General features: G+C 36.8%; 4 protein-coding genes across 14 annotated transcripts in view; 2 read left to right on the top strand and 2 right to left on the bottom strand.

Moving 5' to 3' along the window:
• mdfic2 (MyoD family inhibitor domain containing 2) overlaps positions 1-21,468 on the top strand; it is a 21,775-nt gene extending 307 nt beyond the window's left edge. The window contains exons 2-4 of one of the 2 annotated variants that reach the window (XM_088636315.1): positions 168-252; positions 15,217-15,462; positions 19,920-21,468. In XM_088636315.1, coding sequence (XP_088492441.1) covers positions 168-252; positions 15,217-15,462; positions 19,920-20,176 — 588 coding nt within the window. In that variant the 3' untranslated portion in view covers positions 20,177-21,468. Of the gene's footprint in view, positions 1-167; positions 253-576; positions 900-15,216; positions 15,463-19,919 lie in introns of those variants that run through there. The other variant, XR_015939636.1, reaches the window with a different exon arrangement.
• A 13,764-nt stretch (positions 21,469-35,232) lies between these two features.
• Positions 35,233-54,410, bottom strand: LOC148661877 (uncharacterized). The gene is made up of 12 exons (XM_088636314.1): positions 54,293-54,410; positions 52,567-52,684; positions 47,903-48,092; positions 47,708-47,799; positions 47,373-47,605; positions 44,893-45,129; positions 44,015-44,101; positions 42,762-42,978; positions 41,451-41,659; positions 41,068-41,140; positions 38,007-38,124; positions 35,233-35,658 (listed from the first exon to the last, which is right to left on the bottom strand). The coding sequence occupies exons 2-12, from the start codon at positions 52,580-52,582 to the stop codon at positions 35,463-35,465; spliced, it is 1,668 nt and encodes a 555-aa protein (XP_088492440.1). The 5' UTR covers positions 52,583-52,684; positions 54,293-54,410; the 3' UTR covers positions 35,233-35,462.
• eevs (2-epi-5-epi-valiolone synthase) lies at positions 53,640-61,751 on the top strand. 2 transcript variants are annotated; one of them, XM_088636312.1, is made up of 6 exons: positions 53,640-53,917; positions 55,871-56,504; positions 58,157-58,390; positions 58,824-59,076; positions 59,493-59,587; positions 61,093-61,751. In XM_088636312.1, exons 1-6 carry the CDS (start codon positions 53,730-53,732, stop codon positions 61,132-61,134), a joined length of 1,446 nt encoding a protein of 481 aa, XP_088492438.1. In that variant the 5' UTR covers positions 53,640-53,729; the 3' UTR covers positions 61,135-61,751. The 2 variants fall into 2 exon arrangements, with proteins under 2 accessions (XP_088492438.1, XP_088492439.1); XM_088636313.1 differs by having other exon boundaries at positions 53,642-53,917; positions 59,493-61,751.
• On the bottom strand, positions 61,351-133,537 carry mitfa (melanocyte inducing transcription factor a). Of its 9 annotated transcripts, none has more exons than XM_088636304.1 (11): positions 133,320-133,456; positions 105,505-105,587; positions 98,420-98,672; positions 72,877-73,104; positions 70,708-70,803; positions 69,687-69,804; positions 68,706-68,798; positions 66,962-67,018; positions 66,386-66,461; positions 65,628-65,775; positions 61,351-65,232 (listed from the first exon to the last, which is right to left on the bottom strand). In XM_088636304.1, exons 2-11 carry the CDS (start codon positions 105,558-105,560, stop codon positions 64,828-64,830), a joined length of 1,530 nt encoding a protein of 509 aa, XP_088492430.1. In that variant the 5' UTR covers positions 105,561-105,587; positions 133,320-133,456; the 3' UTR covers positions 61,351-64,827. The 9 variants fall into 9 exon arrangements, with proteins under 9 accessions (XP_088492430.1, XP_088492431.1, XP_088492428.1 ...); XM_088636305.1 differs by lacking the exon at positions 133,320-133,456 and adding an exon at positions 110,741-110,788; XM_088636302.1 differs by lacking the exon at positions 105,505-105,587 and having other exon boundaries at positions 133,320-133,537.
• Between the last annotated feature and the right edge of the window lie 10,642 nt (positions 133,538-144,179).

The raw sequence follows: 144,179 nt of genomic DNA, 5'->3' as shown, positions 1-144,179 counted from the left end.
TGAGCCTGTGTAAGAAGTTAAAAGTGTCTGTCATTATTTAGGCAACATCTAAAGCACGTACTGCAGTAATTACCCTTTAAAGAGCATTTCAGAGGTTGTTACGTGAGTTATGATCAATGATTTGATATTTTATTCATTAATGCTTTTCGGGATTTCTCTTTGATCAGATGGCATCCAAGACTTCGAGAACAGAGGACAAAAAAGCAAATGAATCTATTGTGAATGGCGAGGAGAAAAGTCCTTTAAGCAGTGGTAAGCTTTTTTCCATCAGGCAGATGGCCTTGTTTTGATAACTCCTAATTCACAACCCACTTTAAGATGCTGAGACTAAACTTTTTGCTATGCTTAATTTATTATTATCAACGTACAGTTGCAAAAACATTAACTGATGTTAAAGAGTTACAACAAGGATTGTAGTGATTGCAACAACATTTGGTACATTGAACATTGAAAATAGGTAACAAAGAGTTATGTTGCCTAAACTGCCATTTAAGTTTATAAGATTTAGTTTTATTTCTTATATATTATTATATTTCTTTTTATTCTTATTTTTATCTTGTTCTTTTTTTCCCTCAGGATTTGACCATTTCATCCATACTGTTACAATCCTAAAAAAACAGGGCACTTTGAAATGATCTTTATAGACTTAATAGATTATTTTAAATGTTTCATTAATGCAGGATACAGACTTAAGGTTAGGTTTGTAACCTGGTTACAGTATGAACCCAGAAACAGTTCATACAGTACATTCCTGTACATCCACATACTGTAATCTTAACAAAAGATTTTGACTTCAGGTGAGAATAAACTATAATACACCTGTATCTATTTGTGGATAACACACTTTGGTAGCCTTCGTATAATATTTTTATTCATACAGCACTTTTCCAATATAATGTTTTAATAACTTCATTTTCTTATTTCTGATGCTACAAAGAAATGTTTCTGCTGTAATGTAATGGAAAGAGGACATATCCTGATATGAACAACACATCTTGCAAAGATGTGTTATCAGGGTTCTGACTGTCCGGTTTCTTAAAATGATTTGAATACTTACTGTAAATTACAACAACGCAAATCATAGTGTTGTACCAAATGTTTTGGTACATTAGAGACACGCCAGAAATGGGCCTTAACCCACATGTCCTGTAGAAAAAAATGTAAAATTGTTGATGTTGTTATTCTAATAAAGTGAATTATATGTTAATTTGCAAACAAAGAATTATATAATATTGTCACTTTATTTTTAGTATCCCTGCTAAATGGTCCACTGATCGATAATGTCCAGCTGGTCTGTTCAGATAAATGAAGATAAATGTCCTATGTGATTTTGTTCTAAGATAATGTAACTGACTGTTGCAAAACAGTCAAATAACTTTTTTTTTTAATCCAGAATATTGCTGTCACATGTACATACAATTTACTGAATCCCAATTCAAGCGTAATAAAACAAAGTACTGTATGTGAATGCTCAAAATCAGCCTTTAAAGATATTATTTTGTAGGTGATCCTGATTCTAGGAAATAATCAGAACATTAATTTTTCCCAAGCAGATGTCTTAAGTAGCAGATAAAGAGAATGTCAAAAACCATCAATATTTCAAGCATAACTGTGGTGATGCTTAAAAACATGTTTTTAAAACAACATCTTTTTTGCTGCTATAATGAACACTGTACAAGGGTTATTTGCATCTAAAATGCTATATGTGTGTGCAGTACATCAACATGTTTTTAGTTATCTAAGTTGTTAATTCTACAAAACAGTTTAAAACTGAAAATCAAGTGTTTAGAAAACAATTCAAATGGAATTGACAAGTACAGTACATCGTAACAATTTATTGTGACAAAAAGAATTAAAGGTACATTTGTGTTTTTCTGTTTTGTAATATGATGTTATTTATAATTTTGTAATATGATGTTTTGTTTGTCTCAGTTTGTTTTCTTCTTGTATTTACATGTATAACAAACAAAAAGGTTTGTGTTTCATAGCAGCAACCCTGGTGTTTATGTCAATTTCAAACCTTTTTGCAGAGGTTTAAAATTTCAGAAAATCATGGCTCACTTTCTTGTACATTAAGCCAATTTGCAGTTTATGATGGCTGCATTTGTGCTAAAAGCCAGTGAAGGCAATCTTCCTTACGCAAGCGTCTGTGGGTTATAATACAAATGTCTTAAGTGGATCGGATCTGTCAATGTTCAGCTTCAGCTGCTTTTGTTTCTATTCAAAATGATAAAAAGTTTACAATTAGTTATTTATAAAAAAGCACAACACATATAATGTCAGTATCAAATCTAAATGATAGTGTTATCCAAATATAGTAAAGATTTGATGCAATTTGGACTGCACTTTGGAGCAGAATAATTTTGAATTAACATTTTAACTTTCAACTGAAATTTAAAGTGTTAGAATACAATGTGGTGTACCGTTCCATTTACAGATTTACATTTACATATAAGGGTTCTCATCAGCAACCCAACATTTGGGAGTAAAAATTGCATTGTAAAATAAAATTCAGATGAACGTAATATCCCTGTTTTTTATCATCTTTAGCTACCACACAAGTCAAGGCTAATTTTGTGTTACTGTATTTGAATATTTTAATGTATAAAGTTAAAGGTAAATGATTAAAATAAGTCATGCAGCTCAATTGATCAATTGATAGTAGCTTGTGGATGTGAGGATGTCATCGAGTCATTTCTTGAAGATCCCAGAGAATCTGCTTCAATAATATGGGTGGGTATTTTATTCCAGACACCCACTACCCTTTCTGTAAATGTCTCCTGTTTTCAGTCCTAAATGCACTTTTCCAGGGATGGCATCAGATTTACATGTGTTTTCTCTGGGTCCTCCGGTTTCTTCCCACAGTCCAAAGACATACTGGTAGCTTAACTGTCTTTTGGGAAAATTGGCTCTGGTGTGAGTGTTTTTTTTTGTCTGTGTGTGCCCTGCATTGGACTGGTACCCAGTCTAGGGTATATCCTGCCTGCTTGCCAGGATAAGTTTCAGCTCCCACGATCCTGTATTGGATAAAGCAGTTAGAAAATGGATGGATCTACTATTTCTGTCTTCAAGTCCTTGTTTCACAGTTGGTTTTGAAATGCTAGTCTTTTGAGCTGATTTTATCAATACCATTCTGGTATTTTAGTAGTCTTACAATTTGTTTAATGTATAGAATGCCTCATTTGCTTCCTTCAAACAGTGATCAATCAGTCTGTCTTACAAAAAGTAAAACTATTGTAAATTATTTGTCTGTTCAGTAGTAACTGTTTAAAGTCCAATTCAAAAGCAGCAGAGTGTTTAGTGTTACGTTGATAATGATGTTTCAGGGTTGGCCCCCTCACCAAGAGACAAGGCAGGTGGCATTAGGTGAGCCCCACACACTCTTATGAAGAGTAAATACAAACCCAAGGATATAAAGTAGGCTAAAAAATTATGGATTTAGCTTTAACACAAAAGATAGAAAAATTCTGTTAGAAATGCATATGTAATATAATGTCCTTAGCTGCACAGTAAACACAGTCATACTGTATTACTGCTGACCATCTAGACCAGCAGAATATTTAGTGTTGACTTTAATTGTTTTGAGGGACAAAACCCTATCCATATGAACCCTCAAGAGGGGACCAAGCAGACCTTCACATATGCTAACTAAATGGTAAGACCATTAAACCTTTCTAAGGCCTTAATGTCAGATTGCATGTGACTTTGGCAGGCCCAGGTACCCCATCAAGTGGCTGATTTATCCTCTTTGGGTGACTAAAATGTCAGCTCACTGAGAGACACCTACTGTACTGTATGTGTAACCTATTTAAGGCTCGTGGCTAAATTCTGGACTGACACCTGGAGACCTGTTGAGGGAGGCAGTGTCTGAGGTAAGAGGACTTGCAGCAACATTGCAACAGCCAGGTGGAAGTGGAAGAGGAAGTGAGTCAGGAGCTGACATTAAGCCACTCTGGCTGCCAGCTGAGGGTTGTGGGAGTGTAGTAGTCTGTGCCCTGGTATGACATCTCCACTGAAGACAGTCCAAGGACGGTTGAAAAAATGTGGTCTATCTTCAACTATCCTTGCTACATTTTACAGGTGCACTATTGAGAGTGTGCTCGCATGTGGTGTTACAGTGTGGTTTGGCAGCTGCTCGTTTTCTGATCAGAAGGCATTACAGGGGGTGATCAGATGTGCCTAGTATATTATTGGAATAAAGCTCCCCTCTATTGTGGACATTTTTACAACTCGCTTTCTCAGGAAGGCTGGAAGTATTGCTAAAGATACCAATCTTCCTGGTTACTCACTTTTCTCCCCCTTTCCTTCTGGTGAACGGTATAGGAGCGTAAAGGCACGAACTTGCAGATTTACAGACAGTTTCTTCCCACAAGCTGTCAGATTACTGAATTCTTCCCCTACCACTGACTCACACTCATGTTTTTTTTTCCACACTACTTGTCTGACTTTTTTAGGTTTTATGTCATTTAACCTGTTGTTGCTGCTGCTGTTCGGTGTTTAGGTTTTTGGTGATTCCTTTAATGTCTTTGTATCGGAGCATACAGTACATGCAAATAAGCATTTCATTCCAGCAGGTCTGCAGTACTTGAAGTTGGAGCAGTAGATATACTGTAGGTGCTCCAGCTAGCCAGCTGAAAGGTGAGTGACTTTAAAGACAGTATGATTACAGATTGACAACATCAGAAGATTTCTAACTAGTGTAACATGTAGATCATAGTATGGATTGATTAAATAACACTGTAATTGATTAAACAAATAATTGACTTATGAATTGTATATATATGTATTAATTTATTGACGTTAGAAATAGGGTGACTGGTTTGCTTGTAGATATTTTTTCTGTGTAGAAGCTGATTGGACTTCTTCACAGAAAGAACTAACGTTGTCACTGTAGCTCGTTGAGTGGTGTGTTTGGGAGAGAATGTTTTTTTAATAACACAGATCCACCTCCAGGCGGATTTGTGAGCAGCAGTGTAAATGTCATCACATGCTACAGTGATTTTTTTATTAAGTTATGGAGTGTTGGGGCTAAAATACACATTGCCCGGGCGAAGATGATACACAAAGTTAATCAATGATAAAGAGAAGCGCATGCAGTGAGAAATCTGAACAAGCTGTTAACACATGGAATAGAGACATTATGCTGAACTGAAAAATCAGACAGACTGAAGATTTTTTTCATTTGAGGGAGGTAGAGGGGAGATAATTCCTGAAAGTACAGAATGCTAATGCTAAGTTCAAAGCAGTTAGCATTAGAAGATACAGTATGTGTAACATAAAAAGAAAAGTGAGTTAAGATTAGTAGAATGGGATAAAGTAGGCTAAATCAATATACAGTAGTTATTTTTGCTGATGCTGAGAAAGTGGCTGGGTGTGGAATGAATATATTGTAATGTATGGAATATAAAAAAGCTCACAGTAGAAGTAGGAGAAAGTACTGCTTCAGGAATGTGACAGAAGTTTTGGAGGGTTGGAGGATAAGAGAGAGCTGTAGATGAACGCCAGAAGAAGGTGAGACACCTAATGCAAGTGCCAAGATGTGAATACATCTAGCAACAGGGGCCCGACAGAATTGGCCGTCTGTATTGAAAATGAAGCCGAGGGGACTGGTGCTGGAACTGCGAAAAGCCTGAAAGTTGAGGCAACTGGCTTGAGCGGGAAGCATGCAGGACCCGAACCCGAGCCATAGGCACGTAGCTCAAGCAGGAATGTATATCTGCTTGGATAGCAGAATCACAGGGTGTTACAGAATGAACAAAGGAAAGAAAAAAGGAAGACTGGATAAATGTGCTCAGAGCAGAAGTAAAATGTAAAGGCTATCTGTTCAAATACAGTAGCTAGCTCACATCTGAATGAGTTTTTCACTAGTTGTCTTGGCACAAAGACCTGCAGAGAAATTCATAAGGATGTAAAAGGAAATGAGAAGAGAATCTGCAAGAAAGATACAGGCAGTGTACGGCATATACTGTAGCACAGTCAAAATGAAAACCCAATCCGAAAACCCTTTGCACAGATTTCGCATTTTGTTGCTTTTAAGCTCTCAGTCATGACACCTTGAAGTAGTAATTGGTTTTTGTTAAAAACACAATCTCCAAACAAAGCAAAAAAACAGAAGAAGTAAATGTGTAATATGAAATTTTAATATGAAATTAATATGAATAATGTTGGATAAATATTCCATCCCTTTGCTGTAGCAAACCTAAATTATGTTAGGAACAGAAAATGACTTTAATGAGTTACACTATTAGTGTCTTGAACACTGTTCTGCAATAATCGATCATTTGCATGATTTCACAATAAATACACCTACATTATCTCTATGAGGCACATTCTGTAAGGAAGAAATTGTAAACAAAGATTCAACCACGAAGAGGTTTTAAAACAACAAATATCTTTAATACATCTTTTAACATGGAGAGGTTGATCATTAAGGAGTGTAAGGCACGAAGGCATTGCCTAAATCAGACTGACCCTGCAACCTGAGTGTGGATCATTTTATATGGAAATGGGAACAGCATCAGAAGGATCTGTATACTTTTGCACTGCATATTTTCAAACTGCTCAGTTTGATTCCAGAACACCGGTTTACAATTTCAGGAAAGAATATGCAGGTATGAGACAGAGATTATGAATCAATTAAGATGGATATCCAGGATATCCATTTTCTAACCACTTTATCCAATAAACGGGGACAAGGGACTGGAGCCTATCCTGGCAAGCAACAGGCACAAGGCAGGATACACCCTGGACTGGATGCCTGTCCATCACAGGGCACACACAGGAATAAAAATGTACAGTACACACTCACACCAGGGCCAATTTTCCGAGAAGCCAATTAAAAGCCAGTTAACCTACCATTATGTCTTTGGGAATGTGGGAGGAAACCGGAGCACCAGAAGGAAATGCACAAAAGCACAAGGAGAATATACAAACTCCACACTGATAGCACCCCAGAAATTAAACCCAGGGCCCCAGCATTGTGAAGCAGTAATGCTAACCACAGCACCACTCTGCCACTCTAGAGATAAAACATATAGAGAAAGACAGAATATGAATTCTAAAATTAAAAAAAAGGTATTACACTATAATGAATTGTATGCTTAGGTAAAAAAGCATATACAAAATGAGAAGAAAATTGTTAGGAAATTAGGTAGAAATGGATGCTAAAATAGATAAGAAAAGGTTTTTTTTTCACCTAAGAGGTATTACAGCAGAAAGACAGTAGAGGATGATATGAACCGTCTGAGAGCTAATGATGGGAAACCTTTAGATGATGAAAGGGAAATCAGCAATGTATTAATATTTCACCCAGGTTTTTACCAAGGAAAGAATTGACAATTCGTTGCCTCAGGCTCAGGAAAACAAAGTTCTATGTGTTCGTACTACAGGCAGTTAGAATAAACAAATCTCCAGGGCCCAATGGTATTATATCACTTGTACTTGAAGAGCAGTGTTATCCATCGGCAATTAATAAAACCCTTCTGGCAGTGACTCAAGACAGAGGTGATACCGTTGACTGAAAAACTGCTAATGTAGTAGCCACCAATAAGAAAAAGTGACAACTGAATCAAATAACTATGGGCTTGGAAGACTTTGAAGTCTTACTTACACCTGTATTAAGTTAAGAAAAAGAAAATATTTAGAACTCAAGAAAAGGCTTGCAGTATATGTGTGACAGTATACAGTATGTATTCATATGTATCCATATGAATGCGATAGAGGTATGAATGCATTAGACGTTATTTGACGTAACTCACCTAGCTGAGGGAATGGCAACCTGACCATAAGGATAAGGCTGACCGAACCCCCCTTCAGTTCCACAAGCCAAAGAGCACTGCAAGGCTGTAGATGGAGTGGTCTGGTGTTGTTACTTCATTACTCTGCTCTCCTCCTCACTGGTAGCTGATGTGTGGTGAGCATTCTGGCGTACTATGGCTGCTGTCGCATCATCCAGGTGGGGCTGCACATTGGTGGTGGTGGAGGGGAGTCCCCATTGCCTGTAAAGCGCTTTGAGTGGAGTGTCCAGAAAAGCACTATATAAGTGCAAGCAATTATTGTTATAATTATTATTATATGCTGCTAGGTGTCACTATACTGTAACTGTTGCTGGGATACTGAAGTACAGGTTCTTTAGTTAATGGAAATGCTGCATACAATGTCTTTGTAAATTCCGCTCTGTTTCTTACTAAAACATTCTTAAAGTTGGTCACTGCTTTCCCCTGCCTCAATACTCCACATGTGGTAAGAGAAATGGGAAGACCAGAATGACATATACAGTACATGTATACATGTACAGTATGTAGAAATTTGAAAGTGGGTGAAATTAGGATAACTTTCCTCCTGAACTTTTGCTATAAACTCCATGGATCCATTACTGTGGATACCCAGCAGTTATGGATACAAATTTCATTAATCATAATAGAAAACAGTACTGATAAGGTTGAATGCTCAAACTGAAGTGATGGAATTAGCAGGGTGGCACAGAGATCTGTACTAAGGCCACTGCTATTCCTAATTTTTAACTGAATTATTTATATTCAGGTGCAGTTAGCAAACTAGTCAAGTTTGCAATTGACACCAACATAGGAGGATTAGATAATACTGTAGAAGCTCCATAGTAAGTAAAAAAGACCAAATTCAATACTGGGAAAATACCTTGCAGATGGTATTTAATATATATGTACTGTACAGTATGTGCACATGTGATTTTAAATTTAAGTTTAAAGAAGGTGCTTATTAAAAACATTTTTGTTGACATATTACTAATATCAAACAGTTTGGGTAAGTAATAAAAAAGGAAACAAAATGTTATGATATAGTTTAATTTGCATAATTTAAAAAAGGGACGTTAGAAAAAAATCGAACAGCACACCCATAAAACCTTATTTAGATTATTGTGTACAATTTTGATCACAAAGTTTTAAAAAATCAGTAGATTCTTTATCTAAAAGGATTGTCTTACAGTTATAAGGCCCAACTAACTTAATCTATCTAGTCTTGAAATAGGCTAGAAGGGGACCTATTCAGGAATGCAACAAAGTCAACCCAGAGGAAATTTAGCCAGGACACTGGGGTTAACTCTTACTCTTCAGCTAAGAATGGTACCATGGGATCTTTAAGGAAAAAGTAGCCAGTGATCAACATTGTCCCCCATCTAAAAAGTTCTTGAAGAAGAACTTCACTTGCTGAACTACAGAGTCATGGAGGTCTTGATCCACAACCAGCCTTGCTTAGCAGAGCTCTGAGATGTGATGAGATCAGGCTACAAATCAGTAAAGCTGATGCTGTTGAAACACTGGAGGTGTACTTAAAGCAAATGTTACACTTCATCAGAGGAAAAAAAAAACATGTTTTGCCACAGAGACCACATAATTATTGTCTAAATGCTGAAATGTGTTGTTTATATCTGGGTGTTATTTAAGCATTTATTTTCTGAATTAAATGATAAAATAGTGTGTGTTCCCATCTACTTCCAATTGGGTTCATTACTGTGGAGTGCTCAGTTCCAGATAGCTGCAGACCTATGCAGTGGTAAACACAGGCGCAGAGAATGGTGGATGATGGGAAATAAATTCGGCCTTCAGGGTCTAAAACTGTGCTTAGAAATAATTCAATAATTAGTCTGCTTTTTATAGACAGATTTGAATGCAGACTATTAATGAATTATTGCTGTGGCTGCACTACCCTGTTTATTTTCTACCACCTTTCCTAAATGAATAATTTACACTTTTTTCTCTTTTATTTAACATTTAATGTCTTATGATTTATTAACCGGCAGAACATATTTTCTACGCAGATTTTAAGAAGAATAAGCATTGTTAACCCGTACAAAAAACAAAACTGCTTTGGGCAGTCCAGGCTGATCATCAGATCTCACGCAAAAACTGTCTACATTCCAAGCAGGAAAATCTTCTTCAACAGACTACAATAAAATTAGTTTTAGGAAATTAGATTTATAGAATTATACACACATATAAAATATAAACTTCATTGGTCGGCATTGGTGGCACACTGGTGTAGTGTGCTCTCTGAAGGCACCAGTTCTGTAGAGTTTGGGCATTTACTGGGACAATTATTAATTGTAGCAGTAAATCACAAAATTGATTCTTTTGATGGCTTTAGAATCCAACCATGCGATATAACTCAAACAACGCACACACACAGGTACTAATACACGAGGATACATTTATTAATACATAGAATATGCATATAAACCTAACAGATCTTATCGAGATGGTTATCAGAATACAAAAGGTATATATTCAGTCAGTTACAAAGAGTTACATACAGTATATCAAGAGGACATACGTTCAGTATATCATTCATTTAGGCCGTTTCGTAAATGAACTTGGTTATAACTTCTACATTAGATACTCAAAACAAGTACATAACTCTTAGGAATTAAATTGATATCAACTGGTTGGGATAACAATTGAATTCTCGAGCAGTAATGCATTGAAGTTGAATACTCATCAAATCTCTGGGGATTCAGATCTCCTGCGGGCACAAAGAAACAGTTGCAGGCTTGTTGCTGTCCAATCCGCGCTCTCTGGCTAGGTGCCAGGCTGTGCTGTGCGGTTTGCGACGGTGCGCTGCAGATGCTCACTGACCGGCTAGTTAGTGTTGGCTTTAACTAGCAAAGTTTGCGCACAGGAGAAAAGATGACTGTGGGTCCCAGCAAGTCAGGAAGAGGACCGGTTCGTTCCTGATGAAGAGCTAGTTCTGAATAGTGATTCAGCTGTCCACAGTTCTGACCTGTTCACGAGGCCTGCTGCTGGTGCTAACCTCGGGTGGATCCTCTGGTTACTCTCTGGCAACCTCCGCTCTAGACTCTTAGAACAAAGGAAAGTTCTGGCACTCGGACACACTGGCCGTTCCGTGGTTGTCCGGGCTGAGTCTCAGGATGGTCAGGAGGCGCACTGTGAGAATGTCCTGCCCTTGGGAGCCTTCTGCTCCTGGGCCGTCCTGCCCTGGAATTCTCCTTTGAATTCCCTTTAGAATTGTCTCAGAATTCTCCTGAATCCTCTCAGGCTCTCTGTGTTGCCTGTTTTTACCTGGAGGAACTTCAGCTCGTTCATTGGCTGAAAGTTCCATGGGCATCAGAGTCCCACGTGGGTTACTCGGCCCTACCAGTCCCTGATTGGTTGATCAAGGTGAGATATGAGTCACTTACTCCTGACACTTAGGAATGCAGTCCAGATGTCCATCTGGCACTCCCTAGACAGATAGGCGCCAATGGATGACCATTGATCATGATAGCCAGGCTTAGCTAAGTGCATCCCCCTTTGGGAGCTGTCCCTTATCAAAGGAAACCTTAAATCAGCCTGCATGAATAGTTTCTCTGTGGCTGCACCACAGAGATGAACAGAGATGGGACCATTTGGGAAAGCTCAGAACACTTAATTCTTTCTTATTAATAAGCCTCGCCGCTACACTGGTTAGCATTGCTGCCTTGCAGTGCTGGGACCCTGCCTTCTATTCTGGATATGTGGTACTATCTATATGGAGTTTGTATGTTCTCCCTGTGTTTGCATGTGTTTCCTCCAGGTGTTCCAGTTTCCTCCCACAGACCAAGAAAAAAAACTGTAAGGTTAACTGACTTCTGAGAAAATGAATTGTGGTTTGATTGTGTGTGCCTGTGTCTACCCTGCCTTCCACTCGTTGCTTGCTGGGATAGGCTCCTGCTTCCCACCGACCTTGAATTGGAATAAGCAGTCAGAAAATGGCAGGATGAATAATCTTATGCTTCAAAAACCCAAACCAGCATCTGTAAATGTGAATATACAGACATTATAAGAAAAGGAGTGTGTCACTAAAGGATAAATGACATTACCTACAAACATTCAGGAGAAAGATGAACTTGAGTTCTCACCAACCCTGGGTATTAATGCAGGCCTCTATTATGGTCTATCCCACTGTTCACTGCACTGCTGAACACTGGTTCAGTAAATCATCTATCTGTTCGCTATTCATTTTGCTCATTCCTGCCTGGTATTACCTCCTCGTTGTTGCAACTCTCAGTCTTTAGATCTGTTTCAACCTCTGCTGTCTGAGAACTCAGTGCACCAAGAGAACCATTCAGCTCATCTTGTTGCTAGTTGCTAGTTCATTGATCTCAGGATCTCATTCAGCTCTTTTCTTGAAAGAAGCAGTCAAAAGTGTCACTTTTGACAGCCCCTTGTATAAAAAGAGTCTCTTGTTCCCCGGTGAAGCACATCACCTTAGTTTTGTGTGGCTTGTTCAAGGTTTCACTGATTTCAAGGTTTCACCACAGGGTTTGTACAATCTGCACTATCTGAAGCCCTCTTCTTTATTCAAGTCATGAAGCAGTTTCTAGTTTTTTTTAGTAGGTGCCACACATCAACCAGGTTGGTGCTGAAGTTCAGTGGAGAATGAAGTGGTCACCATCCTGTATGTAAAGCACTAATAGTAATAATAATAAGAAGAAGGATTATTATTATTGTTGTTGTTATAATTATTATTATTCAATCCTGTTTGCCTGGTCAGACATGTTGAGCAAATAACAATACACTTTATTTTATATAGCGCCTTTAAAGGTGGCCTCTCAAAGCGCTTTACAGAATGACAACAACGATAAATAAAAATAATACACCAGATAAAACACAATTACAATACACAGTGGAAACCGTGGATGCTGGTACTAAGTATAGTAGGAGCAGAGGGGTAAAGAATGGAACCAGTTAAGTAAAGGCTCTTCTAAAGAAGAAGGTTTTGAGTCTGAATTTGAAGGAGTTTCAGAAGGTGACTTTCTGATATCCTTGGGGAGAGAGTTCCAGAGCTTGGGGGCATAACAGGAGAAGGCCCTGTCACCCATACAATGTAGATGGGCTTGGGGGACAGTTAGGAGACCAGAATTAGAAGAGCGGAAGTTGCGAGATGGGGAGTAGGGATATAATAGTTGAGACAGGTACTATGGTGCCAAGCCATGCAGAGCCTTATATGTAGGTGAGCATGAGGATTTTAAAAGTCCACAAGGAATTTGACAGGAAGCCAGTACAAGGACTCCAGGATATGAGTAATGGGATCACTTGCACTAGACCTGGTTAGGATCCTGGCTGTCGAATTTTGGACATGCTGCAGTTTGTTCAATGTAGATTTAGATACCCCAGCGAATAGAGCATAACAGTAGTCAATTCGGTAGAACACAAATGTGTTGATCAGCTTTTCAGCCTCAGTTAGTGATAACATAGTCTAGTGATATTTCTGAGGTGAAAAAATATGTTTTGACACTATGCTGGACATGTGGGTTGAATGTTAAGCCAGAATTGAATATCACCCCAAGCTTTTTCAATTTAGACTGAAGCTCAAGTACAGAACCATCTACAGATAGGGTTACAGAATTGGCTTTACGAAGTTGATGGGGGGTGACAATAAGCATGACTTCAGTCTTGTCACAGTTAAGATTAAGGAAATTTTGAGTCATCCAAGTTTTTTATGTCAGAGATGCAAATAGAATATTGACAGCCACATCAGTGTCAGGTTTGGTATGGATGTATATTTGAGTATCATCAGCATAGAAATGATACTATAGCTCAGGCCATGTGATCTTAAAAGCTGACCAAGTGGAAACATGTAAATGCTGAAGAGCAAGGGGCCCAGTATTGAGCCCTGAGGTACACCAGACTTAACAAGATCAATTTCAGATCTATACCCATTAAAAGAGACAAAGTGACAGCGATCAGTGGGGTAAGACTTGAGCCATTTGAGAGCAGTGTCAGAAACTCCAAACATAGTCTCAAGATGAGAAAGTAAGATTTCATGGTCAACAGTGTCAAAAGCAGCACTGAGATCAAGAAGGATGAGTCTAGAAAGAGAACCTGAATCGGAAGCTATTACAATATCGTTAGTGACTTTGGCCAGGGCAGTTTCAAGTACACAGATGTACTAGGCAGCTGTCTTAAGATTCTGCCTTATCTTTGTATGACACTTGATTTCCAAAGACTTTTGAGGAAGTGCTTTAGGTTATTATCCTATTAGCCTTTACTACCTGGAAACGGGGTATTTTTGTCAGTTAATCTTTGTATAGTAAGTGACGTTTAATATGCAAGTACATACATTGCTTTTGTTCTTAAGTTTGGGTTGACAGCATGTCACAAACATTATGATAAGTACTATCCTGTGGTTATTTTTCTGTATTATCCAAAACATGGGTGGACATCTAATCAAATTGCATTATCTAGACTAAATAAATAGGTACACATTCAGAAAGTGAAATTGATTACTCCATTCTTAAAAAGACAAGCAGCGCAATGATGTGATTCTCTCCTTTGCCATCATCTCACCTCTAATAGAAGATGGCCATTTTATTAGCTTCCCAGAAACAGGCAAGCTAGACGATGGGGTTGTTTGTCAGCATCTTATGTATTAATCATATTCTTGTGCTTTTTTTGCTGTTTGAAGCACACAATTCTGCTGCTTTTAAGAGCTGTCAGTGCTGCCTATGCTTGTCTTCTGTGTGGGCTAAAGTTTCAGTAAGGAGTCAGGATTTCTTTCAACTTGGTTGTTTAAATGTTTGAAGTGCAGAGAAATGAAGATAGTAAAATGAAGCTCATTCCTCATTATGCTTTGGCAGATTACATACTGGCAGTTTGAGGAGAAGTAACTGAGTCCAAATAATATGCTCCAATCAATATTTTCCCTATTAAAAAGAGCATCTCCAGTATACTTGTCAGTCGGATCATTGCGTTACTTTCTTAAAAGGATGCCCAGTTTGGTTCTGTCTGTAAAAAAGAAAAAAAATCTTTGGGATCTAAATGTTAATGCGTGCCTGTTCAGATTTTAATGCGTTAGCACTTTTCCTTTGAGCAGTCATGTTTTCTTGATGGAAATTGCCAAAAGCTAGAGCCTGTTTGTTTCTTAATACAAGTTAATCCAAAAACGTAAAAAGCTGAATTGGCCTTTTAACATAATATCAAAAATTTGTTAGAAAATGTAAACTTAAAAATAATTTCCAAGTTCCAAGAAATTTGATTTTCTGCACCAGCATGGGAACAGGGGGTTTGAAATTATATTTGGCAATGGTAAAGAAATGTAAGCACTGCTTTGAACAGTTTTACTGAATAGCCTTAGGAGTTAAAAATAGGAAAGATTTTCTGTATACTGTACTACTACCTACTTTCACTGATAATAATTTAACGTATGACTGTTTTATATACACTGTAAAATTGTTAAAAATATTGTCTTTAACATTTACAGTAGGAAACATGGATCCGTCTAACAAGGACCAACTATGGAAAGCAGAGCCAGCCGAAGGTTCAAGAAAGATGGGTGGAATTGTGGAGTATGAAGAGGAGAAATCCAGTACAGGCACACCTTCACCAGAGCCTTTAGGAAGAAGTGAATGGGGGAGATCTAGTTATTCCTTGTGTTCTGTGGATAGATACAGTGGCCGATTTTCTCCCAGAGAAGTTAATTCACCAACCCAACAGCCCAACAGTGGAAGTATGTCTCAGTATCTACATTTTGGCATTACATCAATATAAATGTTATTACGGGCCTTATTGCAAACACTTGGCAATTTGAGTCCTCTGTTGTAATTTCATTTTAGTGGCTATTGATTGCTACTGTAACTTCAAAGGCTACATGTGTAGTGTGGGTTTATCAGGAGATATAATTAAGTCAAAATCCCTTTTTTTTTAAAAGCCATAGTTTTTTTTTGTTTCTTCATTTTTTTCATGTTTGTATGTCACCATTTATTAGTGATCTTGTTCATTCCAAAAATTGCAGATTGGATCTAAACGATTAATTTTGTTTTTAATGGCTTTAAGTATGGCTATAAACATGCATTTATACGCTTTGAAAATATTAATTATTAAACCTCATGAATGATTTAAACCATGCAGCTAGAAAAACACGCTATCATTAATAAATAGGCTGCTACAGTTGTAATACAGTTTGTTACATAAAAAACTCAAATTACTTGTGTATTATTAATTCTATTAGTATACTAGTATATTTAAGACATTCAGATAAGATTAATAAAAGTTAACAAGTATAAATGTATAAGATCCAATTTGAAAGCATAAATCTATTAAGCATTCATTGGACAATATATAGGGTCTTGCTGAAGTATTTGGACCCTTAATCAGTTTTCACATTTTGTTGTTTTAAAGTTTGCAGTCATGACACTTTAAAAGAGTTCTTAGCATGTACTACTGTATATACAGAATCAACTCCCCACTTTAAAAGCCAAAAATAAATAGCTAATTAATAAGAACAAACAATAGAAATATCATGATTGCTTAAGTATTCAAACCCTTTGCTGTGGCAAACTTAAATTAAATTAGGTGCACAAAATTGCCTTTAAGGAGCCACACAATGAGTTGACTGGCCTCTGTCTGCAAATCAATATTAGTGGTTCACATTAGTTTAGAAAGAAATACACCTATTTTTGTAAGGTCCTTCAGTCAGGTAGTGATTTTCAAGCAAAGATTCAACCATGAAGACCAAGGGATTTTCATGAGCTGCAAAATTGTATCAAGGCACTGATGGGGAGAAGGGTTTAAGAACATTTCAAGTTCAAGTCCCTTAATATCTCTTTGAGCATGATGAAGTTGATCCTAGATCCTAGATGAGGCTGTCCCTGCAAACTGAGCAGCTAAGCAAGGAGGAAACTGGAGTAGGCAAGGAGTATCACTGTGGGGCCAAGAGTGACAGATTTTGAAAGAGTTATAGATTTCAGTGTCTAAGATGCGGGAAAATGTTCATGGGACAGTTATATCCCAGTCACTCCACCAAGGGGCTTGTATGGGGCAAAAAACATCTTACATCCCACACGTAACAAAGCAAATACTGGTACAGTAGCTGCAAACATGGCGAAAAGATCTGTGATCAGACTAGGTAAAACTGAAAAGTTTTGGTCTAAATGCAAAGAATTATATCTGGCAAAAACCCAACATAGTGCTTTAGTCAGTCTACACTTACCCTCCTGTCAAGTGTGGTGGTGGCAGCATTATGTTGTAGCTCTGCTTATCAACAGCAGGGACAGGGTGGCATTTTTAAAAACTTTAAAAATTGGGAACATAGGTAGAGTACCAGCAAATCTTAGGTAAACCTGGTTCAGACATAAAACTGGGATTGAAAATCATGTTTCAGCAGGATGAAGATGCAAAGCAAAGGGCAAGGCTGCACTGCACAGGCTTAAGAATAGGAGAGTCCTTGAGTGGCCCAGACAAACTTCCAGACTTGAATTCTACAGTGAACTTAATAGAGAAGAAAACTGCTGTCCATACGCAATCCCCAAGCAACGTGAGAGAGCTTGAGCAAATCTGCCAAGAAAAATGGAAAAAAATGTTGGTGTACAAAGTTGGTAGAGACCCAGAAAGACTTGAGGCTGTCTGAGTGCTTGTGCAATCAATATATTTCATATTTTTCTCTTTAGTTTTTTTTCTTACATTTGCTGTAACTTATCTTATTCCTAGAAGTTTTAGTTTGAGCTTTCAGGTTTTGAATAAAATATTAAGTTTAAAAAACTATTAAGTTATAATTTCACAAACAAAATAACATATAGTAAGTGTTTGAATACTTTTATATGGCAATGTATAAATATTTTGAAACAAACACAGCTACGGTAAAGGATACTATATCATAACTTATTGGTAAATAATTATCATTAGTCCTGGAATATGAACCAAAAGTGATTTTTGTCTCTTGAAACTCAAAAGTTAAGAAACTGTGCTACATTTTAACCCTTTTTTTAACCAAACCCAATTATACAATTATACCAATTACTTAATTAATATTAAACATGTAGACATTTATTTATGCATGCTGAGAACCTGATTGATGACTGCTTAGATGTCTCCCTAAACTTCAAAGTCCATTTACATTAAAACATATTTTTAACTCACAAAACACAGGTTTTCTGCACAATCTAATAAACAACCCCAAAAGTATTACATCCCCTAAAGCTGCTTGGCTGTTATTTTTCAGCTATTTTTAATGTGTACCTATAGCCTTCCACTTGTGACAACTGATAGGTTGTCCTGATTTGTGTTCCTCAGCAGCCATTAGGCAAGTGAAATGAAAGGCTCTCTGAATATTGCCATGTGACAGCATTACCATAACTTGCAAAGGATCCTTTTAAAATTGACTTTAGAGGTTGATGTTAATTGATTATGTCTAAGAACAATCTCCATAGTTGTCTTACTGTTAGGAAGTGAAAGACTGTGATTTCTTAAATTATGCATGTTTTAAAAAATACAGTATATAGGGGAGAGAAGCTCTTAAACGTGATGAACAGTATGCTCAGTAGCTGTCCAGTTCTTGTCAAGACAAATTGACATTTTGACAGCTATGGGACTTGCACATTATAGACACTTTGTTTGCTTGTTTATCCTCTTAGCTCTTAGTTCTCTTTTTTTATAAAGCTCCATATACAGCACTTTCACGCCACACTACCTGACATGGTCTGCATATACTATACTGCGTATTTAGCTATACCCAAAGTTTTCAAAGAATAAGTTCAATTTTTTTTTAGATCGTTAATAAGCAATCCCAAAAATAAAAATAAAAATAATTTTAAAAATGTAATTTGTACTTCTTTTGTAAGATTTAAAGACATACTTGAAAAATCTTAAACATACTTGTTCTAAAATTACTGGCATTTGAATAGTACCATATGGTCTACTGGTCACCTGAGAAATGTAACAAAATGTGTCCATAAAGATGTGTATAAAAGGCACAACTCTGTTTGGTTGGAATATAAAGTTGCTTGACCCTGACCTATATCTTACAAATTAAGCACATGAATACTTTGGCTATTCATAATATTTACATAAAAACCAATGATAAATTTAAATTATTGCTATTACAAATTTTTAGTCTTAGTTTTTTAAATATATCCCAAAGCCTGTACTCTCTAGTAAAGTAGTAAAGAGCTGTGGGTATAGAACCAGTTATCACATAACCTCAGTAATTCATTAAAGTAGCCCCACATGAGGACATCTGCAACTTTACTGCTGTATTGTGTGCAGTTTTTGAAAGGAGTTGTCCAAAAGGAAAAATTAAAACTTTTTTCACATGCTACGACCTACTTGAGTTTAACCTTGATATATTTTTTGTGCAGAAGTTAATTAGCATGAATTTTAAATAGTCAATGTAAACAGGGCATTAACGATCTCTGCAAATTAAAATTGCCTGCTATGTCTCATGTGACCTTTGTAGACAGACCAAAAATCTGTTCCATCAATAAAAGACTGAATTACTAAAGGCTAAAGTTTCCACGTGACGCTATCAGAATATCCATTGCACTTTTGAAAGACTTGTTGCTAGTGGTAATGCCTATTAACATTTTCACTTGCTTTTTTAAAGGAAAATAAGCCCCGTTTTTGGAGATATTGAACTTCTGCCTTTGATGGCAAAAATGTTAGGGCTCAGCATTTCTTACAGGAGGAAATGATAAAAAACTAAATGAATTTCCTACGTGTGCCCCTATTGAATCTAGAGATTTATAGGATGGTTAGGTTTCTTTTAAACCAGGTTTGTTATTCTATTCAATTTTATTTTTTTGTGTAGCACCCTTTGCCACAAATTGTCATAAAGCATTTTTCACACAGTATTTACAGGGCCTATACAGACAAGAGTTATACAATCAAACAAGTCAAAGGGAAATGAGGGTAAGTGGATAGAACTATTTTAAAGTATTACAGAGTTATGGTGTAAACATGAGGCATGTAGGAAAGAAAAACAAAAAACTGCACAAGAAAAAAAATAATCTCTGTGGATATAAGGCTCAATGGTTTCCCTCCCCTCCAGGCACTAGCTGTGTGTAGAGAGGTAGTATTTGAATAACAGGATATGTGAGAGTCATATTGTTGAGATGTTGTGTACTGTATATTACCATGGTACTTCAATGCTAAGTTTCACTTCTTGCCTGTCTCTCTGCTCTCTCTCTTCAGATGACTGTGCTACCCTGATTCTGACCTGCCTCTTCTGCAAGTTTTTCGACTTCCTCCTCATGCTGCCTGACATGTGCGAAAACACAGCAAGTCTCTGTTGCCCTTCGTTCAAATACCAGCATGCATCCACTGATCAAACCGCCAACAGTGACTGCATCTGTAACTGCGAATTCGACTGCAGCTTGTTTGATGCGTGTCACGAGACCACTGAATGCCTGGAACTGGCCATGGAGATCTCTGAGATTTGTTATCGTTGATTTGTGGCCACAGCAATGTTGTTATTTGGAAAGGGTCATTCACAACAACATGGCACAATGTACAGCATAGGTACAGTATGATACTCAAGACAGATGAAGGGCCATATGCTTGGTTTGCATAATTCAAAACAATACCAGTGAGGTACAATTTCTGTACCAGATCTTTCAAGCACCAACTTGTGTATAAGGTAGATTAAATACCAGTGTTAAGACCATTTATACAACTGGACATATCTATTGTTCAATGTCCTGTAAATCCTATACCTGTTTTTTTATCCTTTTGGGTATATGAGAGGTGTGTCTGCTTCAATACTGTGGCAGTTGGAAGTCTAGAGGATTGGTGTGGATCCATATAAAAGGTAGCAAAAAACATTTCATGTGGTTCAAAGCAGTGTCTTTAAGTGGGTGATCCAAAACACTACACAGTTAGTCTTTTCAAGACTGGATGAAGATACAGTATGGAGATCACCTGGTTGGTATTAGGGGGATTGTTAGTCATTTAGCCAGTTGTGCAATGATAGGAGGACTATGAATTGGCCTTTTATCTGTGTTCTGGTTCTCCATAGGTTTGCCTAAAGTGGAACTACAACTGTAGCTAAGACAGACAATAATTATTTGATATTAGAGGTCACTTACTGTAAGTACAGCATGTGCACTTTTCTCTGTTTGCTTTGTAAACATACAGTAAATTGAAAATTGACCTGATGATTACCTCATTGCTGCACAATGCATATGTTCGTATAAAGGAATGCTACTGGAACAGCTTGGCAGTAGTTTTTTTAAGCAGGATTTAAGATACCAGAAGATTGCCCTACTATAGCTATCATTCTGTCAATATCATTCTGTGTAATACTCTAACTTGTCTGACAAGTAAATCTGTCTTCTTGTAAATCTTTAATTTTTTGCTTCAAACATTGCCTGCAGCCTCTGTCTAGCCAGTCCATCTCTAAAGTTCTGGATACAGTTCAGATCAATTCTTGGAATTATTCAAAATAATTTACTGTGTTTCTGTTTGAATTCTTTCTGATAATAATCTCACACTTCATCAAAATGTGTTCCATTTTAAAATTCTGTTATCGGCATATATTCTTCCCGTGAAATAAAATACACTGAAAAAGTAACACTTTTCAGTAAAACTTTTTCCTGTTGAAGACAGATATGGTAGTGTCAGCTGTCTGTTCTAGAATGAAACTTCTACAGGTTGTTAAAGGAACAAGATGCCTCCACAAATACATATGTATTTCAGTATTTTTCCTGTTTTTGCTTGTGATGTTATGATATTAGTTCTGTTAATAAAATGAGCATGGTACAAATGTTGCATGTGGTTTGACTGTTGATGCTCCGTTCTGTTGTTTTTGAGCTCATACTGTATTTTGATTCACATATGAAAAAGAGGGAGGCATGGTGACACAGTGATTAGCATTGCTGCCTTGGAGTGCTGGGGGCCATGAGTTCAATTCTGTATGTGGAATGCTGTCTGTGTGGAGTTTGTATGTTCTCCCTGTTTCCATGTGGGTTTTCTTCAGGTTCTCTGGTTTCCCCCCACAGTCCAAAGACATACTAGTAAGGTAATTGTCTTTTGGGAAAAATGGCTCTGGTGTGACTGTGTAGGTTTGTGCCTGTGTCTGTCTGCCCTGCGATGGACTGGTATCCCAATCAGGGCGTACCCTGCTTTGTGCCCGTTGCTTCCTCGGATAGGCTCCAGCTCACCCCTTGGCCCTCAACGGGATGAAGCTGTTAGAAAATGGATGGATGGATGTTGAAAAGGAGATTGCCATCCCATTCTGGGTACATCCTGACCACCCTGCTGGGTCAAGCTCTGTCTCTCAGCGATCCTGAATTGAACTTAATAAGTGGACATTAGCAGGTGGATAATATACATGTTACAAAATCCAGCAAAAAGTGTTCTTAGAGGATTCCAGAAAGTCATTTTAATTTGCTTTGCATAGACAAGCAGTCTTTCTGTAGGAGTGTAATAACATTTATGCTCAATTGTATTATGGCTGCATTCATACAAAGTACTTTTTGTTACTAATTTGATTGCTATATGACATGCAAAAGTTAAAAAAAAGCGTTTCCGATCAATACTATGTCATAAAATACTCAGGCAGCCCACTGTGGTTTTGAACGTAAAGTGTGTCTGTATAAACAGATTTTAAAAAAGAACATCTGTGTTACATATGGCTTAAATTTATTGAAACTGTGTCAAATTACCTGCTCATTATGGGCAAGTACAGGCCTGCAATTTTAAGAATTTGGTTTCTGCCAACTGCTGCTTCCATTTGCTCGCAGGTGTGCTTTTCAAAGTTCTAAACTAAATCTTGAAAGTATCAAGAAGAAACAAATAGAAAGTAAAGCTGAATTTTAATTTTAGTTAACAGACATTGAAGTCACATCTGAGCTGCATTGATGAAGCACAGAAAGAAAAGGCTCTGGATCTGAAAATGTGCATTTCTGTGTTCTCAGAGAGAAGAAGCCGAAGAAAGCTGAAGTAATAACAACTGAGTGGCCTTGATTTCTGGGAAGATAAATACAGTAGGTTTATGTTAGCAGCTACAGCACAGAAGACAAGGAGTCTTGGAAGAAATACATTTTCAGAAGGTTGCCACAGCATCAATGACTCTGGGAAATAGAAGCATTAAAAAGTCAGATACTGTAGGATTATTAAAAGTTTTGATAACAGAGGGAGCAAGTGAACAAGAAAGAAGAAACGAGAGGTGGATGCTCAGGACCTAGGGATGCACATGTAGTTTGACATCAAGCGTCTTGACGTAACCCTACAGGAAGTCAATAGGCTTTCGTCTTTAAGGAAACAGCTGGTGGTGTCTAAACCGTCTTCCATCTTAAGAGGGAATAAAGATCTAAATGTATTCCTTATCACATTACAGAAGATTGAAAATATTGTATAATTCAAATCCTCACAGCATGTGCTGTTTTGTGTTCTTATTCTTTTTATTTTCTGTGTTTGTTTTTCGTTCCCAACAGCTTCATTACCATGAGATATGCTTCCCTTCCAAACCACACATCACTAATAGCCATTCCCATCAGAAATCTCCGCAGCAATCCAAGAGGAGAGTCCTGAGGGAAAATATTAACATGATGTGTTTAGAATATTTTTTCAAACATTATTTTTACTAACATCTTGCACAAAATTCTTTTGAGGACCGATTCATTTGTATCTATAATCCTGGTTTTTGGAAGTGTAATGCTTTAAGGATTGTAAACTTTATGCATTGATAGAAACATAAATGTAATGCTTTTGAACTGAATTTTGCTTCTATAAATGAAGCTCTTATTATATTATTATTATACAGCAGCAAATTGAAGCCAGGCTGAATATAAGGACAAAAATCTAACACAAATTTCATGTAAAATGTAGTTTACATTCTATTAAGTCAATTAAATTAAAAAATGTTTAACATATTTCTTATTTACAGGCTCATTTTATAAATAAGTATAAAATAATTTATGCACAACTTATTCATTATTAATTTAGCAAAACCACTTAATTCGCAAAAAATGTACTGCATATTCTAGGTTTGTGTCTTTGAGGGCTGAAGAGTGTCTAATTTTCATCTCACCTCTAATATTAATTGCTCAATAGTTCTTATTCAAAATGAACTATCTGAATAAGAAGTATAATCACCTGTTTTTTAGGCTTTAATCGGCTTATCAAAATGTTTCCGTAAAGCCTGCAGGACTCCAGTCTACAAAGACTATAGAGTTGCTCATCCCTGTCCTAGCAGATGGAAAATGTTTTGACATATTGTTACAAAATATTGGCTCAGGATATCTGTCATTAAAATAAAACAACTATCTGCCAAGGTATAATTTATGATAAATTTATGATACCTTTAAATCTCACATTTAAATCCTTAATTTGGACTTGTCTGCAGTTGAATTGAGACCAGAAAATAAATATGCTAAAAGACTGTCAAGGTGTCAGGGTGGTTTCTAGCACATTACACCTAGTGTAACCTTTAAGGAAACCAAACAACCTGAGGTTCAGTCCAAGGCCTTCTTCTATAGACTGTGACTCTTGAGATTCTTTCTATTTTTCCTGTCGCTCGAGCAAGGTAGGGCTTTCTATTCCCTGGAAGACATGGGGAGTTTCAACTCCTAATGGCACAAATGCCAAAATGTGATTGAGAGCAGAGGGAGGAAACACTCCCTGGTGCTCAGAGGAAATTAAAGAGCTGCTCAGCAGGAGGAGGGAGCCATGATTTAAGGCGAAGCACAGTGGGATGAGTTCAGTTTGAGTTAATTACTGAATAATGAGGAACAATTTATTGTGTTCTTGTTAAGACATCAACAAGCAGAATAATACTCACTGAAGAAAAGGCATCCTTCTTGACAAATCCCTTCTAAATATAGTTGTAAACTCACTTCCATAAATGAAATATGTTGTATGAAATTTTAAAAATCCTTGAAGGCAACCACTTAGCCTCAATTTCAACAGCACACATAAGGAGGAATTTATAATTGATAAATGGACTGGCGATGCTTAGATGATAGCAAGCGCTTTTAATATACAGTACACTTCAATGCTCAGAAAATGTATTTAAGAAAATAATGGGTGGTATGTTAGCTTGGAATTGATTGTTCACCTTCTAGATTTGGAATGAAAATGCACATTACTGTTACCTTTCAATACTTACAATTTGACTGCAGTGTATCTTCAGAATCCCTTTTTTGGACTTCTCCCAGCTAAATAGCCAGTCAGAGTTGACCTTATTACTCACATTTAATTATTACCACTCTATATGGGTTTCAGAAAGAAAATACCACAGACAAGGAGAATTTGATGACCAAGATTTTTACAGTATGCTTGGGACTCTGAAAGAACTAAAAGAAAATATTATAAAATAAGTTTAAAATGGGAAACATCTACAGTATTTGCTAATGCCATTAATATCGATACTGAGGTCCTGAAAGGTCAAAGGCCAAAAGATTTTATGACATGAAAAGTATTTAATGCTTCATATTTATGGAGAGACCCATTTTGACTGCTACCTAATGTATCTCATGAACTCTAAAAGTGATTGCTCACTGTTCAGACCAATCATAAAACATGACTTTGAATGAAATATGAATGAAAATGAATATATGGGACCTTTCGCATTTTTATAAATAGATATCTAAAAACTCAGCTTAAATGTCTTTTATCAGGTCTGCTAAGTTTCCATTGAAAAGCCCAAACTATAACCTTGTGCCAAGCTTCTATTCCTTTGAACCTCTTTCACTGTTAACGGTATACAGACATGCTTTGATGTGTTAAGTACAAAATCTGACCGCAGAACAAAGCAGCTGTCACTGAAAGACAGATGTCAAAGGGAAACTGTACCAATTATTATTGAATATCTGTCATGCATGATTCTAAAGGTTTTTGTCTATCTGTAATATGTCTAAAAAGATTAAGAAACCAAAACACTGGTACCAAAAAATCTAAAGTTCCTTGAAATTTCCCCAAAAAAACACACATTAAACAAAACAAATCTAGAATGGCAAATAAATTATTGCCTTTGTTTAAATGCATTTTAGAAATTGTCGTGCCTCTCTCTTTTTGTTTACTGGAATACAAAAGGAGACTATGAATTTCAGCAGCTAAGATCAAGCAAGGTTAGAACAAGTGGCCCTACAATCAAGCAGTTGATACAGATTGTGTACTACACAATGGTGCCCATAGATTTTGACAGCCCAGGATTTCAAAGAATCAATCATTTCTGTCTCACTGTGTTACAGGTTAATTAGACTAGTGAATTAATGCATGACTTTCAACAGAAATACATATTGTACAACTACAGTAAAATAATAGATAATCATAACGGAGTACATTTTTAGAATGACGAGTTTTAAGTAAGCTATCTAAATGTATTCTTCTTTGCGTTGGGGGTTTTGAAAGACTTTGATGATCAGAAGTAGGAAAGGAGAAAAGATGTCTCCAGAGGTCTAAAGGTGCCATTTGCACTCCAAAACATCCCTATCTCCTCATATTGTCGCAATTAGATTTAAATGTCTCAAAGTTAATGTGATTTTCATTGCTTTGAAGCTACATCTCTTCCCCTGACTAGGCTGAATATAAAGTACATGCAAATGAATGTGAGAACATTCCTTCAACTTGGGGATGTTCAGCTGTTTCCGAGAGCTACCTGATGGAAGGAATAGGTAGTTACACACCGTACCTGCGCTGTCTGGGAGAACCGGATGCAATTGAAAGAGATGTTGGGAAGCTATCTACTGGCGTGGCTCCAAACAATAAAAATAAAAACAGGAAATTAATTTCTGGTTGATGGAGCCTTTGAAATGTTCCTGCAAGAGAGAGGAATGTTACACGCCAGAATGCTAATGAGATCTCCTTTAGTCATGCATAAATTAAAATGATTAGACAACTACAATCATGTAAGGTCCCGAGGTGCCACTATTTTTAGCTTTTGAAATTTAGCCTCTCTTAATCCTCCCTGTTTTAAATCTAAACAGAAGTTACACCCACCTGAACATCTCAGCCTTCTTAACAAAACAAGCTGTTATGTTTAATTAAAAACACATATTCATATGGTCTTACATTGTGGCAATTTGTCAAAGTTTGACAATACCCGCTTTAACTCTAATTGTATTCAGAATTATATCCCTAGACAAGAAAATGTAATAATTGTGGGACTATAATAGTTGGGCCAGCTTTAATAGTCTGGGATGATATGCACATAGATGCTGAATATTACACTGAATTTCTTTTGATTGTCAAAAGCGCTTTCATCTCCTAAATCGCTTGGGTGATTTGTCTTTTTTATTACGTTTTGTGGAAGTTAGATATGGCAACACCTATCATGGCCTTTTTTTTTCTCAGTTAGCTCGAAGCTGCGTGAACCAGTATTGGGAATCAATACATGAAAGGTAATCCTTCAATACATCGGCAGCTTGCCCTATGTGCATTCAGACCCCAGAAGTACGCCAAGACTAATGATAACTCAGCGATCTCTTCATGCTGACATCTTGGCTCCAGGCTTTTCTTCTGCAAAACAGAAGGCCGATTATTTCTTGGGGACCTTGAAGCCCACAATCGAAAGACTGCACTCTGATGAAAAATGTACTGATGGATGGTATTGCAAAGCATATCAGTTGGAAATAAGGCCGGATAAATGTGAATGTCACGATTGTATCCCCCTTAAGGGCGCTCCAGCTCTTTCACTTTCGAGTTGATTTTGTGCACCTGCTCCCGGTTCCTGCCTTCCTATAAAGCGACTCCGGGATCTCGAGTGTCTGGTCCCGTTCCCTCCTTGTTCCCCCTGACCCTCCACTGGATCCCGCTCCGGTTTTTAATCCTGTTTGTGTTCGTCTCGGATGGACCGCCCGGCTTTGGACTTTTGCCTCGTCTTGGATTTCCCTTTGGACTCTGTTTTGGATTGTTTGCCCCGGACTCACCCCCCAGAATACAGATTGTGTCTTCTGCATAGGTTCCCGAAAGAATGCTTTCATTACGGTGAAGGGTGCAGTTGAACAGTTAAAACTTTTTTCACTTCTCACAAACGCACATGTTCATTTGTGAGACCAACCAAATCCTTTTGTTCTCTTACCCCTCCTTCATTTTCCCCTCCTCCTTCTTCTGTTGCTTCTGGTCCTCTTTTAACATTTCTGGCCACCAAACCAGGCCTATCCAAAAACTGCAATAGCACAAAACTAGAAGAAAATGTAATATATGGCATAGTCTACATCCTTAAGAACAGTTTTTTCATTTGGAAGTGAATAAAGAGAAAACATTGTGTTTTCCAAATTATTCTAAGACATATGTATCTAATACATATTTATTGGAAGGGTTTATATACAAACATGATTGTTTTGGTCATCAGGAGACAGGAAACAAGCTTTCTCCCCAGCACCTGCTGTTTAAAAAAAGCAGATTATTCGATGTGATCAGCTCCACCCAGTTAATAACAGTATATTATTTGTATGAAGGTTAACTGGTATAAAATTTCACATGAAATTAAGTAATTATTACTACCTTAACAGCACACTCCAGGTTTGCCTACATCACCATTTGTCAAAACTTACTTGTGGGTGTCACAAGAAGTAAAAACTAGAACCCATGTTGAAGCATCTTATTCAAACCAGGGGATACCGAAATTGATTGCATAGTACTCACCAAAAATACAGGGCCATATTTAAGACATTTCAAGACTGTGAGCATTGGGATAAACAAAGAAACACTGTCTTGTTAAGCCACATACAGTATGTGGTGATAGTGTCTCAGTTATATTTCATACACAGATATTTTCAATTTATTACAATAATGAATTTCCAACCACACTGCCAGTTAGCAGGGGTGTTCCGATGGGTTTGTATCTTGGCCTAATTCCCTGTAACATTTATACTTTGCCTCTGGGGAGATATTACATGAAGGCATGGCTTACAATACCATCAATATGCTGATGATGACAATCAGACGTTTCATAGATATTAATGAAACTGCAAATTAAATAAAAGTTAGAGCACTGCCATTGAGATGCGCAGGTTTGGATGTCAAGTAACATTAACAATCACGATAAAAAAAGAAAAAAAGACAAGTAATGATCAATGTCTTTTGTAATATTGAGCTGAATACACAGCGTGTATCTCTGGGATACAAAAATGTAACTGTAGCAGCCTCAAGATTATAATTAACAAACCTGTGATTTCGAATAGTTATTTAATTTTTTTGCTTCACCTCTGTATGGCAATAGAATAATCCCACACAATTTCTAATACCATGAGAAGTTAATAAATATTGAAAACATTTTCATTTTTTTAGGATATTATAAATGCAAAACATCCAATATTAAAGGTAACTACTGTATAGCACACGATGAAATCCTGAACCATCACTGGTCAGGCGTTCCAAGGCTATTTTCCACGAGACACGATATTTCAGCACAGACAAAAAAGAGCATCGGTAATAATATCATATATTCTAACAGTCTTAAATTGGGTAGGGATAATGAGGAACATACTGCCTGTACTGCAAGAATACATTTTTAAAAATCCAGAATTATTTTTTTTCCCATTTGGAAAAAGTAGATACTGTACCATAAACAGGCTGTGATAAATGGTCTTTCTTTCCAAGATCATAAACAAGCAGTACATCAATATAACCTTCACTTCAAACATTTAGTTACTAAACCTACCTATTTGTATTGTACACTGATAAATAAAATAATGTATTTTATATGATAAGCATTATTTACAGAAAAAAAATCTTTCCAAAATGTACTTCCACCTAACATCAGTTTTGTATTCTAATACTTGCAGTATATAAATAATGTATAGAGGTTTCAGTCTTAGAAACATCATAAATATTACCTTTAGACTGCTAAAATCTGATGTTACTAATATGCCACATTCTGTCCATCCTCTCCATGAACTATAACTATGCATTAGCCAGTTCTGTGGTATCTGCTTTTCCACTGGTGCACATACTGTACTGTACAAGTGCAGCTCAGTGCTGTAAACATGCTGATTCAGCATAACTGAACATTACAGTTCAATGCACATACTGTTATAGGTTACAGATGCTCAATATTTATTAGAAAAATCTTGTGAATTCATGAGGTTCAGTGTAAAACAATAAAAATAATCCACAAAAGCAGTTTCTGGGAACATTTCAGTTGATCTTTCTATCATTAATGTAAATGTATGCCTTTGTTTTACCCTGCCTATTCAAATACAGGGAAAGGTGATGTGATATTAACCCCTTTATTATTTATTTGAAATTCTACATCCAATAAGGATACTGCCCTAGGCACAATCATGACATTCCAGCAAGGAAACTTAATACAAACAACTGTAGCAATCATTCAACGGAAAGTATCTCAGGAAAATAGGTTGACCACTTTTTATTTTTGAATAGTATATATACATTTAAATGGATGCCAATCCCACTCAAAACCCAAAGGTGTAGTTTGATGTTTAATTTCAAATAGTGCTCGACTCTTCTTTCTGTATGAAAACCTATCCGGCCAAAGCTTTGTCATTCATCATGGATTAGAACTATATGCACTCTATCCACATATCACTGCTGGTAAAGAAATTTCCAAATGATACACTTCACCATACTGGGGTTGGAAATGCCATGTTCAAACAATCACTGCATTCCGAGTGTTGTAAGATAGTTTTCATTATATGCCCCATCAATTCAGAATCAACAAGTGTGTCCTGATATCTCTTCTTACAGTAGCGACACCTGCATCACCATGGAGAAAACAAGGAAGTGCCCCCAGGCTCTTCTAAGCTGCCCACCCATTGGACCAATAATGCTGATTGCTCTGCAGCCACGCCTCCCTTGTCATGTCAGGCCGCAGGTGCTTGAGAAGTAGTTTAGCTAGGAGTTGTAGGAGTCTTGGCTCACAATGCACCAGTGCATTGGGTGTCTGGGTTTCCCACTGTGACCCAGACCTGATCTCGCGGTATTTGAATCGTACAAACACTGTAGTATCTTCAAAATTCAAATAATGTTGCTGTCTGGTCTTTTAGTATAATAACTCTTTTTTACAGTGAGGGTGGCAGCACTTAATTTTAAATTCTGGAAAAGGCTGTTTATTGGGGATTAGTGTCTTCCATGTTCTACAGTATGTGTCATAATGATGATGTAACACAACCAACCATTACATCAGCCTACATGTTTGTCACTGCTTTGACCCATACTCATGTCACAGTCCATCTTGTCAATCTGCTGCCTTTAAGCCAAAGAAACAAATATCCCTACCCCAGCTGCCAACACAAAACACACTGCTACACAAAAAATATCTACTTTACGGTGTCTCATACTAGTTCTTACCAGTCCCAACCTGACACATCTGCTTAATATTAGATGAAATCAAATTCCACAGTGGTATAAGAGCAGTTTTTCAAACTGAAATTCAATTAAATTTACTTGAAGGAGCTTTAAGAGATGAATTAAATAGCCTTGATGGCCATTTTCCTCCCCTGGGCCTAAGCGACTAGGGTTTATCAATAATTGCTCATTTAAACATGTATATAATTAAACCACTTTATTCCCAACTTTAAAGCAGGGTCCCTCAAATGTCACCCACTTGGCTGTTTTTAAAGGTGATTGTGCGTTTGTCTGTGTATAAAATATATTTAAACATTTGCTTCAGTGTTATCAAGTATGACTCTGTAATTTAATTGGGAAAAAAGAAATAACGCAAGAAAATAAATACTTTGCTGAAATTGCAAGAAGATCCCCTCCAAACTGAGAATGTCTTAAATGTAAATATAAAAAATATGTACAGTACTTTCAAATATGCTTTGTGCCATATTTCTAATGAAATGAGCTGTACAGCTCTTTCCCAGATAAGACATTTCCAAAATGGAACATTTTTCCAAAGCTTTTTTTCCAAGTGCAGTATTAGTGATTTGGTAATGGAAAAGTATTTACCACATTCCTGTTTACATTTTTTTAATAGTAATTATTGTGGTGTTTAATAAAAGCAAGCCTTCCCATATTTAGAATACTACCCTAAAAAAGAGACAAGCTCAACATTAATGACGCAAAAACTACATTCTGGAATCCTGTTCCCATACAGAATGCTCCATATCCTTTCTTGCTCGTTTTGCTCTAGGACGAAAGGGCATACTTAAATGTGTATTAAGTAAATTTTATAACTTCCAAACATTTACTTTTCAATGAAGTCACATAGCTGTACTGAGCATTGTTTTTCACTTCTGTATAATGTCTGTTTTGTGTGTTTATTTTCATCCCTGGCACACTACATTACCAGAGGGTAGACATCTACATTAATCAAAGTTGATTTGGAGTGTAAGGAGACAAGCGTTTTTCTGCTTGAAAACTGCTTAGCACAACATCACTCTGTGCTTCGCAGCCACACTCCTGCAAGTAATTGCTGCACAAGGAGGTTATAAATAATGTATTCAAGATCACTTATACCTCATGAAGCGAGAGACAGATCTCAAAAGAGCTAATACTTTTACTTTCAAATGCTGCTGTTGTTAGACAAGGTATACTTTGAACATTAAATTGTTTTGAATAACACAGTACACCGTGCCATCAAAATGAAATGTACGGATTACAGAAAGCTTAGTTTCAATTAACACATTCAAAACTGTGTTGTCTCATACTCTGTCTGTAAGCTATAGGTTAGTAAAGGATACGTTCTTTACTCATGAACTATTAAATGAGTGTTTTTCAGTGCTTACAGCTCAGACAGCTGGCCATGAATTTCGACAAAACTAGTTCGTGGTCAAGAATTTATTGGATAGACTTTTTAATGATATTGAGAAAGGTCATTTTGTGCACTCCACAAAGTTAATTGATATTTTATTTTAAACTAACTTATTTAATATTGGTATTGACCATGCAGAATGTTAAAAACCAGTTCCTTTCAAATATTTACACACTGAGGGCCAGAACTAAGTTTGAAACTCCCATAGTCCCTGCATCACATTCCTGCCCTCGTGAAAATAATTTAAGACTCACCATTATAATTAATATCTACCTGTATATTATAAATTCATGCAGCAGTGCCCTATGGCACAAAGTAATAAAAGATAAACATAATTACTTCAGAAAAAATCACTTTACTGAAAAGGGAAAATATTTTCTTACATGTGGCATCTCACTTAATAGAAATGCATAATTATTTATTCATTTTTAAAACGCAATCTCATCTTCAGCTGGAGGCGATGCTGGATTTATTTTTGCTTATTTATTTAGTGAATGATTACTGCTAACAGAAGATTACTGTACATACGTTCTGAGCATGCAGCAGACTGGCAAAGCCACATGAAAACTAGAGACATGCGTGACTTACAGTGCAGAATGATAACTGGGTGGTTTTAAAATGAAACAAGTGTGGAAACGAGTTATTCCTGGTTGAAGAAAATTGGAAGCACACAACTGAGACTCTAGCGTATACAGGCTGCCTCCCAGTGGCATCAAAAGTAATAATTCTCCAACAACCATTAACGTTATCATTAGAATTACTGGGAAATAGGAGACTTTTTACAATAATTATTATTTTTGTCAACTCACCTTCAAAAGAGATACGCAATACTCCTAAAAACAAATGTTTTTTTTTTTATTTTTCAAAGGAATTGAATGTTGGGAAGTGAGTACAGTACCTAATATAATCAGCTTTTGTACATCTAGCAATTCTTAGAACTGATTTTCTTTATTATATTAAGTGGCAGGCCTTTAAGAATATCTCTTCCCCATTTATAATTTAACTACCCTCACTATATAGTGCAGTACTGTACATTTAATTGCTTTTTGGTATTGTGAAACACGAAGGTTGTGTGGTCCACAAATTAAAGACTCATAACACATAATCACATATATACACAAAAATGTGTTCCTATTGTTGCTACAGCAATCACGTTTTGAATCAATCTGGCCATTTTAGGCACCAAAAGGGACTCAACAAAGACCTCATTACTGATCTTAGTTAAAATTAAAGGGAAAATATTTTAGTTATTATTGTTTCTCAAAATATATATATATATTCAAATCAAATTTGATTGTGATTTGAATTAATATTTTTTTTCAAATCACAATCAAAAACAGTGCACTATACTGTAGGTGATTTTCCTCTCCTTATCTGGTAGTAAGAGATTCCCAAAGGCACACAACCAAGGAGAAATGGACATGGAGAAAAATTGATGTAAGGGGTGCTTCAGGTGGGGGGTACCCATTTTATTACTTGGATGATTAAATACTTTTGCTATTATGTGGTTTATTGTGTTGATTACTTTCTGTACCGAATTTCAGTAGTTAAATGTTAGGCAAAGCTTTTGACAGGCAAATTAATACAATTAAAGCCATGACACCATCACATTGGCACACCTATGACATCACATGCTGTCCACTCAAAAATATACTTTGCTATTGTTACCATTAATCTGTCCACTTAGAAACATTTATGCCAACTGTATTGGGGGCCTCTCAGGGAAGCTAAGAATCTGAATATGTATCTGACTGGAATCATGATGACTCATAGCTTTATTTGGTGCATAATAAGAATTATCATCTCATAATTTGCTACTGCTTTGAAATAATTGCAATCACCTAGACCAGGCTCTTAGTTAACCTTTCTTTCAAGTAAAATGCATTTTTTTTTACTATATAAACAGAGCAGATTGCAATTATGACATTTAAGCACCACTTAGATTTGCACAAATTGTGAAGCCCATTATGTAAAACAACGACTGTTCAGGGGGGAAAAAAAAGCTATGACAGTCAATAAAATTAAGTTCAGTTTATCCCATTCCCTCTCCCAAAAATAAAAGGGTAAAACTGGTCACATCCCAGACAGCACGTAGACCATGTAGTTGGGTACCGAGCTTGCCTCTACCATCACTTGAGCTGCGCGGGTAAACACTGATATAATTAACTTAAGGGAGAAGTGGGGGGGCTTGTACAGGGTTTGAAAACAGCGGTGTTGCCAAATTATGGTGGTTTGGATACAGGAAGTTCAGAAATCTCCATTCAATGTAGTGCTGAATTTCTCTCATTCTGCATGCACAGACACGCCAAGCCACATAAAACGTGCTCTGTAAAAACTTGCTCATAAAAACCTCTGGAAAGGGTTCAAAACAATAATGCACCAATGATTATCTAAACTGAGGAGCATGGGTCCCACGATATTCTCAAACACAGCTCAATAGTTGTAACCTAGTCTGTCCCACATCAGAAAAATGAACATGATGCATTTACTGGTGTGTTAAAGGGTGGCCTGGTGGAGCAGTGGTTAGCATTGGTTCCTTGTAGTGCTGGGGCCCCAGGTTCAATTCCTGGGGTGCTGTCTGTGTGGAGTTCGCATGTTCTCCCTGTGTTTGTGTTGGTGGGTATCTCTCTGGATGAAGTGTTAACCTCAAGCCTGTTTTTCTCCAAGTCCATCCAGAACTCAATTGTTATACAAATTATGATGTTATTGGTAAGAAAAATGTAAATGTGTTCATGCTACATTTCCTGAAAATGTTTACAACAGTGTACAATTGTTCCATTATTTGCAAGTATGAGTATTACTAGTTCACGGTGTTTCCTAATTCTTAAAACAAAGATTAGACTTTGCAGGAAAGTATTGTTTATTATATACAAGTATTCTTTTTTTCCAAAATGGCTTTTTTTTACTAAAAAAGCAAACTGCATCATTTACTTTAAGAGTCCACATTTCCCACACCCAGAAGTAAAATATTGCTAAATTCAGCTGTTCTAAACTCCCCCATACACCCGAGTCACTACTGTATTAGCTCTAAAGCACATCCACTTTACGGATCTAAAAGAATAAAAAGTTACTTTCTACCACAAACTTTGACCACCTTCTATGACTAAGTTATGCCCTGTCATGTAATCAGAAGCCTCAGATGCCAAGTAAACCACTGCAGCTTGCAAGTCTGTCACTTGAGCCAGCCGCCCAGCAGGGATATCTGTCAGCCAGCGCTGCACAAGAGGCTTCAGACTTTCAGAGCGGATGAGAGGAGTGTCAACAATGCCTCTGGAAAAAGAAGAAAACAATCAAACTTAGGAGTGACAGTTTCAATTCAGACAGTCGTTTTTGGGGACAAAAATAAAACCAATTATCCTTCACAGCGCAAGGGCACACGGCAGCATTTCCTCTTAATGCGCTCAACAAATATTTATAGCAGGCACATGAGCCATAATGGCCAATTCATCTATTTCAAGCCAAATGCTATTTGACCCTCAAAGGAATTTTAGATAAACTGAGGCACATTTGCAATCTTTCCAAGAAACCTGTATTTATTTATTTTTTTTGCTTTGACTGAAATCTGTTGCAGTATGAGCCTGGAGTTTTTTTTTCATTCAAAGGATTTTGAACTCTGTCTACATTGCACTACAGTTTATAAAGTGATGATGCTGCAAAGGATCAGTATTTAAATAAAGCACTGAACTTCATTTTGCACTCGCGTTCCTTACAACAGGTGCAGGCCCACAGTTGTTATTTGCTTCAGTTCAAGTCAAAAGGTTGACAGTAATTCTTTTCCTCACACTGCATGAAATAGGTACTGTACAACAGTCAAAGCTGAAAAGATGCATTTTCCATTTGCAGACTGTCCTGATGTGCAGCTCTTGATTAGTCACAGGCTCCAAGGACAACAGTGATGTTTCTGCACTTCATGAAATGCATAATTTGTTCAACCTTTGTACAAACATATTTACACAACTGTGTCTAATGAGAAATCGCTTTAAAACTTCAGAAACATGACAGTGAACAAAACCTAACCCACTGACTCCTCTTCATTACGGTGTCAGAAATGTATTGCTCGTGTTAATAAAAATCCTAACATTCTGATAAATTAATGCTTCCAAGGAACATGTGACACCTTGGTTAACATATTCAACCTCAATTATATTTCTCTTCAGCACCCTGTTATCTGGAACCTTTCCTAGCAATCAGAGGTGCTGTTTTTCAGCAGCCAATTTTTTAGATAATGTAGCTTATCAACACTGGTGGGTAAAAGTTGCCAATGAAATCAGGCTGCAGCAAACCACACTGTCTCTAATTGCATCCCTTTTTTATGCATATTTACTGACTGTCACTTCAAAGAAATCAGCAGCCCATTGAGGCACCCAGTTAGCAGAAAGAATTGCTTCTTGCAAATTAAAATTAGCAAACAAGCTCGAGATAAATAAAAAATGAACAAAGTGTCTGAACGGTGCTTTGTTCCATTACTTCAGCTTGCCCCTAATTTATTTTCCCCAAGTAAATTGTGAAGATCTGCCTCTGTAACTATGGGGAACTGCACAGGTCTGTTGAGGCAGGATTGTCTTTTTCAATTTTGTTTTCCTATAGAGGTTTAATAGACAAGCAGATGCAAACAACACCCCACCACTGGTGTGACACTAACAGTTAAGATGCTAATTCGACTCTAATTGAATAAAACAATTAAAACAACTCTTAGTTAATACATCCCTCAAGATGACATTTAATTAAGCAACTGTATTGTCTAAGACCTTTAATTGGCACTATGTTAACAAATAATTTATTTCACTTACAGTTGTAAGCCGCTCACTTTACAAACACCTCTCCACTTCTACTAAGGATGAACCCTTTTGGTCCAATCAAATGCAGAGCTTGTTCAATTAAATTTCTGTCTGAGAGTTACATCAACACTCAGTTATCCTTTTCACCTGTCAACACGGAATGCATGTGTTTTGCTGAACTCCAACATTTCGAATTTGGAAATTAATTAATTCGAAATTATTGACCTGGCATATATACAATGTTCAGTAGAAGTGACAGTGCCGTAAAAAGAAAAAGAGAACTTATCCAGACTGGAGAATCCTTGAAACAAATAATTGACTTATTGTATTGTAGCAAATGCAGTTAAAAACAGTTAAAATATATGCAGAGATGTGGATGGTATTAAGCAAACCAGTTATCAACAATGACATTCTGTTTATGTTGACAGTGAGTTAATGTTACTTAAATTAGCAAAATGTGTTAACTTCACATTTCATTGTTAAGCAATAGATACCAACTGAATGCGAGTTCAGGGTAAGGGATAAGAAATTTGGACAAAACGAAACTTATAATTAAGCATCATGTAAACATAACTGTGATTCTTTCATTCGCAATATTCACATTAATTAATCATTAATTAAACACTGCAGCAAAATTGCTCATACTGTACATTTCACTTCCGTCTATTTAGAAATAGAGAGACAGATCCATAGGCAGACAGAGGAAGCACGCGGAGACAGAGAGGATGCTTAAACAATAAAATGCCCAGCTACAGTTGTGCAGTTTCAGGTTTTAACATGAGGACAGTGGTATTCAGGAGCTATTTTGGTTACGGCTACAGAAGCCTCAGCAATACTTACGGGGAGAGACAGTTGACGCGGACTCCTCTGCTGATCCATTCAGTGCCGAGTGTCTGTGTCAGTTTTACCACACCAGCTTTTGATGTGTTATATGCCAACTGATTCTGAGGATGAGGGACTGCATGAAGATGAGGTTACTCAGAATGTGTTTAAATATGAATGAATCTGGAGAACAGTGCTACTGTCAGAAGAACAAACGCTCTGGATTTTTAACCTGCATTTCGAATAGATTAAATTCTACAGTTCTTATTTTACACTATTTTAATCTTTCGGGATCAGGGCCAAGTTCTTTGGCGACAACTCTTTTAGTCTGTTCTGATACTTGCCTAAACTGAACAATGTACTGTATGTGCTGTTTTCCCAGAGGGCAACAGAATCACGTTTCTCCATGTCCACTTGGGTATTTAAAACCTGACCTACAGAAGTGTTGTACAAATGTTGCTAGAAATGTTCTTCAATCTCGTTGCAATGTTTATATGAAAAGTATTCTAAAATCGTGGGAATAATGGCATAATTTTAGACCCATCCAATTTGAAATTGTCGCTGGTGTATTATTCCTTTTGACATACCTCTGTTTCCAACACTGCATAATTTGTACTGAATGTTAATGAATAATATTTAATAGGCACAGTGGGCTCCATGATAAAACTGTACCGAATGAATCAGATGTTTAGCTACTCATGGCCTTTAGTAACAAAGCACACCATTTGCTGCCTTGACCATCACAGATGTTGTACACTGCATGAGAGACGAGGGATGGGTCCACTTTCTATCAGATGATTAATTATTACACGCAGGTTCCAAGTTATATACAACTTCTGCAGTTAACCTTCTCACCCAGCTACTGTCAAGTTGCCTCGATTCACACATGAATGATAAATATGACAATGTTTTGAAACTCACAGTGTACTCCTTGGGAGTCACTCTAAGAAAGTATACAGTATACTTAATTTTTAATCAAATAATACCAAATTCTTCAGAATTGTGATTTCATATTTACTTCTCTAGCGTATGCAATCTGAAGCCAGCCAAGCTCAGGTATCAGAGCTGGAGGAGGTGTTTAGCTACTGTACAGGCTTCCAATCTGATTCAGAACGAAATACTATTTAGCACAGAGGAAGCATTGCAGCTAAAAATGCCAAATGGTGATAATCCCTTCAGAAGTAAGCACAATACAGAATCCTCAGTGCTGTTCAAATTACATTATCTGACAAATAAAACCTATGATGTTTTGTTCCTCAAGTGCACATTTGAAAATACAGGCACTTGTGTACATTTGAAATTCCTACATACCAACACCATGGTGTTTATTTATTTTATGGGTATCTTATCCAATTAAAAAAAGTTTTGCCACATGTAAAGTCAGTTCATTTTTTTCCTAAACTTAGGAGCTTAGATGAGCTTAGACTCATTTTGTCTTTATTTAATTTTATGAAGTATTTAGATCACTATGGTTTTATGCAAAGATATTTTAGAACCAAGATTTACATTACTAGTGGTGACATACTGTTTCCTAGTAAGCTATGGAATTGTGAAGATATGAATATCTTATTGATTCAACTGAATATTCTTAATAATATTCTTATTCATCTATAGGTAACATCACAAAATCATGGTATCCTAAATAAGGACTGAATGATGTTCCCTTTCACAGTAAAAAAGGTAACACGCACTTTTATTCTTTTGCATAAGAACAAATACAGATTTTATTTTGTCTAGCAGATGGATATAACACTGCCATTCTGCATTTTAATTGGACTTTCATTGCTACATTTTCTTACCTAACTTGGCAAAACCCAGCACCATCTGATTCTACATTATGACAATATTATAACAGATGTCCAGACCAATAAAGTAAATTCCTGAAGGACTCTGCTTAATGTGTGTAATTGATCACTTTTTTACATTGGCCTCTATTTACCAGCATGTTACTGCTTTACAGATTAGCTCAGCAGTTGGGACTCCTGCCCATATGGTCCAAAAGTTTATTGGCTATTTGACTATATTGCTGATGAAGTGGTGCTGTTCTTATATAGGAACCTGTTGGAAAAATTACATTGCTCAATGAATAATTCCTGTTTTACAGCACACTCAGTAAAAACACAACATTGCTGTCAATTTCAACAGCTAAAAATGTTTTTGGCAGTACAGACGCCTACTTTTAATCCTGAACTCAAGTTTTCAGTTTACATATTATATAGAAAAAAAATGTTTCTGTTTTAGCAGAATGTATCACAATTTTCTGTAGTACACTATAAATGAAAATAAAAATGAGAACTGTGTGTGCTTTAAAAAAACTGATTGATCACAGGGCTACTAAAGCAAGGAAAATGGAATTTTAGCTCCACAGGAGTTTTAGATGGACTAACTGCTTCTTAAGGGTCATATCCAGGTCTTCTGTAACAGGTCTCAAAAAGTAAGATGAGATAATTAGGGCATCGATGGAGGTTAATACTCTACTGTGCTGCAAAGTTTGGCAGGTGAGAATGTCTAAAAGTCTAAGACCCATGGATTAAAGACTGGCCTCTTGACATAATTGGTTTGAAGCCTGTCTGGTTGTGCAGGTCATATGCTTGGTGGTGCCTGGGACTACAACCTCTACACTGTGCACTACTGTACATTATAGTAATCCTGACATTAGCACATGTACTATATGCAAGGTGAAGTACTGTGCATTGCTCTTTGAGTGTGTGCATTTAAAAATACAGAAGGTACTTGAACCTATACATTGGTTCACGCAAACATTATGGAAAAACAGGCCTCATATGCAAAAAAATAATGCAAATAAAAATGAAAGCCTTCAAAAGTTAAAATGTGTGGTACAGTAATATGTATGGCTTGTGCAAATTATGCTAACCATTGAAGTTAGCCGATCCCATCTCATGGGAACTACAGCCCTAACTTCTTTGCTTCTATAGGATTATCACTGCAGTTAAGGTTATCTCTGCTACATCACATTGAGGTTTAATAACGTAAATACAACTTACATCACTCTGAAAACTGAAATTAAAAATTTGGAGATAAAGAGTGAAAATAATAATACAGGAGACTCATCACTCACCTATTAAGCTAGCCATGGATGCTGTGTTAATTATCTTCCCATATCCTTGCTTCAGCATAATACGACCTGCAGCCTGTGACAGGAATTACAGAAAGACAAATGAGTCTTTTATGAACACGCTAATATTGACATGATAACAAATTACACAGAGATATACAGGAGTGAAAGAGAAAAAGAGGTGTTTTGGAGAACAAATTCTATTTTTAGCTTGTAATTTCCAGAAAAAAGAAATAAAGCTTTAAAATATTTAAAGATTAAAGTTTATATGTTTTACAGTGTACTTTATCATTCATTTGGCAAAGGGGCATTGGTTACACCAAAAATAATACGTTGTTAGCTGGCATCTTGAGCATGTACAGTTTGACCCGTCTTAAGTTACGTACTTGACAACAAAGGAAAGTGCCCCTTAAGTTTATGTTGAAAGTCTGGTCCCATTCTTCTAAAGATGTGTCTTCACTGTCTGAATTCATATTTATTCCAGCGTTATTGCATGCTATGTGAATTGTTCCCCATTTTGATGCAATAGTTTCAATCATTCGCTGAACATCTTCTGGCTTGCTAATGTCAGCAGTAACAGCTACTGATTGTATTCCTGGAAAAAAAAATGTTTTAGAATTAAAAATGCACTGCCTGTATATCTGAATAAAGTTCAGCAGTAACCATCAATAATAACATTGAAAACAATTTTAATTTTGGAGTCCCCCCTCACATAACACATATAATAACTAGTTTGGTAGAATTTCAATTCTGAAACTAGGAAGTTATAATTGCGTTAATATCAACAAGAGAGAGTATGTACCGTACATTGTATGCTCTGTAACTTTCAGAGGTTCTGAAATCTCTGAGTCTGCGGCTCAAACTGTAGCTTGCAGTTCCCCCTGCTGGTGAAATACTGAACTACCGTTAGTCATTTTGTTTTACAATCGGAAGTCACTAAACCAAAACTCTCTTCTTGAAACGTGTTTGACATTAAAAATTTCACAGCTCAGCACAGAAATTTTCTGTTACACTCAGTTTTAAATATCCTACTGTACATACAATCACTGTCAATGTCCAAAAATGCCAATTATGAAAAAGAGAACTTGCTTGTTTTACAAATTACAGTACCTCTGTGCCATTCATCCTTTAATTTAGTGTCAGTGTGACAAGAATTAGCTCTTGAACTTTCCTTTCTGCACAAAAACAACCATGCTCACTCTTGATTCTAAGAAGGAACATTTTTCGTACTTTAAAGCCAAACGATTTATGGTTTTAATTCTATATATTTTATTTTCAGTACAGCATTTTCAGGGGCAGCATAGCATAAAAATATGCCTCTGGAACCAGGAACGGTTGCTGGTGGATTGTTGTACCTTTACCCCAGCTGTTACAGCCCACCTAGCTGTAGGAATGGGAAACAGCAGTCTTGTGATGGACTGGCCTCCCATCTATGGGGGTAGTCATGTGCTCTTCTTTTGCTTAACGCCATGGAAATCCCAGGATAAGCTCTGGACTGTTGGGCCCTTTGAATATGAAACTACCTAAGTACAGCATTTTCAGAGAACAGGAGAATGTGGTTCAGAGGAGACAAAGTTCTCCGGGCAGATTTAATTAGGATTCAGATAAGAAATTAACAAGTTTAGTTTTGTTTTGAAAGGACGTAGGCCCAGACTTATTAAATGTAAGGCACACTGTCATTTTGAGGGGCACATTACCTTTCACAGTAAGCTCACTGACCACACTCTCTGCCTTTTCCTTGACGATGTCCACTACAGCGACCTTTGCCCCTGCTTCGCCCAGCGCGTGTGCCATGGCTCTTCCAATGCCCTGGCCACCCCCTGTCACGTACGCAGCCTTCCCATCCAGCCTCAGGCGCTGCAGAATGCTTTTCCCATTCTTGCCAAAAAAAACCTCGTCTCTCAAGATCCCATCCTACGGTAAAAAACGCATGTGGCTTAGAAGTGTAGTCATCTGAGCCCAGGGTATACTCAAACTTGCACCTGGGCTTACAACAGTCTGACCACAGGTCCAGGCACCGCAGAATTCAGAAAGCCTTACCGATCCTTTTCTGAAAAACTACTTAATAGTACAATTCCAAAAAAAATTCAAACCCTATTTCATTGACTTTTAATTGGCTTCCAAAAAGATTCAAGCCACCAGTTATCAAATCCCTGAAGCTGGTTTCTCGATGAGAAAATTCATTTGGCAAATCACAGGAATTTAGTGCAACAGTAAACATTTGTGAAGAATACTGGCGAAGTGCATTAATAGCCCGCCAAGAATTTGACCCCATTTCTGCTCACTGAAATCTTAATATTACAATATATTACACCTGAAAATGAAAGTACTCACCAAGTGGTAATTGAAAAAGGAACACACATTTTAAGTAGAAAACTATCTGAAAGGACTGTGTGAGGGAAAATCAGATATTAAAGATCAGTGTTGAGGCTCACTGACCAAGAAATGGTATTCTGTGAAGGAACGGTGAATTTAAAGACACTTGCAGAGAAAGACATGAACATTAATAATGTCATTAGCATGTTTAAATTTTTCATAGAAGATTTAGAAGCATATAATGTAAGGCATAAAATGCACTTGCAACAGCAGTGAACAGATTGAAGTATTACTGGCTTATCTAAGTGTCAGTGTCTGTTACAATTTAAACCTTTTAAAGTCATTAACAATTCAATTGTTAATGGAAAAAGTACCCCTGTTCCTATTCTCATAGCCATTAAAGTATAGTATTACAATACTCATGCACATAAAATACAGGTCTTTCTGCACAGTAGTACATTTTAAATTCTTAGCACTCATCATTAATTCCAAAAATCACAAAGCTGTCAATCATTCCCAAGACATAAACTGTATGTAACATATTATATTATACAAAATTATACAAAGAACAGTAATGACACAATGAAACACACAATAAACAAATTAATGTCTTGTGGTTCAAAATATCCCCAACTGTTAAAGTGCTGCTTCTTACCTCTTTGGATGATCCTAAAGCAACTCTTCTAATAACGCTGATCCCATCTCGTACAGGAAGAATAACCTTAAATAGACCAAAATGTCAGGAAAAAATCTTGAAAGATGCATAAAAAAATATTTTCAATGCTTTGAATAGTCTGTGATTAACCACCTAGTATGCATCCATCCATCCTTTTGAATGCCAGTCCATCAAAGGGTACACACAAACACAGACAAATACACACACTCACTCCAGGGCCCATATTCCTGGAAGTCAATTACTGTAACCTACAGTTTGTGGAGGAAACTGACATGAACAGAGGGAGAACATATAAACTCCACATAGACAGCAACGCAGGTCCGGTTTTCAATCCAGAGCCTCAGCACTGCAAGGCAATGCTGACCACTGCACCACCCACCCCCGTATTTATTAGGTCACAAATTCTTTTAATAAAATAATCATATCACAGACAAATGTTTAAGCAGGAAACACCTGAATGTTACCTACTGTATGAACAAAAAATCTGTCCTGTAAAGTTCATATTTCATTTCTAAATAAACACAACAACAGCCATCTAAGATGCCGCTGGATTATTAAAGCAAAGGACAGCTCATATTCATTTTGGCAAGGACACAGCATGGCTGGATAATATAACATTAAATGTTCCGGCACTGTAAAACCTAAACGTAGGTTTAAAAAATAAAATGGAAAAGAAAATGCCAATATAAATTTGGCCGAAAGTTCATCTGAATAAAAACTCAAATTTCTGGAATACATCCTTGAAGCACCAGTGTTTAGTCATACTGGTCAAAGACGAAATCAGGTAGAACTCAGAGCACCACAAAAGAAATTTTCTTGAGGCCTTCTATACTAACCTGTTGTACACGGGAATCATTTTGTATGAACTTGTTAAACTCTCGAAGGGCAAGGCCATTTTCATCCGTTGTATCCTGCAGATAAACCCTGCCTTTGAACAAAGAGTTATCCACACAAATCATGCCATCCATCCGGAGGAGATTATAGTCCAGGAGAAATGTGTAATATTCGATGTAGTTGCGTTTGTCTGCATCAATGAACACCATGTCGAACTGTTCTCCTGCAGCTGCTAACTCCTTCAAAAAGAAAAGGTCAGAGTTGACTATGCGTGACAATGAATTTCTGTTAGAAGGTATCTGTTATGTGAGTTCAGAAAAGTGACCAAAGTAACATAAGAAATGTTACAGACCAGAGCAGGCCACTCAGCCCATCAAACTCATTTGTGTTTTGTAGCTAACTTGCTGGAGGATCTCATCCTGCCGTTTCTTCTTTCTTCAGGGCACGTGTTGCCACAGCATGGCTGGGTAGCTTGTTCCAGACAACCACAAACCACACTGCAGAAACATGCACCTCAATTTCAAATGCACTTCCCCTTAGTTTTCACTTGTGTCCTCTGATTTATTCTGAAAAGTCAGCAGGAGTGACTTGCTCAATGCTTTTTACGATTCTGAATATTCTGAATATACTCTATTTGTCTCTGTTCGAAACTAAAAACTTCTCTTACGAAATTACGGTCTTTTACTTTCTTTTAAGGCCAGGAATACACCTGGTCACTCTGCTCTGGATTGAGTGTAGAACAGCAATATTTTTATATTAGTGGTGACCATTATTGCACAAAATATTACAAAAATCACATCTTAGTAATACATTGTACAATTTTACCTTATTCTTTGTTATTTATTCTAGACTTTAAGCTATGGACCCTAACACGCTATCCGTCTTTTATGTTGCTTCCCCATATTTTCTAGAAGATGGGGCAATATCAACACCTTTCACAGCTTTTTGAAGCTCACTGTCATCTCAATCCTTGTTTTATATTTATACTTTATGCGTGGAACGATCTGAATTTGCCTATATTAAATGGTAGCTGTTGTGTGTTTGCTCAGCCTGAATGACCTCCTCTACTTTGTAGACTACCCTTCCTTTACAAAAAATATACTAAGTAATGTGGTTACAATATATCCTATAGGTTCTCATAAAAAGACAGACCATTAAAAGCTCGCTGTACTAAAATACATCAATGGATATTTTTATGTCAAATCAGTATGAGCTTGTTTACTCTTTTCAACATTTTGTCCAGAAACAACTGGGTATGAGCAAGATCACAAGCAGAATCAAATGTCTTTGAATTTCTCTTGCTTCTGTGGATAATTAAAAACTCTAATGAAAAAAGCAGAATGTTTTCTTCAGCTGCTTGTAAAACATCAAGGCTCCAGAACTTAGTTCTAATGCTTGCAACAAAGTTTTGCTAATATCCACACTGAACAGAAAAAACTTTCAATATATTAAAAGTACCATTAAGCCACAAGAAATATAAGGTATTAAAGTCACAGTGACTAAGTTTACCATTTAGAAATTGATAACAGAATAAATGTGGAACCATTTAATACACTGGTGAGACAGAATATGATACATAGCCAATATATTTAATTTTACAATTTATTTTTTAATAAAAAAGGAAAAGAAAATATCAAATCCAAACAAGTAATTTCAAGACACAACTGAAGGAAATAAAATGCTTAAAAATGCAAGATTGTGGATGAATGCTAAATGTAATAGATTGCAGACGTGAACACAAAAATAAATAATAATGATTTGTCTTCTAGCAACTATTTCATTATATTACAACCAGAACACACACACAAAGCTCTTTGTAGTCATAAATGATAAACTACTGAGCACTCTTTATATCCCCTGGTGTAGCCGGCTCTCAAGGGATACTAGAAAGAAAATGCAATTTCTGATAATAACAGCTCATAGCAAAAAAATACTATCTACTTATCCCGGCAATTTCCAGCTATTTTGGACTCCTTTCTGAATTAACCTTTTATTTCAAAGGAGCAATTTTGCACACCAGAGGCGCCAGCAAATTTCATGCATAATTTATTCACTCAGTGTAGTGCTAAACCTAAGTCCTTGACTTTGTTATGGTGGGTTCTTGTCGGCACAACCCATAGCCACTGAGCAGGCAAGGCAAACGTGAATTCAAATTGCAGCTTAACCTCCGGGCTTGTGCCAGCACGAACCTCAAAACTAATTTCTTTTAGAAACCGACACACAGATAAGAAAACAGGCACCAGTTAAAACAGTGTCTAACAACCGTCTCATTTCTTACACCCCGTTTGCTATGATCAGGAATGGTGAAGCGTTCCACATGAATGAGAAGTCTTGTTTGGAAAAGCTTTAGTTAGCTGGCATTGGGGGGTCATGTTTTAAGGATTTTGATTAAAAGTTGCTTGAGCTGAACCACACAGGCAAGCTTACCATTTCAATCATGCAAAGGAGGACTTAGACAGACAAACATTAAAATTAAATTCACCTTTAGGGTATCCATAGCAGACCCAATTTTCACGGTTATCTTCTTGCCATGTGGGGACTTGTCGAATATAGGCTGGGCAAATTCTTTTAGATAAGGTTCAATTTCACAGGCAACTAAAGTGCCATCTTCTGGCAAGCCTTCGGCCATTGACAGAGCTCCATACCCTGTAAACATGCCTATTTCTAAGACTCTCTTAGCCTTCGTTATTTCGACAAGTGTCTTCAGGACCTGACCTGCCAGAAGAGTAACAGTCATTTTTAAATTAAGACTTTCAGGGAGCTGCACAACAGACGTTTTTTAAGCATGGAAACAGGAGGAGATCAAATGCGTCTTACCTTCAACATGACCAGTTATACACTCTTTGGGAAGGTTAAACAATGTTTTTCCTTCCTGGTGCAATTTGTTCCAGTCGCATGCCACTGTTTTCCTATAATACCAACAAGTTACATCAATGATGCATGCATTAATACAAGTATTAAAGTTCAGTGAGAAACATGTGCAGTACTGTAAATACACTCTGGGATAAATACCTGTAAAGCTCACCAAGCTGTTCACTTTCATGACTGGTCATTTCCTCAAGATACATGTCTAGACCATACGAAATATCCAGAGCCTTCTGTAGACAAGTCTTCAGCTCTTTAGGAAGAGTTGGAATGCCATCTGCTATCTCTTTGGCTTTTCTCAAGTATTCCACTACAAACTCCAAGGGTGTATCTGATACTAAAACACATGCAAAGCATTAAAAGAACAAATGTAAGATATAAGATAAGACTTGTCTCTTTTTGAAGAAACAGTAACAGTCTCAAATCAGAAAGCAGAAGCACCAGTATGCATTATCCCAATCAATACTATATCCAAAATATCAACCTAATTCCTTCTCTATTCAAATGATAGAATCCTTATGTCATTCTTCTCAATAACCAGAAACTATTATGAATGATGATGCCAATTAAAATCTACAAAATGTTGAGTGTTAAAACCAGATGCAATTTAATAACTAAATTAACTAATTTGCTTTCTGTTTCTTTACAGTTTTGCCAACTAAACTGGTTTCAAACCTCACCACCCTTGGCATTTATTTTACAATGACTACATATTCACACAAATTTATGAAGCTTTGTTTTGGTAAAAATGTAATTTATGAGAAAATCTCAAACAAAAAGAATTACAAAAACTAAACTACACACATCATACTGTTTATAACACATCTGCACGGTTTGCCAAATGTTTTAATTAACACCAAGTCAAAACATGATGATTTAGGGCTAGGTCTAACTATGTCAAGCCCGTAGTTTGGCCTGGCATTTGGCCATCTCGATAAATAATTTAAAACCTAGCCAGGCAAGTAGGGTGAGATCCCAATAGCATTTTGTTATCATTATAAAGAACACGTTTTGCAGCACAAGAAGTTGACTTTAGTTAAAAGCCTTATGATACACAATCAAAATTGAGAAGTTTTAAATAATGCATTGTAGTTTAAGAGGCAATCCGAAGAGATCTACTATGATGCTTTTTAACAGGACTGTTAGGACTAGATCCTGGAGCACTTAAAGAACTAGGAGAAGCTGTTAAATTGGCCCAATTAAGCCAGTAAGTAGCTAATTTAGCCCATTTAAAAATATGGATTAAATGTTATGCAATGAAACCCTGCTGACACACCGGCCCTCCAAGACCAGGACTGGACTGTTTACAATTTACTTTCATTCCTCATCTGACACAAAAGGTGTACCCTTAGCACGCTGTTAATGCTTTATGAATAAAGTATTTATACTGTTCTCTCTTTCAGCAACGACTTCGAGAGAACAATTTTAAATTGTGTTCATTATAAAGAAATTATTTTCACAACCGAGAAGTCTGCGGCGTTTTCTCGCAATGTGCGCCATACTTACGCCTGACCACAAGATGGCTCTGCGCACGCACACTTTCTCGCAAATGAACTCGATGAACTTGAACCTGCTACAGCTGCCCTCTTTTTTTTTTTGTCTTGGGGAATGTGTTTCAGATGCTGTATATTCCATTGACCCATTAATCACGAACAGGAAAGCTCCTAAATTAAGTGTTCACACCTAAGTCTCTTTTTATGGGCTGCATGTGTTAAAATTGATCTTTCTTAACAAACCGAACAGAAGTTTGGTTTTAGAACAGGGAATTATTTTATTTTTTTTAGCAGTAGGTCACAGCTTGGAATCTCAACTGATAATCCACACTGTTTACCACTGCTAACAGGTAGGGAGTGGTGCAAACTGCTCTCTGAAACATGTGCTATTAGTGCTCACGTTTTTGATTTCCATAGAGCTTGCTAACATATCTGGGAGAGGGGTACTCGCTGACACCCCTGCAAGTGCCCCAAAATTCACAGAGGGCACTGCTGCACAATCAGGCTAACTTTGGTCGGCTCAAGCCCACTTGACCAACTTAATCTCCCAGCAACGTGTCAGTCACAGCTAGGAAAGACCTAGGGCCACTCAAGATCCCTGAACCAGCCGGTTGAGCCACTCGGGACCCCTCAGGGAGAACAGTGGATTCACACCTCATCATTGTTCAGACATTTAAGGCATTTATTCCTTTTACGAAACTGTCAAAGAGATCGATTTATATCCCAGGGACATTTTTAAAAAAGCATGATTTACGACGAGAATATTAAGAGAACAAAACCTCTGTTGCAGGGGAGAACATGGGTAGTTTAGACATGTTTTACTCAGGTTCAAGCTTACAGTATGTAGAGGAACTGTAGGGTAGTTTTCTTCTTGTGTCATTACCACATGAACTGTAAGCGCCCTGCCATTTATAGCCACTGTACACGCCAGGGTGCTTACTGTTCACATGCTAATGCAGCTCCCTGCTCTGAAGCTGGTGCGGCGGAGTCTGACACACTCATTTTCTAATCACTTCTTCCAATACAGAGACATAGGGGGAGCCAGAGCCCATCTCGGCAAGCACCAGGTGCAAGGCAAGATACACCCTGGATGGGAGGCCACAAACACAGACTGGCACACACACACACTGGGGCCAGTTTTCCTAGAAGCACCTGGAGGAAACCCACGCAAACATGGGGAGAACACACAAACTCCACACAAGAGAGCACCCCAGGGTGAGAATTGAACCCAGGGCCCAGCACTGCGAGGCAGTAGTGCTGACCACTGCACTACCATGCCACCGAGTCTCATACAGTCTTGGGGGGAAAAAAAAATCATTTATTTGTGAGGACATGACTGAAAACTGTCTGACATGACAGTACACTTCCATTACAAGTTATAATAGCTAAGACTAATCTTGTGTATGGAAGCTTTCAGTGTTTGTCTCTTTAACACGATTTCAGGACATACAGTAGATAATCTGACTCATAGTCAAACAAATACAGCACTTAATAAGACACTTCCCATGCTATTCTATGTCATTAGTTTCAAAAAGTGGCTCAAAGATATCTTCACATAGGTAGCTGCATCAGCATGCGTAAGCTGTAAAGGAACAGGTAAAGGTTTATTCCATGCATGAAAGGCAATAATACATACTGTATACAGTAAAATTATAGTAACTCATATAGTGCTCATAGTAACCTGGATTTGTAAATCACTTTAACATGGAAAGTGCTATAAAAACAAAATAGACAAAAAGGCACAAATAAGCATTTTTCTATTTATACTAGAAACCCGTTAACTAAATTAACTCCCTCTATAACCTGGGGAAACAGTTATGACCTTTTTTCACTTTTTTCATTACAAGTCAGTTGTTACAAGCTAAATATTTTGTCTGGAGTAATGACTTCAATAAAGTTTTAATTTATTTAAGTTTTTAATTATATTATGAATGATGATACCATTTAAATTCTACAAAATGTTGAGTGTTAAAACCAGATGCAATTTAATAACTAAATTAAGTCAAGTTATTTGCTTCTGTTTCTTTACAGTTTTGCCAACTTTAAACTGGTTTCAAACCTCACCACCCTTGGCATTTATTTTACAATGACTACATATTCACACAAATTTATGAAACTTTGTTTTGTAAAAATTTCAACCTGGCGAAATTTCACTTGAATAATTTCAAAGTTGGTTGTAACAAGCTAAATATTTTGTCTGGAGTAATGGCTTCAATAAAGTTTTAATTTGAAAAGTCTTTAAAACATATTTTAAATTGTTCTTTATTAATATTATAAACAGTATTTTTTCCTGTGAGATTACTGTTTTAGCCTTTTGTTAGTTTCATGATTTTTTCTTACCTCAACGGTGAAATTAATAATTGATTCTTACAATCTTTAAAAATAAGAAACAAAATCAACAAATGTTTTTAATCTTTTAATATGTTCAATATCTTTGAATACAGAGGTTATTTACGTTTTACCTTATATTATATATGGTATATTACATGTTACATATGGTTACCTTATATTATCCCTATTGTAATGTTTGTAATATTATTAAAATTTTCATGCATTGTTCATGTTTAATTTTGGAGTCATTTATCCCTTTTTGTGTCTATTTAACGTTGCCACAATTTATTCCCCTGTCCGAATTTACCGCATGTATATGTTAAAACAGTAGTTCACTTTTTTCCATTTTTAAAAATTATTTTTACTGTCATTCCACGCAAGCAATAGCAAGTAATGCACTTTGCAGTTTTCGTCTTTACCTGACATAAATTGGATAGTATCTGATTATTTCCAAAAGCTCTTAAATTGTACTGAAATTCACTGAACGAAACAGTATAGTAAATTAAGGATGCGTAACAATATTTTACCACACAATAATAATAGCAAATATAGATGTTCATTCAGTGTTAGTGAATCCAAGCATTGTCTGAATCAGTATGTGAAAGCGAAGTGTTTGGTATTGGTGGGAGGACAGAGGGGAATGGAGTCACAGTTCGGATGGGAAGTTCTTCGGGAAACAACTTGCATGCAGTCCAGCTCGGGAACAGAAGCTAAGGGTGTAAACGGGGTTGTGATACTGACAGGTGTCTGACTCTAAAAAGTTGGTGTGGCGAAAAAGAAACATTAAAAGGGAAAGTGCAGGACCATTCATTCTGCAATCCTATCCGGGGAGCAAATATGCAGTTAACTGGATCTTATTCTTTCAGGACGGAAAAGCACTGCGCTGTCCGCAAGGACTAACATACTACCTTCCTGAGCTTGCATTTCCCCCAATTCATCTTCATTGCACAGCTATAACAGTAAAAGAGTTATAAAGAGAATTCTTACCTTTTGACGTTTGCATGGTGATAGAAGAAAACGACCCCAGTAGCTTTGGCACGGAGACACGTGGCACGCATCCTATCCTGGGACTTCAATGGACGACGCGGCAGCTGGGCTGTCCCGCCTATCAGAGCAAATTTTAAATTGTGTAAGCGCTTAGATTGACAGCTCTGAGCTTACACAAGCAGTTGAAAAACTCGAAATTCCAGCTCTTTGTAGTGCTAGGCAACGTGACTGCATGAACAAAAGATGGGTGATATTACATAAAACAATTACTGTACATCAGAACTTACAGCAGAAGAAATTAAAGAAAAGGTATTTCCTGCAGCTAGGTTTTAGTTATTTCACCGCTAAAATGAACCCAGCAGAGTATATTAAGAATGTTAAAAGCAGAACGAAAAACAAAGAGTCGGTATTAATATACAAGTTGGGCTGTTGCACTTCTGTGTGCAATGCAATGTGTGAGGTGATCGCACGAACTTCAGGCTGTCACAGGGCGCCGGGTGTACAGTATGTCTTTTCATTTACAGATTGTCCCGGTTTTAGCTCCTGGGTGAAAAGGTACCTAAAGATCTCTGTAGTTCGTGGTGTGCAGTTACTCAATAATGATAACCTTCAGCGAGATCTGCTTTAATGAATGAGGACAGAGAAAGCACCTTCGCAGAATACGGAAGTGTAAGAAACACCCCTGACTTTACACTGGCTGGTCAGTTTTTCACTGGGTGTCACAGCGCATCATTCCTTCAATATGTCCATTTTCAATAAGATACTCTAGACATACTTATTCACCCAATGAAAAAAAAACGCTGGTTGTCTACCAGCACAATTAATGCACAGTCCTAATTTAAACATACTGTACATACTGTATACGGTAAATGGCCAAAATATACTCACTTTAAAATTATTTATTAGCTCACTTTATTTTATAATACACATAATCACTTCTTCACGGGTGTTATCCCAAAAAATCATACCATTTTGTGTAACGTACAGTTTGCATTCCTGATTTAAATTACACAACCCTCTCGAAAGGCGTGATGCAAGTCCCTCCCTAACACCTAGAACTGACCCCCGAAGGTAGATATATATATAACTTTGTCAGGTTTGTAGACTCTGCACTGCCTGCAAACCCTGTCCGTGAAGTCACAAACTTAAAATTAGCTAGAGCAATGCCACTTAGTTTGCTGTCTGACGCTTCAGCCGCTGCAAATGCAGGTGAGATGAGCAAAAATAAAGGCGATGCACCAAACGGCAAAATGTCTAAAGACACCGAGTTCAACCTGGTACAGCTTAAAAACACCTGGGTCCGCAAGACGGGAGTTCTGAATGCCCACAGTCACGTTTCAGAAGCTAAAATGTAAGTATCAAGTGTATTGTTTTTAAATAAAAATTGAATCGTTACATGAATACAGTGGCATTTACAGTACATGCATACAGTGGCAGTGGAATACATACTGTAACATTTATTAAACTAGTTTCAAATGACCCAAGGTAAGTTATGTAGAGTCTAAACGGGATAAAGATTAGACCTGCGCTTTCGCTCTTCTTTGCACTAAAGCTTGTGAAATCCGGCTATATTATTACAAAGCCATATTTTAATAAATACAAATTTCAATAAATACATCTGTTTGAAATCGTGTAAATACACACTTTGCAAATATGTATAGGTTATGTAATTTATATACTTATAGTTTTATAGGTTTATAGATTTATACAATAGGTTATATCATACCAGAACAGGGCATGCGGACGGATGATCCTATAAAAAAACACCCGGTGTGTTTGAGCAACGTTGCAATGAGATATGAAAGACTGGTAAAACAAGGAAACAGGTTTTCGTCTCCTGTAATGTTATCAAACTTTCAAATACGTGGAGCCTACCGAAACGCAGTTACCCAAGAAGAGCCATGGGAATGCTTCACGATTGTGTTTTTTTTTTATTTACGTCTATGAATATTTCTTTAAACTATAAAATGTGTATCAAACACATTACATTTAATATTTTGGAATCTGCAGTTCTCAGTTCAGTAAATCCGAATAGTCTTTCAGGAGACTTTCTGAGAAAAAAAAATAACATACTATACTGTAGCAAGTTATAAAATCTGACATTTGGACTGAAGCCAATTCTGGCAGAATCGGAATAACTTTTATTCCCTGAGTACATTTCATGTACAAGCAGTTTGAACTGGTATAATTGGTGCACCAAAATATTTTTGACCATACACAAACAACACAACAGACAAAAAATAGATATAACTAGGCACATGTACAGTTTTTCTTAAAAGTTTTTAAAAATCCCTGTGACATTTATTAAGCACCAGATGTTGGTGAGCAATTATATTTTAAAAAAGTCCTCCTCAGGCAGATACCTCTTACAGTTGCAATGTCATATGATAGGCTAGTGCATGGTGATAGAGGTATGAGCCCCAGAGCAATTTAAAATGATAAGCTGACAGTGAAGCATGCTTTTAGTTGCTTTAAAATGACACCCTTTTGACCTTGACCCTAATATTGTTTTTTGTTTCTTTTGTCTGTTTTGGTAAAGATTTCGAACATTAATCCTGGGTGGTATGTAAACTTGGATTTTCTCTTCAATTGTTAAAAAGTCTGTAGGTGGAGATGAGTGATTTTATCTTGAATTAAATGAAAGGCCATACATAAGGCGATTATCAGTTTTTTTTTTTTTATCTGGTTCTATTCATTGTGAACTGCATTTCTGGATAAACATCTAAATTATTATTGCTAATAATACTAATATTATTATATTACTAAACAGACATTTTGGAAGTGAACAAACATTTATTAGCAATAGACTTAATTGTACAGAGATCTCAGAGTAGCTGCCTTGTCCATGTTAATAAAATAATATCTAGTCGTTTTGGCTTTCACTCATCCTTCTCTGAACCTAAATTTACAGAAGTAAATGATAAATCGTTAGGAGTAATTTACTTGCAAACATGTTTTGCATTAAGACATTTTTAAATGGCCATTAATATAACATATGCCCTTATCAAGTATTATTTTACTTGGTTGCATAATTAAAGTAATCCCACACTCACCATCCTACCCCTTAAGATTTATGATCCAATAGTTCAATTACAAAACTATTATCAGTTGGTTCTCACAGTGAATCTGTTGAGCATTGTTACTTGCCAGAGCCCTTCAAAAGCAGAGAGCAGCCAAGCCCTCATTCTTCAATGAAGGGAATGTGTTACGGCAAGTTTTATCCTAGAGCAATTATTGGTGCATTCCATACCTTCTAATGATGGGTTGGAGTCTTCTAATGTTTTCAACTTTCTATTGGTTACAGCTACGAATCTGCTACTGGGCATGGAGTTTCCTGGACTGTTGTCAGCCCTATCTACTTCAGCTACAAAGTGGTTGAGTCACAGAACCTGCTTGATCCCCATAATGATACATTGCTCACTGGTCACATTAGAGACCCACAGGAACTGGAGCACATCAAGAGAAGCACCAAGCCGGTCAAGCGCTTTATTGTCATTGACGAGACTGTTAACAAACTGTACGGCTCTGAAGTGATTGCTTACTTTGAAGCGAGAAATGTTATCTATAAAATCCTTCCCCTCCCGACCACTGAAGAGAACAAGTCCATGGAGCTGGTGATGAGAATCCTGGATGAGATTCATAGATTTGGACTTGACAGGCGCACTGAGCCTATTATTGCCATAGGTGGAGGGGTGTGCCTAGACATCGTCGGCTTGGCCGCCTCTCTTTATAGGAGACGCACACCTTACATTCGTGTCCCAACTACTCTTTTATCTTACATCGACGCTAGTGTGGGAGCCAAGACAGGTGTCAATTTTGCAAAGTGCAAAAACAAGTTGGGCAGCTACATTCCACCAGCAGCAGCTTTCTTAGATAGGTCCTTTATCCAAACTGTTCCTCGACGACATATTTCCAACGGTCTGGCAGAGATGTTAAAGGTATTTATGGGATTCAAGCAAAAGGCAATGGGATCAGTGATAAGGGGAGTGTCTTATAAAGAAATACAAGACGCTGTTCAATGACTTGCCATTGTGTGGTACAGTAGCTGTGCTTCCCATTCCCAAAGTAAAACGATCTGCACCATACTTCTTAAACCCTTCTGCAGTTTGTCCACTCATGGTGGCAGGTTCTTGCTGCTCCTTGATATTAGTCCTTATAATATAAAAGCCTCCGGTTGAATTTTATAGTTTCCCTTACAAATATACAATCTGAATGTCAGAAGACAAAATACTTGAACAAATAAAGTAATTCTTTTCAGTCATTTTATTATAAGAATACAAGAAAGGTTACAAATGAGAGGAGTTTGCTCAGCTCTTCCAGCTCATTTTGGTTTCTAAATACCTGAGAGTGATTGAGCCCTTTCTTGAAAGAAGGTTGGGTTCAACAATACAGCATGTTTGGATAGTCACATAATTATTTGAAACCTCTGGAAATACACAGTAGAGGAGTGTTTTTAAGTTTTGACCCTTGAGTTAAACAAGGGCTATGTTTTTCTTTCAGATTCTGTTGTAACAGCAAACAGAAATTTGGGTTTGCAGAGACCCCAAAGAAGCTGTTCTGTAAAAAAAATATATTTATTTGTTCTAGCTGTCACTCATCCCCTTAGTCTCTAAAAGTATAATATATCAATTGGTTAAAATAAATAATAACACCAGGGATAACTTTCTTGCATGGAAACGTTTTATATTAGTCAATAATAAAGTGTTTCCTCCTACAGTATATACAGTATAAGCCTTACTTAGCTGAGGATCAGAGATAAAGGAAAAAGACGCCGCCCTAAATTAGAACCTCTGGTCTTTCAAAGTCAAGAAAGGAGCCTGAAGCTTGACTGGATTTCTTTAAGCAAACAGCTATGCAAATTCCCAGTTAAATGTGATGTTTTCTTCCTGATGTCACACCCTCTGCAGCCAGAGGGTGCTCCTACTCTGTCCTGTCCCTAGTTTCCTGTGCTTTGCTGTCCCTCTCTCTGGGGCTGTATATTTCCGGGTCTCTGATTCACCTTCGCTCAGCATTGACGTTCGGATGTCCTGAGACCCGCATAGCATCCAGGTTGCCCCACGTCCGCTGCCTGAGGGCATTGGTTTCTATATGACTCCTGAACTGCTGAGCCCAGGCTAATCCCTCATTCTGCTGCTTTACATATGGGTCTTTTTCCTCTCTCCTGCCTTTCCACGGTTCGTCCCTTCTGACATCCGTGACGCCTGAGCCGCTTTAATTAGTTTACAGATCATATTTCTATGTCAGGCAGCAAGGGTGGGATTCCAGGTTATTTAACTTTATAGGGTTTCCACGCATCCTGGAGAAACAGGAAGTCTGCATGCGGCCAGTCATTGAAATCATGGCCAAAATAATGTTGACAGAAAAAACAACAATGTGTACCAGTTGGGTGTAAGTGATGATAACTAGGCTCTGCAGTGTTATGCAACAAATACTTGTGAAATATCATGGACAGGGCAGGGAAAATACTGTTCTTATGGTGTCTCATTGCATTGGAACTGAACTGTATGATGAAAGGTGAGATACGGAAAAGCTTTTTGTTTTGCATTTAATGGCAGTACCACGCGCCCCTTTCTCTGTTTGCTTTTCCCAGATGGCACTTATGAAACACAAAGATTTGTTTGAGATGCTGGACAGCCACGGCAGATTCCTGCTAGATTCCAAGTTTCAGTCCAGCAACGGTTTGTTAGATCACAGGAATGCTGCCACAATGACTACAAGGATCGCAATTGAAACCATGCTGGAAGAGCTGGCCCCCAACTTGTGGGAAGATGATCTGGATCGCTTGGTGGACTTCGGTCATCTAATAAGTCCAGAATTAGAAATGGTAAATCACCAAGTCTTGGATATTTCTTGAAAACTGAATATTAACTTCAAATATCATACTGTACAAGGCAGCAAGGTGAAAATGTTTTTCATAGAGTAAGTAAGCATTCTGTCTGTACCAGTCATTGGTATTTGTCACCACATAACATCTAGATATATTAGACAATATGTCTATGGACATCAAATACTTTCATGCAAGTAGAGTAAACTGATATAGCCTAAATTAAGAACGCCTGTGTTTTTTTTAGTGTGTTGCCTCATGGATATTTTAAGAGTGGTGAACATGCCCGTTTACATGCCTGTAATGTCGTGTTAAGTAAGCATGTGCTCTCATAAACATTTAACTCCAGCTGTTGCCCTTAATGGTATGCCAACGTAAATCTTATTGGAAGTAATTTCCGTGAAAGTAATATCTATTTTATATTTCTTCCCAGAAAGTCCTTCCGGCATTATTGCATGGAGAAGCTGTTAACATAGACATGGCATTCATGGTGTATGTTTCCAACGAAAGGGGCCTCCTAACCCTGGGAGAGAGAAACCGAATAATTGAGTGCATGAGGAAATTAGAGCTTCCAGTTTGGCACAAAGATTTTAACTTGAGCCTGGTGAAGAAATCACTGCGTGAACGCCTGAAACACTCCGGTGGTTTGATGAGAATGCCCTTGCCGGTAGGCTTGGGACAAGCAGGTAAAACCCAATTTTGTGGTTTTGAATTACTTTTTTTTGTTTTTACTTCACACTTACAGATCTATTAAGATCTATTAGGCTGCAAAGGGACAAGTAATACTGTAGGTACTGTATATTCCATGCTGAAAAGAGAAGAAAGAAAACACCTGAAGAAGGCTCCACGGTCAAAACGTTGTGTTTTCTTTCTTCTCTTTTCAGCATGGAATAACCCTATTAAATATCTATGAATATTATTTGGAATCTTTTCAGTAGTATCAATCAAGCCAATAATGTGTTAAAATTTGAGCAAGCAAGTAGTTAAAGGGCCTAATATCATCTGTAAGTACACACAAACCAATATCGTTATAAATTTACAAACCTGTTGAACCAGTTTTAATGGAATAAATACAAATTAAATGTCTGGTTTTTTTTAAAAGAAATCTTTAACGACACCAGTGATGACGTCTTGGATCGAGCCTTTAAGAAATGGTGTGATGATCTCAGCACTGAATACACAGACAGCGGTCACAAAGTATGATGAGACTTTCAGTGATTGTTTCAAATTGTTTGTGTTTTAGAATAAAGGTACTAAAGAACATCAAAACAAGGGCAGCAAAATAGAAATTGTGAACATTATAAGTTGAATGCAGCTATTAAAAACCTTTCAATTTGTTGTCAGTGTTAAAAAAGTGTTAACATTTATGTAATTGAAGGGACTTTAGAGAAACGCCGTCTTGGCTAATGAGACATTCTCACCCTATACATAATTTACACTATTAAGTTAAACCTTTATCCCCAAAACACCAATACATGCCATCTTGTGGTCTGTACGTGTATCATTACCTTTTTTTAAAAAAAAAAACTAGCTGGAGGACATGGTGATGCCCATGAAAGGACATTGACAAACCAACATCAAATCAAAGCAACAGTGTGACATTTCACTATGAGTTCTTCTCCGATTGTTACAGAATACATTATGACAGATGTCAAACATTTTAGGGCAATTTGTACACGGGGATGTAAGGCTATTGATTGAGACAAATATATTTGGCGAAATTTATTTTTATTGGCTAGAACGTATTATTGTATGCATTTTGTCGAGCTTTAAAAATTAGAACGATAAAGTCGAAATATAGGAAATTTTAGATAAATTATACTATTGTTAACTTACCTTAGTCTCCCGACATGTCTATCTGTATCAATGTTCCAAATTTAGTGAAGATCATTTGTGCGGTTTTGAATATGAATAAGAGGCACAGGTAGCAACATTTAACGAGCTTTATATACATAATTCCACCAGAAGCAAGCTGATATTGTGCCAGGTGTAATGCTTTGGCTTTTTTACAGGAAAGGACAGGATTTGAAAATAAATATTATTAAATATTTTCCTGTAGATCCCTATAGGTATTGACAAAAATTCTAGACTTTATTAAGGAATTAATTGTAATAAAGAAAAATTGTTCTACAGTATTGTATATTGTTCAAAATGATTTTAAATAGAGCTCGTCCACATTTTAAATTTAGATTATTCATTATTATCATACGGCAAATTGTAGACCTATAATAAACGTAAATTTATATTGTACAAATGTTTTGGATTGTACAGTGTACGGCATGGTAACCAGCAACAATTTCTTAAGATGTGATTTCAAAAACAAAACAATTATGGCAGTGTAATTGCAATGCACAACATTTTTACTTGAAATATAAGTTCCTGTCTTGTGAAGAAATTTGAAGATTTTTAATATGGCATTTACTTAAACTGCGTTCTGTATAGTGTATATGAAGTACATACAGTATGCAGTATATGTATGTTGAGGGTGTGATGGAAAAATGTTAGAAGAAAGGAAATAGTGTACACTTTATGTTTTCCAACCAGTGATATAAAAGTGTTTTTTTTTTAAATTAAAACAGTTTTGTTTAGTTTCATGTATGGGTGTACTATCTTTCAAGCCATTTAATTGCGTGATCATATTAAATAATGTTTAAGTGAAAACAGACATTAATAAAAGGATTTGATATTCTTTTTATCTTCAGAATGTCACTGTGCTGGTTCTCAGCAAAGAGATGCCACAGTAAGAAAGGTAATGGGAATTAAAGGATAACAAACACATGAAGTAGTTTGCAGTAATTTAATTTAGCCTCTTAATACTTATTTACCTCAATGTGAGAGACACCAAAGCCTATAGTGAATGATGTATTAAACTGGTTTCAGAACATGACAGGTGATTTTCTTTCCTCATTACAAAACGAATTCACACTGAGCCCAGGACAAATCCCTCTCAGACACAGATGTGTAAAACCATGTACTTTAATATCTCTATCATGAAATTGTTTCCACATTCAATTTCAATGAATACATGTTATCACTGACCCATATCAGACAATAATAAGGATCATACACAGGTCACAGCTTCAGTCAACAGTGACTAAGTATTAATTACATTACAGTACCAAGCATCTCAGCAAGAGGCAGTATTTTAATGTCACTTTGTCAAGAAATAACAATCTTAAATGTGCTATCTCTTAAAATAAAAGGCATCTCCCCAGTGCATCATTTGATTCAAGAAAATCCCTGTAAGTGCATGTCTTTTGTGCTTTACTTCTGATGTCAGATTGCTATAGTAAAATTATTGCTTTGTATTTTGAAGAACAAAATGTAATACATTTAAATAAAGAAAATCTATTGCATTGCATATTTTGACTTATGGCAATATATTTGGCAGTCCATTCTGAATCACATTCAAACAAAAGGAAGAATAAAACAGACTTAAAGTGGTATTTGAACATTCTCCTCGAAGCACTTTTTTAAGGCTATGTTAAGAAGTTCAACCAATGTAACCATGTAATCAGACTGGTAGCTCTAACCAAGAAACCACTTCTATTGCTTCCAAAGGATATTTGGAATCCGTATAGGGAGACACCATTAAGTTTATTGCTGAAATATTTAGAAAATGGCAAGTAACATTTTTGCTTTGCAAACGTTTTTTTTTATCTAAAAAACATCTAAATATCATAATTCAAAGCTGTGCTGTCCCTTTCTTGTGCCATTCGGGTGTTTGAAACCATTTTTGGGGCCACAGCTACAAAATCCTGCCCAAGAGCAGTGTTGAGAAAAAGGAGAGTGTAATCATTAGATTTGGTGCTCTTTCCAGCTGTAGCACATCTATAAACAACTTTCCGCTGATACATATAATACATGACCCAAAATCCCTATTCGGAAAACACACTCCACTCTTCAGTCAGTGCAAGTCCAAAAAAGACCTACTTTTGAAATTTAAGGCACTTCATTCTGAACACAACTCTCTTCTGCCACTTTCAATACATTAGTACAATTTGAAAATAAATTCTCCAACCTTGTTCTTAACACCATAATGTCTTTGTAAAACACATAGGCACAATATATTTAAATACAGTTATTATAATTGCATAGTTCTACACCAAAGTAGATAATGCACTGCAACTACATATACAACAATGTTGTATGTTAAAAACTAATATTTAGTAACAGTTATTTGAAGTAACAGTTATCTTTTTTTCACAAGCTGCAATGTAGCACTAATCAAAATCTAACATCTTCAACAGTTATTGTCATAAAGGCATAATTCTAATTACATTGCTACAGTTGTACATGTTTAACAGTAGAAATAACAATAAAGCCTTTTCTGTGTTATATATTTAACTACAATCATTCATACAATACAATGTATGCTTATAAACTCTAAATACATTTGTTAGAATATATAAAACATTGGTTAGCAAACCAAAATATCCATCCTTGAATTTAGACATCCTTCCAGTGTTTATTAACAATGCAGGTATCTTACATTAAAAAAAGCACAAAAAATCCACAAGGTTCACTATATTCCATATCAGTATTTTCAATATAAACATTCTTAAAATTCAAAAATATCCTGAATATAACTGTTTAAAACGAAGGAAGGGTATGCAAATCAAATGATTGTGCAACCAAACATGAAATAATTTAAATATTAGGAAAAGTACGTGAAAATATAAGCCAAGATATATTTGCTTTTAACAAGCTCATAGAGATTATCTTTTAAATGGTCAAAAGAACTCAGTTTTAAAAAATGTTCATTTTAAAGTGTTCAAAACAGCTGACATTGTGAAGTTGTGAAAAATGAAAGGCTCAGACCTTCACAGAACAAAGTGGATTATCAGCACTCTCTGCTGGTGAACACACAGCAGTGCAGGCACAGACAATCCAACCACCGAGCTGATCATGACCAGTAATCAAGAAGCAAGGAAACAGATCAGATGCACACAATGACTCCTTCCCACAATCCTCTCACAGGTGATGACAAGCCTGCTGTGACAAAGGAGCAAAAAAGGGGCAAAGGGCAGAGGGAAAAGAAGGAGAAAAGAGAGAGATATGTATCGGTTCTGGAAGAGTATGAGCAGAGGGTGCATGCAGAGCTTTAACCATAAAGAGGAAGAGGTTGCTACCCATAGGAAAGAAAGAGAACGACAGTGAGACAAATCAACAGACTCTAAGAGATGGCTAGGCGGAGAATGACAAACAACTGAGTGAGGAGGAAGACGAGCAGAATATGGAAGAAGAAAATGAGGGTCACAACTTCTCTTATCGCTGATTGAAACTCCCCAGTGCTTCTTTGTCAGGTTCAAGAAGTGATATGAAGCAGTTTGCCCTGACTTCAACATGCAAAATGGGATTTTTTTAAGGCTGGTACAAAGAGGACCTCTAACTGATCTCCACTGAGCCACTTGTCACGTCCTGGGTCATGGTCTGCTATGTTGTGAAACTAAACCACACCTCAATATGCTGGGAACCTAACCCAGGAAGAATCTGAGAAGAACGTTCTATATGCACTAGGTGGAGACCATCCGCTGGCAAAGATCTGACAAATGTTTCAGCGATTAGGGGTCCCACAGCAAAGGCGTTTCTGCAATGAGAATCTCTTGACACAGGTGAATTAGCACTGGGTGTGGAGACGGGAGATTCAGTGATAAGTTTCCTGCTAGAGCCTTCTTCTTGAATGCCAGGATCAGGCACACTCATATCTGGGAACAAAAGTGACAAATTTTGTATCTACAGAGGTTAACATTTTCACTATGGATCACAGTTTCCTCATCTGTGATTTTCACACCCCTAGACTTCCCCATAATCCTGTCCAGCTCGGACAACAAGCTGACTTGCAAATTACCTTATTATGACCTCTAATGAATGCCCACTAACTTTGTCTCTCTGTCCTTTCCTCTCTCTCTCATTTTTCATTGTATATTGCAGTCTGTAGGACAGCTGCTGGCCAAATTAGTCTATAGATATATACACGTATCATTAGAACACATTAAAATGACATTGTTTTATTGGGTTATTTTCATGTGCACACTGTTACTATATATACCGCTTGAGTTCAAAATTTTTAAACCCACACTTTCAAATTTTGCTTAGAACTGACCCTCCACAGATCATGATTAGCCAGTTTCCCTGTACAGAACACGAATGAGATTTAATGCTTTAAAAAACCAGTGTAAACAATGCTTTTTTAAAAATAACATCTACATGCGTGCACATAACAACCGAAACATTTCCTTAGCTGCACCATCATGTTTACAGACAACCTGGAGTGTGAGAACCTGTTTTTGTTTGTTTTGCAGACAATGGGCTTTGCTTCACAATAGCAGGTAAAGATGCTTTAGATTAAGGTAAAAAACTAAAACCAGCATGGTGTTAGTAGAGTTTTAACATAAGATATGGAGAGTGTAGCAGGAAAAAAAAAAGCTGTCCTGCTAACAGCCATGGTCATTTTCTTCCATGCTTATGCTGCTTCTTCGGCTGCTGTGTTTTGAAGCCCCAGGAGACACGGAAGAAAGCAGTGGGTCAGTCACTCCCACAGGGGAAAGAGTGTCGTCCATCAAGATGTCTTCCAGTTTGGAACCGACTTTCGTTGGCACACTGTAGGCTGTGGACTCGGCGACGTTTGCCAGGCCATCGCTGAAGGTGATTGTGCCGTCTGTGAGGTCGAGGGTTGTCGTTCGGGACATCTCAGGGACGGAGTGGTGCTGGTACATGTCCTGGTTGCAGTCTCCCAACACGGGCTCCTGCTTGATGGCCCTCGCTGCCAGTTCTGATGAGCACAGTGCAGATGAAGCTACCACTGACAGTCCATGCGCACGGGCTTGCATTTCCAGCTCCTGAAGAAGCAGAAATCACAGCGGTTTCAGTGCTTGTCTGGAGATTCTGAAAACACACAACCCTCTAAATTCGGCCACCACGTTTGGTCAGAGATGCTTGTATGCTTTGCAGCCTAAATTAAGTGCAAAAGAAAAAAAACAACTTGCTCTCAACTATGGAGAGCAAGGACTACCGTTGCTTTAGAACAAGAGCTATAGGATGAGCACAACACCCAAAAGATAGAAGAATGTCAGGATTTCATTCATGTAGAATCTTGCTAAAGGATACTACTGCAGTGTCTCACTTTGGATTTGAACCCACATCTTTCTGGTTATGAGTCTGCAGCCCTGACTACTGTACCTCACATCTCCAAAATGTATTTAGAAACCATCTTGAATAACTCATATTTGCAAACCTGTATTCTAAGCATCAGGTGCCTGTTAGCATGCTCCAGTTTCTTCTGCCTGTTCTCCAGTTCCTTGGCTCTCTGCTGTTCTCTCTGGAGTTTTCTAATGTAGTCCACAGAAGCTTTCAAAATGGTGCCTTTGTTCCAACGCATGTCCCTAAGATTAAAACAACAATTGCGGTGATGATGCTAATGATGATGATGACAATCAGAGTAATAATAACAAGAAACAAATGCTCCCCTGGTCAATATAGTCCTTCACTGAAGTCTGCAATGAGTTCAGTTCCGGACCTGGGGTACTATCTGCATGGAGTTTGTATGTACTGTCCGTGTTTCTGTGTGTTTTCACCGAGAGCTTGGGTTTCCTCCCATACTATAAAGACATATTGGTAAGGTAACTGGCTTCTAGGAAAATGGTGTCTGTGTGTGTGGCCTCTGATGGACTGTCGTCCCCTCCAGGGTGTATCCAGCCCTGTGCCTGTTTTTGGGAAAGATCCCCTGTGATCCTGTATTGGATGAATGGGTTAGAAAATGGATAGGATATACTACAGTACCTTGACATGACAGAACTGATTGTGAAAAGCCGTTGCTGTTGTCATTGCAAATCTGAGCATGGCAACTAGAATGTTTTGTAAATTTAGAGGCTGTTTGTCACATCACTTTAAACAAATATATATATTGCGTTTTAAAGATTTAATGAAAAAGCACCTGATAAAAAGTGTAAAGAGTAAAAAAATCTACATATATACGAATTTATGTAGACTTACGGATCATTGGATTTTGGAATCAGAGTCCCCAATTCTTTAATTCGATCGTTAATGTTAAACCTCCGTCTTCTTTCAACTAAACAAAATTGGAGTTCAAGACATAAAATTAGTAGAAATCCAGACTGCAATCTTCTTGCACAACCTACTAGATAATGTTGTCATAAGCTTTTTAAATCTTATACAAAACCTTACTTAATTTCATACTCAATGATACTGCTTTTTTATTGGTTCATTCTTTGTTTCAGCTAGTGTAAGCTTTCTTGAAATACAGTAGTGTTAAGAAAAGCAATCAAGCTGTTACTTGACTGTGATACAATAATTACATTTTTTCCACTGTACCTCTCAAAACAAAAATTGTCTAAATGTAATGGCATTTAGTAATTTCATATTAGAATCATTAAATGCATTCTTGTATCGGTTTTCTTAAGATAAATGTAACATAAGTTAAACTTAATGTTTTCAAAATATAGTACCTGGAATTTGTAACCACAGCATATGCTTGTTTCCCCAGAAACACTTTTTGTCTTTTTATATTATATAGAAAAAGCAAGAAAACATTTTAAGGCAAAAACATACTTAAATTGTGATTGTCCTTTTTCTGTCTTTCCTTTGCAAGGGCTCTGGCTTCAGCCTCTGAAATAAGAAAGAACATTTAGAACTATATTTTCTAATGCCACCAAACACCCTAAAACCCTTAATATGCAATAGTTATTAGCAGTGTCTTTTGTTTTAAAAAAGCAATGTTGTCAATTTTTTGTGTACATTGAACTACAACACCCAAATTCAGTTTTAACAATGTGTGAGTAGGAAGGAAAACCATAGTGTGATCTTGTGTTTTAATTCTTACTAGTTACAGAAACTATTTTTTTAATGTACTTTCACCCCTTGAGATGTAACATGATGAAGTCCTTGATCACCAAGCCACTAGAATCCAATTGGCAATTGGCAATTGGCAATTGGCAATAAAGATTTTAATCTTTATTTACATATTTTTGTAAGATGTCAAACCCAGGAAATATCAGGTCAGTCCAGGCTGTCTCTGCCTCTCCTGACGAGGTGTCATTTTACAGAATCGCCATGGTGATTCTCAGGGGTCTCCTTACAACAGTGGGAAAATTGAATTACTGGAGGTTAAGATGGTTAATCCTAGGAATCAGGTCCCATGTTATGTTGCAGTTTAGTGAAACCACCATGAAAGAACCACAGTGATAATGTCTTCAATCAGGTCTTCTAGAAAAGGTTACTTCAATAACGGGCAGAAGAGTTTGAGAAATTTGACCTATGCTAGTTATACATTTTTTTAGGTGGGTAGCTGCGTCAGCATGCATAGGCTGCAAAGGAACAAGTAATACTGTAGGTTTATTCCATGCTGAAAAAAAGAAGAAAGAAAACACAACGTTTCGGCCGTAAACGCTGTGTTTTCTTTCTTCTTTTTTTCAGCATGGAATAAACCTATTACTTGTTCCTTTGCATACATTTTTTTAGGTGTATTTGTTTTCCATATTGTGTGCAATATTGAGTTCAATTTCAAAACTGCTTGTGAGCAATCCAGCTATGCATTTAAAATAAATAAAACACATGTTGTTTCCAAAGTTTAAAAATAAATGCAACTACAAAGTAATGCACTGATTCAGAAAATTCAATTTCAGAAGTAATTGCATTTCTGAAAACAGCATTGCAAGAAATCATTCAGTTATACTTAATACAAATGTCTACATTTCATTTTGATGTCAAATTTTATTTTTTCCCTTCAGGTAAATCTACTGCACATAAGCAGAGATGGAAAGGGGACAGATTTATGTTTAACCAACTATTGGGCAATTTGAAAGTTGACATACTGGTATGGTAAGCATTCTATTTTATAAGAAACAGGTTGAATAAAAATAATAATAAAAACGTAGTTCAACATATATTGTTCATTAGTCAGGATGTCATCAATATTAAATCAACTGTCAATTTTAAAAATACCTTACAAGTTCATGTCAAGTAAACACAAAATGTCAGTTAAGTACACAAGAATTGAAACTTTAGTCATATTTGGAATACATTACTGTACAGAATTTTTTTAAATAAATAAAAGCTTTAACTGCCATGAAGAATTTTATTAAGTAAATTCTCAATAAATAATAAAAAAATGTTTTTCTAAATTTCACATTCACAAATTGGGATGTTTAGCCAATGTGGAACTGAGGACATGCAATCATTTCCAATCTCTAAAATGTCAGTTAATACCCAAGCTTTTATCTACAAAAAAAACTTTGTTAGGTTTACATAAAATGATTAAATTTAGAACACTCAGAACATAAATGATAACACATACCTACTGGAAACCCTTCAGGCCTTTGATAGTTTTCAAACTTGGCACACGATCCAGACTTGTCCAGAATATGCATCATGGCAGGAGCTGGGGTAACTAATTAGTACATATATTTTTTGTAGCGTGTTTTCAATTGCACACAATATGGGTATTTCTACAGTTATATACAGCAAATCTACAGACATCTTTCTTTTGTTTTTGGTCTTTACAATTGTCACCTATATTAAATTCAGCACTGATTTTCTTTTTCTTTTTGTCATAGCAGAAAACAGTTATTCTACACATTCTTTCCTAGGTGGGCTGTGAATCTTGGGTAGATTTTGATATACAGTAGCGATGGATTTTAATTTTAACCAACTTCTAAATGAACTGACTTATGGGTTAGGAATGTCTTAATCCCTTCAAACTAAGTTATAACTTTTGTTTACTTTAACCTGGTGTTAAGATTGTTTCTTTCTGAAAAGATTCAGAAACTGGCATTTTTGTCTTACTAATCACAGCAGAGGACATCACAAATTTAACAGTATCACACTTTCAGGTGAAATATTTCACAGTGCTCTTGCTATATTATGAGAATTTCAAACAAAACACTGGCCCAATTATCAGACACTCAGTAACTACAAAACTGTTTCTGCACATCCTGTATATTTAGAATAAAACATCACTTCAAAAGTTAACCAAAGAAAGAAATCAGCTTCATCTGTACCCTGAGAGAAAAATAATCATATTTATTTCCCATAGTAATGTCTATGAGCTTGTGTACACACTCTGTAATGTGTATGGATGGGCAGTTATTCCTAATTTTCTGCCTCTTTTATCGCTATCATACAATTTTCTTCATACAATACCCACTAAAATCATTTTACAAACCAATAAATACAATCAATGAATTCCTATTTGAGCAGTAACTATTTTGACATCCAACAATTAGTCAGTTAGCAAAGAACATTGTCCAAGAGACTGAAAAGAAATGCTTGTCACTACCTGTGAATTCCCTTTTGATATTGGGCAGGTTAGCAGGGCAGGAGTTGCTGATAGTTAGGCCTGTTGGTGGCATCCCTTGATTGCTGTACATGTCTATAAGATTAGCAGAGACAGGGAGCTGAGAAAACAAAAGAACAGAATCAAAGGTTTTAATAAATATCTCCTGGTATGTTCACCTGAACACAAAATGGGAATTATTCTTCAAAAACGTATTACAAGCTTACTGCAAATGACAAAACAAAAATACCCTAAAATTATGAGTTTAGTTTTCAATTAAAATAATAAATTAAGCAAAGAATTGAGCAGAACATTGTGTCTGCACTGTATGAGACATCATACACTAGTGGTGAAATCTAATATTAATAATATTTCATGTTTTGATTTTTATGATGCTATACACATGCAATTGCAGGAAATCAGGTGCCTGTCTCACTTATACTGTACATGACAACATTCTACTTAAATGACTTATGACAAGAAAGCGGTGCATTTGTTGGTCAAGCTCCACACTTGCATTTTGTCTGTTTCTGCTTCTTATTTGCTCCAAATAAGAGTGCTCCACATGTTACGTAAAACACAAACGCAGTATTCTACTTCTCAATATCTCCTCTGTTAAACTGATGAGCTAGCGGGAAATTGTTTTTATTTCAGTAATGCATTTATCTTCTCTTACAAACATAATTAATAGACCAAAGCAGTATTATTGCAATACTATATGCTATACTATTATATTGTTATATTATTACAATATTGCAATATAATGGGCATATGGTTCTACTGGGGTATTGTTTTGTGTCAAGCACCAGGTGCTTCGCAAATTACTTCATCCAAAATATGACATTTCTTATGCAGTCCTGCTGCACTGGTATATTTTTGCAAATGTATCATTGCAAAATGACTGGAACAGTGATTTTTTTCATTTTTTCTCCACTTCATTGTGTTTTTAGTAAACTCTTTTTTTTAATTGACCAGTGCAAAATCTAAGTTAAAAGTGCAATATTTGACTGAAAAACTGAGTTACCGTGTTGGCCATTTGTAGCCCTGGGTCCATAAGTCCAAGAATATCATCATTATAGCTTGATTCCAAACTAATTATGTCATCAATTACATCATCCATCTGTAATAACAAAATCCATATGTCAATTTAAGCCGCTTAAATTTCACATGCTGCATTTCTCATTCTGACTTTCCAGTGCATGCTGCTGTACGTGTTTTCTTTTCATTTCTAAAATTGCTTATTTTGCCCACCTTCATTCCAAATAAGCAATTCCAAATTCCATTTAAATTCAAATATTCCGATGCAAATGTTCCATTACATTTTTAGTGATGTTCGATCTGTTTATAATGTCAAATTGTTTGGTAGCAAAAATGCATTGTAGGCACATTTTATCACGCATTTGTTTGGCTGTTGCTTTTATCCAAGCCCCATTTGCATCCACACCCTTCCAGTTACAAGTCGAGAGCCCTAACTGCTCCGCATTGGTCCATATTTGTTACTGTTAAATATTAATGATTAACAAATATAAATATTAACAATATTAATGTCCACTGGGACACACTCCTCTCTCCTCCCATGAAAGAACTGTAGCAGAAAGGCGCTGACAAGGTTGCACAATAGCTGTATGCTATTTTTCTTCCTGCAACTACCCTATTACAACTGATACACATTGCAATTACACAAGACTGACTTTAGAGCTGCGCCTGTCCTGACAAGGAGGATGCTGTGTTTAAACAAAACGCACCTCCAGTATAGTTCAGTGGCATTATTCTCTTATACCGTATTTTACATTTTACTGTTGCACATAACAATGACGGGAAACAACTGTACTAGTAAATTAAATACAGATCTGTGCCTGCTGAAAATGTGCTGTGTTCTAATCCTAAAACAAAATATTACAATTACACAATTTCCATATACATCTATTTTTGATAACCAGATAACTACAGCATTATTAATTAGTTTCTACCTTATTTCAGTGGCGTGCCAGTCTTAAAAATATTTCCTCGGAATGCAGTGTATCTTAACCTCAAAGCCTTGCTCCTTGCATTCAGATTCTTGAAGCTTTCTTCACAAATATTCCATAATCAGGAACATGCTACTACTACTATCAGTGAAATACAACAGTACTGAAATGCTGTAAACGTTATCATACACAAATGTAAGACACCTTGTAGTTTCTTTGAGTTACTGTGGCACATTCTCTGCCTCTCCTTCTTGTTTCCCAAAGTCTCAACACTTCTTATACAGTATCTGTCCTCGGTTCTTGCTGACTGGCCTTTACTTTCTTTTCTTATTCACCCCTTTTCCTTGTCATTTCTCTTCTTCCTGCATGAGTGACCTAGAAAATGTACTTTAGGCCTTGGCTGGTCAGTGGTGATTTCAGAATATTATATCCAAAATGTATGTAATTTCTCTTCTCTTTCTCTTTAAGATATATAGTATTTAAAACATTCAGAGCAATGCAGATCAGCTTAGCTACCGAGCAGCAATTACTGCATTTAAGTGTAATTCTCTGATTACATACAAATAGATTTATTAAGACATCTAAGTGTTTGCAAAGAGAAACCTTTGAAGACCCTTGAGTAATTTCAAAGAGAAATTAAGAAGGAAAATGGGCTTATGCAAAATATTTCTTATGCTTTAAATGCTATTTTATATAATTTTATTATTCAATATATGAATGATAATGCTAAAAACATGTAACATTTTTCTATGCCACCTTGTGAATTCAAGTCTGGCGAGTTTCAAACATGCCGAACAGCACTAGTTGCTTTCAGTTTTAAAAGGAGCAGAATTGCATTCTCAGTAACAGAAGTGAGAACGATCACAAGAAGTGATCATCTTCACAACTAAATAACATTTTGCAAGTTATCTTTTATGGTTTTGAGTGGTTACCTTAATCCTATAAAGTCTATGGGGATGAGATGCTTCTTCTATGTGGAAAAAAACGCCGTACAGTATGTTTCGAAAAATCCACTGTATGTTTCAAACTACGGTATCCTCCTTTAACTCTTTTCTACTCTAGTAAGTGCTTTTGCATTCCAAGCTTGTTTTGGATGAGCTACCCTTTTCTGTCTTGAGTGTTCTGTAGTTTCCTCAATTACACATCTGAGCACATCCTGAATGCAGGTAATTTGTATGCAACTTAATGTACGTTCACAGCAGTCTGTTTCAGGGATGTTAGCTTACCTCTTTTTCACAGTTGGAGTTCAAGGTGAGCATGGCCATAGGACTGTTGGGGGCACTGTTGCCCGGTCCAGGAGGCATTACGTGCTCTGCAGGCTGACTAGGACAAGGCAAGCTGATGGCCTGGCTGGTGAGCTTGTTTCCCAATGTGGTGGAAAGGTACTGCTTGACCTGTTGCCTCTGGGCTTGCTGAATGTGGTACTTAGTAGGGTTTTCAAGGTGTGTTTGCACCTGTGCATAAAAAGAAACAGATAGCTGAACACAATGAGGAGCGTTGCCTTTGGCTTGTGTTGGCTGCGTCATGAAAAATTATTAAACAAGTACATGGCACAGGTGAAAATAATGCAGGATTATTTTAAATGAGTTCAAGTCAACCTTCACAGTCCTGATCGTAAGGCTTCCTAATTTCAGAATGTCAGCGGCGGTCGCACATTGATCTTTACTGTAAAAGAAATCTACAATTTGTTTAGAAGAAGTGTAAGAATGGTAAACCTTTCAAGTACAAAACTAAACACTTTTAATTAACCAATGTTAAACTTTTCTACTTTTTCCATCTGGCCACTGAAAACACTCTACATAAACCACTGGTTGCATTTGTGAATGAACATTCATTTCAGAATTACAGCAAACATAAGACAAAAGAAGAAGACAAATTCATTTTAACTATTACATCTTACTTATTACTTAAAAACAAACATCCAATAAGAAGAAAAAAGCTAAATCTCACCTGGTAATGGTTATATTCAAGCATCTCCAACATATTACAATATTTATATTCCGTATTTGATAGGCGTAGCTGTTCACTAAGATTCCCTTTATCAGGCCGTTAGGTTCTACGAGTGTGTGTGGACCTGGCATGTATACATTCTAATCAAGAAGAGGAACCTAGCAAGTTCAGCTTATTAAGCCAAAACCTAATTAGTTATGCATGTAATGAAATCAGAACACACAAGGATCCTTTTAGATGTTGTGTTGTCTTATCTAAAATATGAATTTGTGCCTTTATAGAACTGCTTTGACGTCACCATCTCAGATCAACAAAGGGCTCTTTTAAACTGTAGGTTACCATTTTCCAAACTGACACTAGCTTAAGGCTAACTAACTTTTCATCTTTAGTTCCACTCACCCAGCATAAAACATTGTTTGTTCTGAGCACCAGGAGGACAATCACTACACTGTGGACTTGAACCAAAGCAGTGCACTCAGATATAACCCAGTACCTTTTGTAGGTATATGGCAATTTAAAGTTCACTGTATCCTGATTAGTTAAAACATCCTTATTTTAAACAACAGTTTAAAACTGTATTCATTTTTTAAGATAAGAGCATTTTTCTCGGCACAGATAATTAAAACCACAACAGTGTACAGAGCAGGCTCTGTTACTGATGAGCACACTGTCCACAGCATTGTCATTCCCTGGAGAGATTTTTGTATTTCAAAATGTATCTTTTTACATCTTTTTAAGATGACAGATACTATTTAAAGCAGTGAGGATAAACAAGATAAGAAGTCTCCCTTTTTTTATTAATTCAATCTTAATGTGCTTAGTCCACTACGGAAATCAGTGCCTTGTAGCAGTCATTGGATAATGTCTCTTTGAACTGGACATTCCTTTTCATTGCAAGAGAATGAAAGGAAGAAAAATCATTTAGGGTATTTTACATTTTCTCAAAGGAAGCAACCACATGATACACCCTACACAATCCAAGCTAAACAGAAACTAACATTTTAATTAATCCAATCCTTCCCATTTAGAAAACAACACAGGAAAGGAAACACACTATCCAACACTGTAGTTTCATTTACAAATATCGTAAAAGGCAGGAAAAAACCTAAGCACTTAAATTAAGAGAATTAAAGCAGTAAACAAGACATCCTTTCAGAATGTACTCCATTCTCTTCTGAAAAGGACAAAAAGTTGGCATCTTAAAACACACAAAGGCTAGGTGTCATATGAGACTAAGGCAGGATTGCAGGTACTTACATGTATACAGCATATTAAACAGTGGGAATATGAATTGTGTTTGCTGCCAATGTATTGAAAATCTCATCAAAACGCCCAGAACTTCATGCCACAGAAAAATAACACAACAAAAATACAGTGATCCTCATTTCAACACAGCAAGCTGACTGTGTTAATAAGAAGGCTAAAAAATCAACAAAGACTTGGTATTGATTCTTGTTCAACTTAAAAATCCTAAAATAAAAGAAACAGTTTTGCACTTCTCACTTTAAGTGTTGGCATTGGTACTGTGGCTTATTGATGTACAATTGTGGATGTTTAGACAAAATGTGATGGTGCTTTAAAAGAAAAGCTCATTTTCAAGGAAAAAGTGAATGACATCAGCAGAATTAATATGACAGAAAGTGTCACTAATGTACCTTAGAAACTATTTCAGAAAAATTCCAAGAGACATTAAAATGAGAGACATACTGTATCTGTAACGTGACTTCATCTCTAAAAAAAACTAAAGAAGTTAAAGGGCTTCAATATATAACATAGGAGGGGTAATCCAGTAAATTGCTCTACATACTGTAACCTGAACACTGGTTTCATAACATAAAAATGTACTTCAAGAATTATTACAAGAATAATGCTTGTAATAAAGGTTTTAACACAGCAAAGTCTGATAAATGTGTTGGAATGACATTGTGTCATCTGGGCGACAAAACAGCTCTTATGACTGAACAAAACTTTAGAAGTGTAGTTGGTCCAATGAATATGGCCCAGACTACTGTTTTGCTTCAGTGGTGTTAAGGGCACACAAGAGGGTTACTGACCATCACTTTCTTTCCATGCAGAAAATTAAATATGAATAATCTAAAATATTCAGAATTATCTGTGTACATAAAAAGTACATTTGTACTTCTGCCTTTTATTCTGGTTTTTGATGAGTTTGGTTTAGCCTTTGGTTTTCTACTGGGACCAAGTTCACCAGTTCAGGACTCACAGATTAAACTGACTAAACAGTCTTTGAAATCCTGTGGATGATGTGTTGAGCTGGTAATGACCTTGATGTCTTCGGCAGGTGTCACTGTCACACAGGCAGGTAAAGATAACTGAACAATATTCCTCTGCTTGTTCAAACCACGGCTTTCTAACTTGTCTTGAGCTACGATTGCTTTTAGAGAAAGGTTTCAAAGAACAGTTCTTCATTGAACTCAAATGTTTTACAAAAGCCTTGTTGTTCACTAATTGTATCTCACTTGACAGTAGTGCGATGTATTTTTCCCCAAAAAAGGTTTATGCTATTACAGAGTTTTGTGTAAAACGTTCATCACAAACTTCTGACAGAGTAGCTCGACAGATCCACTTGTACCACCATAAAAACAAAGACTTCACAAAGGACTCTATGGAAAAAGTGGGAAAAATATCACAGAAGTGTACCCATTCATCAGAATTAGTTCTACTTAAAATTAAGCAGAGGGAATGTTTATCGTTATTATAAAACAGATTTTGTTTGGTATTTCTCACAAAGTTCATACAACCATATACTTTATACACAACAGATGCATCTTGCTGAATGAAGGCCCTTAGGGTAACTATGACATTTACTCCAAACATGTGACTGAAAGTTATCAGCTTAGCTCATCTGCACTGGCTCTATGTTTTGTTCTATAACAGCAGCACAACAAAAAGAGTAAGTTATATTTAAATTCAGGATTTCTACTCCTGCAGTACAAATATAGGTTCTTGTGCCACGTATATTTAGAAATTGACATTAATTTATAGCTACCAATAGTCAGGCATGTGCAGGTCAGACACGTGTAAATCTCTGCAATTAAGCAAAACTAGTCTTAGCTGGAGGCATAGCATGGTTGTCAAGAGAGGTCAGAACTCCCTTCTGTAGTAATCCATTTAGATGAAGATGTAATACACATATTCTTCCGTATAAAATGTTTTTAGAAAGATATATTTACAAGCTTGGAAACCTGCATGAAAGCACTGATGCTGAATGTTCATTTGTAACTTTATTATGCTTTATAGTTGCCAGTAACAAACTTTAATTTTCCTGTGCATACTTGTCACTCAACCCATCAATAGACAAAGTGGTAATTAAATGACATTTTAAAACCACAGTTCAGACCATTATCTGTGATTCTAGTTGGAATGTCAAACCACAAAGTAGTCTTGTTCAGGCACATCAGAAGACCAACATATCTGGACTTATTCTGCACCAAATCATTTAAAGGGAATGATCATATAAATGAGCATTATAAACAGTGTTGTTATTCATCAGTGACACACTAGTTTCAAAAGAATAAAAAAATCAACTGGACAACTATTTCTGATGGATCTGTTAATTTGTTTCTTATTCATTTCTAAAAGTGAATAATTTGTAATAATCAATAAAACTCTGCTTTACATTTGTACTAAAAAAATGACAATTTCAATTGGCATGGATTACATATATCCTATTAACTTACTCCCATGCAACCCATATACACTCAGGACAGCAAGCACATTAGAGGAAACTGGCTGGTAGATGATAACTTACAACTGATTAGAAACATGGATGGTTTTATAGAAAAGCTCTTTTCTCCTTAGAGAGATAGCAGAGTTCATGTTCCTTTCCTTGCAGTCTTGAAGGGAAATCATGATGTGAGGATGGGTGGAAGGACTTTGCCAAGGGAATGTTTTCTTTTATACAGGGAGTGCTGACCAGTCTCAATTTGGCTTTAAGATTAGCATACACATGTAATTGCTATTAACATAAACATGAAAGCCCTGTATTCATTTCCATATTGCATTACGAGCACTGACAAAATGAAAAAAAAAATCTTTATTTTTAAATAGTATTTTTAGAAAAGGTCGTCTGGTGAAATTCGGATTTTTCTAGTAAAACAAGATTTGTGATTTCACCTCACTCAATAGCACTTCTTAGCAGGACTTTATCAATCTGCAGAAAACTACTGGAAGCCAGGCTGATTTCAATACCAGGCTAGTATGTAAGTTATTAGATAGAAAAAGATGTTCCTTATTTCTTTTTGTAATTTTCCGGTTTTGTGATTTACAGGTACTGTACATGATTTACATAACTTTTCACTGGACACATATATGAAATAAATGCAGTATCGGAAAGCTTAGGACAGAGTTTCAGAGCAGTCAATGTTAGCATTAAAGAACAGCAGTCATTCTTTACACAAAAGTCTGTGGGGGTATGGAACAAGTAACCCAGCCATGTTGTCAAAGTCGACACCCTGGATTCTTTGAAGAAACAACTGGATAACATCAATGGGGGTGAATTATCTAATAATCCTAAATGGGTAATGGGGCAGAAAAAAAAAACTGCTTTTTGTAAGCATTCTTATACAAAACAAAAATCTGGTAGTATGGAGTTCTTACCATATTTTTTCAATAATCATTCACTCAAATTTATAATATTAAAGACACCACTCCCTAATCACATTGAGGGTACTGATATTGGTCCAGTGTAAATCATGTGTAAATATTGCAGCCACTGCTATAATTCCTTTAAAAGAAATGGATAAACAAATACTACCTAGTTCTATCAGAAGTGTCAGATTCGAATGTGTATCTGCTGTTATATGACAAGGGCTGGAAAAAATGGGATCACTATGCAAATAAATATAGTAGATTGTTCCAGAAATGGAGAGAAACATGATATTTAAATGTGCTACTTTTAGTAGGAAATAAAATACTTTATAGATGTGAAAAGGAATTTGCTATGGGCTGTGCTGACAAAAGGCTGTAAAAGCAGCAAACTGCATACTGTGACAGCAAGAAACTAGTGTTTACTATATTATGAACATATGGAAATAAAAAGAAACTTGTCTTACTTCTGTCAATGCCAATGTAGCTAGTTTAAAACAACAAAGTTCAATTTTGCAATTCGATTTCTTTCTAATATAATGCTCTAGATTTTTCTTTTTCTTCATTTATCCATCGCTTCCCAGATGATTTGCCAGCTTTCTTATCTTCACCAACTCCTACTTGTTAATCTTACTTCTTACTGCTCCTGTAGGTTTCAGTTCTTCTTCCAGGCATATCTTATTTCGATTTAATTTTAATACATAGAGTACGTCTTCAGGCAGTAGTCCTCACTTTGAGTTTCTGACAGAAAAATGAACTCACAACTGTTCTTGACATAGAGAAATGTTTTCAGAATCATGGCTAGCCAGGTTGTAGAAAACTAGAAGTCAACCCCCTCAACCAAATCATCAGGTTGAGGAAGGATATGGAGAGCGTATTTTGAGAAAAGAAAACTCACACTCCATTCATTAATTTAAATCATCTCACACAGCAAACTAGCAGTCAATACAACTGCTAGGAAACAAATCAAATCAACCCCCTCCAGTCTTAGACATGTGCTGCTAAAATCCAAACTGCCAAATCACTGTATTGTAAAGAACTGTATCACATTTTGACCACCGAAAATGACAGTCGTTTTACAATTAATTGGTGGGAAACAAATAAGATCTAGGTAACAAAGTAATTGGAGCCTTGCTAAGGCCAGTAGTGCTAAGGTATGTTCTACAGTAGGAATTTGTTCTACAGTAGGAATATGTTACACAGGTTAAGTTCTATACAGTAGTTCAGTGCTTGTTCAGGCCTGGGTTATTTCGGTATCTGATTGGGAGTGATTCCTAAATTGGAGGACTGGGTTGTATCTGGGCAGGATTTGCTTGCATTCCAGTAACAAGTCCTGTGATTTGCAATATGTTTGTGACCTGATGTGTTACCGAGAATAGGTTTACCACTGCTCCAATCAGTGCTTACTCTCCTGCAGGGACTGTGAAACCCACAGCCATTGGTGATACTGTAGCACACATTTCTGTAGAACATCCAAAGCATAGTTCAGGTATGAATGTTGTAGCTTTCAAGCTAAATTTATTAACTTTGTTGATTAAATTGTGTTCCACAATTGTAGGGTAAAAAAGCATGGAAAAACGTTTTCTTAATATTCATCCAGGTATTTAATCTGATATAATTTTTCTTACATTCTTTAAGGAAGAAGCTCTGCAAATAAAGGAAATTAAAATAATGTGTCTTACTCTAATATACATAATGTAAAGTGCAAGAAAATTACGAAAAAAATAAAATTACATACATTAAAGTTTTACAGTTTACGGTTTACTGTAAAGTAAAGAAGTTTTACAGTTTAAAAAAATAGATTTTTTTTCTGCTGGAGTATTCACAAGGGAAAACTCTTGGTATTGAATTATGTACAACAAATAGTTTTTTAACCTTTCATCTTAGTTGTCTCAATGGAAATTAAATGTATTAAATGAAAAGACAAACAGAAGAACAAAAAGTACCAAAATCTGAATGAGAGTCTTAGTATTATTACCTTTCCCATTTCTCATAAATTCTGAAGTATTTCTTTCTGAAGTAAGAAAAATGTGTACGTTTGATTTTGGAACAGTATACACATTGATCGGAAACAGGATTCTGGTAAAAGACGTCACAGCTGATTTAAAGAAGAAAAATTCATAAGGCTATGTCTTTGTTGTACTCATAATGTGGCCTTTTCCTTAAGCAATCCTTTAGGCTAGGGATCAGCACTAAAGAACAGCTGTGTGTCAAGACTTTACAGAAGCAATTTATTTAGTTTCTATTCATTTTTATGATCTTTTTTAAACTCTCAAATAAAAAATAATAGTTGCAAAAGGCATGAAACAACGTTTATAATACATACCAAGTCAAGCATAACTTAAGGTACCAGAGATCATAGTGGGTTCGCCTTTTTGGCTAATCAATATGAAATTCTACTAGATTTCAAGTACAGTACATTCTCGTTTATGTAGTTCTCTGCTGCATCTGCTATTCACAATTTCTTAATATGCTGCACAGTGCCATTAGAACTACCTAAAGTACAGAACCATAATTAAATTTCATCATTTGCTTTCCGCTCTGTAATCTAACACTACAGTTTAATTGCTGGGTCTTCGTTTACAGTAAATTAGGAGGTAGGAGAAAGTTTTCCAAACCCATGAAGTTAAGGTCAATGGAAAAACAAAGCTGTAATTGTGTCCACTTTAATACAATACTCTATTTTCATAATAGAAAATAACACATTTGGTAAGGAAATTCAAAACAAGAGATTTGTTTGTCTTATTTTTCTTTGCAGTTAAAGCAAATTTGTAAGTTAATTTACATTAATATTTATAAGAATTGCATACTACTCCCGAAGCCATGGTTTTTATATCACTACGTTGCCTGAAGCATTGAGTAAAATTATTCATCAAAAGTTCAAATGTAAAGCTTTCCTTAAAATCTCTTTATTGCTTATGACTTGGAGTAAGTAAACTTCCAGTAATTCTGAAAGATAGTAGCTGCACAACATTTGCTCCACTGACAAGCACAGACACCAAATGTCTGAACCTGCAGTTCCTCTTACACAAAGCAGGATTACTATTGCAACAACACAAACTAGTGGGGTAAAACTAACCTGCCTCTTGACAGAAAAACTCAAAGCCATTTTTGCTATTAGTGAGTGAACAACCCAAAACTGGGGGGAATTCTGCTTCACAGCAACAGAAAGAGACGACCTTGAAGGATGTGTGATGTCATTATGAAGTCTTGGCCGCCACTATCCAGCTATCCCTCTCCTCCAGTTATCACCACACAATGAAATTATAACAATGTTAATAATATATATATTTTTTTACTTAGGAAAAATACATGATTTGTTCTGATTAGAGATAGCATTTAAGAATATGGAATTGCTATACATGTACGTCAGGACATTTAATTAAAGGTCTTTTGGGCATGGCCCATCCAAAAGAGAGTTAAAAAATATCAGCACAGCATTAACACAATGGATTTGTTTCTTACAAGTCTTATCTCAAACTGAAAGGGGTGGATTGTTCTGGATAGTGTTCTTTGTCCCACAGTGCTTTATATAACATCTCTCTGTGATGATACCCCATCTAAGTCACTCTGAAAAGCATTCCTAGCCTAAAAAAAGCAACTGTGGCAAGGACCATCCCGATTGAGGCTACAATCTGTCATACAAAACTAAAAGAGCAGATCCAACCTGAGGTTCAATTCTGGACATGGGGTGCTATCTGTCTGGAGCTTGTACAGTATGTGCTCCCTTATGTTTGCATGGGGTTTTTACCAGGTACTCTGTTTTCCTCCTAGAGTCCAAAGATATACTGGTAGGTTAATTAGCTTTTGGGAAAACTAGCCTGGGTATGAAAATGTGTGCCCTGTGAAGGACTGGTGTCCCATCCAGGATGTATCCCATCTTGCACCCACTGCTTGCTGGGATAGGTTCCAGCTCCCCCACGAAAATGGATGGATGGGTGTGTGCAGGCTCTGAGCACTCACAGCTCAGTTTCCTAGACACTGAATAACTTTTCCAAAAGACCAAGTCTTCCGGCCCAGGAGAATTGTACCTACTACCAGTGATGAGTGCAGCTCTACTCTGCCCTGTGCTTTTCAAGTTGAAAAACATAAATTCTATAACATGCTTAATGCACTGACCCGTGTTACACTAGCAATTCCCTCCTTCTGTTGAAGGTTAATGAAACACACAGTACATTGCACCACTTCACTTTTGCAGTATTATTTGTTTTTATTAAAGTGATGTGATATAAAACTCTCTGAGATCAAGATCAACAATCCTAACACAAGTACTTTTACTTTCCAATATCAGATTTCTCCTTTTTTACTCAGCCATGCACGATAATCTCATAATTTCATCATCGCAGTAGGGCTTCCCAGTCCTTCATAGTTGAGATTTTATAAAGCTACTCAACTGCAACAGCAACTGTGTACTTTGAGATTAATGTGTGTTTGCATTTTCCGGTGTTTTATATAATTTGAACCAAGTCAGCCATGGTATGTCCCGCATCTGACTCAGAAATGATTAGGCAACTTATAATAAATAATTCAGGTGGGAAGCTGCGTCAGCATGCGTAGGCTGCAAAGGAACAAGTACTGTAATAGGTTTATTCCATGCCGAAAAAAAAGAAGTAAGAGAACACAACGTTTCGGCCGTGGAGCCTTCTTCAGGTGCCACACCTGAAGAAGGCTCCACGGCCGAAACGTTGTTCTCTTTCTTCTTTTTTTCAGTATGGAATAAGCCTATTACTTGTTCCTATAATAAATAATGATCTGTTCATGTTACTTTTCTTAATACATCAACAATGCAAAGAGTCTCAGTGATCCAATGTGTTTATCCTATTAGGCACAAGACAATCTAAGACTGCAAAACTACATCCTTTGTTTAAAAAAGTGAGACCCACAAACTGTGACAAAATAAGCTGATTGTATAAGTAACCCCTTTAGGCTAACTGGTTATTCTGCTACCCTCAAAAGTTGGAAAAATAAGAGCAGTCATTTTCCCCCACATCAAACAAATACCCAGCAACAGTAAATGTTGTTTTTTGTGTTAATACTCAAATGAGTGTTTAACTATATCATCTTTCCACACAGACTTGATCCCAACGAGCTGTACTATGGAGCACCACATTAGCACATCAACAGGTATGGGCTGAAGTGCAGCACTCTCTTAAGGTGAACATGGTCATGAAAGATCTGTCAGGGCTGTGAGGATCAAAGATCGCTCCAAGCCCATGGTTTCCCATTTCACCTTTAACGGCCATGATCTTTCTAATCTCTGTGTCTCAAAGGGGGGTTTTGGGATTCCTATTGCAGAAAGACATTCAAAACTAGGATCACACCTCCCGCCTTCCCTCAACGACATCCTTATTTCCTTGTACTCCTCTCCATTCACGTGCAGGTTTTGACTTCACACCTCTCTTCAACTCTTTTGACTTCACACCACCCGAGTGTCCATTCTGCTTCTCTTGCTCCCACCTCCTCTCTACTCCTAGCTTTTGTTCTCCCATGCTTTATCAGCTGACTCTCTCTCTCACACCTGAAGGGGGCTCAACAACCAAAACGTTGCGTTTATTTTTTTCTCTTTTCAGCATGGAATAAACCTTTACTTATTCTTTTGCAATCTGAAAGATGACTCCTGTCAAGTGGAAAGGGAACCCTAGCCAGATCTTACAGCTTGCCTTTATATTGGGGCACAGCACCACAGCATGAACAGAATCCCAGTTTAAACGCTCATCTATAAGAGCCCCATGTTCTTCATCCCAGTGCTCCTTGTTAATGTACAGAGGCACAGTTTGGAATTTTTTATCCAGAGCGAAGATTGTTACCTATTGCTCCACTAAAACCTTTTCTTTTAGAAATGGGTTTTCTTTAAGACATGGGAAGAAAGTGCTAAATAAAACATAAAATGTAATTAAATACATTGGATTCAATACTTTATTGCCATGTCAACAGAGTTGATTGGAATTTACCCTAGTGCAGCCCAGAATTCAGCATAACCTTTTTATTTAATAAACAGTCAAAATTCAGCTGTGGAATTTAGATTCTTCTCCCTAAGAGTGGCATATTGTTAAGATTATTTCCACTTCATGGTCTCTAATCTCAGCAGAGACCAAAGAGTCTGTTCTAGTAGTAGGCACCTCTTAATGATGTTAAACATCCATACTTTTCAGGATTCTCTGTGTGCAAAACCCTGCTTTTCATAACATTGTTTTATTTTTAACAATTACCTCTAGTTTTACTTTTATTAAATTCTTTATTTTTTTTAATTTGGGCCTTATTATTTCATTGGGATATATGTGCAAGTCAGAAAAAGGATGTAGGTCTAGTAGCACGTGTGTTAAAAACCCATAGCATATTCCTGATAAAGTCTGTCTGTGTTGCGATATTAGGAAGAGCAGATATAACATACAATAGCTAGATATTTTTTACTGCTCTTTATCTTACAGTCTCTTGTTAAACAGGTGCCAAAAGCAATGAAATCATGTAATATATATAATCATATCAGAAGCACATGACCTACCACATTTGTTCAATAATTATATAATGTTTAATAATCTGTAATATTTACATGCATGAGCCTGGGTTAAATACTGTGACAGAGGGATAAGACAGCTCAAAAAGGGATCCATATAGGATTTTCTGTTTTAGAGAGAAGGATGAGCACCGCAGCCCAGTGGCTGTACGTTCAAATCCCAGCTGCTTCATTAGCCAACAACAGAGTTCTGACCACAGGTGTTGGTACATAAATGGAGGAGCATCACCAGGGTCAAACCAGCTTGTAGATGACTATGGTATCCTTGTCTTGCCATGCAACAGAGCTGGCAGAGTTATTAGTGAAAGCTGTCCCTCAATGGTAGGTCTGCCACTGTTACTGAGGTACACAATATTAAAGAGAAGTACATGTCCTGACATGCAGTCCATTAGCAAATGAACTCCACAAACTAAGCCTGAAGGGTGCAACTACTAGAGTACAGATATATAGTTCTAAATGTATGGGGAGTTTATGAGAACTTTTTGAAATACAGTCGGGAGTCGACAAATGCTAGGGTTTGTTCTGCACTGTGATGAAAAGGCCAATAAAACTATAAGTGAACTTGTAAAGTCATCTCCAGCCGGTCATTCTCTACGCTGTTGACACAGAATCGGAAGCGTCTGTTACAATACAAAAATAAGACCATGCTGTGATGCAGATGCTTGGTAGTTGATATTTGGGCAGGGGGCAGGGAGAGGCTCACTCACTACCTAGTTGTGCTGCTAATTTGAAAGTTGCTCTAAACAACGTTCAGCTTTACTCCATCCCTCTCTGCTCTTCTTCCATACAAGACCCCGTTGGAGATAGCAAATCGTGAAACAAGCATATTTGCAGATGTCGAACCCCTACTGTAATGCAAAATAAACATTCAATCACTTCGGAACACCTGATTGGATGTCTCACTTCATTTCAGCTTACTTTTCTGAACCAGGCGGCCAATGATCAGATTGTTCTGGTGACCAATGACCACAAGGCTGTCAGCAAAACACTGCCTGGCACCACACCTCTCCCCCATGTGACCATTTCTTCCCACCTTTACAGTTGTGTGCTCCACATGCTGTCTTCTCACCAGAATAAATCACGTTTTGAGAATAACTCGCCCCAACCAACTGAAGAAAAATGATATTTCAAAAACCTCTTTCCATTTGCAACTGACTTGAAGGTTGCAGTACATCAACTGTCCCCTCTCAATTTGACTAAGCTTGAACAGTTCTGTAAGGAAGAATGGGCAAACATTGCCAAATCGAGGTGCGCTACATTGGTACAGACCAATTCAAATACAGTCATGGCTGTAATTAACTCGGGAGTGTACACAATTATATAACCAGTTTTTCTAGGTTTTTATTTGTTTTTATTTGTAATTCATTTTCAGAATGTTTAAGCATTTTTCACTTGGGGATGGTGCATTACATTGTGTAATTGAAAGATAAAATAAATTGGAATTTAATATGTCTTGATTTCAGGCTGTTAGGCAAAAGAAGAATGTTACTTTGGAAAGGGTGTATAGACTTTCTATAGACACTGTATATATATTGTATACAATGTTACAACTGAGGAACAAATGTTTCAAGAACTATGCTAAATACATGCTTAACACTGGCCAGTATAGCACAACAAGACCAGTTACAATTGCGTTCCAGTGGTGTTCATTGTGAGAAGCTGCCCTGTGAAATAAATACAGATCTAAAAGAATCTAAATAAAATGAAATAAATATACTGGTTTAATTAAGAGTTATAGTTATTTTTAACTGTGACCATCCTTAGCTTCAGCAGTATAGCTTGTAATGCAAAATGAAACATGAAATGAGGGGTTACATTATACCGCTGACTTTCTGTTTTTCAAAGACAAGAGAGACTTCTGTTTAAACAATCCATGTGCGCAGATTGCTGCTCCTCAGGGCTAAAACTTTTTTTTCTTCTTCTGCTTAAAGTCAAGAGCCAGAGACATTACTATGTGAATACTGCACGCACCATACTGCCCGTTTAGTTTCAAGGAGGAGGAGAGAACAAAGAGTTGCATTTTTTTAAGTGTGATGTGCTTTTTAACTTCAAGCTGTGCCAGAAGCCAGATACATAAGCAAGAATGTTCCCTCTACACTCCAGACATGCACAAAGGGAAAGATTGTCTTACTTTTAAGTGATTAACAAAATCTTGTCTTGCACTTGCAAAATGGCAAACAATAAAGCTAATGTGAGTTACAGGAAAAAAAGTCTACATTTAGTTAAAGTTCTGCCAAGAAGTCTAAAGGCCGATTCGAATATTATTCTGGGGATAATTTAATGTGATTCAGCCACAATAGAGGTCTTCTAAACAAAGAGTCCCCAATAAGTACCAGAATGAGTAATAGTATTTTGTATGATATTATACTGTGTAGTACATAGCCACAGTTACTTTCAAACTATTCAACTATTCATTGTATTTCAGGCAGTCAAGTTAGAAGTCGACATGGTCTACACTTAGGGTTAAAACAAAATAATGTTTCGTAACAGTTACAGGTTCCCCCTTAAAAAGTGTGTGAAAAAAAACATTATACATCAGTTCTTAATCCAAAAATAGGGGCAGCACCCAGTTCAGTCTTTATCTGTAATCCGTTTACAAAAGGTTTTGTCCTTTTTTCAAATTCCCTCACTGAAACATTCACAAAAGCAGCTGCTTCCATAACTAATATTTATGGGTGGATGCTGCACATTGGCGGTGGTGGAGGGTCCCCATTACCTGTAAAGCGCTTTGAGTGGAGTGTCCAGAAAAGCAAAAGCACTATGTAAGTGTAAGCAATAATTAATTATTATTATTATTATTATTATTATTATTATTATTATTATTATTATTATTATTATTATTATTAATAATAATAATAATAATAATAATAATAATAATAATAATAATATTCATCAAGGTACAGACCAGTTTAAACTTTTTAAGACTAAATTAGAAAGGAATAGAATCATATTATTTTTCCTGTTATTGCTGCATATTAAAAAATAAACATTAAAACAAAATAGTCATGAAAATCTTGTAAAACAAAAAAGTAAAATGTATAATTTCTTAATACATAGAAATAGTGTTTCAACTGCTTGAGAAAAAGCAGCCTTATTTTCCGTTCCATGTTTCAGTGGTACAATTAATTTTGTGTCATTTAATTGTAATTAAATTAATTTTAATTTAAAAGTTAAACACTTACTGTGAAATACTGGATTTTCTTTTATTAATACATCGCACCCTTAATTATCCCATCTTTTCCTCACTTCTGTAAGGTTTTCATTCCTCTGCCTTCTCTCCTCAGCAATGGAATTATCTGCTCACAGCAATCAGAGCTGGTCAGCCCCTGACTACCTTTCCACAACTGCTCAGGACCTATCTGTTCAGACAGCACCTGTAACCTTGCAGTTCTTGACTACATCCTCCAGTAACTCTTACACTGTATTGTGCTAATGTTCACATACAGCTAATCTACTGTAACTTGCCAGCTGCACTTATTCACAGCAATAACCATATGCCAAGGTGTCTGCATTGTTGCTTTGTACAGTATCTGCATTATAGAGTGTAACAAACTTGCTGTTGGTTAATTAACCTTTGTTTTTGCACGGCATTTGTGTTCCATAATTATTCTACCTGCCTTTTTGTAATGGTATTATATTGATATTAATTATGTACCACAATTTCTAAACAAACGCCTCACTTTGGTGACTTGGAACACTGCTCTGTTTGTTGGATGAGATGCTAAACTGAGCCCCTCACTACTTGATCATTAAATATCACATGACAGTGGTTGGACAAGCAAGGGTGTTAACCCTAGCATCCTGGCTTAATTCTGCTCCTGAGCTTGTGCTGAAGTTAATTCTTATTTCTTTGCTGCCACATAAAACATTGAACAATTATGATTAATAATAACAACAACCACAATAATAATAATAATAATAATAATAATAATAATAATAATAATAATAATAATAATAATATCTAGATTGATTGATAACTAATAATAAAAATAATAACAGGTGAATTTAATCAGCATGAAATTGCTTTTGCTTTAAAACGAAGTTCATAATAGCAATTTAAATGTTCTGCCAGTCAACAGTAGAATACAACTATCCCTACACATATCCCTCACTACTGTATATGAGCGGAAATGTACAGATTCTTATCTAAGACCAAACTGAAATGCCCTGAGATATTTGAATTACAAGCTTCTGTGAAGTGAAAAACAAGGAAACAAAATAAACTGCACTGTTGAAAAGTCAAGAGAGACAATGTTGTATGAGGTTATTTATCTGTCATTAATAAAACTGTCTTCAGTATAGGCTAACCAGGGGGAGTATAATACATCATGAAAACACACAGTTAATTATTGTTCAAACCTTCAAATGGAATTTCACTTAAGAACAAAATTCATTCATGATAAGTCAGGATAAGTCAGTCTTCTTTTACTTACATATATAAGACCATAAAAATCCTGTATGGCTACCGTAATGAGTATAAATCTGGGGTTTATACAACCACATATTTTGTTTTTGGTAAAGGCTTAGAGAATTGTAACAACATTTTAAGGTATATAGAATGTAAATGTTTTTTTTTTCCCAAAACTGTTCAAATAACTTCAAAATAAATTTCCATCAGTCATTAGCATCTTACAGACAACTCAGACTTAACCTCCTTACTGAGCTGATGAAAAGAAAAATAAAATATATATTTTTTGTATTGTTTCATGCATAAACTAAAGTTAATCAGCATTGAAGAATAGTCATTTCTTCCCATTCATCATTCTTCAGATGCTATTTTTAAATATTAATTTCCATACTGAAAGGAAATGAATTGGCAAAATTGTTTTAAAAATATATTAAAGGAATGCAATAAGAGCAGCTGCCTCTCAGCTCTGGGGCCCTAGTGTCAGTGCTATCTGTGTGGAGTTTGCATGCTCTCCCCAGGCTCAAGTACTTGTAGGTATCCTACAGGTGCTCCACAGTCCAAAGACATGCAGGCAGGTTAATTGGCTTCTGGGAAAACTGGCACAGGTCTGAGTACGTGTTTGTGTCTGTTTGTGCCCCGTGATGGACTGGCATCCCATCCGGGGTCTATCCTGCCTTGTGCCTGTTGCTTGCTGAAACAGATTCCAGGTCCTCTGGGACCCTGAAGTGGATGAAGCATTTAGAAAATGGATGGATGGAAAAGCAAAAAAAAAATCAACTAGAGCAAAGGCCTCCTAAAGCTCTATTCATTGGCATTGCATTTCCTTTTGCCAAGGAAAATATGTCCACTGAATATAGCAAGCGGGAAAACTGACTTGAAGCTGAGCTAAAACAGAACAAAAACCCTACCCAGAAAGGATGTCTGCTCATGTCGGTTCAAAAAGAGATTCAAAACGAGTGAGACCAAGAAAATTAAATCTGAACAGATACTTCAAATCTTTCCAAACAAGAAAATCTTCCCTTAAATTCTACAAAGGAGAGCATAACACAAAATATCAAGATGGGGACTAAGATTAGTTATGGTCTGAATGCAGTGCTAAAATTAACACGACACATTTATTTATTTTTTACAGCACAGCTGAAAACTTTACAGGGGGAAAAATTCACAAAGTCTTTTTTGTTTATTTATCTGTGAAACAAAGATTCCTTTTGTTAACAAGGCATTACACTTTGATATAGAATCGTTTCTGCCCAGAGGAAGTACATGATGGAGCACTTTCATGCTTTTGTGGGACAACCTTGCAGCTCTATTTGTATAAGGTCATCATAACCAATGACTAAACTGGCAAAAATCACTGCAGCCAATATTCATGCAACACAAGATCATGCTGCCTCTCTTATCTGATGGCATTTGAAAATCATTCTGGTTAGAAATAATTTCCTCTGATCCTATCTTTTTGAATGTGTTTGACTAATGGGTAGTTATTCTGTGAAAAACCTAAACAACAGTAAATATAGTAGTACTGAGAAATGACAAGCAACAGCAAACGAATGGTATTCATGCACACAGAAGGCTTAATGCTTTTTGATTAGCAGTCCTAGAGCTTTAAAAACTCATAGGGTAAAATAATCCCGCTCGTAGATTTACTACACATTCACAAAGAGCAATTGTTCTATTATTTTGTTACATAAGAGAAATTTCTTAAATTCTACAACCAACAAAAAACAATTAAGAAATAAGACGATCATTTTCAATGCCGTCCTCTGCTAATTTTCATTTCAAAAGTGTTAATTCCCTGCCAATAATATCACATTTTGATGAATTAAAAGTACTGTATATGATTATTTTCAAATTAACGTTTTTGGTTCGAAATCTGCAAAGAATGTACACAATGAAAAATGTACTGACTGTTTATATATTCAGCCCCATAACGTAGAACTTGATGAAAGCACCTCTGCACAAATTACTCATCTGCTCTAGTTCTGACAAGTTCTTTGTGGACAGATGATGGACTGCAGTAGTTAAGTCTCACAATAAATTTCCTCTTGGATTCAAGATTGGGTCACTCAAGGATATTCATTTTCTTTTTGTCCTTTCCCTTCAGTATGCCTTTGACCTTGTCCTGCTGAATTGTTTTTTTTACCCAGTTTTAGAGGGTCTTTTGAGGGAGACTCAAGCAGGTTTTCCTCTAAGATTTGTTTCCAACAGTCTCGACAAGCTTTCCAGTCCCTGCTGTTGAATCCTGCTGCTACCACCATCCTTGACAGTAAGGCTGGTGTTGATTGAGTACTGAACTGTGATAGGCTTATGTAACACTACACATTAAGAGGAAAAAGTTACTGTACATTTTTGTCTTGTCTGACAATGAATCCTCCTGCCGTACTGTATGTCTGCAATATATCTCATATGAGATTTAAAGTTAATCTTTTTCTGTAGAGGCTGCTTTCTTGCCGCTCACTCATACAGACCTGCGTTGTGTAGGGTCTGGGATATTGCTGAAGTATGAACAGTGGCCCCCACCTCAGACAAGAAACTTTGCCAATGTTTCAAAGTCACTAGTGGCTTCACAATGAGATCCCTAAGTTTCTGCTTGCTTGGATGATCAGTTTGGCAGCTTGATCTAGGTAGTGCCTGGCTGGGATAATGCACATTCCATTTCTTAATGATGGACTTCTCTGTACCCAGAAGAGGCACAGGGGAGTGTTCTGATCAATCCCTATCTATCTCTTTACCCAAATTTGCTATGAAAGTTTCTTAGTATTTATGGTCAATTTATGTATTACTTTTAAACAGCAATTAAAAGGAATTGATTTAGGATCGTCATAACAAAGTTGTTGAATATCTATGCCATTGAGAATCTTCTCATTTTAATTCAAGATCCAGCTTTTTACATTTTATTATCCGCATTTTTATTTTTAGCAGTTTGGAGTAGTTGTGGAATTTTAAAGCATCGTGATCGCAAGCTCAGACAGGACAAAAATGTGGAGGTTTGCAGGGGGGTGAATACTTTTGCAAGGCACTGTGTGTTAGCTATTTCACAAATAAGCATTTATTTGAAAACAATGGAGAAAAAAAGTTTTGTCATTATTTTGAGTCTGTTGGGGGAACGTCACTGACTCTTCAAGTTAAAAATGCTTTCCACAGAGCCTGTGAAGCTCTGAGGCAGCAAGAACACTCTGCAGATGTCTACTTTTACTTTTAGATATGTGGTAAGAAACAAGGAATTCCCAAGTTTTCTACACCAAAAATAATAAACTCCTGTCTATTTCTAAAAAATATATAAAATATTTTTAAAAAATAAAATAAAATAAAGAGATTAGGGGGATGGTTAATTGTTAAAATTTATTTCTTATGGGAAAGTCAATTTTGTAGCATTGAAGCAGTGGAGTTCCACAGACAGAGGCAGTCTGCAGTAGGGAAGTAGTTGAGGCGTTGCCCTTTCTTCTGTTCCTGGCCACTGCTAGTCTAAGTCTAACTGCTTTCAACACAAAATATTGCACCACTTACATCATTTTTAATATAAAATTGACATCTTAAAAGGACCTATAACGGCATAATACATCACATTATGTCTAGTAACCCTAGCACTCACCTTTATAAATTAGAAATTTGACTTACAGTACTTGGTTAAATAAAGGTTTATCAGTTTATTGCATTGGCTTATGTCAGGTATTCAGGTATTTGTAATGTCAAAAGCAGGAAGTGCAAAACATTTAAAATAAAACATGTATTTTCTTTTTTGCCCTATTCTGGACTTTGAAACAAAAAAGTGCAATCATTAAACAGAGATATTAAAATAGAGAGCAAATATTTTCCACCCGCACTTCCATGCCCCTTACTATGGGGACCAGGAGATCTCAGAAGGCCTGGGGGCCATGGCTAATTTAATTAAGACTCCCAGCATGAAGAAAATCTATTAATGGAAACGGTCAGACAGGATTCAACCATGCAGGATCATGGAGCCAATACTTGATAAGTGGAAAATTTCTTTCAAGGAGATGGTGAGGGCCTCAACCTGAAAATGACAACCCATCACTGCAGGTGATTAAGACCAGCAGAAGATTAACTACTGCAAGTAACTTTGCATGTGTGATTTTTAGTGAGGGTGGCACAGTATCGCAGTACTTAGCTTTGCTGCCTCACAGTGCTGAGGCCTTGGGTTCTATTCCTGTGTGGCGTTTGTATGCTCTACCTGTGTTTGTGTGGGGTTTTTCTTAACTCCTCCAGTTTCCTCCCACAATCCAAAGACATACTAATTGGTTAATTGACTTCTGGGAAAAACGACCCTCGTGCGAGTTAATGTGTTTGTTTCTGTGTGTGCCCTGTAATGAGCAGGCACATCATCCAGGGTTTACCCACTTGCCATTACCTGTTGCTTGCCATTATAAGCTCCTGCTCCCCCACAACCCTATACTGGATAAAGTGGCTAGAAAATTGATGGATTTTTAGTAATACTACCAGAAGCAAAGGTTCTTATAACACAACACTGGCAACAAAGTGGACCTGCCCCTTTTTATACTGAATGACTTTGTCAAACTTTAAATGGGCTAAAATAATATCACCTGAAAATGCTTTTCACTTAACTGAGAAAAAGCAGATTAAGCTGCCTGGAATGTTACAAATTTTCTTGTTTAAAACTTTTTTCTTTTAAAATGATTGGACTGACCTTTTTTTTAAATAATCTAAATTACAGCAGGTCTTTAGAGGATCCTATAAGAACATTTACATGATTTCATTTACAGAAACAGCAGTGTTACTGAAAAGGTGTCTATGGCGCCTTCATTTCTCCTGTGCTATAATGAGCACTGCAGCACTACCGAATGGACTTCATTAACAGCTGCAGCAATTTCACAGTAAAATAAGTGATTTTTCTTAAAATAAGAAAATTAATTTTTTATGTTGATTTATCTAATAACTAACGTGAACTGTAAAACATCTGCTTCCCCAATAATATATTACGTTCCAAAAATCTGTTCACAGAATGTTAATGAGACACACAGTTTCTGGTCTATCATAAACATTTTACCAAAAACTGTAAATCCAATTTATTTTCACATTCATATCTGTCAGTGTGTCATATCTGTCCTTGTGAAAGCTGCTTGTTTCCAATTAGTAAGCACTGCAAACTGTGCTTTGACTTTGAAATATCATTTTAAGTAAATCCATCATTTTAACTTTCCATATACTGTAGTTTAAGATAAATATCTGAGAAATGTCAAGTTACCAAAAACATTTTATAAGTAACTTGAAATCTCCAGTTTTTTTTAAAACAGCAATTAAAGTGCTCTAACTAAAGAAGTCAGTTCAATTAAGGGTACCACAAAGTGATTTAGAGCTCAAATAGAACACAAATTAGAAAACAAATAAGTACTGCAGGACAATAGAAGAATATAAAAGCTAGAGAGAAGCTACAAAACATTTCACATCAGAGCACTCTGAAAAAAGCCTGCTTGAAACCTTTGATTACATCACAGTGGAATAAATAAACACTTAACCAAAATAAACATTACTATGGACTACATCTACAGCATACTTTTTATAATTGAATCACCAAATGTTTATATACCCCAATTTTGTGTCAACGACCCCTCCACTTCACAATGAGAGACAAACAGTGGACAAGTTCCCCAGACACCCCATTTTTCAGAGCTTTTTGCCTGTTTTGGAAGCTGCAATGCTCCACAGTGCCTTACAGGAAAGTTAACACTGACTGGTGGACTAATGTGTGTCTGAGTGATGCCATTACTGCTCAAGGGTGCCTGGCAGGTCCCAGGAGTTGATGCTGTCTGATGCTGACTAATACCTGTCCACCCCCAAAGTGATTGGCCAGTTGCGCTCTGCTGTTTTGGCAATCCTGGCTAAAGCTTGCTAATGACATGGCCAGGCATAACCTGTGTTCTGAGCAGGTGCTTTTACTGACTGAGCCACTCTAGAGACCCTAAGACTACTACTTTTAAATTGAGGTGCTTATACAGTTTCTAAAAACTAATAAGAAGAGCCAATACGAACAACATATTAGGGAATATGAACTATACAGCAAACTACACTACAGGTAAGAGTTTGTCACAGCAAAAATAATTAACCAAACAAAAAAGGCATTTAGGTTAATAAGATATCAATGCATTCAACACCTTAGAGTTTTGACATTTCGTACTGTATTATTTATTATCAGGATCATCAATATTTAGGATTACTCCAAGACAGACAATAGCTCACAAACCAAACAGAATATAGAACATTATTAATATCAACACCACAAATTCTAAACAAATGTTATATACCTCGTGTGTTTAATGATATTCCAGAAACACAACTTAAAACCCACATCTTTAATGGAAAATTAGATAATCATTTTACAAATCAACAGTACACATTTTTTGTTTAGTAGGCACTATAATGATATTAAAGCCTCGGATATTATCCTGCAGTCATTATTTCAAAGCAGTATTTTTTTTCTTCAAATATGCCAAAGAATGAAAGCAGCTGGACTAATTATCAGCATTCTTTGATGAATTAGTGTTCAGTGTGTGGCAATACTGTGTGCGCCTTTGTCTTGATCCCTAAAGTTATCCCTTACTTATTTCTCAAAGGTTATAGGTCATTTGGCTAATTAAGGGACCAATCATTCTTTAGACAAACTCATCTAAGCTTAATGTTTTCACTTTTAAGGTCTAGCAGCTCAGCCTGGTACCTCTTAAGCTAATTTCTCCTACTTTTATAGCTTTGCGAGCACACTACTAATCTTGTCACAGACAGACAAGTTAAACTGCCATACTGTGCTGGGCAGAACACAATTTTTTGTAATTCAGCCAATAAAAAATGCACTTAAGCTTCTCTTGTATGACAAGAATTTCTCCAGAGTGTCACCCTGAATTCACTCAGTATGACGGCCTAACCTTCTGTGAAAGAATGGAAAAAGATCTAAAGACAATAAAGCACAAGAAAATGTGTGATTTATTAACAGATCATTAGAATGTTCTCAAGGAATGAAATCATATTTATATATTTTGGAGATGTATATACTGTATAGTCTCAAGTATAACAAACTGAGATATACTGTAGATAGTGACTACAGTTTTATGTTTTGTGTAAAAACGTCATAAAAATTGGTTTAATTCTGACTTAGGTTGGATGTATAAATAATAAAAGTAAATAAAAAATAAAAGTAAATTTTACCGATTACCACAAACCCTCAGCACACATACATGTACAACAGGAAAAGATGGTACTGTACACACACCATACATATAGTCTGCACTTTATATATACTGTATGGACCTACTGCATTTTCTATTATTAACTAATTTTAGGACTTTAAGCAACTTCATTCATTTGTTTCATTGTGAACTGTGCAAACATGTGTTCGTGCCGGCATTTGTATATAAAATACTTACTGATTTTATTTATAATGTAACAAGACAAACACAGGTGGTGCAGTTTGCTCTGTATTCCTAATTTTTTTTGTAATGATTTTATTCTGAACAGAAATGTTTTCCAGTTTGGTTACTAAATTCTTGCACAGAATTTGACAGGCATGAGTGCTTCAAGAGGGTGCAGAAGCAGACATACAGACTTAGGTCAGACATGGCCAGACACCAAGCCAAAGTGGGTGGTCTGCCAGCATGTTTGGCAGGTGAATTAAGCAACACTAACTGCACATGAAAATCTCAATTTTCTCTCAATTTTTCTATACATTTCAGATCGCCCTTTTTCCGACAAGATAGACCAGAAAATTAAAAGGCACGTTTAATAAGAGAAGATTATTTGATTTTCATTAAGACACCCTGAACGTAAGCCTTCACTTCAAACATGGCCAACTTTTCAGAGCCAAAAATACTGAAAGATAAGGAGGAGGAGCTCTTAACGTGTATACTGTAACAAAAGATCAATGGACTGGGAATGAAAAAGGAACACTTTCCACACAAAGATTAACAATTAATATGAATAACATGATGCATATATATAGTACAATTTCAAAATACAGTACGACCTATGTAAGCAGTACAAGAAAAACAATGGGATGAGATATTTGGATCAACTATTAACTACTTGTCTATATGAGTCAAATGGAATGTTTTACGTGTTAATCCTCTGTTATGTTATGTTATAATATAAAATCAATTAATTTTCACTTACTGTATGCCTGTTAAGTTTCAAATATTTGTGAAGGATGGAATATGTGCCTTTATTCATAATTCCGTATTTTATGAAATTCCATTATTAGAACAATTAAGGCTCCATATATGATGCCTGTTAGATCCCTGTCACAAAAAACACATTCCTTTCCTTCATGCATAATTCAAATCAGCCTCTTGTTTGATAACACTCAGTGAGCACTAGCTGCAAGATTTATGTTGTCAAACACCATAGTAGGATAGACTATTATTAAGGGGTTTTAATTGGAGAACTACCTGAAACCGACAGTAATTACACAATTTAGGAGCTGGGATATTGTGCTTCATATCAGGATAATAATTTGAATCAAGTATCATATGGCAAAGCCCAGTGACACAAATGAGTACCTGGTGCTGTACAGATGGTATAAAATATTGTACTTAAAATTAAAAACTAAAAGTTTTTAATTAATCAAATACTCTACTACAGAATACCGTTAAGAATTTCGATTTGCATGAAGATTGTCCCTTTATGTATGTTTTTTTCTTAAAAAAGTAATTTCCTAAAACAACGCCATCCGAACATGCATACTCAGAAAAGCAGCCCTCAGCAAATTGTGTTAGCAGTATCTATTCTTGGATGCATATTAATTTTTACAGTAATTATCACACTCTGTCTCCCATGGTACAGAAATATTAACATGAGTTTGTAGTCCCTAGACTAACAAGGAATCAAAGCTATGAAAAGACGTCAATGTAGTTGAGCAAATAGGATTAAACATGTCTAATGCCAAAAGGCTGGAAACACAGCATGCATTAAAGAGAAATTCTCTTTGGGAAGATAATCCCCATATGGATTTTAACACAGCTCGTTCTCTAGTAACAGTGTTTTGTATTATAGAGTGATATTGTAGCTGAAATTAATATTTTGCTGAATTCGGCTGTCATTCTGGAAAAGGGGACCCCCGAGGATTGAGTCATTGCATGACTAGAAACCCCCACCCACCCACCAGCCCCCTTCCCAAAAACACGAAAAGAAAAAAACCAGCACATTTTCTCATCAGGTACTCCGAAACCGCAGCATTGGAGACATAGGCACATGGGAAGGTAGCAGCAAGACAAGAATTGAGCGCACAAGACCCCCCCCCCCCAGGAGAGGAAAACAGACAGTTTACCTTGAGAACTTCCATTGGTACCTGTGTTGCCGGAGGCAGGCTGCTAGGCGCGCTGACGTTGATGGCTGGGGTCTGGCTGGCGGGCGCTCTCTGCTGCAGGAACTGAGCCGCTTGCTGCTTCTGCTGCTGCTGCTCCCGGCGCTCCTGCTCCTGAAGCTGCTCACGCATGAGCTGCTGGCGTAGCAGGATCCGTGATGTCATAGCCGAGGTGCTTAACGGGGGCTTGGAGGAGCCGTGCTGCTCTGACGAATTACTGCGGGCAAAGGAAAAGGAGGGCTTCAATTGCCGCGTCAAACTTATTGGCCCCTGTAATTGAATTATTCCAAGAAGTCTTGGTTTAATTGGAGGGATGGCGAAGATTCAGGCTCGTTGAGAGAAAAGGGGGGCAGACCATGATCTGATTAAATAATAAGGTTCATTAAAGACATTTTGAAAACATAACTGTGTGTTTTACTACAGTACAGCAACTATTTTTATTTTGTGTTCCATTTCCACTCAAATTTAATTAACTTCCAGCTTAAACTAACATAATTATACCATTTGAGGGGTAAAATTAATATGTGAAGACTTGTATGATCAAACTTCTTACTTTCAATGCTCTTTTGGCTCCGAACAGCAAAGAGCTGTAGGATTTCACATACTTTACTAAAAGCAGGCCTAACTAACTAACCAACTAACTAACTAACACCTGAAGAAGGCTCCATGGCCGAAACATTTCTTTCTTCTTTTTTTCAGCATGGAATAAACCTATTACTTGTTCCTTTGTAACTAACTAACTAACCAACCAACCAGCCACAGTGTTTTCTTTGGGAACGGTGAGCACAGTACAACACAGTAAATGTGCCAAAATGCACCCAGGCCTAACTTTTTAAAAGGAAAAATGGATGATGAATCAGGTGCATGATTCCAATTTAGTGGTGAAACAACAGAATCAAAGCCAAAGTTCAATTCAAAATATATGGAAGTTGAACAACATTCAATTTAAAATTTTCTTTTCTAGCTTACATAAATACAAGTGTATCGTGGTCAGCACATTCAATTAGGTGGGACGTCTCAAGGTCTTTAGCAGAGTTTAACTCCAAGCTGACTCTTAAGTAGGGAGCTCTCTGAAAATGATTCCAAAGGGAATTCAATGGTGCAAAAGAGTGGGCCACCCAGTGCTATACGGATATACTGTAGGTTAATATAGGATAATGATCTTTGTGATTTTGTTGAAAGCATTCAATTGGCTTAATTTTGAACAAGATCTAATGGATTAACAGGCAAGACATTTAACCACCAAGTCTTCTGAAATAGTAAAATAACATAAATCAGATAGAATTAAAGCAAAGACCACAGTTAATTAAATCAAAAGTTTTGTGGAGTGAACATAACATAAACCCTGTCTTAATATGATCTTGAGCACTAAAGCTGGTTAAAAGACATTACTGATGTCTTACCTCTAAATCTACACGTCTCTGTTAGTATTTACAGTTTTAATGTAAATTCTGCACTGCACCGCATATTGTAAGACAGGGCAAAATTTTCTTCTTAAATCTGAATTAGCTGTGGTTATGGTGCAAAAATACTACAGATGGAAAAATAATTTTAAGAATAAGAATGGAAGAGTGTTTTTTTTATATATCTTAACACACAAGACTGCTCTTGTATTAAATTTAGCACATTATCAGCCGGAAAAATCCTCTTTTTCCCCAAAATAAAGACTATCTTGCTGTGCAGGACCTGTCAAGTTAAGGCATTCCCAGAGTGAGTGATCCTTTTGATAAGAGAAAACCTTTGAGCCAAGGCAGCTGTGGAATAATCGCACTAATTAGCTGCTGAAGTCAAAATGCATCCCCACTCCAGAGCAATCCCTTGGCATTGGGTTTTCCAATAAATATTGTAAGATTTACTTCATATAATCTGATTTCTGAAGGAAAAAAAGTAATTTCAGTCACAATCTGCACACTTCTTGCCTATATTTTGAGGGTTTACTGGAGAGGACCCCAGGTTAAAATGTTTCTGGTACTGGTACTTGATGTTGCATGTGCTTGCCTGCAAGATTTTCTGTTTCCTTCATACTGTGAAAATCTAAAAACATTTTGTTTTACATTATTCTAAGCTAAAAACTCACTACAGATACTTTGCATGCATCGCTACATATTGGCTACAGTAACAAATAGCAGCGAAATCCATAATGATAAACCTTTTTCTGCAAACAATATTATTAGATCAAAAACTAAAGAGTTTTAGTGATCTTTAATGTAGCTCTATGCTGGCATCTCACTCTTTATATACCTGATCAAGATCAATATCACCACAAGATGGCCATGACGCCACACATGTAGACAGAAAATTAAATCATCCATCCATTTTCTAATGGCTTCACCAAATTCAGGGTCACGGGGGAGTCTGAGCCTATCCTGGCAAGCAATGGACACAAGGCAGGATACACACTGGATGGGACACCAGTCCATCTCAGGGCAGACAGACACAAACACAGAAGCAATTTTCCTAGAAGCCAATTAACCTACCAGTATTTATTTGGACTGTGGGAGGAAAGCAGAGGACCTGGCAGAAACATCGAGGGCACCCCAGGAATTAAATCTAGGGCCCCACTGCAGTGGTTCTCAATCCTACTCCTGAGGCACTGCTTTGTCTTCTGCTTTGTGTTTTTGCTTCAGCCAAGCTCTTAATCACAGGCAAACTGCTTTCAATTTTCTATTCCAGGCATGTTTTGAAATTGTCTTTCAGCTATTAAAACGTTTTACAGAGTCTGTAACTGGTATAAGCCCTGTGCCTCAGAACTGCTCTCATTCAGTCATCTTAGCGGAAATGTAACCAACTGGACCTAAGCAGAAGAAAAATAAACAAACACTAATAGTGAAAGTGTCTGTTACATTATTATTCCCAATTACAGTTGCTTATTCAAAAATAAGGGTACAAATTTGTCATTAGCAAGTTAAAGATAGACTGCATAAAGTTATGTATGCTCACAATGCTGGAAATACAGTACACTCTAACTAGGATATTTAAAAAACAAATTCTAAACAAGCAAGCGGATCTATTACAGGCATCAATTAGCACGAGTGATTAACAGCCCAATCGAAATGAAGACTGGAAGTTACAAGGGTCTCTCAGGACTATGGTAGAGAAACACTGTATTAAATTAAAATATGAATTCATTCCTAGCTGTCACTTTGTTGGCAGCAGCACTTCACATTGCAGTAATGCTCTGAAGTATGTGTTTGTTACACTGATGGTTTCTCTTGTTGTTGCTTGTTTTACTACGATTTCTTCTAGGTTGCAAAAATAAATATATATATATACAGTAGGTTACATGCAGTGCCTAATCTACATTGTCCACTAGCCTTGAGGTGTTGGCAGGAGACCCCCTTCCTGAAGTAATCAGCCCTGTCAGGAGTAGCCGTGCAAAAGAGCGACCTTGTTTTGACAAAAGAAGAAGAGGATTTTCATCTCTTTCTCTGAAAAAAAAAGTTAGCAAAGAGAACCGCAAACACAGCAGATTTGTGTTGATCTGCATCTATTACCTTGAGCATCTGTTTTTGCAGCTTAAGCAAAATGCATAAATACTGCAAACACAACTGTAGCCTGGAGGAGTGAATAATGTAAGTTACACCACCCAAAAATATATTCTTTAATTAACAGGGGGAAAGTGTCAAGTTTTTGAATACCAGATAATCACTTCTAAGGAAGAATACAAAATACAGGTGTCTAATGAATGAAACCATATCAGAAAGTATAGATCCTCACCTCCCAGATTATGCCAAAATTAATTTAATGTAATTAAAATTATTACTATTTGATGAAGATTACTATTATACCAAAGCTTATATAAATGTCCATCTTTCTAAAATGTATGATCGTATAGCAGAGTATCCAATCCTGGTCCTTAAGGGCTGGTGCATATGTAGGTTTTCAAGGTCTCTTTAAAGCAGCAGCACCAGAAGAGCTGGGAGCAGCCTTTAATTTGGACAAATTAAGCCTGCAAACTGCTGTCTTGTCTTATTAAGAGCTAAGGTGGAACCTGAAACCTCACAAACACCCCAGTCCTCCAGGACTAGGATTTGACAACCCTGATCTAAAGTGCAATCACCAGATCTATAACTGTAGTGTTTTTAAATTGAAGCACATTCTAGTAAATTAAACATGGATCCTTTAAAAAAAAAGGACCAAAACTTTTATCCTGTGAAAAGATACTGTCATCATTTAAGAACATGCCCCCATTTGTCCATTTTCAGAAAGCCACTTCTTCCTGTTAAGGTCATGGTGACCTGTAGCCAATCCCAGAAGCCAAGTCCACAAAGCAGGACTACCCCTGGGACTGTACACTACTGCACTCACGTGCACACACCCACAGCCATCCACACAGCTGCTGTTTGTCAGGGAGGTGTGAGAAAAATAGAGGACATGGAGGAAATCCATGCAAACTTGAGGACAACATGCAGACTCCACACACAATGTGCCCCAAGATCTGTGAGACAGCATGACTAAACTTCATACAACCATGCCTACATTTATAAGAATAGCATATATAGTATATAAATACAATTTGTGTTTTATGATTTCAGAAAGTAAAGTCTGAGTTATTAATAGTATTATACACAATTTATTCTGCATACGGTATAGTTTTTTTGATAATGTGGTAGACAAAGAAAAATGTCACAAAAAAGTAAGAAATACACCAAAGATTCTATATGATGGAGTATCCAGTTTAATATACAGAGACATTTGAATTTTATATACTATTCACTGTCTTTAATACTTTAATAATAAAAGGTGTTAATTTTCATAAACTCCCTTTGAATTTGATAACAGTTTCAGAACATTCTGATATTTACAATCAAAGTACTGTTAAATACCACACGATCAAGAGAAGCTATTGACATAGTCTGAAACTGTGCCTGCCAAGCCTAAATTTAGCAGTGCACTTTTGATCCCCAGTGACATTAATGTAATTCAAATAGCAAACATAAATCAAGAACTGTAGTAATTTGTTTTAGCATACAGCTCTATCTCTTCTGCCCTGCTTCTCAAACTTTATTTTTTGTGTGAGAAACCAGATGCTCACATCCTAACCCTTAAACTTTCTGTACCAGGGAGAAGCAATTCTAGTGCTCAAAAACAGCGGTGTTCTATGGTTTGTCCTCTCTCCCCCGAATTTTAATTACCTATTTGTTTTGATTGCACAAAGCTGTTGAACAAAAGTCTCTTTCTGTGCAACTGAAACTGACAGAACATTGTAATACTGTACTAATTTGCAAACCAGCAGTTTATTTTGAGGATAAAAATGGGCAAGCTGGCCCCAGAGAGATGGAAGATTATAAGTCCCAAAAGGTTCTCACAGAACATCATGATAAAGTTGTTCAGCCAGGATTCTTTCCCAGTCTACGTTACATTCCTGAGAAAATTAACAATCTGCTATTTTGTCCTCCAACTCTATCCAGCCTCAGCACATCTTAGAATTGTAACTGTAGCTTCTTTGTACTGTACAGCAAGAGTTCAGATTATACAGTACTCAGAATAACCCTATAGATTTCTATCCATCCATCCATTTGCTAACTGCTTCATCCAATTCAGGGTCACAGGGGAGTTGGAGTCTCTCCCAGCAAGCAACAGGAGCAAGGTGGGGTACACCAAAGAATGGACGCCAGTTCATCACAAGGCACACATAGACGCAGACACAAACTCACAGGAGAGCCAGTTTTCCCAGAAGCCAATTAAGCAACCAGTATGTCTTTGGAATATGGGAGTCGAACAGAGCACCCGGAGGAAACCCACGTGAACACAGGGAGAACATACAAACCCAGACATGCACGCACTCACACCAGAACCAATTTTCCCAGATGACAATTAACCTACCATTATGTTTGTGTAGACTGTGAACACATGGAGAATATACAATCTCCACTTAGATAGCACCCCAGATCCGGCACTGAACCCAGGACCCCAGCCCTGCTAAGCAGCAAAGGTAATCACTGCTTATGCTTTACTCTTAAATGATCTTCCATGAAGACAGTCTTTTGAATCCACAAAACCAAGCACAATTTAATCAAAATTACACAATGCAGAATAATTTCAGTGTATTTCAGGGCAAACGTGGCTTACTTAAGCAAATATGTTGCAACTGCCCCTCCATTGTCCTGCAGTTAGCAGTCAATGCCAACTTTTTATAGTAACCTATTTTCTTCAGCAGCATAATATACGGGCTAAAAATAGAAAAGCTCTTTTGTATTGGGCTGCAAGTATTTTTCCACTTTTCTGTCCCATACTGTAACACACCTCCCCGTGCTCAGGCACTGTTAGTAAACACAATGCCTTTATAGTCCAACCAAAACCTCTCCCATGACCCGAGAACAATTCCGTAAATTATTAATAAGCTGTGGAGGTGGCGTTTGCATGGGTCTTGACTTAATAAGACCCCATAATGCTGATTCGCTTCAATGCCCATTCTGTAGATCAGAAATACAAAAAGCATTGTTGATCTGTGTGAGCGTTCTGAATGGATGCACAGTATGGACTAAAAAAATCAAATGGATACCTTTATTCTTTGAGTTTAAATTACATTACATGGTATAACCATTCCTTATTTGTTTCTAACTCCCTTAGCTCTAACCAGCTTAAAAAGACAGATATAAGAGACCACGTATAACACAGATGGTATTTTAAGGAACAGATTCAAAGCACTTCCAGAATACCTATTTTCTCATTAAGCTACCTTTCTATAACAAACGGATCTGTAAATTGTATTTCTAGAAACACATGTATCTTTATACTTGCTGTACCATTTTAAAGGAGTGGTTTGTACAGCATGTTTGCTGTCTGCAACCTTGTAATGACTAGAGACACTTAAGGTTAATAGCTGTACATGTAGTTCAACACAGATCAATACCCCTGGAGATAATTCACTGCCTAGGAACTTTAGCTTTGCACATACTACCTCGTCAAGAGCTGTAATGGTAAATACAATAAAACCTGTGCAAGACCATTGAGTTCAAATGAATACAGACTTATATATGGGCAGGGTATTTATAGCGAAGATACAGAATGCACCTTTACAATGACATATAAAATAAGGTACTTACACGCAGTAGCTTTGAAACAAGCATGGTCTGTGCACTTGTATTCCAAGAGCCTCCATCTTTTTCTTAAAGGTGTTCTGCAAGCCCTTGGAGAAGAGTGAAAGTCAAACCCAGCTCTAGCTGTGCATGTGTCACAGGGGGAGGCTCCTGATAAGGCCCTGGCAACTCCAATCCAGACTCAGCTTTTCGTCTAAATGCCTGTGCCCCGCTGCCTGTCAGAAACAGCAGACCTGCTCAATCCAACACCTACCTGAGAAACAATGCAGGGCAGCACAACCTTTTACACTCGATAGTTAGCCACTGTTACCGTCACATATTACAATTTATGTTCAGCTAGGTGTTTTAAGAGTTCAAGTCGTTTTTTACGAACACAACCACCGTTAATTTCTTTCCATGATTCAGGATTATCGTTGCTTTTCCTACCAGATCACATTAACAATGTTGTTTCCATTATCCCAGAACATGTTGGGATAAAATAAGAAGAAATCATAGCACCCTGACTACTGTCATAATTAAACATAATTTACCTCTCCCCACCTCTTGACCACAGGAACTCCACTCTGCCTGCTTTCCATTACAATAAAAATTTGTCGACATTGACTATTAATTAAAACGATCATTTTAAGCACTACATTACTCTTTTGGGGATGAAAAGGTGCACTTTGCTGAAAAATTAGAGAACCCCTTATAACCTTAGCATATCTCTTTACACAGAAGACTGAATTTCAATTTAATCTAAGAATACAACACACACTGGCAAATATAATCAAAAAAAAACATTGGTAGGTTCAGTATTTTTTGTTTGATTTAAAAAAGGTTCTGATTTTGTACAATTCAAACTGGATCAATATAAGATAAAAGAAGTATAATAAAGTGCAATGCATATGACTGAGGAATCATGCCTTATCATTAAGAATACTATCAGATAATGATAGTGTTTAAGATTCTTATATTTCTTATTCAAAATTTCTATTTCTTTTCTAAGGATAATTTCTTAAGCTAACTACAAAAATAAATGGAATTTCTAAAACGAAAACAAACTGACCGTTATAATTGATAGATATCACACATTGTTCTATATGATGTATATGCTTTTATAATCCCCTTTATCATATCAAAACGAGATAATATATTAACAAAGACTAAAAGAACATAAAATGAGCCAGCCTCCTTAAGGAAAGGATTTTTATCAAAAGATTCTGATAAGACATACAGTATGGTCTCCAATATATGTATTTCAAGGTTAAATCATTTTCTCATGTTTTTGTTTACAAATGTCTTAGCAGTTAAATGACCATATGTGAAGAAATTTAACTTTTTCACACAAGATGATCTTTTCTGGTATTCTCTTGACAATTTTAACACATATCCCTTTGTAAAGGTGATAACTAAAGCATGGGGACAAAATGTCCCAATAAAGAAATACAGACTTATTTAATGAGTTATGGGAATGAAAGCATAAACTATTATCGCTTATCCATCTCCGTTGTACTAATTTTTTATTTTTCTATATATGTACTGAAGACAGCATGAGTGTCTGTGGCATGCATGGAAATGCAATGTAATTCAAAAGTTCATAAGGTTTTCATTTGATGCATTGCCTTTTCCATAAAACACTCTAAACAGATCCAAAAAGATAATTCAGATCTACTAAAAACAAAAAATCAAAATTAAAAAATTAAAAAATAAATTAAAGGCTTTAGACCTCTATAACATTCAATGACTTATTCAATTTTCGGGTGTGTAGTATGGTGAAATGTTCAAAACAGTTATTGTACAACTCAGAATACCCTCACCACTCAGTATATGTAAACTAACATTTATTTTCATAAGGCTCAAAAAGACTATTTGAAAATTGAACATGCAACATGAATGGCCTGCATCTGTTCCTAGGTATTCAGGACAAGAACGATATAGCTATACACAGTATCTATTTTCAAAGCTATCTGTGTATTGCTGGGAATAATGCCAGCTTCTGAAGGATGTAACCAAGTAACAAAACTACAAGGCTCACTGGTGGTTCACAGCAGCTGTGATTCTAGCACAAAAAGGTACACTCATACAGTGCACTTCTGAAAATCTTTAAATCTATTATTTCCCAAAATGAAAAAAATCAACTCAACAAACAGGGATGAGCAAGAAATTCCGGCACTCACTGTTCATTTCAGGTTACTTCCCAGTGCAGTTTCAGAGCCCCTTTTTCTCAAAAGACATGAGTAGCAAATGAAATGGACAACATACCTGATAACCGCACAGCACTAAAATGCTATTTCCATGCCTTTTTCACGCGAGGATAATGGGCAGAAGGTTTTGTGCACATCAGGATATGCGTGAATAATACCTGCTGGGATGTTTCATTAATTTTTCTCCACACTAGAGGGGGCTCTGCTTCCTCTTCCTTCACCTTCTGTGTCACCTTCACTGACAAAGTCAGCTCACAGTGAGGCCTGGAGTATCATATGTTCAGTCACTGCTTGCAAATAACTACTATTGGAGCACTATTTACTTTAATTCGGTTTTTTCCTGGATTTCTAATGCAATTTTGTAGCTTTTGCAGAAGGAATTAGATATTTCTCTCCTTGTCTTACATTTGATTAATTTTCAGCTATTGCATTGGCAATCAATGTACAGTATGTTAAACAGAATTATCCCCCAGGAAGGCAACTTGCACATGAAGAGTATTTTTAACACGATAATGACATTAAGCATGCTTAAATGGATCCACTGTACTGCAGACAAAAAATGGACAAAAACAGTGACACAATTTTAAATTCTAAGTTACAAAATTCGCTCACTATACACAACTGTGACTGATAATAAAAGAGTGAAACTACAAGTGTTTGCCGTAAAATATCAATAAAAATATTTCCTCTGTTTTATTTTAATTATTTAAACTAAAATCGAATGCTTATAATAACCTTGTACCTACTTTTAAATTTTTAGATTCTTCACAATGACTGCCCTGCATTCAAGTAATTTAAAACTACAAATAAAAAGCTCAAACTTTCTTGAGGCAATTGTTGAGTGTTTAGCTTCTTTGAAAGCTTTTTATTTTGTCCTAGACAAAATAGATACTGTCCAAAACAGGTATACTACTTGCATTATCTATTTTATAAATGTGATAAATACCAAACTTCGGAACAGACCCATTCATTTTACCAGGTCTGTTTGCATGTCTGGCACATTAAATGCCTCTGTCAAGATTATAACTATATCCCTTTTTACAATTTACAGTTGGTTTCACCGAACAATCACACAGCAATCAAAACTTCACATTACCTGTATTATGAGATAATTGCCTTTCATTTTGGGGCCTACATGGTATTATACTACATGGTATTTTGTTTTATTTTTAATTCTGTTGATGTGTTCTAAAGCCCCTTTTAAGAAGCTATATTTGTTTTTTCTAATTCGTTTCCTCATTTAGAAAATATCTATTGGTCCAGGATGCTGAATTTTAAAATTACTGTCCCCGTCTATGATGCTGCTCATCTCCTCCCTGTTCATTTGGGACAAAGCAGGTTTTCTCTACAGTTGGTCAAAGCTGTCCTTTCCCCTATGTGGGACATTTCCAAGGAGTAAACAAAGTATTCTCCCAGCGTAAATCATGTGAGCCACTCCAACCAAGCAAATCTCCATTAAACAGAAGTTCCAAAACAATTATTATTAAAGAAATGTACTCAAAAATGATCAAGCATTACACATCCCCATACTCTTCAAACAAATAATTATACACAAACACATTCTAGACACTCTTTCAGTAAGAACTTTGTAGTTTTATTTTATAGATGTGTGGGGCTACACAGCACATTGAAATCAAGAATACAAAATTTTAGTTTACTAAAAAATAACTCAGAATACTATAAGTATGATGTATAGCTCTGCCATCTCTCTGCATTTTGTGCATTTTTATTTCTTCTTACAATGTAAAACTGATTAGAGTGCTTCATTCCACAGGTGCAGTTTTCAGGTACCTTGTTATTGTGCCCTATTTTAGCTTGTTGGCATCTTTACAACCATCGGCCAAAATTTAAAGCTCTGTCTTGAGACTTCGATGGTCCCGTTTTTAGGTTGCATTTTCAAAACTATCGGTGGGATACCCAGGTGTCATCCGAGGGTGCAAAAAATGTTGGTGCTACTGGAAAAAAAATGCTATTTTAATGCCATGCAGACGTCATGACTACGTTGGTATTACTTTGTGGCTGCTGCTTTCACAAATCCATTCATCCGCAAGATAAGGTACATCGTTGCCCATCCCATGGCAGACCTGCACACACTCGCTCCAGGGCCAATTTTCCCACAAGCCAATTTACCAACCAGTATGAGGTTTTCTGGACCGTGGGATGAAACCAGAGCACCCAGAGGAAATCCAAGTGAACACAGGGAGAACATACAAACTCCACACAGATAGCACCCAGGTATGGAATGGAATCCAGGACTTAAGTGCTGCAAGACAGCAACGCTAACCACTGTACCACCATGCTGGCATTTCACAAATATAGCAAAAGATACATTTTTGTTCAGCTAAACCTTTACTTTTTTAGGTTATCAGAACTGTCAGTCCAGACATGGGCTTTGTTAGCAGATAAACATATTTCATAAATATAATTCTCCCCATTTAATGACTTCAGATAACATCTGCAGGAACAGTGGGAATGAATATTTTCTAACATGGCCTGAAGCCACGGTCGAATTTTAACGTAAACAAATTCGAAACATTCACTTTAAAGCAAAGCTAAGCCAAATGTAATTAAAATGGCAGTATGGCTAAGGATATCATTGTCTTCTGCACAAACCTACAAGGATGAATTCAATTTCTAACAACAAGGTTTCAATTTTTTATATAATTTCATCCTGCATGTTTAAAATTATTTGCTTCTATTTCTTCGCAACAGCGTTTTCATGATTTCTGTTCTTTTACAAGTGAATGTTCAGTATCATGAGTTAATATAGGAGCCACCAAGGTTATCCAAATAATTTTATTGAACTGTAACATGCAGTCTTAAACAGCTCTCAATGCTGACCATGCTTTAGGAAGTTCAACGAGCCTCAAAAGATTTTATAACAGCCTACTACACATCTAAATTTAATTTCAAATCTTTTTTCTAAAACAAGATTATATCATACAAAAGTAACTGAAATAGGAAATGTATATAAAATAATAAATACTGAAGTAAATCAGAATACAACAAAAATGTGATTTAGTTTACAGTGAAATATTGCGTGAGAAAAACCTTACCTTGGAATCTTCATTCTTTTAATTCACACCTTTTAACTATGCTTCACTGTTACTGCTTTGTGTGACAAAAGGTTGTGAAGCTTTTTAAAGCTTATGCTGAACCCCTGCTTCCGGTAGATGACATCATTCTTACTCCCTCTACCCATCAATACTTCTTGCTTTCCTCCTTTGTGAGTAATAATGCACGTACCATAACTTATAATGTACCAAAATAATGCACGCACCATAACTTTAACTTCAGTCTGGGACTGTTTAAGTGTTAGTTGGTTTGTTGTTTTTATCAAGCCATGCTACTGACATTAGAATTATTTGCTTTGCAGAAATTAGCACTGATTTACCCTTTAACACAGATTGCTCAACAATCCACAAACAATTCCACATCTGAGAAGGAGAAGAGAACTGTATGTTTATGCAATATATCTTGTGAACATAACATAGTAAACAAGGAACCACTGCTTTTAAAAATGTAAACATAAAATGCTATATATGTTAACAACATAAATAAGACAAGAAGTGTATAGGCATCTACATTAAGATGATCGTATAAGCATTTTTTTTTAATGGCCAGACCTTTATTCCAGAAAAATATTGTTCAAAGTCTCTACCATCCATATCTTCAAGAATGTTTCTTTCCAGATAACAGCTTTTTTTTCTCAAAGTGACGTTGTATACACTTAACTGTAAACCTTGCCTATAGATTTTATTCTAAGCACATTTATTCCATAAAATCTATAGGCCAAAAGTAACTCAAAATTAAATTTGGAGAAACTTATAATGTAATATAACGCATTTCTGATATCTATAATAAATATATTCAGGCTATGTCACTGGAAGAATACAACAAGAAGAAAAATCTTATAGATAGCATCCATGTTTAACAATGGCTTCTGTCTTACTTCAGGAAAAGACAAACACAGTTTATAGTTATTTTGTAGTTTTCAGTTTGTAGTTTTTAGTTGACCTTTCAAAGTCTTTTGCAATGTCTACAGTTACATCAGTCTTGGACATAGGCAGTTTCACTTCTTGGAATACAAAGGGCCCGGTTCCTTCCAGAGCAAGGCATTAGGATTGAAAGGAAATTGAAAGACAACAGCAAGTGTTGTGATAAATTGTGAAAATATCTCAATCGTATTAACCCTCAAGAATGAAAAAACTTCAAATGCATTTAAATTCCATCTTTAATATGTTTGTACTTTAATTTTTATTAGAAATGTTTGTAGGGACAGAAATAACAATTTAAACATGTATTTGTGGGGAAACATAAGATAATATTTTATGACTCTTATTTTAGTATAATGATCCTTGTGGTTTTGACTCACCTATGGGCGTTTCCCCAGTTTAATAATATTTTACTAAGATTATCTTGCAAGTCCTGGAAAATAATATTGGATATTTTCAATATTGTATGTGGTCACTGAAAACAGGAACAATTTAGATGACTCAAGTGTTTCCATGCACAGATTAGGTCTAAAAATACCGTTTTGTTCCACCCTTCACTCTACTTCTTCACACCAGTCCCTCTTCAGCAGAGTGTCTGTGCACATCCATTTGTCACCAGCACTCGCTGTCTCAGGCTGTACAATCTTTAGCAATTGACTCTTCTCTGAATGTGTACGATAAAGGCAAGCAAGAACCTTCTGGATGTTTCTTTTTTTCTGCTGGGTTATGGGAGGCTGGAACAAGCTACCCAGCAGTGTTGACAAAGCTACTGTAATATCCTGGCCTCTTTCAAGAAATAGTAGGATGATTGAGTCAATTATCTATTAGTGACTAAACAGGCTATGTAGGTCAAATGGCTTCCTCTGTTTGTAACGTTTGTTATTGCCAAGTTAATTATGCTACAAATGCTTGCAAAGGACATAGATTTCCACTGGCATTAGTAAACTTGACTGAACAACTCCTGGACTTCCAGAAGTCATGAGGAAAGGGATTTTCTTTCTTCTTAGCTGTACTGCTTGCAGACCTAGGCATTGTAATGATATTACATTTTAGATGCAATATCTGCCATTGTACATGCTAATTTCATCCAATTTTCAGTGCAACAGTTTTTTCCCCACTTTGTTACTTAAATAATAACCTGGAATAATCTATTAAGAAAAACATGGCGGGTGACCAATACATGAATTTATACCTCTCATATGACTAACTGTACAGTAATGTGCTTACACAATCATTAGTAAAGCCCCTAAACAGCCACCTGCCTCTGTCAGTCAGTCTCTTTAACCTCTGCCATTCGTTCCAGAACATACTGCTCTGCAAGCCACATTACAGTTTTGTGCACTTAGTCCTCTGCTTGTCTTAAGAGTTGCAGTTTTATTATAAGTGTGCTTAAAATGTAACTGAGAATTTTGCACTGATGTAACACTAAACCTATCACAGCAAAAACAAAGACTAGACATGCAAATAAACTGCTAACTTTCTTTTCTTGAAGAAGGAACTGTTTGTTCCAAGACTGGAGATTGCACTTTTGTAAGGTTAGCACTTTAAAGCCTCAGCCTTGAGCCCTCTAGAGTGTGCTTAAACATCTGTGGAGTGGTAAGAACAGTAGGAGATTAGAATCCTAGTCTACTGGACCGTATTTTCAGCACACATTCACCTTCTGGTGAGAATCATGATTTCAGCCTCTGGATGTTCAAAGCTGGTGGTGTCTAGAGGAATGGTAAGTTCTTTCTAAAACCATCTCCCCCCACCAACACTTATCTGATCTGTAATTTTAAAGCAGATGGAAACTCAACTGACAATGTCTGTGGACGGTAAAAACAAAAAGACAGTTGAAGCATCTTGAGAAGTTTGTGTCCTAACCTGGACACAAACCACACTAAGCACATGTAGTCCATTATTTCAGAGAAAAACATCTCAGTAAACCTATTTCCTCAGACTCTTCCATACAAATTCTGTTATGTGAATTAGCTGCAATTTAAAAAGCAGGACTGCAGACTTTTGTCAAGTTGCATCGATCTCGCAAAAAGAAATTCACCCCCCTTTGCTGTGCTATTTTTCTCACAGACTGAGAAAAATATCTGGAATCAATGTAATGAAAAAGCCACCAATACAGAGGTTGTACAAATAGTGTCTCTACGTGTAATATTTTCCTTTTCAAGTTTGCTCAGGAGTCAGAATATCGAATTTTCACATCTCATATCATAGAAACCTCACGCTATGCATATGAAAATGCATAAATTTTTAACTTTCTACTGATTTTCAGGAACAGGTGTAGATTTGTACTTTCCTTTTCAGGTGGACACTGTTGTCTGTGAATGGGCATAGTAAAGTCCAGTAATTTACCACCACAAATATATTAAATGATTAAGGCATCAAATTACTAAAAGTAGTTTTAAAATCTGTGTGCACCAATAAACACATATAGTCGATATATACTGTGAAAAATACATACAGAAAAACATGCACTTCTCTACCAAATTATTAGAGAATGGTTGTTCCATAGTTTAGCTAGTTCTGTCCAAAATAGTGTGAATCACCCTCCAGATGGTCCTTCCAAGAATGTAAAACAGAAGGCTCCTGCCATAAGAAACCTAACAAGACAAATAAAAGTCACTGATGACAACAGGAGACCTGTCTAATACTATATGTCACTAAAGATACCCTTACCACCATGACCACAAAACTAGCCCAAGACTACAATTAATGTAGTTCCCAACCTTGTCCCGTGGGACTTCTGTGTCTTCTGTTTCTGTTCCAGCCAAATTCTTACTCACAAGCTCATTGATGTAAAGTTTCACTTTTTAAACTCGATTTCAGCTCTTAAACATGTGAATGGAACTTGTAATCATTATCAACCCTGTAACAATTTCTGAGTTTCAGAACCCCTCTCATCCTGGTATGGTACTGTCAAATATAACTAGGTTGAACTCTCCCAATGGAAAAAAAAAAAGTTGAAGATATTTTGTCAATCTTCTTGTGCATGTTCATCATAAATCAATCACCAATCAAGAGCTCTAAGAGGAAATAAAAGGGAGCATACTCTCTCTTTTATGTCCACAGATTGAGAACAAGTTGAGGAAAGCCTGCGTAAAGTTCTGTATACTACATTACAGCAAACTAAGGACTAAGTACAGACAAGGGTTTGCAAAACAGGCAAGCATATCCAGTTATTGTCTCAGTTAGCATCAGCTAACATCAGAGAGGCATCAGTGATGTCTGAATGTACATATGCTGCACGGCTGAATTTAGCATGTCATGCTGACGAGATGAAATCGAGTCCTCGTGCTACATGTGTTTCCTGAAGACCGACTACATCAACACTGTAGCGACTTGCCAAACTGCTGATGAGAGCTCGTTTAGCTGCTGATAGACCCTCAATGTTCAGTTGTAGAACTTGAAGAGCTGGTCCAATGGCTTGAAAGTCATTGTCCACTGGTGTGTCGGGGTCTTCTGTTGGTGGTGGCACGTGACCGAGATTCATCACTGGAATTCGGTCTGCTAGTTGGATCATTCGCAACACCTGAACAAGGTTGGAGGCTGAGTTGGTGCTGACAGGGAGTGCGACAGGAAAGCTGATCCAATGCTCTGGATTCCGCCAGACTAAGTAATTGGGAGGAAAGTACGGAGAAGCTCACCTCTCACTCATTCCAGCCGGAAATGATGGAGGCTAATTAGTCGACTGGGAGCTGATCAAAAACCACCAGTCCAAGCTCGATCAGCTGTCAGCCCTAATGCTGTTCCTAGCCATGGCGAAAGCATCTTTAAAGAAGGAACACCAACATCAAGTGTAAGACGAGTGGCGGCAGTACTGCCGCCAAAAGACAGTTGGATTAAATGGTGACAGCCCAGAGGCATTCAAGGAATCGGAGCTCGACTCCTGGCTGAGTTCCTGAAACGTTTAGGCCCAAAGGCAAAGATATGGCTTGATACTTTCTACACAAGGATCATGCAGGAAAAGAGGATCACACAAGTATGGTGCCAGGCAAAGGTAATTAACCTGGCAAGGATACAGTGTGGCTAGCTACCGCCCAATTTCATTGCTTTCTGTGTGCTTACTGGAGCGTTTGATTCTCCAGAGGAACACCTCGGTTTTGGAAAACTCCATCATAGTTGAGCAGGCAGGTGTCAGGCAAGGATGTAGCACTTGCAATCAAGTTCTCGCTCTGACCATGTTTATCGAGAACTGATTCCTGCAAAACCTTTAAACTGGAACAGTTTCTTGACCAAATGGCAGCATATGACACGGTGTGTTGCCACCCTGGTTAGTCGAAATAGTTTAACTTTTCCTCCACGACGGAAGATTCTGGATTCACATGGGAGACAAATGCAGCTCTTGGAGAAAGCAAGCGAAAGGACTACCACAAGGTTCGGTCTTATCTGCAAGCCTCTTTAATGTCTACATCAACGATTTACCAGTGACCAAGTCTCGCAAATTCATCTATGCCAATTATATTTCCTCGGAACCCAAGGTCACACATTCAATTAGGTAGAGAGTGTGCTGAACAAAGACATGGAGACGATGGCGGAATACCTCACTAAGTGGCGTCTTCAGCCAAGTGCGACCAAAACTGTCTCCAGTGTCTTCCATCTGCACAGTGCAAAGGCTAACCAGGAACTCAATATTTACCTCAAGGGTCAGCATATTAAGGATGACTTGAATCCGGTTTACCTGGGTGTAACCTTGGATAGATCGCTGACCTACAGTACCACGAACACTTGAAGAGGACAGCAGCTAAAGTCAGTACTCGTAATTAACTGCTTAGTAAACTGGCAGGTACAAGTTGGGGTGCAAGGGCTCAGACACTTAAGACAACAGCACTTGCTCTGTGCTACTCAACAGCAGAGTACTGTGCCCCAGTCTGGTCTAAATCATCCCACACCAAGCTGGTTGACGTGCTTAACATGTCTATGCATACCATCACTGGAACCCTGTGTCCTACTCCACTACCATGGCTGCCAGTACTCAGCAACATCCCACCACCACACCTACGTTGACAGGAAGTTTTTGCCAAGCTGTCCACTTCACATGGACATTGTGTTTCATCCAACAGATGTGTTTCATCTTGAGGCCTGTCCTCAAGACGTCCAGTCTGGTTGGATCTGCCACCAGAGGATATGAGAGCTGTTTCGGCTTGGAGTGCTGAGTGGTCGACAACAGATGTCGTGAACCACTCCCTCCTGGTCAGGGTCAGGGTCGCTGTGCAGTCAACCTTGTCCGATGGGGTCAGGCAACTGAACCACAACACAGCCTTGGTGCACTACAGACTATGTCACACATTGTGAACGACTGCCCGCTGACACGCTTCAATGGTGGACTGTCAGCTTTACACCTAGCTGATGATGATGCTGCTTGCTGGCTTGGCATGCAGTGGAAACGCTAAAGAAGAAAAGAAGAAGCTAACATCAAAGATCAAGATGGATAAAAATTCAGCAGACACAGCTGTCCTCCGGGATTAGGACTGAGAACCATTGTTTTTAGAACTTCACATCAGATGTAATTCACTGGTACCTACAACTCATTCTATACCAGCTGCTGTTGGCTGAGTGGTCCCTAGACATCTGTGAACATCTAGTGGAAGCAGTATAGCAATGTGTTCCAGCTGTAATCACTGCCTGGAGTAAAAAGACCTACTGTATTGTGTTTGAAAACTGTTTGGTAAGGCAGTGAGCTTATATACTGTATATGTAGTATAGGTCATGTCAGGGATGATGTAGGTAGCAACAAACTGAGAAAACGAATGTGGTTGATGATTACATAGTATATATAGATTATACATACACACTGCTGCTTGGACATTTTGCATTCTTGAACTCTTTTCACTAAACATTTTCCTTTTCTGCGCAGAAGCAAAATTCTGTGGTGGTCATCTATTAAAATTATACAGTAGCTGTGTTGTTTTAAGCTCACAGAGAGTCCTGATGTATCTATTTTTTCTCATAAAAAGTACACTTTAAGCTTTATGAATCTATACAGAGTAATTAATTACGTTACACCTCATTTTAGCTTCTTCTCATCCAAGCTAAGCTGTATTAACGATAGTCTAATAGTAATATCTGGGGATGTATTTGATAAACTGTCAATGCTTATAATGTACATACTGTATATTGAAATGCTTGATTGTGCCTATAATGTTTAAGACATTTACAGAGCAGTATACAGTATACAACTAAATAGTACACATACACTGAAAGCTACTGTATAAAACAACTATCTGTTATCTAAAAAACTGAACACAAGCATAGCATTGACTGGCATTTTATCTTTATCTTTTACATTGAGGCTCTGAATGTTTCTATGTAAAGTTTACTTTACTTATTATTTAATTAGATGTTGCTTTTTAAGAAGGAATCCCAACAGAAAATAAATAAACATGCAGAGTGAATTGAGGGTCTCTTACATTTTTCCTATAACTTCAATTAAATAACTGAACGAGGCCTCTACTGTCTACACTTAAATGTTAATGTAAAATGTTTAAGGGGACATTTCAGATGGAAATTACCTCTAAAGGTCTGTGACACATGGGAGTACTAAAAGTTAATATGTAAGAACACCTTAAGAAGTGCTGGGAGCTGAATGTCAAAACTTTTATCGGTTTCCACTTAAAATCAATTATCCTCTGAAACACAATAATCCTGACCCTTCTTAGCTGCATGTCTGGATTTTCTGTGATGAGCTAAGCAAAACAAATGTGGAACCAAAGGAGTACAAATCCATAAAGAACGACCATAACAAACAGCCTTAAATGCCCTTTGAAGACTCTAGAAATCGGGAAAAAAATCTCAGTCACCAAATTTCTAAAGTTATAGCGACAACTTCAATGAAACAAAAGAAGACTTGTTCCTCAAACTCATCTCCTGTACCACTTCATTTCCAGCGTTACAGAAGATGACATCAATAGAACATAAAGGTCAAGTCATGAAATTCATATTGAAGACTACCCTGACAACAAGAAAATTTTAATGAGCGCTAAATGTAGTGGTTTTACATTAATTTATGGAATAGAGGACTTGATTGAGAGTGAGATCTATAAAGCAAAAAAACAAGTGTACAACAACTGAACAACTGTCCATTACCTTGGAGTATTATGAATACACTATATTTCTCTAATTGCAAAAGGAAACGGCTCTCCATTTCATAAACTGTATGAAATTGTTTCTGGAAACACTCATGCTGCAGTTGCTAACATTGTTAATACTGTATGTCAATGTGGGTTTTAATTCTTACTGATGCTGTGACTTGCACGTCAAAATTGATATGAGTAGAAGATAAAGATATTCTGTTCTATATTAAAAATATTGGTATTTTTGCATCATACAACATAAGAAAAACACCCTATCCGCCTATACAGTACCACCATCTTCAGCAATTTTTCTCTAAGACCAGTTCAGAACAAGATGAAAGCATTTTACAAGCCACTTGGATGTGATTTTGCAAATCACAAGCAAAAACCTTTACCTACTTACTTATTAAGCCATGTTTCACTCTTACTCATGCTTTCAAAACACCAGAAAACAAAACATTAGAGAAATCAAAAACATATTTTGCTCAATGTACAGTGATCTTTCCTTCAACTGTACAGAAAAACTGAGGTTAAATAAAAACCATCAGTCGATGGACTGACTCACTGTTAGTTACATATGAGCAGGATATTTCAAAAGAGTTACGGGTAACATCTGTTCTCTCTCCAGTTAGAATTAAACCACAGCAATGCCCATGAATCAACTTCCCATGTTGCTGTAGCACCTCTACTAAAAGATGATCAGACAACAGTCCCATAGCAGGCCCATAACCACATACTGTATCTGAGGAGATGCTTACTAGTTTTTCCAATGTGATGTGCTGCTCCTTTTAAAAGAACAAGACATTCTTTGTAAAAGCAAATGAGCCAAATTGCCTTTCTCTGGAGGTGAAAGGTCAGGTGCAGAGATCCAGTATTATTAATTACTGGAATATGAAATTTGACACGCAAAGCACTTCTTCAGAAATCAATGCCACTAAGACCTTTACAGTCATTATGGATTATATGCAAGTATCCCTGATCTCTTTTGCTGTGCACATCACACTGAAGCAGAAACCCTTTGGTGTTACACTCAGTGGGCTAGAACTTCACTGCCATGAAGAACACACATTTCAAATTATAGAAGTCTTTACATGATTGGTTTTGACAAGGATGTTTCTGTTAGGCACAAACCAAAATGCTCTTGAAATCCTAAACCACAGACAATTACACCTTACACCTCTCAATACAACCATAAAATTCAAAAGTCATTCCTTTTTTAATAAAGGAAGTGAAGCAGGAACAGGTGGACATTTGGGACACAAACACTGAATATAAGGTTTGAAAAGGAAATCATAGCTTAATATTGTATGTTTATGAAACTGGTGACCCCTGATTAAAAATGATGCACTGCATTTTCTTTTTTGGAGCCAGATATTGTCCTCAGCTATATGAAGTATTTCAGTAAGCAGTTTCTTGTTTCAGTACAAACAGAGTTAATAGCATCAAACTGCAATGATATTCTCCTCTGGATTCTCACTTCCTTTGCTAAATTTATAATCCTAATTTACACTGAATATGACTCTTGCATTAAACAGTTTCTCAGACTTCAAAATCAACCCTGTCTGTATTCCTCTACAGTAGGTCTAGCTGGGTGATTCAAATCTCTGAAGGCTGGAGAATGTGAGTGTTACAAACTTACAAAAAAGTTTTTTTTTTCTGTGAGATCTGCGAAGAACATGCAAGTAATGCTTCTAACTTTTACCTTGTGTGTGCTTCACAGATCACTTTTCTATATTTTTAACACCCAAGAAGTGTTCTAGTTCATAACTGAAACATGATTTTTAAAGACAGTTAAGGAAATAAAACATAAGTAGAGAATAGCATGGACTTGTTAAAAAGACCTACTTTTTCCTTAAAAATAAACTTCATGTACATACCATAAGACTGTGTTATACTGTTATGCAAATATGGACAAGGTGTGACTTGTTTTTAATTGCCTAAAGGTTAATCAAGAATCCATGAGACACAGGAACACATTAATATATACTGTTGCTACTGCCTTAAATAATAATATATAAGTACTTAAACATATTTTAAACGAATGCATTTCTTCTAAATTATGTTTTATTCTATTCTAGGTATGTTTACCTGTCAATGGGTTGTTATCATATTATCACATTATTTAAAATATGGAACTTATCTTACATAAGGCTCGATGTGGAGGGCTTATTCATATTACAATGAAATAAGAAGTTATTTGAGAAATTTTCACTTAGATTCTAGACACATGACTTTCAGGAATACTTTCAATAAAAAAAAGGAGAAGAGAAAAAGATATCATAATGAGTGTCTTTTTCAATACCAGTTTAATTTCATTTCCGGGTCTACAATTTGGCAGAGAGGAGCATTTTGTCTGGCTGGTGTGATATAAACTATTTGCAGGTACTGTACATTTTAGTGGCACTAGTTACAACAACCAGAGTCCCTGAGCACCAAGGTACAGTACTTGTACCAGCTGTGCAACTGGCAGTACAACTAAATTACTGTAGGGAAGGAAATGTCTCTGGGAATTTGCATTCATTTAGCCACACAATCAAACCAAAGGCATCTTCCAACTACAAAAGGTACTAAAAAGGTTAAAGATATATATATACTGTATAGATAAGATAAGATCACTTTATTAGTCATATACAATTTCTTGCATTAGGAAATCATTTTTGCGCATACCCAAGTTTGCTCCCCATGAGACACAGACAGGGAGAGAAGCTTGGGGTCAGAGCGCAGGGTCAGCCATACAGTGCCCCTGGAGCAGTTGGGGTTAAGGGCCTTGCTCAGGGGCCCAACGGAGGATTCTTCTGCCGGCTGCGGGATTTGAACCGGCAACCTTCCAGGCACAGGCGCAGATCCTTAGCCACAGAGCCACCGCTCCACCCTTTTTGTAAAATATATATAAATATAAATTGTATATATATATAAGTCATGTGACTCCAAAATAGAAAAGATCATTGTTAATGTGACTCCCATGATATGTACAATGATCTGATTAGCATAAACGTTTTATAAATGTAAGAACAAGCCTGCTATTGAATTTGTTCAATCAGACACTACTGAGATTCTTGGTAAAGCTGTCACAGAGTATTAGTAACACATTGTAATCATTTACTGGGTTATTTTACACACCACTATACTTGAATTAGCAAATTTAAGAAAAGTACATTCAAAAGGAATCAACCAGACCAGAACACAGTTTTCTCATTAGAACTGGCAAAAAATGCAGGATTTAATTTACTATGAAACTGTCGCAACTAAAGTGAAGGGCAATGCAAAATCATACCTGAATATACAGCACTGTCAGCAGTAATTCAAGCTTCTGGTTTGAACAATGGTTCAGGATTTTTTTTTCTGTTTGGTAGGAGAAAGTTCTATGATTTGAAAACAATCATTTTTAAGACAGCATTTTGGACAAGTACTAACATTTTGGACAGCAAGAAATCAAAATTAATTCTCAAAATGAATATACGGAGGCACAGACTATACACTAAGCCTGATGAAGGCTTTTGCTACTTACTTTATGCTGACAAAGGCAAAGTACTGTAGGCTCCTCCATTTATGTGGTATGTTCAACTCATCAGCAGTTGATAGTAGGTGCCTTGAAGATACCTAAGTGTGAGGAACTGTAACATGCAGAGGTGACACCTGCAGCAGTCCTGTGTTTTAATGCAGTTTCTGTGTTCTGCTAGCAATTGTGGTAGTAGCCAAATATTGCTGAGTTACTATTTCCACAACACTCTGAATTAAGTAAAGAATTAATTACAGTAGGGTCTCAACATCTGCAAATTTAACATTTGCAAGTTTACATATTCACGATCCTGCCTGGCCAACGAGGTCTTATGATAGAAGTAAGAGCAGAGTGCGCTGAAACTGAGCCAAAGGGTGATAAGGGCAGCATTTCAACTTTAAAATTAGCTGCGCTACAGAGTAGGATCGTAAGACGAATCTAGCTGGTGAGTGAGCCTCTCCCTGACCAAGTACCCACTACCCAGCATCCACATCCCAACTGCTTCTTGTTATGTATTATAACACATGCTCCCGGTTCTGTGTCAGCATAGGGAATGACAGGCTGGAGAAGACTTTACAGGCTCACTGACAGTTTTATTGCCCTGGCCATGCTACTCATGGAGCTGGGAAGATAGAAAGTGCAGGCATCTGCTGGGTGCAGAGGAGGAATTCATGTTGTTTATTTTAGCGTACTAAGGTTACTGCTTAGATTAGTACAAGTATGTAATTATTATCATTTAATTTAGATGACCCATATTATTTTTATGAATTTAAGGCCAATGCATTAGTACTTTAAATGTCATATAAGGGAGGGTTACCATATATACTATATACTGTAGCACATCATTGACCGTATTGGGTGGACTTAGTTATACTGTATGCAAATCTGGCTATTCACAAAAGTTCTCTGCACCAAACCCTTTTGAATATCAAGACCCTACTGTATTTACCCAATCAATTAAGAATTACCGGTTGTTTTACTATCTGGTCTATGGCTCCAACTCACATTCCACACAGAGACAGTAAGGATCGACAGACATCCTCCTCAACTTGCTCATCTGTAAGAGACACGTTTTTTGACAGGCTGCATGCTCCTTGCAGAATGGAGATGAGATGCCCATCTCGAACTGTGATCACCATACCCAGGGGGCCAAAGGAATGGCTGTTTTGCCAAAAGGTGAGAGGGCCTAACCAACTAATACCCAACCTATCCTTTTGCCACTTTGGCAATGATAGCCATACCAGTTAATAGCATGAGTCCGATTAAAACTGGTCAGGATCTTATGGTTCAATCTGTTCAAATGCCTACACTGGTTGAGCCACTTTCGAAGAAGCTTTAACCCATATATAAAGTTGTGAAATCTCCATTATTCACTTAAACACACTTTCATCATTATTGCTGCCTGAACTACTTTCGAAGAGTGTTTTCTTTGAATGTTACTGTGATAGTCTCTTGATGTTTACTGTAATATGTTTTTCATATTTCTCATTAAATGTCTGATGCTATTTAATATTTTTTGGTGTAATCTACGAGTAGGAAGTAATTTTTTTTTAAATAAAATCATTAGAAACATTAGAAAAAAAACTGCATAAAACTATACCACAGTTGACTTAGGGCCTTATATATTTAATAAAGTGCACTTTGCATTACACAATTTATCTTCTTAAACTATCAAAAAGTATCTTCCAATCATGAATACAGTTAGCCCAACTTTCAAATTCATCTCATTACTATAAACTTTCATATCAAGATGGATTGTATTATTTGTGTCAAAAGGATCATGGGGTAAAGAAAAATTGATTATGATAAACTAGAAATGAAAATGTTAAAAAAACAAGATGAAATGCTGTCAGATGTTTGTTCACTGTATGTTTGTAAGAGACTGAAATTTACTTTCACTTAGGAACTGTTATGATAATAAATGTAATGAATCCTGTTATGATTATGATCTGAACTTAAAAATTATATCCTTAATTGCAATTAAATAATTGAATATAATATAATATGCATTAATTAAAATTGCTTCTGATGTTATAGTGACATCCAATGACACTCTTCATCTACATACCAGGGTGCATCTCCTGCAGAATCTTATTTGGAACGGTTATGTTTCAGATGATCACACTGACATCTTAGTATTTCACATGGGGCTCTTCAGGGATGAGGTTATAAATAATCGCTTTCCACAGTATTTGACTGATGTGTGTCGAAACACAGTGTTGAAACACAAAATCTTACAACTGTCTATTGCGTTCACACTTTGTTATTGTGGTGACAATTTAGAATGGGCACAAATACAAAAATAACCTTAATAATACCTGAAAGAGCATACGCCTTTGCTTACGCCCTCACACCTGATGAAGGCTCCACGGCCGAAACGTTGTGTTCTCTTTCTTCTTTTTTTCAGCATGGAATAAACCTATTACTTGTGCCTTTGCTTAGTCATTCTGTACTTAGTATATGTGGAGAGATTGTAGAACTGCCTGATTAAATTATTAACTGAAAAACAGTCTATATGCTGACAGACTTGGTCTCACTTCCCTTCTTTGGTTTAAAGACAAGTAAGCATGACTCCATTTTCCTTCTTTCTCTTTACCCCTCTTTCTCTTCCCTCTAAGCAGAGGGAAGAACTTGAAACAGTTCTGAAAGCTATATACATACAGCTCAGGCAATACAAATACATATGGCACATTCACTGGCCAATACATCAGTAACCCCCACTCAAGAGGAAAGACTCTCTCCATGCAGGCAATGTACAGTATGGCATGTGTGAGGAACAATCCCCTGATTACATTCCATCTGAAAGCTGCTGGAAAGTGTTGGTCAGTTCCAGACACCACAATCCTCATCATAACTTCACCACAGAACGATATAACTAGAATTGTCATTTGGATATAAACATTTCAAGATCTTGTTTACACAAGCCACAGAAAAAATAGTTTTCTGCATGGAGCAAAAAAATTGTATAATATTTGGCAGGGGTCCTGATATCTTGACCAGCGAGTATACATTGGAAAATGTAAGTTTTGTCATCACTCATTTGAGACAATGTATTTCACTAATGCATTAATAATTAAACTGTTTTAACTCCATTTACTTTTAAATGATTGTTTCTTACTGGCAACGTAGAAATCTGTGGAGTTGCAGATGCAAGTATTATCCCAGACTCATGTAATTGATCTGGAATCTTCACTGCTACTTGCTAAAATGTTCAATACAATACACCCGCTAGAATCAATGTGTAATACATTTGAGAAAACTATTGTTAATAATTATCATTCTACGCGAAATCAATCACAAAAAGGCCATTTTAATGTGACCTCCTTTGATTTTAATTACATTTTGTAGATATGTTTGCCCTGGGAGAAAGTATCATAATGTAAAGTATCATTTGCGTGAGCTCCTCTTCTTAACAAACTGTCAAAGATTTATTATGGACCCCATCTAACATTTGGGGTCATAATACCCAGAGATAATTGACTAAGACATGTAGATTTGGTGTCACTATAAAACTCTCAGCTGGAGCTATACTGTAATTCTATATACTGTTCTATAAAATCTACATAAATGTTGTTTCTGATTCTGTTTGATTTTGTGACTTTTAACAACACTCCACTTAAAATGCAGATCATTGCATTTTCTTCATTTCTTATATACATATATTGTTGAGTACAACATTTACATTTCTTACAAGCTTCAATTTGGTGCCTCCAACAGGTTGTGGCACAGTGCAGAAACTCAGATGAATCCTATGAATGAAGTGATTACACAATTAATACAATTTAAAAAGGTATTATTAGTAAAAAGGTAATGCTGCTAATTTCTAGCTGTAACAAACTGCAGCAGCTACAGCAGATTTGTGTTAATTAACTTAAGTGTCCCGTAAACACAAGTAACTGAATCTTGCAAAATAAAATAAAATATCACAAATATAGTTAGGCACTTGCTTAAACTTGGCGCATTTTTTAAAAAAAATTAAAAGCTGTGACAATAAGGAACAGACACGCGTATTGCTTCTCTTATCTAATGTGTTCCACACCTCATAATGAATGTCTCTCAGGAATGTCTGAAAAACGTTAGGATGATGATTTCAAAGTTGTGAGGTGGAATCAGTGCAATATGGGAAGTGAACAACTGACAGACTCACCCTTGAGACCAATGTTGAACCTTATGTGTTCACAGAAACACAAAGATGTAGACTGTATATTATCAACAACTGAGGGATCAACTCCTTCAAGATATGAATTCCTAGCTGTTGGTGAAATTAACGAAAACCTCACTTGCATTATGCAGAATGAAGCACGGTCATAACATTGAAAACATATGTTTTTTTTGTTTGCTACTGGCTAGTAAAAGATAGGAATTCTCATTTAATCTTTTTTGTTACAATATGATAATGCTTATCAGACTTATGAGGCTGCCCCTGTTTATCTTTTTCAAAACAAGCTTGTATGTTTCTTGTAGAGAAATCTTAGGAGGTTCCAGAGAATAATTTACTTTTTATCTGGTTGGCCAGTATAAAAAGTACAAACCACCTTCTCAACATTTGCCATCACTTAGAAGTACTAAAACCCTTTGGTACTTCTCATACCATGACCAAATTCAGAATTCAGGGCAGCTGCACAAGTCTGCAAGAGAGTCCTTGCTCGTGAAATGGAATATTTCACAAGAGCACCACTGCAAGATGAACAGAAACTATCCTGAAAGGTAAAAACAGGTAAGAGGCCATGTGCCTCTCCCTGTCAGTGTCCAAAGCTTTGTATGAGAATCATTCCAGTCAACTTCATGAAGAGTAGAATCAGTCACAGCCGAACATGAAGTCCAATTCCGACTTCTTACATATTAGAGGACCAGTAGAACCCTTCCTTTTCCCACACCATCCAGATCCACTTATTACAGACCCTGGAGATGAACTGATATCAACTGAACTGTACTACAGGGAGGACACTCTGTGTACCAAGCAGATGGACAGAGCCTTGAATCCATGGCCACAAAGGAAAAGAACATCTTCTGCTGTTCTTAGATGTGTGACAGTGTCACATATTAAGATAATCACCTAAAAGTCAAATCTACTTTATGGACAATTACAACAATTATACAGGAAGTTACTAAAAAGTAAAGGTTTCTAACAGGTCAGACTAGTACCCCTAATGAAAGTTCTGCAAAATTCTATCCAAACCAAAGGAGGTCAAGGATGGTTGTGATTGGTTTCATAAAGAATGGACAGTTTCCTAGAGTTTAATAAGAACTAAATTAGCGAAGAACAGTTTCAAGATAATAGTGCCAATAATGTTGCAAATGTTGCAATTATGTTATTAATAATAAATATATTAATCTCTCTCATATCCTTCCTGTCCACATTTGAATGTGCTGTATTTAACCAACTCTCCAAATTCGTCTTATAAAACCTCCTTAATTCAAATCAGTCCAGCTTCAAAGCAGGGCAGTCTACAGAGATTGCTCTCCTGTCAATTTCTGAAGCTTTATACTCTGAGCTGCTCTCTTCTGTTGTGAACCTTCTCAGTCTCTCTTCAGTATTTGATACTGTGAATCACCAGATCCTCCTCAACACTCTTGTCAACCCTGGCATTACTGGCACTACTCTCAGCTGGTGCTCAGATTATCTCGAAGGAAGATCCTACAAAGTGCCAAGGAGAGGTTTGGCTTCTGCATCAGAGCTTGTAAACAGGAGTCCCTCAGGGTCTTTCTCTTCTTCTCTCACAAAGGTTCCTGTATCACTGCACACTGTTGATAACCAATTCTACCTCCCCTTATACAATTAGTATACAGGTCTACCTAACACGTCATAGCATGACTGTGATGATCTTTTTTCAGCAACCACCATCTCTAGCTCAATCTCTCCAACACTAAGCTAACACACATCACAGCCAAGCGGGAATGCCAAGAACTTTGGTGCTGTCATTTACAACAACCTCACATTCACACACTACACCTCATCTGTGACTTTCTGAAACTCCTTAGTACTGTACAACATCTAGCACGTCATCCTGCAATTACTATGTCTTGTGGTTTTATTGTTGTTTCATGGTACTATCATACGTACCCTTTGCATATTTACTTAACTGGATACAATTATAACTTGCATTGGATAAAAGCATCTACTGAATGAATAAATCCATCCATCCATTTTCTAAACTGCTTTATCCGGTACAGGGTGATGGGGGAAGTTGGGCCAGCTTATCATGGTAAGCTACGCGTTCAAGGCAGAATAAACCTTGGATGGGATGCCAGGCCACTGCAGAGCATACACAGACACAGATACAAACACACACTCTCACATCAGGGCCAATTTTACAGAAGCCAATTAATTTACTGGTATGTTTTTAGACTATGGGAGGAAACCAGAGCACCCAGAGGAAACCCACACAAACACAGGGAAAATATACAAACTCCGCGCAGGTAGCACTGCAGGAAATGAAGCCAGGGCCCCAGCACTGTATGCTAACCAGTAATGCTAACCACTGTTATAATTAATCTTATAACAGTACTACAGTACACAGTATAAAAATACTGTATATTGTATACGGCATTATACAAGCAACTATAATTAATAAATCAAAAATATAAATATATTTTCAAGGAACACTAATATTTTGAAGGTGGTGAGTACAACACACTGTTGAAACGAAAGGTCACTTAACTATTGTATGTTACAAACATAGGGTTTCTCTTTTGTTTTTGTGCTTACTAAGTTTCCTTACATGTTGCAACAGAAAACAAATTGCAGAGTACCATGAATAACAAATAAAGTATGAGACAAAAATGCTAGACACTCCAAAGGAGAACACTATGCTATATTTGGTAACTTTGGAAAAATATTTGGATAGAACATTTTAAGTAGTAAACCATTTAAATTAACTAGATTTAAAAATACTTAGAAGCCAAATGTCAGTTCTCTCTATCATGTGCTTTCTATATCCTAGGAAGCAAATTTACATTTGCTGTCTAGAGTAAATTAGCATCAATAATAAAAAACTGATTTATCAAGCTCAGAACCTATAATTATGTCCTTTGCATTTATCGTTAGGACAATTTGATCCTAGGTTACTTGAAAGAACCATATTTTCAAATAACATCCAGCAATAATCAAACTTACAGTGATTTCTAAACTAGCAATGATTTTTTTTTTTGGCTTTCTCGGTTTAATCAGCAAAAACAAAAAGAATAGCGCTGCAAGTGACATCACACACCACTAGCTTACAGTAAGGTACAATTTACTGTGCATAAGTATAACAGCAAACACCCAGTACCTTGCTACTGTAGCAATACATTGCACTTCTTCTGCTTTTCTCCTGCAAGACAAACTGAGACTAATTAGCTCCAACTTGCTGTTACCCTTCATGTTTTTATGTTGCCATAGAAACTGGGCTTAAAAATTCAAACAAAATGTTGCCCCTTCGCCACTGTCACACTGTAATGATTTTTGAGGTCCCACTGTTTTCAGCTGGTTTTGAACTGTAACCAGGATAAGAGCAAATTAATTGTACTCAGCTTCCCAAAGAAATAGTGGCAGTGGTTCAAAAGCTGAGCGCACAAAAATGCCATTCAGTTTTTAACTTAGTAAAGTAATGAAATTTTCTAATGAAGAAATTAGTTTAGAATTATGAATTAAGTTACAAGCTTCACGTTGTGCGTGAGCTCAGCTCCTTTCTCTTTTCCATTTTGTTTTTAATGATAAGAAGGCAAAATGAACTGTGACATCTCGGTTTTAAAAAGTGGAGAGAAAAGTGCAGTGTTACTCCATATATTATGAGAAAATATCATGTCGATGAGTACAGACCACCAGCACGAACAGGGATCTGAGACACGCTTCTTCTTTTCATGAGTAGTCACTGCTCCTCAGTGATCTGGGTCACATGCTGCATCAGAAGGCTCCACGGCCGAAACGTTGTGTTTTCTTTCTTCTCTTTTCAGCATGGAATAAACCTATTACTTGTTCCTATAATGACATGGACTGGAGCAACTGTGTCTGTTTTATCAATGTAAAAGAAACATTACTCCAATACTCCCAAGTTCTAAGTACTGGCCTTTGTTCCCCTTTTTGTTCTTCAAAGAGACTACAATGACTCTTGCTTTGTGTAGGGTTTTAATTCTTTATGCTAAAGGCCTCTATGGTCTTTTTCTTTGCACTGTCAGAATGCGGCAAAACACATTTTCACTGTGCCCATCCCTTCAGTGTGCAGAATTACAGATCATCTGCCAACCAATCTAGAGCTCTTAGCTGGTACTCGCGCTCTAAAAAAAAGGCATGGCTATCAAGACACAGAAGTTTAAAATTAAAAGATGAATCCAAAAGTATTACCAGCATTCTGACCACAAGAAATTAGATTAAATCATTTTAATTAAAAAATGAATAAATTATCAATTCCAAGAATTCTAGTCATGTATGCCGGTGTATTTTTCCTGCACAGAGATGCAATATTCCAGTGCTGCTGTTATGTTATTCACTCTCTCATAGCCTGCTCTGTATTGATAGTTTGCTGGCTTTCCAAAGGCTGGTCTCTCATGGTTTTCAACCATTCTTCTCAGTAAAAGGGTGAAAGGTTACCTCTAGAACAAGGCCCTGACTCAGCAGGCTTTACATTGTTCAGCTGGAAGGAGAAAATGCTTTGGTTGCAACAAGAGCTCAATGCTACACCTGTCCCAGCCTCTGCTATGAGGATGACGGAAAGCACTATGTATTTGTACAGAGTACAGATTTTTGGAAGCAGCATTTCTTTTTACAGGTATCCTGAATTACTTCTAATACTAGGAGGTGCAGATCCCTAATAAGGTACTGCAGTGACTCTGAAATTACAAATACAACCATTTTTTTGCTTTGTTTTTCCTGTTACTTTTGAAATGTCCCCTAATTACTTGAAAAATGTGAATAGTTTTCTTTTAATGCCTATAGTTTTAATGACAATAAACAGAAAACAGAATTTTCAAAGCAAGTGGAATCAAACCAGAAAATTGCTTTAAAGTTGTGTTTCACTTTTTCAAATTATGAAAAGCTTTAGAAGGGCTTTTTTTTGTAGCGCTAGGAAATGATTTGATTTAAGTCACTTGTAAGTCATGACATTTGTAAATGTATACTGTATGTAAACTATAAAGTGCAGTAATTAACTCTGAACTATTAAGTAATTAAACTGTAGTTATCTGACAGCACAAGCATAAGTTGGGAGATATTGCAGAACTTTAGTATTACAATTAAGGTACTTTGCATTTTCAGAAAGAAGCCGTTACTTGAACAGAAAGCAAGACTATTAACTATACTGTACATGGCATAACTATGGATGAATCCTTTTTACTAGAATCTCTTAAGACAGGTCAACCAGTCTTCAATTATTTAGAGCACTTCACCTGTATATCGTTTACAAAATAATCCATCCATCTACTTAGATCTTTATCCAGTACAGGATGGCAGGAGACTTGGAGCCTCTCCAGACAAGCATCACAGGGTACACACAGAAATAGACACAGACACGCATACACTTGCACCAGGGCCTATTTTCTTAGAAGCTAATTAACCAACCAGTATGTTTTTGGACTGTGGGAGGAAACTGGAGCACCTGTAGTAAACCCATTTGAACATGGCGAGAACATACAAACTCCCTGCAGAAAGCAGTCCAGGAATTGAACCCAAGGCTGTAAGGCAGCCATGCTAACCAGTGCACCACTGTGCAGTGTTTAATTTCTAAAACAAATAAATATGACGGCTTGTTAAACAAAGTTACCACCCATTTCAGACAACAGTGCAACACTGAATTCTGACACAAAATATTGACTTTAGTTCCGTTAAGCAGAAGAGTAGAATATCTTATGAAACAAGTAAGTTCAGCTTTCTGCTCTGTGCAAGAAAGGTAGCCATTATTTATCAAAGGACTGAATCCAATGTACAGTAAATAGGAAATATTTTCCTATACTCACAATACGTTTTGAATGCCTGTACACGGATAGAAGGAATACTTTATTTGAAAAACTAAATAAAACGGTCAGAAAAATAGTTAAATCAATTTAAATTTTAATGGATTTTATCTATTTAAATGAACCTATCTTTTAAAAAGTTCATTGTACCCTTATCTTCTGAAGTGCGATGCTAAAGACCATCCAAAACACGTCAGCACTCTCAAGTTTCCGACGTGCTCTTTAACGTATGCAATTCAAACTGTCAGGACATTCACCGTACTTACGGTAAAATGAATGTATTATTTTAGATAATTACTAACGAAGACATGGATTCATTAAAATGTCTACCTACAGCAGTTTAACCTATGTCCAAACAAAGAACGATCCCTAACTGCAAAGTCTCTGTTACATAACACATCATATTAATCTGCAAAATTCTAGGGGAAATTTGCTCTGATGAATTATGATACTCTGTGTTCTTTCGTTTTCCACCGTATTGTTTCTTAAAGCTGCAGACTGACGATACATTATAGCTCTTTGTTTTCCTTTCTTTAGCTGTTACTTCCTAATTTAAGGATCAATTCCTAATAGTTACTTCTTACTGACAAGACACAAGAAGTATAGAGCATTATTAAATCAATTAATCGATCCACGCTTAACGGTTTCTAGTTATCCCATTTTTGAAGTAAAAATGACTTATCATTAACGCGTCTTAAATATCTCTACAAGAAATCTAAAAAGCATAATTAAATCTTTAAAGCTTTATCATTACTTAAAATTAACAATATTTATAGAAGATACTGAGTTAGACAATTCCCCAAATTAAAGCTTATATCTGTGTAAAAGAAACCCATAGAAAACCGATAGCAAACAAATCCCTCCCAGAAAACTCATGTAGACTGGGAGTAATATGATGACATACTGTAGTACTTAGAATATTATCTGTGTGGCAAAAAACGCAGTTAACATATGGAACACATCCACATGGGATTTTTCGGGATATGCAAAATAAGAAAAATACGAACAGTTATCAAAAATTAATGAATACTGCACTGTTACAAATACCGCATCGTCATAATTTTTATTAGCATTGTTTTTAGGAGTTTTCGACTCAGGCAATTCCCAGCAAACTGCAAATGAGCTAGTTAACATCACATTACGCACTAACCTGTTTTTCAAAGGCTGGCTTTTGAGCTCGTAATACGTTTTAGGTTCTTCGTGAAATTCTTCACCGACATCGAAATCTGGCACTATCCCCGATTCTGACTGCATTCTGTCCGCTGTCAATGTCACGTTTTTACAAATACAGATGTTAAAAGAAAACGCAATAATGTTATCAGTGTCAAACGCACAGTGCCAGCCGCTGCGGTGGCAAACTGTCACTGTCCTCCCTACGCTTGATGGCGCTAGAATTTGTAGGACATGTAGTTTTTCTGACTGTCGAATGAAGCATAATCGAATTGAAAACCACGCTCTTAAGAACTACAAGTCCCAGGCGGCAAAGCTGCAGCGTTGGTCGCCAGCGTATGGTGTTTTCATAGTATGTCAATGTCAGCAGCTTTTCATTGGTCGCAGTAGCTATTGGAATTTCACCGTCTTCATTCCTTGGCCGCGTTCAGACCTTTGGGAAAAGACGTTCTGCAAGTGGAAATTGCTGTGTAATTGTTTATAGCCCCCTATGGAGCATTAGCTCCTGGTAATAAGGGTACAGCTCTTCAGAATCTGAAGTATCGACTGACGATTGAAATCTTATGCGTTCATAAACTACACAGTATCAGTGATGGTGCCAAACGTGCGCATGCAGCCTTTTTTGTGATTCAGATAATTTCGTTGTCAACCCGAACTGTTACTCGGGTACTGTTACGGTAATTAACCCTTGTTGTCTGAGGCTGTCTAATATCGTGTTAGCAAAGATTTGAGCATTTAGCATTAATTCTCCCATTTAGCAAATTCAGAAACCCTGCCATGCTATATGTGCTGAAATTGACAACCCGTGAAACGGTGAAAATCGTCATCGTCATCATAATCGTTCTTATTGGGCTGTTTGTGTGCTTGGAGTACCATTAAAGTTCAGTGAAACAGAACTTTCACATTCCAGTTTAAGTAGATTTATTTTCAGTCCTCTGAATCCACTGCTCAAAGTGGGTCATGACCGCAAAACTGCGACTATCCAAAGCTTTAAGAAGTTCTATATCTTCACAAATAATTGTCATCTAATTACTTCATATTATTTTCAGACACATTTCATTTAAAAAAAAGGTTTCGTGATTATAGGATTGTAACTTATATCGTTGTGTCGCTGCTGGCGGTGATAATTTTCCAAGTGCAGCAGGAGAAAACAGTATAACCACGTAAATATTATGAATATAATAATTGAAAAAATAAAGAAATAGGATATTTTACAGAAGTTAAAAAGTTCAAAAGATAATTGAAATCAAGCAGAATATACTGTACGATTCTCTGGAATAGCTTTCCTTAATGGACTTACTGGTATGATTTACAGTAAGTGAGGTCGTACTGTACTTGCATTGAATAAGCAAAGTATAGCTGTCCTGAATGCTTCTGTTTATCCAATATATTATAGCCAAGGGGGAAAGGTCAATTATAAAAAAAATGTTAAATCTAAATGTAAACACCTGAAAATGTACTTAACATAACGTGAATTGCTATACTCAAAACCCTGCCGCCTACTGGTTTGACACGAAAACCCACTTCGATCTTTATGGTTCTCTTCGGGTCAGATTCTGTAATATTCTATCCTTGCCAGAGGATGGCATTACAACGCTTCTAAAAGGACTTCGACTTTTACAACCGCAAAACTAGTTATGGAGTGTTTTATATCTGCATGAGAAGAAATGAATTATTGGACTTTTATTCAATACACCATTTGGGTAGAGGGTCAGCATTAATTTATCAAGTGGGAAGAAAAGTTGTTCTAACACTTTTGTTTAATAAGATGTTTTTTCGGGACAAGAAAGAGCATGGTGAAATGTGATCCATACATTTAAGAAATATTACTAATTAAAAGGATGAACTTCTTTTATTGAGAAGGTTAAATCCAAGATATAAAAAAATATTTTTAAATATCGTGTAGGCAGACATTTTATAGTAAAACGGGGATTATTTGGTGTTTTGTGAGGTGTTATAGCACATACAATATTGCATGTTGTTCTCATCCTTCAGTAGATAAATGTTTTTACTGTGGGCATCGAGCCACCTTCAATTCCCATCTTCAATTTCTTTCTGTGGAAACGCTGCCTAAGCGTTGGAGCTTAACCAGGATGTTAAACAGAGTCAGTGTTTATTTTCAGATTAAGTGTGTTACACCAAGCCTCCAGCAGTCTTTTCACTAATTCCATTTATGCAGCTGAGCCCTTGCCTGGAATGCTTTGTCTACATGTCCATCTACAGTAGTCTAGTCCTTGACCAGTCTTTGGTCAGTTGTGTTGATTACTTAGCACATAAAACATCTTTTTGGATTGTACACAAGAAACTAATTGCTGCATGCTCCATAGTTATGGTTATTTTAGTGTCTGCAGTATCTCATAGGCTTCTTGTTATTGTTGTTAATAAACCTTTGAGTTCTTCTGCGTAGTTCTGAGTTCTGGATAGTTCCTGTGTTCATGTTCAATTGTACCATTTTAACAAGGTCATGAAAAACTGAATGTGAAGGTAAAGAAATGTAGATTTCTTTATCCAAAGAGTTTAACAGGGAAATTTTAATTTCACATTCTTCTCCGGTGTTCTGCTCTGTTAACGAGTATGTGCTAACATGTGTTCCACAAAAGAGTGAGTTTGCTGAACATTATCCCAACAGCTCACAGCCTTTGTAAGCTGTAATTAACTCTGCTGTCAATACAACAGCACAATGCGTGAAGGTCAATAGCTATCATTCAGAACAAAATGTATTGACAAACCACAAGCAGTATGCTGAGTTGAACTGTTTTGAATTGAAAATGAACATCAAAAAGGATTTATTATGAAGCGGTTACATTTTAAGAAATACTCAGTTGTTTGAAGTGCATATGAAAGGTTACAAATAAGAGATGGTCTGTCAGTTCAACTTGCTTGTTTGGGTGCTAGAAGTTTAATATTCTGTCTATCTATAAGATGTGCATATACAGTATATTGTTTCATTAGATACATATAATTAGCAATTTTATACATTTTTCACTTTTATACACTTTTTGGGTGAGACAAATTCACATAATAGTGATGCAGCTACAATCAATCAGGAGTTCAATTAAAAAGATATTTACTGTATGTTTTGCCATACTCAATAAAAACACTTCTTTCTTTCAATTAAACCAATGGAAAACTCTGCAGAGTGTGCACCTTGAATGTGGCCGATATTTAATTTTTTTAATGGCACACAATTCAAATCTGACTCTCAGAGAGTCTGATTAACTCTGGCTGATGTCCACTTTGATTCTGCAGTCCAATGTCTTTTGACATGACTCTGCAGTCCAGCCAGGCTAGAAACTCAGATTCAGAGCTCCTAGACTTTCTACTGGGCTCTAAAGAGGCCATGAAGAGTAAAAAAATTCCATGGTGCCACCTTCAATCACATGACATGGGAGCTGGTTCCAGACTCCCATAATTCTTCGTTACCTGTTTTAAGTCTTAAAATGACCTTAAAAATAATTTCTGTTCACGTTCTTGGTCCTCGTGTTGCCACCTCTTTGTGTGAAGTGTATTGTATTATTGGTTGTTTCTGTCTGTTTTTACACCAAGACACCATATTAAACTCCTTGTACTTGGCAAATAAAATGCTTCTGATTCTCCTGGTGCCCAGTGATGACTTAGTCAATAGCATTCAGGAATTTGAAGACCTTGTTGAAGTTTACAGAATCCTCTCTGTTCAAATCCAAAAAGATTCAATTAGTACAGTCCTTTGATTAAGCCAGGTCCAACTTTATTGTTGTAAATCTTTATACAATGTATTTCCAGCACATCAACCTCATTGTGTGATGTAATAAAGCATTAAGTGTTTCAATGAAATGTAAATTTAAATCAACAAAGACCAAGAAAAGAAGTGGAAAAAATTATTAGTGTTGCATGGGTTACATTTAATGTGTAATCTTGAACAAATTCTAAATTATCTTTATGCAATCTGTAAAATTACACCAGATGGATTCTTACAACATCCATCCATGTATTTTCTAACCTCTTCTTCCAATTCAGGGTTATCCCGGCAAGTAACAGGTGCAAGGCTGGGAACACACTGGACAGAAAGCTGAATATCACAGGGCAGACAGACACAAACGCTCACACAAGGGTCAATCTTCCTAGAAGCCATTTAACCTACCAGTTAGCCTATTAACCAATTAATCTAACCACTGAGCCAGTGTGCTGGCTGACATTCACCACAGTGGAAATAAAATTAACCTATAAACTTTATGACATCAATACCTTTTATTTCATTTTTTTCATATTTTGAAAATTCCTTTAAAGCAACCAAGTGACCTGTTTTGCTTTATCAAGGCTACATTAATAATTAGAATGGATTTTGAAGTTTATTTTTTTGAAGTACAATATTTTGTTTTAATTCTTTAACTTTGTAAAATTTATTTTCAATTGGTTTCAACTTCTTTCACAGTATTGTGTACAAATGCAGTGTAGTCTTTTAATCAGTGAATATAGTTTAACTTTCCGGGAAACTTTGAAAGAAATCACTGTTTTAATGTAAATTACTGCGTGTTCACATCAATCTTCTTTAAAGAGATTAAAGACCAGATGAAAAGAGAATGTCTTGAGGTTGAACACAAATCTGTAGTGATCAAAGCTTTGAGAGCATAATGAAAGGAAATTCAACACATGTAGTCAGCGTTTTTGTGAAAGAAGCTAATTTTCTCCTAAACTTTAGAACTGTCATTTCTGATGACATTTCTACCACTTTAGCAATGTTTACAGTGTAATAGAGAGGAAAGTGTTCTGGTTAAGTTGATAATGCATCATTTCACTGCTGACTTACAAGAACCAGAAACTGTTGTCTACAGGGTCAGTCTATCTCAGACCTAATATACATCGGGAAATGTGCCGATTTATAGTTAAAGGACTCCAGTAGTGTTTTTTAATTCACTCTTTTTTACCTAATTCCAAACAAGCTAGAGAAAGTCCCTGGAATATTGGTTAGCTTGGCTCTTCTCAGCTCCTGAAGCTTTAGTACAGAGAAAGAAAACAATAGGTCCATATACCAAACCCAGGGGTACAGAGCTGATTTGGAAATCATAATCTGTAAAAGAAGGATACTGGGATTTGTAGGCTTGGCTCCAATATAAGCAGTCAGAGCATGCTGCTAGGGGTGACCAGTGCTTGCATTTAAAATGCTTTACAATAGAGCTCAGGGGTCTTGCTTTGACTTTTCCACAGCCAAGTAAAGCCCAAGAAATCTCTTATGAAGTTTGTAAAAGCACCCAAGTGAGCCATTTGTAATCAGAAGTGCTAAGAGAAGAAAAATTAAGGCATCTCCAGTATGCATGTATCATGCGTGTAGTCACCTCAGCTGGACCCTTTCTCTTTATTTATTGGTGTTAAGTCCTGTTGGTGTTATTGGTGTTAAGTTTTTTCTCATTAGCAGTGTTTTTCTGGGTCCTGAGACCTTAACGATATTTGTCCAATATTTTAAGAAAATGAATAAAACTTCAGTTTTCAAATGAACTAAACTTGTTTTTCACCAGGTATGATAAAGAAGACACCCTCTAATAATTGTCTAAGCATTGTAAAGTCAATTTCACTTAGCAGTTCAGACAGGGTTATCATGAATGTAGAACAAGTAATATACTTTTCAGTGGACAAAAGTTTATTAGACAATTGGTCCTGATAATATAAGTGCATTAATGTACAACAAGAGAATTAGTTCCAACCAATTTTCTAGGTGTTTGTTGACTTGCATTCTATTCCTGTAGTTTAGAAAACCTTACATATTATACCCATCCCTTAGAAAATCTGACCAAGAGAACACAATGATTTCAGCCCAGTTGCTCTTGTCAGTTTTAACTACATCATTGGAGAGGATCTTGGTTCAGAATCTCAGCCGGTCAGTGAATGGTTAACTTGATCCATATCAGTCTTATTATAAACAAGGGCAAAGCACAGAAGATACTGTAGTTACCCTCACTCACCTTATTTCAAAGTGTCTGCAAAACATACATATGCTACAGTAAGGTACTTTTCCTTAACTTTCCTTCTGCGTTCTGCTTTTAACATAATCTGACAGGACATTTAATTAACAATTACAGATATATGATATTTTGGTACAATTCATTCTTTACAAGAGGATTGCTGTGGGATAAAGTTAATAATAGACTGTCTTCTGAGGTAATAACTATGGAGCACACCAGGGATGTGTGAGTTCACCACTTCTCTTCACTCCTTATTCAAATGATTGTGTTGCCAGTGGACCAAGCCATTTCCTAATCAAATGTTCTGATGATTCCACTTTGCTTTCTCTGATGAATAATAATGATGACCCAACCCCAACTTGTATCAGTCTAAGTGCAGACCGTTTGATTACATGGTGGGGCCAGAATGCCTTGATTTTAAAGAATAAAGTGTCTTTGGACTTGAACAGGATGAATATCCTTCCCCAGTCATAATTCTTAATGAATACATTAAGCACATTCCAGCCTATAAATATCGGAAAATATAGATGCTAATCTGTCTTGGACAGCACAGGTTGACTTTATTTATAATAAGCTACAACAGTGAATTTACTGTACTTTCTTTGCAGGTTTTGGGTTTGTGGTTCCAGTAGTCGGGGATGTCCATGTTTTTAATTTCTGTACAAAATGTCATGCAGTGTGGAATAACCATGTGGTATAACAGTCTTTCTGTGCAACAAGAAGCCAAGATATCCAGACTCTTTATGATGTGTTCTAAGATAGTGAGGCAGCCACTCGTGCAAATTGCTTACATTAAGAGTCTGTCGAGACTAACTGTATCTCTGATCCCTCATGTGTTCTGCATGAAGAATACCAAATGATGCCTTCAACAGATGTTTTGAGAGTCCCTCCATGCAGACATAATAAAGTGATGAATTCCTTTATCTCACATTCAATCAAACTACTCAATAAAAGATTTAACAATAAAGGAGTAGTTATTAGTGGTTACATGCAAAAATGAAAGGGTGTTGTATAATAATAGGGGTTTAGGGTGATTATGGAGAAGTAAACTTTCAAGTTCTGGTAATCTGTGTGGTGCATAATGACTATGTAAGGGTTGATGTATTTTATGTAATGTTATATCTTTAATGTAATGTTTATATGTACTGTTTGTATGTTTTAATAGGATTATCTGTGTGTAAAACGTAGCTGCATGGATACAAAACATATTTCTGACAAATTAGACAATAAAGTGTTATCATATTGTATCTTATCTCCTTTTCCTTTCTGAATTCATTTGTTTGAAAACAACACTCCTTCCTTATTAGTGCAGTGCCGCATCCTTACACCAAAGGTGACTGCAGGGGGAGATTCAGGTCAGATTCTAAATGCTTGGGCTGGAGGAGTTTCGGAGGTTCCTGGAGAAATGTGAGTGCTGAGGTCTGAGTTTGCTGGAGAAGCTCAAAGACAGAAAGGGTCGGAGCTCATGAGAGAGGCTCGAAGGTTGAAGGCACGACCTGTTGAGGGGTAGTTGGGATCGCCATGGTGGTGGTGGACTGGACTGAAAGTGACCATGACAGTCACCACGGCGGTCGGTCGTTGACCTTACACGATCAGGCACAGCTGTAGCAGTCTTACTGTGGACCAGCAAAGCTGAGGCAATAGCGGCAGAGATGGGCTTTTTGGCTTGCTTTTGGACCAGTGGAGCTGAAGTAGCGCAGCACAGATGGGCTGCTGACTGTTAGTTGACTGCTGAGCTGTTGAGGTCTCTGTTTAACTGATGCAGAGACAGGTTGCTGGTGTGTTGTGGAGCAGTGGAGCTATAGAGGTCACCACAGGGTGTTGCCAAGATGACCTGCTGGCTTGCAGCTGACCGGCGGTGCTGCTGAATCCTTGGCAGACTGTGATGCTGTGGAGAACGCAGCAGGCCAGGGCGGGGATGGAGAATGGGTTGGACCCTGCAGTCCATAGGGACTGAGGAGACTTCTGGGGGGCGGACAGGCAGGCTGACAGCTGGCTTGCTGCAGACCAGTGTTGCTGTGAGAGCTGTGGCAGGCTGTGAAGCTGAAGAAACCACAGTAGACTGGTAAAGTTGAATAGACCACAGCAGGTAGATTCAGGAGAGACCGTTGTAATCATAGCTGAAGCAGACTGTCAGTGGGGGCAGCGACTGATCAACAGCCATCGACAGAGGCTGGCTACCGACTGGAGTAGTGACACTGGCAATCGCAGCAGAGGTTTGCTGCCAAGTGGGGTAGCGGCTGATGCAGTCATGGTGGAGGCTGGCTGTCGACTAGGGTTAATGACACTGGAAAAACACTCGATGTCTGAGGCGTAGGCTAGTTCCGGGATCTGCAACACATCCAACGGTGATTGTGCCAGTGTCGGTACTGCCACTGGTAGCCAAATGACCTTAATGACACTTCAAGATTAAATAGCCGATGAATGAATGAGTGATTGACTTCCTGAGTGGTAGAGTGAGCAGCTGCCCAAAAGGTGGCCCGACATCATACTTTGAGCCACGGGACAACAGTGGTTCCTTATGGGAATGTACCATCTCTCCTGTGGCAACCAGATTGCAAGCCTCTGTAGGCCCAGAATTATGCAATTTGATTCCCAAACTGTGGCACGCCAACCTCAGAATAACAATGCACCCACAATAATAGAAAGATACTCAGTTCTCCTTGCACCTTATACTGTATATCCTGAGCACATTCCCTCACTAACAGCACTTGTGCTCAATTAACTCAGGGCACACATCCCATTGTTCCCATTGAGGTCCATTGTTGCCTCCCAGTGCCTGGGCATTGGGTTCAATTCCTGGGGTGCTGTCTTTGTGGAGTTCGTACGATCTCTCCTTATTTGTGTGGTTTTCCTCTGTGTGCTCCGGTTTCTTCCCAAAACCTTTTACTCCCAAAGACACACTGATAGGTTAATTCACTGCTGTAAAAAGTTGCCCTCGTGTATGTGTTGATGTCTGTGTGTGCCCTGCAATGGACTGGTGTCCCTTACAGGGTGTATAACGCCTTGCACCCGGTACTTGTTGAAATAGGCTCTGGCCTTCCCCTGCAACCCTGTACTGGATAAAGCCATTTATGTAGATGTGCTGATAATGTTTTACTTTCCTATCATTACCATTAGTAACCTTTATCGATTGTCTACTAAATGAATGTCCTCTAAGATTCTCCTACATACTCTTAATATACCATATATGTTTCTGTAACAGTGTATTTTGTAAATGTCATGTCATGGATGCTGCACATTGGTGGTGGTGGAGGGGAGTTCCCATTACCTGTAAAGCGCTTTTAATGGAGTGTCCAGAAAAAGCGCTATATAAGTGTAAGCAATTCTTCTTCTTCTTCTTCTTCTTCTTCTTCTTCTTCTTCTTCTTCTTCTTCTTCTTCTTCTTCTTATTATTATTATTATTATTATTATTATTATTATTATTATTATTATTATTATTATTTGCCAAACCACTTTATACCATACAGTGTCGTGGGAACCTGGAGCCCACCAGGCAAGCAACGAGCACAAGGCAGGGTACACCCTGGACGGGGCGCCAGTCCATCGCAGGGCAAGTCCAAGCCAATCATACATGGGGACAATCTGGGGGCCACTGTAAAGGGCAAGGGGGGGAATTTAGCCCAGACTCCGGGATAACTTTCTACTCTTATCGAGAAATGCCCGGGGATCTTTAATGACCACTGAGAGTCAGGACCTCGGTTTAACTTCTCATCCAAAAGACGACGCCCACTACAATATAGTGTCCCTGCAACTATACTGGGGCATTAGGACCCACATAGACCACAAGGTGGGCACCCCCCACTGATCCCAGTGACACCACTTCCAGCAGCAACCATAGCTTCCCAGGAGGTCTCCCATCCAGGTACTGACCAGGCTCAACCCTTCTTACCTTTAATAGGTAGCCAGTTGAGAGCAGGGTGATATGGGTGCTGGCTTTTGTAAATGTAAAATATGAAATATAATCCCATGATGAAACTTATTGATATCAGTATAATTTATATATGTAATTATATTTAATTTTTGAGCAGTTTTTCAAGGGTTTTAAAATTAACTTTATTTCACAGTTTATTCTCTGGTGTTTTGAAATTCTTGATCATCAATGTCAGAATTAGAACAAAACAAGATTCACTTTAGTAGTAAAATATATGCTTACAGGAAAACAGGAATTTACTCAGAATGTTATCCTTTCTCCTCACGAAATGCTAACAAGGACAAAACTGTCTTCCATTCCTTTTTAGTTCCTTTTCAAGCATTAGTTCACTAAATCAGTACCTCCAGGCGCATTTTATGTTTGGCCTGTGGTCTCTTTTGTCTGAAAGATTTCTTATTGAAAATTTTTAAAAATATCTGGTCAACAAAGCAATAAAAGAGTGCACGCAACATTTTTTCTCTTCTATGACCCAGAAAAAAAAAACAAGGGCAACAACATAATCCTGGGAAGATTGACTACATACCCTACTGTAGCTACACCAAAAATAACAAAACTGGTCCTACAGTACCAATACAAATATCACTGAACAGTAATGAGTGCTTTCCACTGTATTGGAGATTTAACAAAATGACCTATATTTTATGTCCAAACATAATGTTTTTCTGTGTACAAATCATACAGGTATTGTACAAAATAGAGAACACAATTTCCACTAAATGCTGTGTTTAAAACTGTTATTGTTGTATTTACTGTAGTAAAAAATAAGAACAGATTTTTACTGTACTGCATTTCAGTTCAGCTGGACAGCAGTAACAGCCTTGATGGTTTTCACAAGCTTTTGTTCTGAAAAAAAGATCATTTGCTACGTAACAATTACTTCTTAAAAATGGAAATGTCTTGTTTTAAATGGGAATAGTTACCCTTTTAAAAATAAAGCAGCTGTGAAAATGAAGGCAGAGATGGATGGATA

The sequence above is a fragment of the Lepisosteus platostomus genome, chromosome 6 (genome assembly GCF_059453375.1).
Source record: "Lepisosteus platostomus isolate fLepPlt1 chromosome 6, fLepPlt1.hap1, whole genome shotgun sequence".
Taxonomy (NCBI): Eukaryota; Metazoa; Chordata; class Actinopteri; order Semionotiformes; family Lepisosteidae; genus Lepisosteus; species Lepisosteus platostomus.
This window is presented reverse-complemented; position numbering and strand designations above follow the sequence as displayed.

What these genes read in the sequence shown, in the direction of transcription:
- LOC148661877 (XM_088636314.1), bottom strand. An exon ending in TATAACTGGTCATGTTGAAG is followed by an intron (nt 47,606 to 47,707) that starts GTAAGACGCATT and finishes CTCTTCTGGCAG; the next exon opens with GTCAGGTCCTGAAGACACTT. An exon ending in CAGTGAGCTTACTGTGAAAG is followed by an intron (nt 41,660 to 42,761) that starts GTAATGTGCCCC and finishes TTTTTTTTCCAG; the next exon opens with GAATACAATCAGTAGCTGTT.
- eevs (XM_088636312.1), top strand. Translation starts at nt 53,730, where the DNA reads ATGCCACTTAGTTTGCTGTCTGACGCTTCAGCCGCTGCAAATGCAGGT. An exon ending in TAAGTCCAGAATTAGAAATG is followed by an intron (nt 58,391 to 58,823) that starts GTAAATCACCAA and finishes ATTTCTTCCCAG; the next exon opens with AAAGTCCTTCCGGCATTATT. An exon ending in ACACAGACAGCGGTCACAAA is followed by an intron (nt 59,588 to 61,092) that starts GTATGATGAGAC and finishes TTTTATCTTCAG; the next exon opens with AATGTCACTGTGCTGGTTCT.
- mitfa (XM_088636302.1), bottom strand. Translation starts at nt 133,423, where the DNA reads ATGCAGTCAGAATCGGGGATAGTGCCAGATTTCGATGTCGGTGAAGAA. An exon ending in TACCAATGGAAGTTCTCAAG is followed by an intron (nt 73,105 to 98,419) that starts GTAAACTGTCTG and finishes TTTTATGCACAG; the next exon opens with GTGCAAACACACCTTGAAAA. An exon ending in ATTCCAAAATCCAATGATCC is followed by an intron (nt 65,776 to 66,385) that starts GTAAGTCTACAT and finishes TTTTAATCTTAG; the next exon opens with GGACATGCGTTGGAACAAAG.